Here is a 112,546-nt window from a genome sequence, read left to right as displayed (position 1 = left end):
ACATGAATGGCTTGTAAGAAAGAAGCAGCTAAACATGAATGTCCACCTGGCACATCCTTTACCATCTGATCAAAATTGACATACTGATCCTAGTAATAGGTAATTGCTTCTGATTATAAGCATGCGATTTGCTACCAACAGTTCAATTTTCTTGATTTTATGGGTTAATTGCACTAAACATCCTCGACCTGTTAAACAAATTCTAAATTAGTTATTAAAGTATTAATATTACATCAATTAGGCTTTCGTGTAAGCTTAATCATCAATGATCTGAGAAAGGGTACATTTAAAATACAAAGACCAAATTGTAAAAATGTATATGCTTATCGAATAATCAACTTATTAGATTTTATGTTTTAAAAAGTAGAAATGATTAATAAAATTTTAAGAAAAGATTATTTCTTTTTTTTTAATGTGTCAGATTCAAATTGTTTATCCATTATGTACATAAACAGCAATTGTCATCGTTATCCTTGAGTGTTGAGATGCATTTGGCTCTTCTCTTAGTCACAATTTTACTATGGAAGAATTTCGTGTTATGATCACCGAGCGTCATCCAATCACATCTAGACTTCTACTTTCATAGAAGTTCTTCTTGATCAAGGATATGCTCTAATTGAGCACATAACTTCGCATCTAACTTATGAAGCTTGACATAATCATTAACTTCCATAGATTTTTGTACCCTTAGGATCCGCGCAATAAGCTTCTTTTTTTGTTCAAAAATATTACCGAAATCCTCTGTATTCCAAGTTCTCACAACTTCAACAAAGTTTGAGTAGCATTAAAAATATTATCATGTCTTTCCTAATGCTCCTTAACAAGATCAGTGAAAGAACTATGGGATAACCAGCCGAAAAGAACTTGGAAGGACGCGAATTCTTTCATTTATGCACCACCAAATTAATAAGGAGGGGACGATGATCAAACTTTAACTTTGGCAAGTGAGTAATAAGTGTATCCAGAAAAGCCACTTCTCATTTGTCATTGCAAATAGCTTAATCTAGTCTTTCAAAGGTGGCACCCCTATTCCATGTGAACTTAAAACCAACAAATGTCAAATCTCTCAAAGCACAAACAAAGATAAAATCTAGAAACCTTTTATACCCCTTCTACTTGATCCATCTTTCTTTCCCTTTGCAAACAAAAAACAATTAAAATCACCCACTAAAACTCATGGAATAAAGACATCACTATCAATATCCTTCAAGCAATCCCACAAAACATGCCTTTTCACAGCTCGAGGACTGCCATATATTGCAGTGAAAAGGAAAGAGTTGGCCCTATCCGCACTGACATGAAAATGAATAAATTGCGAGTGGTTAAATAAAATCTCCATATTCACCGTATCCTTCCAACACACCCTTATGCCTTCAGTTAAATCATTCGCTTCAACTCTATGGAAATTGGGGAAACCAATCTGACTAATCAACTTGTTCACAGTTTTTTCACTAATACAAGTTTCAACCAAATTCAGAATAGCAGGGTCATGACCTCTAACATATTCTTTAACAATGCAGTGGAATCTAGTATTATCCTTTCGTGCGGGTCAGAACTTACCCAACAAAGAATTTCGCTACCTTAGGACGGTTATAGTTACGGCCGCCATTCACCGGGGCTTCAATCGCCGGCTCCCCTGTCATCAGGTCACCAACTTCCTTGACCTTCCAGCACTGGGTAAGTGTCAGCCCCCATATATGGTTTTACGACTTTGCGGAGACTTGTGTTTTTGGTAAATAGTCGCCTGGGCCTGGTCACTGCGACCTCCTTTGTAAGGAGGCACCCCTTCTCTTAAAGTTACGAGGCTATTTTGCCAACTTCCTTAGAGAGAGTTGTCTCGCGCCCTAGGTTCTACCTACCCACCTGTGTAGGTTTCGGGTACAGGTACCCTTTTGTTGAAGGTCATTCGAGCTTTTTTTGGGAGTATAACATAGGTTACTTTAGCGTCGTAGCTCTTGGTACTCGAACATTGGCTCGGGGCATTTCTCTACCCCTTCTTAACCTGAAAAAATAGGGGCCTATTGCGTCCTTGAACCGATAACCATCTTTTAGCTAACCTAGCCCCCTCCTCCCTCGGGACCAATAAGGGATAGTATAGAAATATTCACCTGTTGTCCATCAACTATGCCTTTTGGCCCGATCTTAGGCCTTGACTTACCCTCCGTGGACGAACTTTACGGAGGAACCCTTGGGTTTTCGGGGCATTAGATTCTCACCAATGTTTTCGTTACTCAAGTCTACTTTCTTGCTTCTGTTTTGTCTACTCTCGCCCACGCGGGTGCTTCCCCCTATACCCTTAACAATTCTAGGTGAAAATTCCAAGAATAAACATATTCATAAAGGATGCAAATATAGAAGGGAAAAGAAAATTGCATATCAAATTAACAGTTATCCATCCCTTATTTCTCATCACCATCACTTTTGTTTCCGTACTCCTCCTCTATCATGAGGTTACTACCATCGCTAGCTATAGATTCGAGCCTATGAGTACTGCTCTTAACCACCTCATTGAGCAGAACCAACATGCCACCTTTTGCATGCGTCTCGTCGCCTAAAATAGCCCTCGAACCAAAACAACTCCCATGCAGCGATGTATCCGAGGGAATTGTAGATGAGCCCTTGCGATGAAGCAACAGACGTCCACCATCCTTCATAATCTTACTACTAATCCCTGCATTCGGATCAACATTCTCCACCATACATACTGTAGAATTCCCCTTATCAAGCGAGACATCCATAGATGGTTCATTGAGTAAAGTGAGAGGGTTTTAGTCCATTAATGACAATTTATGGGCCACAACACCCTTCAAATTTTGGGCATGTCTTTTGTTGTAAATTTTCTTATGAAGTGCAAGTATATACAGTCGCTCACAAGTAATATAGTAGTAAATACTAGAGTTATCGCCTCCCCAAGAATTGATTTTAAAATAATAATTGAAAAATTAACAAATGACAATTTGGGAAGTAAATAAAATTTGATTGGATTCAAGTAAATATATGAAGCAACTTAAAAACAATAACACAAATTAATAGCAATGTAATCAAGAGCCAAAACAATTATTTCCCCCTAATATACAACTATTGCTAGCGATGTTGTAGCAATGTTGTGACAATACGATAGTTTATTAATCTGAAATCAACAAGTTATATGCTTCTCTCGAAGTCACTACGTTCGATCTTTTAATCAATTTAACATATGTAAATGCCAAGTTAATATCAAGATTACAGCTGCAAGCACCATTCCTACAAGATTATGCATGGTAATAATATATGTTTATACGTTACAAATTTAACATTAAGGAAATTAAACATGTACCATTCAAGTTTTATGTCCATTAATCACAACATTTTTAGATTTAGCAACTAACTCAATTACCCACTAATGTTCAAGAAATAGCAAGCATTAACAACTAAAATCACTTGAATAAATAAACATCATATTTCATCAAATATCTTTAGCAAAGTACCAATAATCTCATATTAGGATTCCATAATCATTCTAGATAATACCGTTTAGCCCATAATCATCAAACTAAAAACAATCAAACAAAATTCAATTATGATTCCAAACAGTAGAAAAACAAAATAAAAGGTAAAGAGAAAGGAGAAGAGATGTTGAGCCGAAGTTTGGGGGTTCTCCACAAGTCGTTCGTCTCTCGTTCTTCCTCCTCTTATCTTTTTCTTTTCTCGCTTTCTTCCTCTAAAATTTTTTATTCTTTTCTTGTACCCGATGACTCCCATTTCTTTTTCTCAAAGTCTGATATTTATATCCCCTAAAAGATTGTGGACTAGGTCAACTCCCTTTCATATTTTATTTTTGTCATCTTGAGAGTGTTTGGGCCTTTACAATTTCGCATAGCATATTCTTTTTAATTTTTGGTCATTATCAGCACTTGCTTAAGAGATGGTTTAAGGCCAAAAGCTGATGTGGTGTTCTTTAAATGTGATCTTCCTAATATGTTCCCGTCAAGCTTGATATTATGGGATTGCTATATCATTTGGGCTTTAGATGTCGAAATTCAGGATATTCTTTTCTCCACATTTCCAATGTTCTATTAACCATTTTCAGGAATAAAATTTCACATTTTCAGTGTCTAATTTGGCAAAAATATATTATTAAAATAAAAACTTTAAAAGTTAACTACTTAACATAAACATAACTAAAAAAATTACAAAAATACTCTAAATCACTTTTAACTTGATTGAAATATAAGCTTAAGAATAATAAAATAACTCTATATCCTAGAGTTATCATCTTCTAGGTTTGGCCCCAAAGGCTTCATTCCCCTTCCATTTGCATTTTTTTTGAACGAGAAAGACTCAGTCAATGCCTTTAAGCTATTTATTGCTCTTGTATCATTAGACCCCTAGCCAACAAGGAAATTGCCATCTCTAGGTGGATTCACTTCATTATTCTTATGCAAATCTGTAATCAGCTCAAATCACAATCTTTTGTATTATAACTAGAAATATCAACTTCAAAATCTTTAGCCTCGTGAAAGTTCCTCCTAGATGATCGTTCAACTAACACCTAGTCCCCACATGCCTCCTCCTCCACTTTCTTCCTCATTGTCGTCGGTGATGGTTTGCTATTAGCAACCTTCTCTTCCTCCCCATATCTCTGTACCTTAGGACATCCATCCTTGAAATGCCTGTAATGGCCGCATGAGAAACAAACATTCAGCATATCTTCATACAATCCCTTGAATATGGCCCTCATCCAAATTTTAGAAATAAGGGGACATCGTAATTCAACCAACACAGCCATTCTGACAAATTTACCTTGAGACTTAACATTAGTATTATAATAAATCTTGATAACTCTAATACATTTGTCCACCACTTTCATTATACTCCTTTTATACATAGCACTCAATAATCTCGGAAGACGGATCTAAACGACAACTCAGTAGGGAAACTCCTATTTCGTAAAAAAGTCATCCATGGTTGGATTGTTAAATATTAGCCAAAAATAACCCAAGGTACTTCAAAAAACACCTTTTCATGATCTTCTTTTGACTTTAATCTAACCAAATAATATCATTCTCTAAATCCTTTAGTTGTACCGTTTAAGATGTTTTCCATAGGGCATAAAGCTTTCTTGACAATGCATTGAAGCCAATTTTCCTTACTAATAGCTTGATAATTATTGCATTAGCCATGCTAATCATGAACTCTATTCGAGACACGAATAGATGGAATGCCATCAACTTCTCCAAAGATCACATCCCTCTCATCTAAAGCTATATTGTCTTCTTTATTAGCCTTCTCATTCTCCCCCTGTCGAGCACCACCCATCAACATATCCTTGAAAGAGACATTAGTATTTTTCCCTTCATTTATCAGAACATTCTCCAAATCAGAAAGCTCCTCTTCCTCCTAGAGACGTACCTTTTTGGTGGCTTGGCCACTAGCACGAATAGGGGTAATCCCCTGAAGCGATTGGCGATCGGTGAAAGCATAGAGAGAAAAAAATAAATTAAAGTAATTGGTTTTTTAATTATTTTATTGTTCTTTATTAGATTCGATGTCTTAATTATTAATCAAATTTAAAATATAGGGTTATTTCTTCCTTTTAATGTGTCAGAATCTACTTGTTTATGCGGTAGATACATACAAATTTATAATTATGCTCTAGGTGAGATTTAAATTGTTTTAATGCCTAAGTTAATGGCTAGATTGACGAAACAAATCTAATTGAGGCAATATTGATTCTTTAAAGACTCAAATAGAACATTTTAAAGTCTAGAATCAATTAACTTTAATTTTTGAAATTAATAAAAGTGAGAGGTTACCCAAATGCAATTAACTTTAATTTTGTCAAAGATTATAAATAAAAGTTAGAGGATTGTCTCTTAACTGAACATTGTGATTCATTTATACTCCAAACAAAATTATTTAATAGAGAATTTAATGCTAATTTAATATTTTGTGGAAAAACCATTTATGATTCAATATAAAATGATTAATTATAATTTTATTAATTTTAATTAAACATTAATTTATTTGAGATGGTTAGATTCATCTTTTGTAAATTAATATGAAGCAATAAATCAAATATTTTAAGGATATATATATAAGTTTGTTGTAGTTTGACAAGATATTTCAGAGGCTGGAAAACAAGTTGGAATATGGTATGGTTGATACCAAATTCATGTGAGTTATGATGTTACATACATTTATTTCATCATCAGTAGTCTCAAAAGAGTTGATTTGATCCCTTGTGAGGTGTGAACCCAGAAAAATAGGACACAATATTCACCTGAAAACCCAATCATAATTAATTGGTTTTCTTTTTTAAAGATTCCATAGAAATCAATTTATTAAATTTAAAAAGTTTTGAATTTGTTTTTATTAATTAAATTTATAATAATAACAACATATTATTATGAAAAAAATTAAAATTGAATTTATTCATTGTTAGTAATTGAAGTGGGTGTTGAACCCCTCACTTTATTCCAAAGCTATTGCCTATTTGTATTGTTGAATGAAAAATGGGGGAATAGTGTTGTATTGAAAAGGTTGTTTAAGCTAATAGAGATTGTCTGCCTTGCAATCAAAGTGGAATATTTTCTCCTTTTTTCAATTTCCTATCACCAAATCACAAACAATGGTTTCAAAAGCAAGGAATCCAATGTAAAGGAAACACATTATTATTTCATAGAGCACTAGAAAAATATAGTAAAAAGTCGATTGAGTTTTAATTCGATTGGTATGAGCATAGGACGTGGGTTCGAGTGTGATGAAGCGCGTTATCCTCCTATTTATGGGTTGAGAAGGAGCTATAAGTAGTTCTAGGCATTGAGTAAGAGCTTAAGTTGAGACCCAATTACACAAGTTGATACCATATTTGAAAACATGATCCAATTTGTTTAAGTCACTTTCTTGGATCAATAGGATCAAGTATTCTTCAAAATAAAGAGCTTTGGGCTTTTATAGGCAAAAAATATATTGGTGACTTCGGCTTATTCGCATGCTAAACAAATTCATCTTTTGTTCTTTTATTTAATATTGCATTTGTTTTACGAAAATGATTTACTTATGTTTTTGTATTTATCTCATAGAAAATAGCTTAATTAATAGAAAGCGATTTACGTAATAAGTCTTTTTCTATAAATTAACTTATTTTTTAAAAGAACATAAGTCATTTTCTAAAAATAATTTCAACCTGAGTAATTTTTATATAAAATTAACTTAAATGAAACTTAATATTATTATATTAATAATAATTTTATTTTTATTTTAAAATTTTAAAATGAAATATTATAATGTTCGATATTATTAAATGTACATATTTAATATTGTAATTTTAAATTTTAAATAATTAAATTTTATAAATATTTAATAATTGATGTTTTATAGTAAAAAATGATTATTTTAATTATATCAATACAGTATTTATTTAAAGCGTTTTAGCTTCATTTATCCTTTCCAACTCTAATCGCCATTATGACTCTCATATATGTAATACTAGTTTACATACTCGAGCCAATTGTATGTATTAATTAAAATGCACTTCATTATTTTTTATGAATCTATTTAATTTTTATAATGTTTCACTAATAATTTGATTACTGAAATTAAAATCATGTTGATGTGTCAAGATGTAATAGGTGACAAATGTCTTTGAACGGGTTTAGAAATATTGTTACTAAAATTATTCCAAAATTTTATTTTATTATATATATCGATATGTGTATGTGTATATGTATGTATGCTATCATATATATAATCAATGAATTCAATAAAAATAAATGTTATATTCATATTTTCTTCCTAAATCAATTTAAACTAAATTATTATATGATGTGTTTAATAGTGAGATGTATAATATGACAATTAAATTAAACTATTATTATATAATGTGATTAAATTAAATTAATAATGAGTCCTTTAATTATAGACTTAAAAGGAAATATTTTGAAATTCAAAGAACCATCTTAGAGTTCAATGTTCCCGTACTTTCTTTTATATAATATATATATATATATATATATATATATGAAATATAATTTAAGTTAAGTCTTAATTTGAAGTTGATTATTATTAAGTTTATATATGATATTTATTATTATAAAATATTGTCTTATTATAAAATAAATTTTGATTGCCAAAAGAAATGTTACTATAACATTTTGTAACAAATATATTTATTTTGTGTTTATTTCGCTAAGAACAACATTTAGAAAATGATTTTGGGAAAATTTACCAAGCAACAGGAAATATTTTACGCAAAATCATTCAAACACCAAAAAATATCAGCTTGTCCAAAAAATTAATCCATTTTTTGAAAGTTGTTTTCAGTGAAACAAATGCAACCTATAACATTCCAGAACCCAAACATCGATAATTTGACATCAATGATGCTCCAGCTTAATAATAAGTTAAAAAGATTTAAAATTTGGGTTATGTATTGTATAAATCATGTTTTTTTAATAATTATTGTACTTAAGTCTTATCATATATGAGTCAAGTTTATTAGATTTATTTTAATTTAGGTACGTATATATTTCAATTTTTAATCTGATTGTGCATTTTAATAATAAATATGGTTTTTTATTCATTTAATGATTAATTCTTATTATAGTTATTTGAATGTATTATTTGTAGTTAGATCCATTCATGAGTTGAGGGTCTGCTCGAAAGTAGATGAAAATACAAGACTTGAAAAATGAGCTAGGGCAAAAACACCTAAACTTATTTAAAATACGAGCCAAGCTTGGGCTTTCACATTCAAGATATGAGCCCAACCCATCTTATTTTATAATTTTGTAATATATTTTATTTTATTTGTATATATTATGTAATTTATACCTCATTATAAGTTCCGATCATATCTATTTTTTTTACACAATGATTAGAACTACCCATAGTCCCTCCTAACCCACAAATAGGAGGATACAGTGTTTCAACGCACTCAAACTCATGTCTTCCTATATTAACAATAATGTTTATGTCCATTGTATATACACAATTTAGCTTTTTAGGCCCATAATTGCAATCCTCTAACCTAATTTGGTGTGGTCCAATTTTGATGATAAATCAACCTAATAAATTATTGATATAAGTTTTGCCAGAATCTGATAAAGATTCATTAATATTGATCTCTCATATTTTTGTGCATGTCCCACTAAATGCTAGACTTTATTTTTATATGCTTGTATGTTGTAATGTGGCTTGAATAAACACCATTAAACTGCAAATTTGAGGCTGATGATGATTGGATGATTCGTGGTTGGACTAGATTGATTGACTAGATTTAAAACTATTATTAATTTAAAAGAAGAAAAGGGTTTTTATCTAAATATTATTCGTAAAGAATATTAGAACAGGAGGAAACCAGATTCCATGGCTATTTACCACTCAAGAAGATAATGACAAAAAACCCCTCCGATGTTTATAAGATTTTTAAATCTTTCTACTTTTAATAATATAAATAGCTTAATGTTCTTTAAATAAGGTCTCGTGTGGAGTAAACAATATTGGAACAGTCTTACCTTTTGTTTAAGAATCCGATTTCAAATTTAATTAAAATTCAATGTGATTATCGTATAATAGAAGATTTCGGATAAGAAATAATAATACTTTTACTTAAATTTATAACTATAATAATATATATTGTTGAGACCTACTTATGGCTGGTGGCTAGAGTGGGTTGGGTCAATGCTTTTTGTGAATTGCAAGATCATAGACAAGTTAGACGACACCAAAATTTGTACTCCGTGGCACTCTACTTGTTTAAGTTAGTGAAAATCTTAATAGGAATTAGGGAAACGAAATTGCGTTAAGTAACTAAATGGCTATACCTCACTTAACTTTGTGGCTTCGGTATTTATAGGTCTTTGTGAGGCTGCCCAGATTTGTGTCCAGATCTAATAGCCAATTTCTACTAGCTAATATGTTTTTTCCACAATTTTAGGGGCGTTAAACCTTATTTATTTTTGCCGAGTAGTTGAGCCAATGCAACCATAAAATCAACAAAGTCCTTCGACAAACTTTTGAAGACAATCTCTATTCGTGTATTCAAGTCTAGTCCAACTCCCATTATCCGTGACTTCGGCAAAATAGCTCATAAGAATAATATGGTATTTGACCAGAGTGTTGGGTTTTTGCTGGACATTCATCAAATTAGTTATCGCTAACTATCAAGCCAAGACAATTTGGCCTCCGAATAGTTGCTTTTGAAGGGTACTAGTCACGCTTGTTAGTATATTACAACGAGCTATCTCAACAGAATCTCTCCAACCAACTTCTAGCCTCAGCTTGGTTAGCCGGAGGGCATCTAGTATCAAAAACCAACTTATGTTTCTCATAGCTTAGGACAATGTTGGGATTTCATTTCTAATCCTTATAGTTAATTTCTTTCAATTTGTTTTCATTAAGGATATTGATATGGGGTTGCGTGCGGACCAAGATCGAGTTTTCAAGTCACGGGAAACTCCTACGAAGGCTCTAAACGAATCAGATCTGAAAACAAAACAACAATTAAGATTAAATTAATCAAAACTGAAATCAAATCCCAAAAAATAACTAAGAACAACCAAGAAACAAAGAACTTAAGAATAAATGGTTTTCGGAATGCAAGAACACAAAAATCGATCTCCAAGATTGATTCTCCAACCAGCCGAATCTGTTAAAGAACACCAAAACCGAAAAACAAATCAAAACGATCAGATTGCTGATGGAATTTAAAAGTTGTTACGGCAAGAAGGAAAGAAAGAAACTGATGGAATAAAACGATTCGGGAAGTGAACAAAGATTGCGATTCTGCCCAATTGAACTCCCAAGATGGTTTCCCCCAAATTACAGCAATCGAATGCACCCAAGAAGACTAAAGATGAATTGGCAAGAACCCTAGAAATTAGGGATTTTTAGGTCGACTATGTGCTACCAATAAGAGGAGAATTGGCCGATCCTTTAAGATTGAAAGAGGCTGAAAACAAAACAAGAAGAGCAATTAAATCAATAACAATAATCGGCACAAACAGAAACTAAAAGAAAATTGATCAGCAATAAAACAAATTAAAAGTCCTAAGAAGCCTTGAAATCCCGAAAGATTTCACAACTCCTTTCAATCGGCTCTAATCTTCCCTCCAAAGAATATCAATGGCAAGAAGAAGGCTGAAGATGGCTCCCACAATCAAAAGATTGTTAAAACAACTTCTAAAGAAAACTCAAGAGAGAATTCTTGGAGAAAAACTCAAAGAGAATTCTGCACTCAACAAATCTAAAATTTTGATATATTTCTAAGTAGTGAATACAAGGGTGGCCGGCCATCCTTTAAATAGGCCTTAAACTAATCCTAATCTCATTAGGAAAGCTTAAAAATTAAACCTAATTAATAAAAATAATAGGGAAATTCGGCTAGGCACTTATATGAGCTGTTTTGGGCCGAATTTTAACATGTAATTTTCCTAGAGCCTAAAAATTTAAATTAACAATTAAAATGTTTACAAATTGGGCCCTTTGACAATTTGGCCTGATTTTCAACTAAGTATGTGTGGATTTCTTGATTGGGCTTGGAATCTTCTTATTGGGCCTTACCTTCAAGAATTTGGGCTTGTGATCCATCTCCTACCGAAATTGGGTCGTTGATGCTCGTAACGGAGATCCAATGCGTTTTGGCTGCAAGATTCGATTTCTTGGACCAAGATTTCCAAGATTTGAAATCTTGATTTTCTTGATTCTTGAAATCGCTCCAAACAGCAAAATTGGGCCAAGATTCGGTTTCTTGATTTTCTTGAAAACAAGAAAGTGAATATTGATTTTCTCGTTCCTTCGTGTACGCATCTAAGGCCTTGCTAACAAACTCCTGAATGGTCCCATTTAGTTTGGAACGCATTTGTCGGGCCTTTGATCTCGTTATTTGGCCTTGTGGTAATTTGAGCCCATCACGTTCGTGAACTTGGGTTGGGCCTTTGTGACTCATATCAGATATTAAGAAAAGGAATTGGTGTCATTTCAAACTAAAACATAAGAGTCAATCCATTAATTATCTTTGGATTAAACAAATATTTGGAAAAAAATGCTTTGCAACATACATAATGCATTAACAATGTTGCATGTGTCTTATATTAAACATTGGTATTAAGTAAATATTTGAAAAAAAAACGTTTTGCAACTTACGTAATGCACTAATAATGATGCATGCGTCTTATATTAAACCTTGGAAATTTGTAAGTATGTTACAATGATAATTCCCACACCCATTGAATTAAGTTATTGGTGGGGTAATCTTAATCAACTATTAGAAACATAACTTTCATCCAATTAATATGTGAACCTAAACACATTAGACCCCACACATATTAATAATCGCTTCATTTTTTGCCATTGTTCTAACTTAAGTAGAGCTTCATGGAAAGTTACTTAACTAGAATAGTCTTAAGTGTATAATCACTGACTCAACATCCATTATGAATATGTACTCTATTTTGAGTCATCGTAGGATGATCTTAGTGAGTATCATACACGACTAGTTGTCCTTTAATAGGAAATCTCCCTAGCGAACCCACATAATAATACTTATTGTGGGGTACGATCAGGGTAAAACTGATTTGAAGTATTATTATATTATCACATAGAGACTTTCAATGGAAGTTGTAGGTTTAGTTTAAGGTCTTTCTCCAACTTAACCTTTTAAAACAATGCAAAGTTTTGAATTTTGGTTTCAAGCATGAATGATCAAATTTATGTAGTCAAGTTAGTATAGGTTGCATTCTTCCTAAATCATATGACATGCTTATTCATATGTATATACATGGACTTGCTATTCGATTTATCCTCATTCACACATTCATAATATTCGAAAAATATTAAAGTAGGAAAATAAGCCAACTCTGACTGGCGAAAATTTTTCCCATGGTTTCATCCTAAAAAAAAGTAAAATTAAAATTATCCCAAAGCATACTTTGGGTTTTCATGAATTAGGTTAAAATCTTCAAATTGAACATGAGCCCATGCTGGAAATTTTCGGTTTAGAAAATGGTTTTCAGTCATAGCGAAAAATTAAAATTTTGAAAACCAAGTAAGTTTGTCATATTTATAGTAATAAACTTTTTCCAAAAAGTACTTATGCTTTGTGCGAGAGGGAATTATATCGTTTTCTACTTTCAACTAAACAATCTTCTCCACTATCCTCGAATCTCAAATTGTGTCAAGTGTGTGCTTGAGCAACACAAACCAAACATAGAACAAGAAACAATTTAATTACTTTAAGTAGGAAAGTAACTCTCACAATGGAAACCGATAAAAATTCCAATTCCAGAAAATAGAATTTATTATTAGAAAATAAATTACTACTACTTTTTGGCAAAATAACAATATATGAAACTTATGTGTAAAAACTTATGTAAACAGCTCTACCAATGCCATCTATTTATTGGGAGAGATAGGACAATCCTAATTGAATAAGTATAACACAAATAATATTTATTTAATAAAAACTCTCTCCAGTCTAACTGGAAATGGGTGGGCGGCACAACCTAGTAAAAATTATTAAGGTTGTTTCCCCTTCATATTCATGAGGGATAGTATTGGGTCTCTCATCCACAAAGAAAGATTTTGAAAACTGAGTTGTTTCGATAAATCATTCAAGTTTTATAACTCATATTCGTTTATATCTATTATCGAAAATGTTATTTAATTAATTTATTTGCCAAAACGTAATTTACAGCGGAGGTCATAGAAACCATTGTATTAGAAAATCTCGTTCGTATTTTTAGAAAACCTTTGTTTTAGTAAAACCGTGTTTTAGATAACTGTCGCAAATAAAGTGTTAAAACGAAAATCCAAATCCCAAAATTAAACCAAATAGACTGGAGAGTCCAATTATTACAAAACTCCCAGAAGTAATCCTTAAATTAAAATAAAAGCCATAATCTTAAACAATTTACGAACTCGTGGTCACCGTAAGGCTCCGTCACATCGATCTGTCTAAGTCTGTGGATTACAACAAAACATACAAACAGATGTGAGATTTTGTAAACTCAGTGTGTAACCCAACAGAAATAGACATGCAATACATACAAAAATCACATATTTAGTCAGATAAAGATTCAAACTCACTTTCATTTCAAATACAAATAACAGAGTCAGATAAGCAGTACAAATATGTAGAATCATACCCCAATCCTCTACACACCATCTCCGACCATCCCAACGCACCATGTGGGGTTAAAAACACCCACCCATCCCTACACACCATATAATGTCGATGCGACACATTGTAGATAATTTGCAGTCAAACTGCCAGAATATAGGCGAAGTGTCGCTGTACAGATCACTTCTTCCACATATGCAAAACCCACCCCAATCACAGATACAGTAATATCATGCATAACATACTCATATACAGATAGCATATGTATACTTTAAACAGAACAAATATACATATTGGAATCCTACAGAAAGCAACCTATCAGAATATCAGGTCACATAACTCAGGGTTTGGTTTACCCTTACCGACGCTACGGTAAGCCCACAATCGATCAAAATGAACCGTGCGACCCTAAAGAAAATGTCAGAATTATGGGCTGACATGTCCCTGTGGCCCACACGCCCAGAATGGCCTTGCCCGTGTGGCCCACACGACCTGACCCAAAACCCACATGACCAACTTGGCCTAGCCCGTGTGGCCCATACGGCCACATTCACACCATCACACTCTCATGGCTTGCGCACGGTCACACTTTTGTCAAACAGAAGGCCGTGTCTCGCACACGGCCACCCACATGGCCAGACACACACCCGTGTGGTGTCAACAGAATGGTTTTTTGACTTTCACCGAAGTTCAATTTTCTACATTTTGGGAACACACCTGGTACGATTTCAATGAGAAAACACTCCCGAGCCACACAGAACCTAAAATCGATACAACAATCTCCCAAAATCAGCCTAAATTCACAGTTAAATCAAACTAACGAAACTGACGAAGGCGAAATTTGAGTGTTCAACGCTTACCCAATTTCCTGAGCGACTCCAACTATGATTCTATGAGAGGAGAGTCTCGTTCTTCACGATTCACTACTGCCAAAACACAAGTTTAATACCATCGAAAAAGATAACCCGTTCTAAACGACTTTAAAAGAAACTTCTTCCTAACTCAAGCAAAAACACACTACTACCACCTAGCAAGCCGTACGAACACAGTGAACCGAAATATGCAATTTGGAAGAACAAAAGAGAGGGCACTGATTGAAGAGGAAAATAACAAGAGAAAAGAATAGGGGAGGAAAGCAAAACAACGTCAGAAATTTGGGAGAGAGAGAAACTGAATTTTTGAAAAGAAAAATAAATAAAAATTTATCCTAACCTCCCATTATCCGCAAAATCCCACTAGCCCACTAACTCTTAACTCCTTCAGAATTTCACTTTCACCAAACCACTAACAATCAACCGGAACAAAAATTATCACCCTCGCTCACGCAAGAATTCGAATACAGGGCTTCCAACACAACAACCCCTTACTACTCGAATCAGCAGGCTCATTCTGAAATGAGTTCACTAAAGATAAAATATAACCCAACCCACCAAAGATAAAGCTAGGATTAAAAAAATAATAAAGTTTTTCCAAAAGTGGGAATTGAACCCAAGACCTCACACGAGCACCCAAGACACTTAACCACTAAAGCAGATACACAGTTGTGTTAAAATTTACAGAAACAGGAATAAAATAAGCAGGGCTTTACACCAACGCTTTATAATTTAATCAACCTAATATTTTTTTCTATTGTCAAAATAAATATTAATTAATTAGTCAAATTAACTAAATTAATTTTTCAATTAAATAATTTTCTCCACCCAATTCTAATTGCATTAAAGTCATGACAACTTTATCGTATAAAAATCTATGAGAAAATATATTTAATTTCTATATTCAATAGATTCATGATGACTAATTAATTTAATTTCATTTTCAAACATCAATTATTTAATTATAATTAATTAAATAATAATCCAAAACCATAATTTCTATACTCAATGAGAAAACAAATTCATTCTTTGAACGCTACTCATTTTTCTAACTTCATCATTTCTATTCATTTAGTTCTACATGCAATTCATTTTTTATTTCAACGAGTTAGCGAAAGGACCAATTTTACATATATAATTAGGTCTCAAATGATTTATAATAAGTTCCAATTTTTCGCCTATTAATTATAAACTCATTTAGTCATGAAGTCATTCCACTATAGTATCGTGATTGAGCTCTCTTTAATTATAAACCATTACGAAAGCTACTTAATTAGTGTTTGTCCAATGACTTTTTCATAAGTGTGTGTTACCCTCATAGGACATCCTTAATCTCTTTAGGATAAATCCGTTCTTCCAATATGATTCTGTTTCATCTTATAGTAATCTTTATTCATGAAAGGTCAATTACTATCCAATAGTAATCAAGTCATTTATCACAAAGACAAACGATCCGTGGCCACATTTACTTTTCATCTATCATGTAATGTCGATGAGAGAATATCATTTACCCATTGTTGGGTTATGAATTCCACTATTGTGAATGATGCTACATACTACAGAAGTGGTATACCCAACGCACCAACTTTCAGTTCCTTATTTATTTTAATCTAGGCTTTTACTTATATCAAAGTATACGAGTCATACATACATAGCCCAGCATCCACTCAGGATTTAGGTATGTCACACTATGAACATACCAAGTGAATAAATCCATAAATGGATCTAGGATCTATTTGACTTGAGTCTTGTTCGATGTACTGTCAGTCCAGTCAGTCACATTTATATCTCTATCTTCTAGGAATCTTTCACTCTGATGCTCAAGATAAAACATCTCCTTAATTAGACTTGATAGACGACATATTAGTTTTTCAATCGACTTTCTCATTTTCGATTAGACTAATGACATGTTTAAATTATCTACTAATGTAAGGTGTCTTTCCATATTATGACCTGATAACATAATATCGTTTAATATTAGTTAGACATTAGACAACTAGTGAGTCATTATTTGCTTTCATTTGCTTTGCATACAAAAACCGTTGAGAACATAATAAAAAGTGTTATTAATGTAATTAATGGATATTATTAAATCAGTTTGTTCCAAAAATACAAGTTTACATAGACGAAAGATACAACATTTAGGGCACCATATCCAACAACCCAAACCCTAAGTCGTCGTTCCTGTTGTCATCTACCATCGTCGCAATTGTTTCTCGATCACCACCTTACCACCTTCGGCATTGGTGCCCCAACTGGTGCTTGTAACGCCCCAAACCCGGCCTCAACGTTATGGCCGAATCTGGCGATGTCACATTGTAACACCCCTTACCCATATTCAACGCCGGAATAGGGTACGAGGCATTACCAAAACACATACATTTATAAACGTATTAAACTGAGTTATAAAATTTCATACAAATTAAAACTTTCAAATTATTATCTTCGAATCGCTAATTAGGGCTTACAAGGCCCAATATATATACTCATTCGATCCAAGCCTTATAGCTATCACCATTTGTTCATTTCATAACCATATATGAACTTATAATCCTTCACTTTCTCGTCATATGAATTTATCAATTATTACTTACTTCTCGCAAGTACCTGAATTGATTCGTATCATTTCATATTCTCGTATCATCATATTTTTCCTATTAAACCATTGTAATATATTAAATATTCAATATCTTGTAAAGATTCACTAATCTATCCCATATACTTTCACACAGATTAATTCACAATTCACAAGTCTTATCATTTCAAAGCTTATAAGACACATGTACATATCTATACTAACTCGTATGAGTCTCATATTCATTCATATGCTCAATAAATCCGTTAAATCATTTCAACATTGAAGAATCCACATTATGTCGAAACAATACTAATAACAATCATAAATCTTTTCATATTAATTTCATATATCACTTGCTGAACTTCAAATATCATTTCATAAATATGTAATTCACTAACACATCTTGCCATATACAATATCCAATTGGTGAAATCACTTAATTGAATTCAACTTCAACAATTACAATAAATCTATCACTTGAGTGTGAGTCCATGTAACACTTACCAACTTTGTCAAATTAGTAAACGTCTTATGGAATTGAGTACTTTATTTTCTCGATGCCATAGTCCAACTATGGTCTTACATGTAATCACATAACATATACCGATGCCATAGCCCAACAATGGTCTTACACGGAATTACATATCACTTATTGCCATGGTCCATCCATGGTATTTTCCGTCAATTCCTCTTTATCATTGAACAAAAGTACTCAACCCTGCGTTTTACTCAATTTGAACTTTCTTTCCAATTTATCTATCTTTCTCAACAATCATAATTCAACCATGAATATATATATAGAATAATACATTATGTCATGCATAATACTAACAAATAATTGTTTGGTTTCATCCATATGAATTTACAATTCAATTCATAATAACTAATTGAAATGAAACATTATGTCATTTCTAATTCAACGTTTATCAAATATAATCGGCATATGACCAATTTATATACAAATCATTCATATATTTTATTTTCCTCCTCCTGCTCTTCATTCCACATCCTTAATGTACATAACACTCTTATAAATAACATTTTCTATAATTTTACTATTCACTTATATGTATATTCAAAGCTGTCTATCCGAGTCATAGTCACTAAATTATTTTTATCCGGAGCTACAGAGCTCCAACTTAAGATCCGTTAATTTTCCTTGAAACTAGATTCATATATATTCTTACCATAACATTTTCAGAATTTTTGGCTTAGCAAATAAGTACAGTTTATAATTTAAAATTTTCAATGTTTTAGTACTCGACAGTTCTGACCTCTCTTCACTAAAAATTAATTATCTCACTGTACAGAACTCAGATGGCACTTATGTTTGAAAATAGACTCATTCAGGGTTCTAAAAATATAAATTTTAGCCTGTTTTTATTTTTTTACAATTTTTAACAATTTTCCAAAGTCAGAACAAGGGATTCCAAACTCGTTCTGACCCTGTCTCACTAAACTTAAAATATCTCAAAATATATAAGCCTTTTGCTTTCTTTATTTATTTTATGTAAAAATAGACTCATTAATCTTTCATTTCATATCTTATTAACTCTCTAATTCGATTTTCACCATTTTTGGTGATTTTTCAAAGTCACACAACTGTTTCTGTCCAAAACTATTTTGTTGTTAATTCTACTATTTCATAATTTCACTTTTCACTTTCGATCACTATTCAATTCAATTCCACACATATATTAATCATTCAATTACACTTAATTGTTACATGATCTCATCTATTTTCACTTAGTCAATTTCCCTTTGAACACTCGGAATATACTCAGATACGTAGAGAATTAGTACATAAGTGCCACACTGATATGTAGCCGAAGCTACCACTGATACGTAGCCGTAGCTACCACTGATACGTAGTCGTAGCTACCACTGAATGTAGCCGAAGCTACCACTGTTATGTAGCAGTAGCTACCACAGAAATGTAGCCGAAGATACCACTGATCCATAACACTGGAAATGTCCACGGGCCTGCTCACACAAGCTATCATGTGTCCGCAACACATGCTGGATCAGCCAGCACCTGGGACTCTCTGTAACACTGTAACACTAGTCTCTAGTGACATGTCACTTGTATCCACTTCAATTCCTAAGTTCAACCGGGAATTTACACTTAACACTTTATTTTAAAAACTTTATCACTTGAATAATTCATGAACAATTTTTCTTCCACATTCAATATTAATTCACATATCAAATATAATTCACAATTTATAAAAATATATTCCTATTATTTACACATAACTTACTTTGGTGCAACAATATAAAAATTTAGCAATTTACTCTTTAATCTTTTCTTTTCTCCAATCAAGGTCGATTCCACTTCTTTCTTGATCTATAATAACATATTTGACTTATTTAATACTCACATTTATCAAAACAGTCCTTGACACAAAATTTGGAAAAATTATAATTTTGCCCCTAAATTTTGCATATTTACACTTTGCCTCAAAACTCGTAAATTAAACTTCATCCCTTATTCTTATGTATTATGACATGCTAAAAATTTTTCCCTTCTATGGCAACATCGAATTCCCACTCTAACACTTATGAACATTAGGTATTTTTACCGATTATGTCGTTTTACTCGTTTTCACTTAAAATCGCTTAGCAAAAGTTGTTTAACATAATTTCAAGCTTCATATTCTACCATAAAACATCAATATAAACACATTTCACCTATGGGTATTTTTCCAAATATAAACCTTAGGTTAAATTATTGCTAGAATAAGCTAAATCAAGTTACCGGGACTCTAAAAACATAAAGAACATTAAAAACGGGGCTTGGAATTACTTACTATGGAGCTTGGAAGCTTGAAAACCCTAACTATGGCTCCCCCCCTTGCGAAATTCGGCCAAGGCTTGAAGATGGACAAAATTTTGGCTATTTTGGCCTTTTTAATTCTTTTAATTACTAAATGACCAAAATGCCCCCAACTTAAAAATATCTTATTCCACTTATCTCATGTCTATTTTTGTCCAACAAGTTAACCAATGGTCTAATTTCCATTTAAGGACCTCTAATTTAAAATTTCATAACAATTAGATGCTTTTACATGTAGAACTCAATTTTTGTACTTTTTACAATTTAGTCCTTTTTATTAAATTGAGTGCCCAAACGTCGAAATTTTCGAACGAAATTTTCATAAAATCATTCCATGAAATCGTAGACCATAAAAATATAATAAAAATAATTTTTTTCCTCGTCAAATTTGTGGTCCCAAAACCACTGTTCCGACTAGGCCCAAAATCGGGCTGTTATAGTGCTACTCCTTCCGCGGTGCTGAGCCTACACACAAAAAGATACTTGGTTGGCCAATCGATGTCCCACTAGCTGTGAAGTCATTGTGCGCTTAAGGACGCTATACCTCTTGTGTGATTATACACCGTGCACGCTGGCCTAAGGCATGATACCCCTTAACCATCTTGGTACTGCTTGTTGGAGATGGGATACCCTAACTTCTCGACCTACCTTGCATTTTAGGTCTACGATGGCCTCAGCTCGCCTTGGCTGATGCATGTATTGTTAAGGCAAGATGCCCTAGCACTTCTATGTATGGGTTTTTGCACTGGGGCATGATACTTTGACACTATCGTGCATCTAACTAGGGCACGATACCTCGACCTCCCGCTCGATTTTTTTGTTTATTCCTCTCAGTCATTTTAGGTAATTTGTCCACTATGCTTTCTCGGGTTATGTAAATAATCTTTTTATTACAATAAACCTAGTTTGTTTCCATCTCACATAAAGTTTTTAATTTGACAAAAATAAAATTAAAATCAAATAACCCTACGTGGATTTGATAAATTAACCTAAAATACAACCAATCTAAAACTAGGAACCACAATTTTAAAAAAATTATTTCATAACAATTTATAAAATAAAATATCTATAAATCATACATATATATAATATAAAACATGCGTATATGTAAATAATGTCACCTCTTACCAAATTTAATCAAACAAAGAGAAAGTTTTAGAAATTTGATAAATCAATTTACACTATAAACATGTCACGACCTAGTTCTGGTATCAATTGTTGAAAAAATCGATTTGGAAATAGTGTTTTTAAGTATAAAAAAAAGTTTAAAAATTTTCTTTAAAAAATAATTGGTTGTGATATCTATAGTAATAAATCATTTACCCGAATTATACGTGTATTTTTGGATTAGGCAAAGTCTATCGTTCTTGGCTTTCAACTACTTGATCTTTTTCACTAATCTCAACCTTAGTTTAGTAGAGCGTGGCTCTATTCGTAAATCAGTAAAAACTTTAGTGAAACTTTAAAAGGTAGAAATCAACTCTGTTGAAGATAGAATTTATTTGGAAAATAACTTGACTATATTTTAACAGAATATTAATGTAGAGAATTGTCTTGTTTGACCTAGCTCTTAGTCTCCACTTATAGAAAAAATAACAAAAGTCTCAGTAGAATAAGATATAATCAAATAATAATATTTTAATAGAAAACTCGACTCCCACAATGAGTGTATATGATGGGTGGCGACAACACCCTTTTGGGACAAGGGTTTATCGCCTATTTGTTAGAAAGTTCCCATTATGATATCCCAGAATCATTAATGGGAAGACATTCATCCGTCTCAGCCTTAGATTTCAATCGTGGGAGGCAGAACACCGAAGTTTCAGGTTTTGGTGGTAGAACGAAATATATAACCGCTGCATGATACCCGGTTAGTGGATGGAACATGAACCTTAGTGGGTCGATGTTCAACGCAGGAATACTTATTGGGGAACTACAGCAACTTCTAGTGGTTGGAAATCGACATGTGATTTTATACGTTCTAACACATACACGAGAAGGGATGATGTACACCCTATAATGTCCACCGGCGAGGGGACCTCCAACATGACAGATGTTGGTAAGTCCAAGAATGAAGATGGCAATGAATTCGATGTGGATCCACCTTGGGAGCTCGATGCCAATGGTTCTGAAGTTGCATTATTTTCTTAACCAGAGCCTGATTTAATTAAACCAGAAGATGGTGAATGAGGTAAAGATGAAGAAAAAGAAGATCCATGATTCACAGCGTACTCGCCTCCAGCCCACATGCATAATGTCGATCTATCGGCAGAGGATCAGTTAGAGTTTGCAAAACTACTACACAGGAGGCCTGGCCACGTAAGTTCTTCGTTGGATTTGGGTGATTTAGAAGTTGGTAGGGAGTTTTCCAGTAAAGATGGTTTTCTCGCTGCATTAAAGTGATACAACATCAATAACGGGGTTAACTTCTACGTTATTAAATCCAAATCTGAGAGGTCAGAGGCCAAGTGTGCAATGCGGGACGTTAGATGCACATCGAAACCATGGCTTCTGTTAAGAAGAATACGAGATTATCAATGACAAAAAATTTCACTGATTCGCATACGTGTGTTGCATCTGGTAAAGTATCATAGAGTTTTTAAGATTTTATTAATTAGGGTTTTACATGCTCGTGTGGTTACATGTGTTTTACAGGATCATCTGAAGTTGGATTCAAATATGATCGCAGACATAATACTACCGATGATGAAAGTGGATCTGAGGACTATTGTGTCGATATTAATTGCAAATATTTGTCACCAATTCAATTACACACCTTCGTATTGCAAGGCATAAATAGCAAAGCAGAAAACTTTGGAGAAGATGCACAGTTAGTGGGACATGACATACAAGGAGGTATGACAGTGGTGTCAAGTGCTAGAGAGGTACGTCCTAGGTTGCATAACAGATCTTAGAACGGAGCCCGTGTACCACAATGATCGCTTGCTTCGTGGATGCCAAGTCTTCCATCGTCTATTTTAGAATTTTAAGAAATGCTCTCAAACATTCTAGTGTTGCAAGCTATTGGTAAAAATAGATGGTATCTTTATGTATAGTAGATAAACTCATTGACTGTTGTTGGCTATGACATAAGATAATAATTAGAGGATCATTCCAATTACATTTGTAGTAACACTGGGGGAGAAAGTAAATGACTGGGATTTCTTTTTTTCTAAGTTAAGGAGACATAGCTACCCAGAACTTGATATATGCGTCATCTCAGATCGGGGAATTGGAATACTATCTGTAATTGAACGACATGGAAGCCTATGGGACTATACACACCATCGGTACTGTCTAAGGTACGTTGCGTCCAAGCACTACCAGTAATATCCCTCTACCGCTGAACGATCACAAGTGACCAATATAGGTATATAATCACTACCGATATTATTTGGTTTGTAATATTCTGTTTGCTTTTTTATATTCTTTGGTTTGTAATTGTCACTATCAATTTCTACTAACAGGGTATAAGATCATGAATGACCATTTTCATGAAATGTTAGACATCTTACAGTCAACTAACTTAGCAAGAGCATCGTACCTTTCTAACATATCATTCGATCAATAGACACAATCTTGTGACGGGGGTCTATGATATGAAAAATTACCTCAAACCTGGAGGAATACATCAATTCCATTTTAAAAGGAACGCGTCATTTATCGATAATTTTAGTTGTCAAAGAGACATACCTCCATTTGGCGAAACTGTTTCTAAAGTGAGCGATGAATTATACTGGGCAAATGTAGGGAGGCCATGGATGGTGCCTATCGAAACTAGAATAAATTAAGAAGGGTGAGGCACAAGCCAACTACATTTATGCAGTTTGTCACTTGCGCGATAACCTATGGTTTCGGGTAACAGAGTTTGATGGATCGGACTAAGGTATTGTCGAGGGACAGTATCGTGTACACTTGAGAAATAAGAATTACGACTGTGAAAGATTTGGCGCACTCCATTTTCCATGCGCTCATGCAATTGCAACTTGTATCAATATTCGTTTGGATCCCATGAGCTTTGTCGACGAAGTGTACAAATTAGAAAACCTGTACAACGTGTAGAGACATTTATTCCCACTAGTCCTAAATGAACGTAAGTGGCCGCCTGTATCGCTTGTTCCGTTTAAGTTGTTACCCTACAAAAGATTGTGTAGAAAACCAAAAGGTCAACCTACGTCGACTCGAATACGCGACAACATGGATATTCGGGACAAGTCAAACCAATTGAGGTTATGTGGGTGGTTTAAGAACCCGGGCCATAAAATATCGTCATGTCCACATCGAAATGACTAAGCAAACTATAAAAAATATGTTAATTCCATTATAATATGGAAATCAAATTAAATCTTATTGCTATGGTATGTGAAATCAAACTAGAAAACATATACATCAAATTGGGTTCTCAATTATTTATAGCAAAAACATGGCATATTTCTTGCCAAACCAAATCTTATTGCTATGGTATGTGAAAAGAATCAAAGTAAATTTTTATTTTTACTAAAGATGAATGATATAAAAATTAGATTGTGTACAAAAAGATTCAAAATAACTTCATTTTTATTAAATGATACAAAATAAAATTAATCATTGCATATGTTGGTGGTAATTTGTGCCACATTAGGGTGGCCGACAGTTACGCTCTAGATTCCTTCTTGGTTTAACTTCTGGGTGGGGTTGTGGTCTCGGTTGCTTCTCTTCTTTTCCTTTGATCAATTGCAATCCTTGCATTCTCGATTGCCATTATGCATCATTTGGCCTATAAATAGGCGGTTGGGAAGGTGACCGACCTTGATAGAACAAAGATCCCCAAGGTGTTTGTGTCACCAACAGTAATGAGCGTAACTATAACGAGTCTCATAAACTGATGGGATAACGAGTGGGCTTTCCGTTGGTGCCTCATGCATAGATGGCCTATACGTTGTCGTAGGCGTCAACGTCATTGAAAAATGAGATGGCCTCAGCGTATACCACATCGGGGATGAATGATCAATAGTCCAACCTAACATATGAGTAAAAGTAGAAAAATATGGTGCACCATATTCTTCTTCTTGTGTGAAAAAAATAAGATTTAGGGTACGCACCAGAATAATACAGTACATACTGAACAACAGGTGGTGTGGGCATCTGTGATGAGGCCGTTAATGCCGGTTATTGTATGGGCACTAATGATAGGCCTACCTTGCCACCCATTAGATTTAAAGGGCCCCGTCGTGGCCTACTCGTATGGGGTGCTGACACCTCACCTATTCCCTGTACAAATAAGACTTGCCATGGATCCTAAACTGTAGCATGTATTTTGGATCGTATGCTAACTCCGGAATGATAATAGCTTCATGAATAGGTAAAAAATCATACAGGTTATTCCACATATTGATATATTACGAGTAGAATATCGGTCAATTCTCATATGGTCTCCGTAAGTCGATACGGTTCAGATCATCAAGCTCTTGAGGTGCCACGGGAATCGACTGTCGAAATTCGAACTGTCGCAACACTCCATCGATCTTGTGCAACTTGACAGTAACATACATTACCAATGGGACCTTAACGTGCCAGGCATTGGGATGCACAAAGAATTCATCGAAGATTACTACTCAAATTGTCAAATCCTCATATGGTGTCCATTCAAACTATATTAACGTGATAAAAACATTAGTTATATATATACTACTAAGTACGAAATTGATTACATTATTTGTATATAGTTTAAAATTAAATAAATACATACCTCTGCTTCCGATTGTTGGTCTAATAAAAGTTGTATATCTTGAAACTTGGTAGGTAATCCCATGTGACTTGGCACATGGTTCCACCTATTTAAATAACTTCTTAGCATAATAATTTAAATTTAAATTTAAATCAATTTTGATCATGGGGATATCTATTGAATTTTACCTTATTACGAGTAGGAATGTATACGTGTAGTTCGCTCGAAGACGTAAAAATGAAAATCTAAACCAGGACCATGATTGTAGTAGTAAAATGCAATCGCCAATTTTGATTTTCTCTGGTTGCGTCACCGGACACATCTCTCAATACAATGTCGCCAACACGGCGGGACCCCAACTGAGTTCCCTCACTCCTCTAAAATCGATGAGTTTTAGTCGCCACCTTAGATGGATGAGATTTTGTGACTTATCTGACATTAGGGTACCCCCGATGATCTGAAGGATGTACACCCGAGCGTATTGTTCTCTTTGGGCTTCAATCGAATCCTCAACCAGCTCCGTAAAATTTTTTCGTATTCAAGCCATTTCAATTTGACCTCCGTAAATCGTCTTTGGAATCGAACACAAAAGATCTAAATATACGGCTCCCCAATCAGTAGATTGAACAGATCTGGTGACTACCGACCCGTCCACAGGTAACCCTAATTGTAAATGTACGTCCTCTAGAGTGATAGTACACTCGCCGCATGGAAGATGGAATGTGTGTGCCTCAGGTCTCCACCTCTCCACCAACCTGCTTATGAGTTTTGGGAACTTACACCTCCAGCCTACAAGGGCCACATGCAAAAAACCGGCTTCCCTCAAGTATGTTTCGATCAATGGTGATAGAGGACTGGGTAGATTACAAATATGACATTGTAAAATTCGATCTTTCACCTATTTACATAAAATTATAAAAAATATAAAAATGAAATAAAAAATAAACAATATTAAAATTTATTCTTACCATTTGCAATTGGTTGACAGAGATATGCTTGTTATCAAGATGGATTAGAGACCCAACCATTGTTAAATTATATTGAACACGATCACTTTTTTTTTTAAATTCTTGAAAATATTAATAAAAAATAAAAAATAAAATTTAGATAAAAAAATTTAGTAAAAAATTTTAAGAGAGAATTGTGAGAAATGTGAGTGAGAGAAAGTGTGGGGGGTTTATACCCTTTTTTTTTTCCTTAGGGGGCCAACGGTTATTTGAAATAGCTGTTAGAAGTGACTGTTGTTGGGGGGTGGACACGCAAACTTGGACGCATTTTCCTTTAGAGCGCTGACTTGGACACATTTTATTGGTCAGAGGGGAAAAAGCACTGAGCTGAACTCCCTTTTCCGTCAAGTTTTACAAAATTGGCCCATTTCTGTTATTATTTTTTAAAAAATGGCCTTTTCTGGAATTTTAATTAGGAAATCAATTGTCAAACGATTTTTTTTAATAATGTTAGTGATTTAGATGCTGGTATAACAATAACGGTAAGAAGATCCAATTATGTAAAATTAAAGTAAAGAGATTAAAAGACTATCAATTGGCATCTTTGCTATTACAATCAGGGTCGAACCTAGGAATTCTTTCAGCAAGTCGAGATTTAATTATAATTTTCTATAGATAAAAATATAAGTTTATTTTGTATTAATTTACAATTTCATCATTTATGAAGGCACTAAACAAAAAAAATTCACTTTTAGGGGGTTAAAGTGCTATTTTATTTTATATATTAATTTATAATTTCCTTACTTATAAGAGAATTGAATGAAAATTTTTCATTTTAGAGGTAAAGTGAAATTTCAGTGTATTAATTTAATTTATAAAAGGATTGAATTGAAAAATTTTATTTTTAGGGTCCAAAACTCCGACATGCTCCTCAAATTCCTTCTTATTATAATGAACGCAATTGATTTAAATATTGAAAGATTATAGATTTAGATAGTTATAAAACAAAAAGGGTTCAAAATAATTTAGATTTAGATAGTTATTTTATGAATGTGGTTGATAAAATTTATACTACTACTTACAATGCTGTTGGCTGGGAGCAATAATGAATTGGGAGATGCAAGTGGGGGGGGGGGGTCCACTTTAAACATTGCCAAAATTAAAAAGCTGGGTCCTGATTTTGATTGGATTATCCTAACCGTTCAATGATTTGTGCAGAATAGAATGATACGGGGTCCAGAAGATCTATTGTCTAGGGACGCAGCAATTGAATTAGAACCTTTGGCCTTTAAGCCTCTTTGGGAGTGCAGAGTGACCTTTCCTACCTATTTTGACCGCGACACATGATAACCACCATTGCTCCTTACGTTTCCCATGTGTAATGGTAAGATATATCAAATTTTCATGAAAAAATAATTCATATTTAAATATTAAAAACAACAATTACGAATCTCGATTAAGTTTTATACTCTATACCATAATATTAACTTCAAAATTCATCTTTCAATAATTTTACCCTTTCATTTTTATCTGATTATAAAAATTAATAAGTCAAATTTATATAATTTAAACCCGAAATAGATCTGAAATAACTTAAACAAATACACCTATACCTAAAATGATAAAAAAATAGAAGTGATCTAAACTAGAAGTGATTTTACATCAAAATTATGAACTTCAAATTGAATGACCAAAATGACTAAAACCCAAAATTGAAATAATATGAATCTTAACATTAAATGACTCAAACTTGACATTGACCCAAATCAAAATTATCCAAAATTTTAAAACTTATGTTGATCCAATTAAAATGGATCCAATTCAAAATCAACTGAATCGTTGAATTGATGGTTGTAATTTTAAAACTATAATAGCTTATGACTATAGATTCATTGTACTGAAATTAATTCATGTATGTAAAATATTTTTCATTGTTTGAAAATTTTTCTTAAAATCATTTTCGAAAGTTGTTTTCAGTGAAACAAATATAGTATAAATTAAATTTGTTGGGTAAAATGAACCTATGGTCACTAAACTATTACTAAGTTCATGTTTCGGTCACTCAATTTTAAAAAGTTACAAAATGGTCATTTAATTGTTTGAAAGGTTTCATTTAAATCATTGAATTGTTAAAATTACTGTAGTATAGCCTTTTCTGTTTGCATTGCCTGCACCAATCAAAAGCTCTTCTTTCCCATCTCTTCTATGGTTCAATTTTTTTAATCATAAAACAACTTTAAACGTCACAAATCTACGAACCAAAATCCAAATAGTTTTCTTCTTTGATCTTTAACATTGATCGCCAGATTGATTTGGATCTAAAGTGTGTTCTTCTACTTGCTGATGGATAGTATTGGTCATCGAATTGTTACCTATAGCTCACTAGCCGGCCTTTAAAGAAAAAAGCTTGATAGTCTAATGACTCAAATTAAAACTTTCAAATAGTTCAATGACCATTTTGTAACTTTTTGAAGTTGAGTGACCAGACGTAAACTTACTAATAGTTTAATAACCTTGTAAGTCGTTTACCCTAAAATATTATAGAAACATTTCCCTTTTACATGTAACAGCCCAATTTTGACCCTAATCGGAACAGTGGTTTCGGGACCACAAATCTGAATTAGAAAAAAATATTTTAATATTATTTTGTGTGTTTATGATGTGTGAATTTAATTGTGTGAAATTTTCGTGTTTTAATTTTGTCGTTTGAGAGATTGATTAAAGAAAATGGCTTAATCGCGTAAAATGAAAATTTAGGGGTTAAATCTAAAGGTACGAAATTGTTGTTGTCTTTATTAAATGGAGGATTTATGATGTAATAAGGCCAAAATATAGTTAGTGGGTGGCAAAGTACAAGTATAGCCTTATATATATATATGTATATATATATTTATATAAAGGTTAATAAAGTAAGCTAATTATTAATGTTAGTGTATGTTTAATATATTAAAATTAAAGCATTATTTCTCCATCTTTTGGCCGAAACTTAGAACAAAGAAGATTGTTTAAAAGCTTTAATATATTTGGCACTTGCAAGCTTGATTGAGGTATGAATTTTGTTTGTTTTTTTGATAATTTTTTACGTTTTTGAGATCGTTGCTTTGAATACTTAAAAACTCATGTCTTAATTTTGTGAATTGTTGATGATTTTGAAATGTGCCATTGTTGAATGTTTGAGTTTCATGATGTTAGTTGATGAAATATGAAATATAATTGTTAGATTAATATGTTTTGTCTTTGAATTTTTGGTGAATTTGAGTAATTAGGGCTAAATTGAGAAAATAAATTTTTGAAGGACTATAATGTGAAATAAATGAAATGCATGAGCTTGTATAGACACTAGGAATATTCGGCCCTAAGGAGTGTAGTCAAAATTTGTGTATTTTGTGTTTTGAGCAAAAAGGATTAAATTGTAAAAAGTGTGAAATTTTAGGGACAAAATTATAATTTGCCCATTCATGTGTTTTTAGGGTAAATTGAATAGAATGGTGTTTAAATAAGCTTAATTTGAATATTTTTAGATCAAGAATTAAAGAAATCGAATTTGGATCGGGGAAAGACAAAAGTGGTCGAGTAGCCGATTTAGCAGTCGACGACATCCGAGGTAAGTCGATAAGCATTTAAATGTTGTTAAATTCAAGAATATATAAATGATAAGTGATAAATTAAATTATTTATTTGTTATATGTTTTGGCCGAAAATGATTATTAAGATAGGAATTTTCTTTCGAGTTCGATTCGATCGATAATCAACACCTAAAAGCCCCGTACGAACCCTAGGAATAGATAGGATACTTATGTCATGACATAGGACTCCGATATGTGTTTTCGTGTAAGACCACGTCTGGGATGTCGGCATTGACTTGTGTTTTCGTGTAAAACCCTGTTTGGGACAGTGGCATCGGTATGTGATTACATGTAAGACCACGTCTGGGACGTTGGCATTGTACTAGCTTTTTAATTAACCGTGTATCCTTTTTAATTCCGAACGGTTCAACGAGCAATGTTAAGTGAAGACCGAATGTGAAATCGAAACAATAATAGTGTTTAGGTATGTATTTATATCATGCTATGAAATTAAGGTAAGTTGTATATTGAATTGATGATACAAAGTTATTTGATATATGAACAATATGTGAGCATGTTTGTGCTTATAAGTGACTGGTAGTTTGGCTTATTATTGTAGTTTTTAAATCATATTTTGATAAGTATACAATAATTGGAGTTTTTGTGCATTAAGCTATTAAAGTTAAATGTTTATTTATATTTGATTTGGTTGGTTTAATATTAATGTTAAAATGAATAATGTTTGCTTATGACTTACTAAGCTTAAATAGCTTACTGTGTGTATGTTGTTCTTCGTTTTATAGATTTTGGAAGTTGGTTACGAGCTCGGGGATCGTCAGAGAAGATTATCACACTATCGACTCCTCTTGGTATTTTGTAAAATTTGAATTCGATCTTATGGCATGTATAGCGTAGCTGAAATGCTTGAATTTATATTATGTAATATTAAGCCATACGAAAATGGCTTAATTTTCTTGTTTGTGTTTGGTTTTGGGCTGAATTATGGTTTAAGCATACTTTAATCATGGGTTAGTATTTTATGGTTAGTATTTATATGGTAATGTATATATATATATGTGCATGGTGATTTCATTCAAGTGTTTCGGTAATTATGTGGTTGAAGTAATTAAGTTGTTATATTCATTAAGATAAGTAATGTTAAGTGTCTAGGTTATGTATTATATATGAAATATATATGATTTGGTTGGATTTAGTAGTTAAGTGAATATAGGGATGATTTATAAATTGAAGTATGCTTGTAAATGTTGGTGATTAATTACGTTTGGCTTATTGATAGAGTAAATGAATGTATATCTTGTCAAATTTTGATGTACAAATGCAATTCAATTATATATGTATATGCTGTCAAATTTTGATGTATAAATGCAGTCCAAATTTTGTATATATGCTGTCCAAATTTTGGTGTGAAAATGCTATCTAGTTTGGTATATAAATGCTGTTCAAATTGATGTATAATAATTGTCCAAATAGGGTAGACCACCTATGTTGTAATATGTAGTATAGTTAGTAACTTGAAATGAAATATGTGTACAAATAAATGTTTGGATATATGCTTGGATTTTGATATATAATCATATATGTTTGGAAATGTTTTAAGAATTTGAATGATATTAAATTTTGATTAGGTAAATGATAATGGTATGGTTGAAATTTTGAGACATTGTTAGTATATGTAATTTGATTTATGATGCATGTTTGATTTTAATTGGTTATGTGTTTATATATATATATATATATATATATATATGGAATGAAATTTCGTGGTTGAGTTAGTATAATTTATAAAAAAAATTTGAGTTGGGTTTTGATCAGAATGCCTCGTAAATCTAATCAGCGATAGACTTGAGTTGAGGGTATTACATTACAATAAAAATTATTTTATAATAACCAATATCTTATTTAATAAAACATATATCTTAGAAAATATTAAATCCAAAAACTATAAAATATAATTAAATATTTTAAAATTTATAAAAGAATGAATATATAAATTCTAGAGAAACCACAAATATAAAGAATTAGTTAAAATTTTAGAAAAATTAGTTAAATTTTTGAAAATTTCATAAAGTAAAAATAAAATACACTTGAATGTTTATTAATCTCTCTAATGAGTTGGTTTTTGGTTGACTAATGACACTAATTTAGTCAATTATTTAAATATCATGATAAACTACACCCAAAGTCACTAAGTAATTGGTAAATTTATATTTTGGTCACTCAATTTCAACGAGTTACAAAATGTTCGAAGATTTTCATTCAGTCATTAGACTGTTAAAATTGTTGTTGTATGACCTTCTTTGTTCACATCTCTTGCACCGATTGAAAGCTCTTATTCTCTTTCTTTTCTACAGTTAGATTTTTTTCATTAAAAATATTTGGTGTCACAAATCTGCGAATCAAAATCTAAAAAATTTTCTTATCTGATCTTTGATATCGACTACCAAATTGACTTGGATCTAAGTATATTCTTCTACTCGTCGATGAGGACTGATCCATCATATCGATTGTTCAATTTTCGCTTGGAAATTACTAATCAAACTTTTAAAAAAAAGTGAAACTTAATAGTCGAATGAATTAAACAAAATTTTTGAATAATTTAATGATAATTTTGTACCTTTTTAAAATTAAATAACCAAAACGTAAACTTTTTAATAGTTCAGAAACCATAAATTACCCTAAATAATAATATAAAAAATATAAAAAATGGAAGTAAAATAAAAATATTGAAAGGTTAATGGAGTGAACTACGATGTGCGAGCAGGACGGTGGTAGCGTGGCGGAAGGTGATAGGAGAGTGACCCATCGAACCTTATTTTTGTAAAGGGATAAGGATTGAAGAGTAAAATGAGGAATAAAAGAAAAAGGCATGGGGCCCGTGGGCCGTGGCACATCAATCCTCACTTCCTATTCCCAAAACCTCAAACAAACAACAGCGCACCGCCATCATAAAGGCCACAGAGGATACATATGTCATTACATCATTTTGTCGAACACATTTCGGTCATTCACTCCACTCCACTCCTCTGCATACTCTTAACTCCTACCATACCCCTCCACAGTCCACACTCTCCACTCGCTGTCTCTGCAACTTTCACCCAAAAACTTCAAACTCTCCATATTTTTCCTTCTAAATGAAATTCGTGGCTAAAATAAGAATTTTATAAAAGGAAAGGTGAAATGGGTTCTCGGGTTCAGTCTCACAAGCTAAGCAATGGCCTGTTGGTGTCGGGAAGGCCGGAGCAGCTAAAAGAAAGGCAACCGACAATGCCGTCTCGAGCGGTTCCGTACACCGGCGGTGACATTAAGAAATCCGGCGAGCTTGGTAAAATGTTTGATATCCCAGTGGTTGATCGTTCCTCGTCCAGCGGTCCTCCTTCACATCTCAACTCAAACCCCAACTCCAAGCAGCATTCACAAGTTCTGCAACCTTCACGTGCTTCTTCTTCTTCTCAGCCGAACAGTGGATCCGTGCGATCTGGGTCTAACTCAGGCCCGATTAGGAAATCCTCCGGGTCCATGCCGCTTCAGCCTACTGGGCTCATCACTTCGGGTCCCCTCAGCTCCGGTCCCAGGAGGTCGGGGCAGCTTGGCCAGGTTGAGAAAATGAGTGCTGTTTCGGGGAAAGCGGGGTACGGGTCGGCGGTGACGAGTCTCGGGGAAGGGGTGAGGTTTGGTTTTAGGGTGTCCAAGGCTGTGGTTTGGGTGGTGATGATAGTTGTGGCGATGGGGTTGTTGGTGGGGGCGTTTCTGATGGTAGCCGTGAAAAAGGCGGTGGTTCTTGGGGTGGTGGGTGCGGTGGTCGTACCCATGGGTTTGGGATTACTCTGGAATTGTATATGGCGAAGAAAAGGCTTGTTGGGGTACATGAGAAGGTACCCAGATGCTGAGCTTAGAGGTGCTGTTGATGGCCAATATGTGAAAGTTACTGGGGTAAAATTTTTCCTACAATTTTATTTTAGTTTACTTTTCTACGTCTATTTGTCGAAACCGGAGACTGCTCTAGAAATATTCCACGTTAATGGATGCGCGTTGATTTTATTGTATTAGTTTCCATTTTTGTAAATGTCTAATATGGTATCTCTTATTTGTCCTTATTATCCCTGATGAGTTAACGGTTTGACGTCTGGATTTAGCTGGCTATTTGTTTGCGTTATTTTTGCTTGCAATTGGTGATTATAGATTGCTTTTGAGGGATCTTTTATGAGGGTGGGATTTTAGATTAGAATACTAGATGTGGGTGTTTAACACTGTCTTATTGTTCTGCAAATGAAAGCTCTTGTTCCTCTAACTGGAAAGGAATCTCTATAAGGTGTTGAATACATGTTCTTCGCTGGAAACAGTTTGAATCTTTGTAGGATAAATGATTGTTGTGTTTCTTGTTTTATTATATCTGTGATTGTAGGATATCATGGTAATGCATCATGAGTGAACCTGTTAGGAGTTCCCTGATTTTGGAAATCTTGTATGGCCTTTATTTGATGAATATGCATAAGACTATTACTCCATTTTAATAGGGTTAATGTTGACCCAAGTATAGCTCGTTGATGTAGCGTTAGTAACAATGTTGCTTGGACCCGGGTGTGAGTGTCGGATATGTTTATGTACTTGACACGGGTACATCCTTGTGTTGGTCTTGGGTGTTTCAAGAAAAGCAAGGAGTCTGAGCAACATAGATTGATAATTACGATCCCTAGACATTTATTTTATACGACATATAAGCTATGAGTGGTTTAAGTCAGCTGAAGATAGATAGGGTGGCTATGGTCTTGGTTTTCTTGATCTTTAATTAGGAGATACATTTTGTGCACATGACCATGCGCCCATGAGGAGACATGCTGGTCTTTTTATTTGATTTTAAGGATGAACGTGAAGTGGATGCCATACAAGTTTGCTAGCAGACCCTTAAGTTTTTTATTCATATTATACATTGATAATGCTAAATGATTAACAAAATCACAACTTTTGGTGTAGGTTGTCACCTGTGGCAGCATTCCGTTGGAGTCATCCTATCAGAGGGTGCCCAGATGTGTATATGTTTCCACAGAATTGTACGAGTATAGAGGATGGGGTGGGAAATCTGCAAATCCTAAGCATCGTTACTTCTCCTGGGGATGTAGGCATTCTGAGGTATATGTTTTGGCTTCAAAAAATCTTCTGACTCTATCTATCATGTTTGCCAAAAGTCTTAGACTACCTTTTTGTTATAAACAGAAATATGTTGCTGATTTTTACATATCAGATTTTCAATCTGGATTAAGGGCACTAGTCAAAGCAGGCTATGGAGCTAAGGTTGCCCCATTTGTCAAACCAGCTACTGCAGTTGATATAACAAAAGAAAATAGGGACTTATCTCCAAGCTTTTTAAGCTGGTTAGCGGAGAGGAATCTCTCTAGTGATGATCGTATAATGCGCTTAAAGGAGGGGTATGCCATTTCTTGCTCTAATTGAAGTCTCATTTTGTGCACCACAGTTGTATAAATGTGGGATTTATGAACTTAAGCTTTACATAATTTGGAAATTAATGATTTCATTTATTGATGCCTTTTAGAACATCTGGGTGTAATTAGTTGAGTGCTGATGAGAGACCCTTTTTTTTTCCGACAGTTACATAAAAGAAGGGAGCACTGTAAGTGTGATGGGGGTTGTCCGGCGCCATGATAACTTACTCATGATTGCCCCACCGTCAGAACCTATCTCAATAGGCTGTCAAGGGAGCCGATGCCTCCTCCCAACATATGTTGAAGGCCTTATTCTAACATGCGATGAGAATCAGAATGCTGAAGTTGTCCCCGTGTAGATACTGCCGCGATTGATTTTAGTTTCTGTTTGCAACCGGATGTCAGTAAGTAAATACTGTTAAGGATGGAAGTATCACAGTGCCATATTACTGTCTCCCATTGCCTGCAAATCAAGTCCATGCATGCATGCATGCATGCATTGGGGTAGAATGCAAGGCACATAACACTTAAGAGCAAGTCTGGAATCGCATACTAACAGGGGATAATCTACTTCGAATCAGCGTGCCTTGATGGGGAAAAAGGTTTTTGTTCTGGTTGAAACTATAGAATATGTTGTGTTGTGAAGATCCACGAGTATATGTGTGGATGTATATAAGTTGAAGAGGAAGGGGTTCAAAATGGTTGGTTTCGTCAGACAAGGTAAATTTTCTGAGCTTTTATGCATTTGCTGGTTTTATGTTGTGGCTAATAAAGTAGATGGCTACGCATGTCAAATGTTATGATAGAAATACAAAAGTTGTGCTGCTTTGCTGTGTATCGCTTTATTTTCTAATCTTGTTTAAACTGCTTCCTTCTCCCTTTAATTTTTGTAAAGGTTAATCTCTATAAAAGGAAGGTCTTTAAGACACGTGGCACACATTGCTTTTTTTTTAATTTTATAAAATAGTTAATTTTCAATTTTGGCTTATTTAAGATTTGATCCTTGTATTTACTGTCTAATGATTTTATTACTTAGTTCAAATAGTTAATATTTTTAACTTTTCAGTTAAAATATTGTGATTGTATAAAATTGAAAGCGGATTTTTAAATCCATAAACTAGAAAGATTAGATTCTTGAAAATAAAAGTTGGAAGACTAGATTCCAAATGCATGAAGTATAGATATTTAGAGTTATGGTTGTTTGAGCCAGATCGGATTGACCTGGGAGTTGAATGGATCGGTTGTTTTTTTTATTTTTAACTTTTATGTTTTTTAATGATTCAACGAACTTCTAGTCTAATCATTGATCTGGTTCTAAAATTTTACTTGGAATATATTTAATCTCAAATTTTATTTTATAATTTGACATAAATAATCAAATATAGTGAGAATTATGGACACATCGTATTAATATTTTATTGTTTAAATTAAGTTTATTCATTAGGTCTAATCGGCAATTTAGAGGTTTATTCATTGGTCTAATTAGTTGGGTGTTTAAATTTCGGTTAAAATCGAATTAATTGATTTAATTAAGTTAGTTGGTTGGTTAATCGATTTGATTTGATCGGAGGTCGGTTGATGGTTTTTTAAAAGTTTGGTTATCGGTTAGAAATCGGATAATTAATCGAACTTAATAATTAATAATACAAATTACATGTAGTTTTAATTTGGTTAATTCGGATAATTTAGTCAAATGAGCATTATTAATTTATTTATTTTTTGATATGTTTTATACTTGTTTTAATGAAAAAATTAAAACATATAAATTTTGATAAATTCGGTTAACCGATCAAATTAACTGAAATATTTGATTTGATTATTAATTTTTTTAAAAATTTTGGTTCTGTTAACGGTTAAAGGATTAAAATATTTTAGTAATACTAGTTTAGTTCGGTTTACCGTTTGAGCACTCCTACTAGTTGGCAATTTAGAGGTTAGATGATTATTTGGATTTGATAGTTTGGGTGCGATTTGTTGAGAAAAATTAAATTATTTATACAATAATTAAACTTATTTGATGTTCTAAAGATGAAAATATCAACTCAATTTAAACATTTCATTGCTAAATATTGATTTAAAATTTTAATAATTGATGACCTGTTCCTCCTTCCACATGTTCCTGCACCTCTTACTCACCAAATTGTATAAAAAACATAGAGATGACATTGTAGTATCAAATTAAAGTTGTTCAAGGATGATGTTAGCTATCCATATCAAATAAAAATATTTACTTTAACATTTAAAGTCTGAGTTTGGCTCGACTGAATTTGTTGACTAATATAAAAGTATTATAGTAGGCATAAAATAAATTGAGTTAATTTTCATAAATATGGACAGGTTTGAGCAAAATTTGTTACCCATATTTCAAACCGAATTTAAACAAATATGGAATTTATTAATATGTTTGTGAACACCTCTGCAAACAACAAAACAATTCTATCTCTATAACTTCATCATGCTGAGTTTTTATATAAAAAAGAAAAAGAAATTATAAAGGGAAAATCATAGAAATTCAAGATTCACATTCACATAAAAATCCCTCCTAAATTGATATTCATCCACTGAAAAACCAGTCCATGCATATCTTACTCATTTCCACGTGAAAATAAACAGCAACATATCTGCAATTATCCAATAAGTATATTAATATTACAAAAAAAAAAAACCCATTACGAGTGAATATTAAACTTGAAAAATGAACTTCGACAAGCATACTTAAAACTCGAGCTTCAATATTCAAAGCCTGAATCTTACTCGTTTTCAAGTTTATGATAAAATATTTTTCTTTTCTTTTATATATTATATATATTATATCATATTAAATTAAATATACTATAATATAAACACATATATTAAAAGACAAGATACTATTTTTATGAAATTTAATAAAAAAATATAATGATAGTAAAATATATAACTAATAAATATTAAATAACAAGCCTAAATCAGCTTGGGTTAGCTATTTTATATATATGGATAAATTTGAATAAAAGTTAAAGTTCATATTTTAGATTAGAGTTAGACTTAACAACTGTGTATGTTATTGATACCATGTATTAATCCGACCCAAACTCGACTCATGAACATTTCTAATCAAGAATTTAAGACGTGAATCATTTTTATTAAGACTATTGTTATGTATCTAAAATATAATAAAATCATAAACAGGTAAACACATATGTCATTTTAGCAGTTACTTTTAAAGTTTCATAACAATCCTATTAGTAAAATTACTTTCTCCGCATCCGAACCTTTCCAGAAATGTTGTGTTGTTTTTGATAAAATTATTGGGATATAGCTTTAAATTAAAAATAATTATTTAAAAAATAAAAATAAATTACACTCAATCCTTCAAATATCGGTCAAGGTATCACGGAGACCTTTATACTAATAGTTGAATTGTATTTTACCTCGTTAACAAAAGTATGGACAAATTAATCTTTGTACGTTGGATCAAAAAGCAAACAGGTCATTCTGTTAAAAATTAGTCATTGTATGTCAATATGAGGCAAGCATGACACTCCATGTGTAACTCTACGGTTATTCTATCAGTTATGCCAGTTTTTAATAGTAGAAATGAAAGAAATTTTTAATAAAAATAATCAGTTTGCTCTTTGATTTAACGTATAAAAATTAATTTACCAGTTTTTGAAATAAAGGGACAAAATAGAATATAACTTCTAGTTTTAACATACTCCATTATACTTTTACCTTCAAATATCATTCATATATTAGATACGATATTGTTTGAAAGAAATTGTAGAAGTGATAGTACCTTTAACTTAGAGTAATTCATGGTTTTAACTTCCGGAGCCACGGTTTGATAATTGGATGAGGGGGCTGCTTGCTTCTCCTTCAATCGGTTAAATATTACTGTAAACCCTTCTCCCGATGTGGGATCTGTTTCATCCCATTCCCCAAATTTTGGAACTGATGGTGTTCTATGATGCTGTTCTCATCCAATCCAAAAAAACCATCACATTAATCTTCATAATTTACTACTTATGCTATTAATCTGTTTTTACTCGGCCAAGAACATGGTAATTATGTGTCAGGCATACTTACTTTATTACCATCAAGTTGATGGTTCCCAGTTCTTTGTGATTGTCCTGAGACAGATGCAGAGAAGGCACTTCCACCAGGCCGACCATTCTTTTGACCCGAGTTTCGACGTCGATGATTCGAAGGCAGAATCGAACGGTCCGATCCGGTGTTGTTTTCGGATTCCAGTGCTGTGTTCCGTTGCCTTCTTGCGCTCTTTTGATGATCATAAGAAGAACCATCTTTATTAGCAGCATTCTGATGGTGTTTATCGGCCGTGACCGGCACGGACCGGCCATCGTAGTTGCTTTCCGGGCCTCCCCTCGTATACATGAGGGCCTCAGGATTCTCCTCAGGGTCATTAGGGTTCATCCTTATGCCAGCTTTCTCTTTGCGAGCATTCTCAAAGTAGGTTGTATATGGTAGATCACCATTGTCCCAGTCACCAAATTTTGGAACATGAGAACGCTGTAACAAACCATACAAGTCACCATTACTACAGCATCATAAATGACAATGGAGATGATGTTGATATGAACTTACCAGCTTTGCTTCAGACATATCTTATTGTTGCTTTAGAGGAGACGTAGTTTTTTTTTGTTTTTTTTTGTTTTGGGGGGTGGAGATGGGATAAATATGATCTCAAATGATCATAATAACAAACCCAATAAATTAAAATAAACAACTTCAACTGTATATTCTGAAAGATTGTAACTTTACAACTTTTAGACAGAGATGAGAAGAACATGAAATCAATAAAATGTCTTGAAAGTTGTATTTATAATGTAACCCCACCTACAAGAGCCACTGCTTTAATGGATGTTGAATGAGTTGGTTGGTTTTTTTAACAAGAAGATCAAATCATACACAACTAAACTGCATTAATTAGAGACAGCTTCACAATATCAAAGAAAAATCATGATAGAGGGAAAAAGAAAAGCTTACAGCCATTGATGATGACATGAGAGTGTAATATAGAAGATTGTTGTTTCAGATTATCGAGGGAAAACCAATGAAGGAGTCGAGTATAAAAAAAGAAGAAGAAAAAATTGACATTTTAACGGAAAGTTAGTGAGTTTTGACCTGCGGAAAATCCGAGGAGTAAAAGCCTTGCCTGATTCAGACAATGATTCGATAGTATCAACGTAGTTAAGCCAAATAATCAGTAATTCTTCTAAGTTTTGGATTGTTTAAGAAAAAGGATATTTTGTTAACAAGGCTTACTCGATTCCATCTTTGAACACTCTTATGTTTTATATCCAATTTCTTTTAGAAAAGATAAACTATCAAAATAGTTATTTTTGTTTATTTCAGGTTACATTTTAGTTACTTATGTTTGAAATGTTATGTTTTAGTCACTTACGTTAACGTGTTGTAATATTTTAGCCACTGAGCTGTTCATTGCCGTTAACGGTATAAAAGTAAGCTGACATGACACTTTAAATCATCATTTCAAACAAAAATTTCAAGTTAAATTATACAATTGATCCCTATATTTTTTTTGTTTTGAGCAATTTGATTTTTTCCTTTTATGTTACTCTCCCTTTTTTTTTTTCATTCTCTTCTGCTTCTCTCTCTGTTTTCCTTCTTTCTCCATCTCTTTTAATGTAGTTTTTTTATGTTTTTCATTTGTTAAAACTAAAGGGAAGAAGAAAAGGAAAATAAATAAATAAAAAGAAAAAAATTAATTGTTCAAAAAAATAAATATATAGGGACTAGTTTTAACAAATGGAATACGTAAAAAAAATTACGTTAAAAGAGATGGAGAAGGGAGAAAAATAGAGAGAGAAGCAGAAAAGAAAGAAAAAAAAGGAAAGTTAAAAGAACATAAAAAAAATTAAATTGTTCAAAACAAAAAATAAATATGGGGACCAATTGTATAATTTAACCTAAAATTTCTGTTTGAAATGATGATTTAACGTGCCACGTCAGCTTACCGTTATACAATTAACAGCTCAGTGACTAAAATGTTACAACACGTTAACGTAAGTAACTAAAACGTAACATTTTAAACATAAGTGGCTAAAATGTAACGTGAAGTAAACAAAAGTGATTATTTTGACAGTTTACCCTTTCGAAAATTCATTCTCAATATTTTGGGATTTTTCACTTCAATCCCTAACCTTTTTTTTATTTCAATCTCACTCTCATAGTTTCAAACTTCACAGATTCCGTCAGTCAACTGACGCAGTGCCAAATAAGCAGATAAGTTGGGAATGTTTTTCTTAAAGGAATTAAAAAAATAGTAAACAAAACCTTTAAAAGTGACATCTTGAGTTGTAAACCCCCAATGAAATTTTGTCTATCATACTTAACCTTATATTTTCAACAAATGACGAACTAGTGGAAGCTTGTTTTGACATTCAGAAACCACAAACAGGGGTGGGTAAGGGAAATTGAGGTGGGTTCAGGAAAGGAGCAGATATCATGGATTGAGAAAGAGAAGGCACAAGCAACTCTGCCATTTCAGTAGCCGCTCTGTTTTTGAAATGGTGTTATATTTGAGTCATTTGTTGCTCATGGGATTTCGTATGTTGCTAACCCAAAAACAGAAATAAAATTACCACTAAATTGAATTAAAATCAATACATTCTAGCCATCAGCATCAAAATTACCACACAGACTTATAGTTTATTTTTTCCAAGATCAGTAACTTGTTATCATTGTTTAATCAGTAGGGTTAAGCATCTTACCGGCTAGTGAATAGACTGTTATTCTTTCTCTAGAAACGGAAGAAAGCTTCAAGAAAAATGAAATTGAAGGTAGTCACCGAGAAAAAAAAAGTAAAAATACAAAATGAGAGGAGACCGGTCAAAAACTACTATGATATGCTTTAAAATATGTAGGTAAAAGAGGAAATCGAGAGAGAGAAATTTTTTTTCATAATTTTCATATTCTACTTACACTGGTTTAAAAGGACAAAAGAAGAAAACAATGAAACAAACAAACAAAATAACGGTTCCAAAGTTGGTTATTACATAAGCTGACTTAGACTAAACGCTCCGTTCCATTAAGTTCCAAAACACTCCGTCTAAACTAAAACTCTAATGCGCCCCATTTCACTTATAGCCAAAATGCACAGTTTCTACTGTTTAACTTTTAAGCTCATAACAATTACTCCCCCTTTGAAACAAACCTTGTCCCCAAGGATCGAAATTTGGAAACTTGGCTTTGATCTGCTCGAGAGATTCCCATGTGGCATCCTCAGAAAATATATTGGCCCATTTTACCAGAACCTCAGTAACTGCTAAACGCCCTTTTCGTACCATGCGGCGGTCCAAGATCCGAGCTGGTTCTTTGATCCATGCTTCACTAACATCTACAACAGACAACACATTCTGCATAGGAACTTCTCCTATATGCTTTTTAAGTTGGGAGACATGAAAGGTGGGATGCACTTTAGAATTAGAAGGAAGCTGTAGCCTGTAAGCAACTTTTCCCACCCGAGCTATTACTGGAAAAGGTCCAAAATACTTGGGAGATAGCTTCTAGTTCCATCTTTTTTAAACCGAGTGTTGCCTATATAGTTGTAGTATTAGGTAGACCAAACCACCTTCCTCAAATTGTCTTTCAGTTCTATGTTTATCACCCTGTTGTTTCATTCACTCATAGGCTTTCTTTAAATGGAATTGCACCATCTTCCTAGCAGCCCTCCTTTGTTGCAAGGTCCTATCAACCATAATTATAGGAGAAGCTCCTGCCAAATAGGGTACATGATGTGGGGGAAGATGACCATAGAGTGCTTCATATTGGGTGGTACGAATGGCTGAATGATGAGTGGAGTTGTACATCCATTTTGCTAAAGGAAGCCAAAAGAGCCAATCACCAGGCTTCTCTCCAGTCATGCATCTCAAATATCCCTCCAAGCATCTGTTTAGTACTTTTGTTTGCCCATCAGTTTCAAGGTGATATGCAATAGAGAGATGCAACTTAGTTCCCACCCTCTTAAAAAGGTCCTGCCAGAAATTGCTGACAAATATTCTATCTCTGTTTGAGATTATAGAGTCAGGAAGGCCATGCAACTTGAAGATATGATTCAAGTATTTCTGAGCCATAATCATGGCTATATAGGGATGGGATAAGGCTAAGAAGTGTACAAATTTAGTAAGATGATCAATCACAACCAAAATCACAAATTTCCCTTTGAAGTTTGAAAGTTCCTTGATGAAATCCATGCTAATAGAAGACCATGCCCTGTCTGGTATTGGTAGTGGCTGTAGCAATCCTGGTTTGGCTAGAGTCTCATCATATTTTCATTTTTGGCATGTGGGACATTCTTTAATCCATGCCTTAACATCTTTAGACATCCCCTTCTACTACAGTAAAGAAGTCATTTGATTTCTGGAAGCAGCAACACCAGAATGACCTCTAATAGCACTAGCATGAAAATGCTGGAAGATGGCCCCCCTAATTTCCTTATCATTTTCTATCACTATCTTCCCTTTTCTTCTTAGGAACTTCCCATCCCATGCATACTTGGGGTTTAGTGATGACTAATTTTTGACTTTTGCACACAATTTATGCAATTTAAGATCAGAAAGATAGAGGGCTTATACCTTGCTTAGCAACACAGAAACCATAGTGACTCTTGTCAATTACCACAGTTGACCAGTAGTGATAGACTTTACTCTCGAGAGTGCATCAGCTGCAACATTGTTTGAACCTTTTCTGTAAACAATTCCATAATCGTATCCCAATATTTTTGCCACCCATCTTTGTTGAAAAGGGGTGATGGCTTGTTGGTCAGACAAAAACCTCAAGCTTTAATGATCTGTTCTGATTTTGAAGTGTCTCCCTACCAAGTAGGCACGTTATTTCTTGACTGGCAATAGCACAACCAACATTTCCTTCTAATAAATTGATAGAGTCTGGTGTCTTACCCTCAATCCTTTGCTGAAAAAGGCTATGGGTTTGCCCTATTGCTAAAGCAAAGCTCTTACCCCTAAACCTGAAGCATCTGTATCCACCAAGAATTCCATTTGAAAATTGGGCAAAGTAAGTACAAAGGCTGAACAAAGGGCCTCCTTAAGTTGTTGGAAAGCTGAAGTGGTTTGCTCATCCCACTTCCATGTATTCTTTTTTTAGAAGATTTGTGAATTGCCTAGATAGGAGACCATGGTTCTTAATAAATCGCCTATAATAGCCAGTAAGACCTAAGAAACTCCTTAAGTCCTTGATACAAGTAGGTGTTGGCTAGTTTGCTATACATTTTACCTTGTCTTTGTCCATAGCCACAGTTCCATTAGCTATTACATACCCCAAATACTCTACTTGCTCGATGCCAAAAGAACACTTACTTTTCTTGACATAGAGTTGATGCTGCCGTAGTATCTTAAAAATTGCTTTAAGATGCTCCAAAAGATCACTCAAATTTACAAAGAACACCAAAATATCATAAAAAACCAAAACTTTTTTTCACAAGAGCTGCTTGAAAATGACATTCATGAGTGCTTGGAAAGTTGAGGGAGCATTAGTGAGGCCAAAGGGCATCACTAGAAACTCATAATTCCCTTCATGAGTTTTGAAGGTAGTTTTGTGGATATTAGCTTCATGCATTCTTACTTGGTGATATCCTCATCGAAGATCCAGTTTTGAGAAAATTCGAGCATGGTTTAACTCATCTAATAGTTCTTCAATAATGGGCATAGGGAACCTGTCTTTAATAGTCAACTAATTTAGCTGCCTATAATCCATGCAAAGCCTTTAGCTGTTATCTTTTTTCTTCACCATCACTATTTGAGAAGTAAAAGAACTTGTGCTATCCCTAACCACCCCTGTGTGCAACTTCTCCTAGATGATCTTTTTCATCTCTGACTTTTAGACAGTAGGATATCTGAAGGGTTTAATTTTAACCACTACACTTTCATCTTGCAAAGGAATTCTATGATTTTGGAGTTTTGGTGGTGGTAAGCTAGTAGGAATGCCAAAAATATTAGCAAATTCTTTGAGGAGCTTTTGTAAATCTCTATGTACAGATGGAGAGGATGTGGGTATTGCAAGTTGAGCTGTAAAAACCATGAGTATGGTGCAAAGGCATAGAAGCTGATTAGCCATAGAAAGTCCCTTATTAGATTGACTTGTTGACATGATTTGTATACTACCAGGTAGAATTCCTTTTAGAATGCACAAACCTTTACCTTGACTAAACTGTATTGTCAAAGAGTTAAAGTTCCAAGTGGTGGATCCCAAAAAAAGTAACCATTGTATCCCTTGAACCATATCGTAGCCCTTTAGTTCCAACAACATGAAGTCTGTGACAAACTTGAACCCTTGAGTTCTCCATTGAACATTCGTGCAAGTTCTCTTGGTCATTAAGTTCCTTCCATCTGCCACTATCACTTTGAACTGCTTCTGCTGACAGATAGGTAATGACAGCTTACTCACAAACTTGAAATCCATAAAATTATGAATACTGGCCGAATCCACCAAGACAATGGCCTTAGCAGTTCTTAATAGAGCTTCAAACCTCATAGTGTATGGGAATTGGGATCCTTTTATGGCATGCAAGGATACCACCAGGTTTTGAGGTTGTTCATCAAGGTGAGGATCATCTAGATGTTCAGTGCATTCTTGGAATTCCTCACCATCTCCATTAGATTGTGTGTCAATCAAAACTTGATATAGCTGCCCTTTTACACACTTGTGGTGATACGAACTCGCTCAAGGTCTCAATCGAACCCATTCGTGACCAAATCGAGTTACCAGCCGGACCGATCACTCGAGCTCTAGCCAAGCAATTCCAAGGAGTAATTTCGGCTTTTGTTGCACGAGCTTGGGAGGAGGCTTCAATTGGACTCGTCAATCAAGTTTGGGATGGTTCAACAAGTGCTCAATGCAATTTAATCCAAGCCGAATTCAGCCTAGCTAATTAATTAGCTACTGAATAAGACTTAAACATTATTAGTTATTTTGGTCTTATTAACTATGCTTAATTTCCTACAGCTTTATTACATGTCTGAGTGTTTTGTTGTTTAAGTCTATTAATTGTGTCATTGTTTGTTTAGCATTAATATTGTCCTAGTATTTTACTTTGATTTATGTCTATTAAGTATGTTCTAATTAGGATAGCATCAATGCATGTTTTGAGTCATACTTATTAAATATGTTATAATTCGGACAGACTTAATGCATGTTAGCAAGTCAGATTTCTTAATTGTGTCTTAGATTAGTACATATTTAATTTGGTGTTTAGTTTGTCTTATTGATACTTTTAATCAAGTGTTTATTTTGTCTTAACAGGTTATTTAATATGCGGCTGGACATTCATGTATTTTCCAGGTTCATTGAAACATATTTAAAAGGGACATTGCTCCCGATTGTGCATGCACTTTAGAGCTGATGAATCCATTCTTCAAGGTGACTATTCGGCAAGGGAATGAACTTCAAAGATCTATGCATCAAATTCATGAACCAACAATCTCATTATGGCGTCATTAATGGAAATGCATGTCCCATGCATTATACATTTGGTCAAAGGGGATGGAGAGGAATTAAAGCTGGCCAATTCATGGAACATGGAGTTTCTTCATGGCTAAGCATGCAAGCACGTCCAAGGGGAAAGAATTCAGCAATTAATACGGCACAATGAAAGGTAACATGCATGAACATCATGGAGGATGAATCTGCAAGATGCATATAACTAGTTCATGAACCTACATGCCATTAAAGCACCTATTTATGAGAATGCATGTTCCATACAAGTGTATGAACGACCCAAGGAGATGAATGAGACTTTTGGTGGTCATACAAGGCACTTGAAGCTTTCTTCTATGCTAAGAATTCATGCACAGCAAAGGGAGGAAGAATGTGACTCTTCAAGTTAAAGTTCATGCATGAATATCATTCAATAAGGTGCATGAACATCCAAATACATGTCAATACAAGGGATGAACGTCCATGAAACAACAAAGGGGAGTGAACAACCATTTATATGCATTTAAGGGAGCTTATGAATCATTCAGTTCATTGTATGGTTTGTGTACATGAACTACATTAATGGCTAACTGTTGGCTATTCATCTTTTTTTATAGTTTCCTATAAATAGCTATTTGTAAACATTTGGAAGGTACTTAACTTTTGATCTTTTATGAAATATAGCATATTTGTGAGTTGTTCAACTCTCATTGTTCTTGGTGATTCGATCTGACTTATCTAGCTTGCTAGTGGCGTCATCCTATCTCCATTCTGAACTTATCACTCTTCGAATGTGGCGTTCACCATACATACCGATTGGTTTCTATCTTTCTAGATAGAAGGTCACGGTCCTATCTAGCTTTCCATTGTTCCCCTTGATAGCATATAAGATTCGGGTCTTTATTTGTTAATAGAGGTTCTTTCTTGCTAGTAAGTTTGTTTTCCCATCATTCCATCAACCTATATTTTATTTTCATTCTTTGTTTTAAACTATCTTCTTTAAATTATAGCCTTTTGTTAAACCAAAATGAAACTACCTAATTTATCGATTGGGCATTCAACGACTCAATTACACATCGTAAGTGAGTTTGTATCATGTGGCCAACATGATACTTGGCACCACACCAAAAGTACAACCCCTTTTGTTTCCTCTCATTCATCAAGGCAAGACTAATCCCTTTGGAGGACCCCTTTGTGGCACTAGGTCCATTGGCAGAAATAGTATTACTAAGCATTGAAATGGGTCTGCTATGAGTGATTGTTGTGGGGGTTGGTATTAGTTCGTATTTGTCACATACATCATACTTTACGATTTAGTCCTTTTGATTCCAAAAATCATTGTTTTCTTAACAATTCAACTAGCAAGCAAATTAATATAATATAAACTTAACAAGAATTAAAATAGTAACTTTCATATGAACTTACCTGGAAAAAACAACAACTAATAAGATGTCAAATACTAATTTGCAACTTTCCCTTTTCGCGGTTATCCTCTAACTGGTTTAAATCTCGATCTATATGATAATTCAATGCAATTTATCAATATAAAATACTTAATTTCATCCTATAATTTGCATATGAAAGTTTAAATTTTATTTTCAAAAATTCCTAAAGTTTTTCATTTTGTTCAATTTAGTCCCTAAAATCGAAATTGTTATAACTTTCAAATTTGAGATTTGATTCAAACTGATCTTAGTTTCATCCTTCTACAACCCTATATTATCTATGATTACAGAAATTTTATACCAATTTTGAAATATTTATACTTTAGTCCTTATGTTTAAAACTAACAATTCTTACTTTACAACTTAATCCTTTTTTATATCTAAGCATCAAATTTAACCAAATAACACAAATTTCATCAAACATTCATCAATGAAAACATTTAGAAACTTTAACAGTTTTGAAAAATAATACACGAGTTAATTAAATCAAGCACTCTTGATTTTAAAAACATAAAACCATAAAAAAGAGACTTAATTGGACTAACCAATTTTATTGCCAAAGTTGAAACCCTTAAAGTCGTTCCTCTTCTTCTTCCTTTAGGTTTCTGTCTATGAAAGAAAGAAAAGAAAATTGCATTGTCTTTTTTTATGTTATTATTATTTTTATTCATATTATAATATTTTAATTATAAAATTTACATTTTTAACTAAAATCTTACCAAATCTTGCACTAATATATAAAATTGCTTATTTTCCATTTTGGACCATGGTTTAATTACCACTTTAGTCCTATAGCAATTAAAATCTATATTGAGTGACTTTTACCACTTTTACAATTTAGTCATTATACCTTAATTAACTATACAATTGATAAAATTAAAGGATTAAACTTTAATTAAACTTTATAGTAACCTCTTAAATATTAAATACTATTATTTACAAACTTGAATATAAAAAATGAGGTTTTGAAACCATTATTCTCGATACCACTGAAAATCAAGCTGTTATAACTCTCCCCTTTAAGAAATTTTGTCCTCGAAACTTTTTTGTTAATTTAGTCATTCCAAAAAAATATTAATCAAATTGGTCACTCCACCATTAAATGGTAATTGAGTGCTAACCATGCATTTCACCCTACAATAATATGAGAAAATGTACCGTTAGTCTTTCTGTTACCACTTAATAATGGAGTGACCAATTTAATTAATTTCATTTTTGAAGTGACCAAATTAATAAAAAAAAATTGATTGACCAAAATAAGAACGACGACTCTTTAATTAGTTTAATTTGAAGTCAAAACTTTCGTTTAATATAATAATTAAATATATAAATTTTATCTAATAATAAATGTCTATATTTTTTAAAACAGATAATAAATGTATATATATTGGTAAATTACAATAACAAGGCAAAGTCCGAACAACAAACACGACTAGTGCAACTCAAACCTAGGCCACACTTGGGAAGGTGAGCACTCTTAACCATTAGGCTATCACATGAGATTCTAATAAATGTATACTTTAAATTATCAGATATATGAATTTCTAATTTAGATTTTATTTAAGTTTTAGTTTTCATCTGGACTTATATATATTTATATTAGTTTAATAAGAATGTATATTGGTTATCAACCATTTATATTTTATAATAATTAATTTTGACTATTAATATTATTATGTATATTATTTGTATTTGTAATTATAATTATGTTTATGGGTAAAAATATCATGAAGGCCCCTGTATTAAGTGTCAGATTGCATTTTGCTTTCTCTATTAAAAAAAATGAGCAAATTAGTCTTTGTACATTAGATCAAAGAGCAAATTGGTCATTTTTGTTAAAATTTCACTCATTTCTACTATTAAAAACTAACATGGCTGACAGATGAACCAAACTGTAGCGTGCCATGTGTACCTCATGCTAACATATAGGGACTAGTTTTTAATAGTAGAAATGGATAAAATTTTTAATAGAAGACTAATTTACTCTTTGATCTAACGTATAGAAACTAATTTATCCATTTTTAATAGAGGAGTCAAAATGAAATTCAACTCCTAAAAAAACGTCTCCATAGTACTTTTATGACCACAATGTAAAAAGTTATCCAATGGCGTACCTAATAAATAATTGTTATAGTTTTGTTCAATAAAATTTATTTGCGTCACAGTGTCATGTAATCCAAAATTTTATAAATAATTAAAAGAATCCCGACTTTTTATAAAAATATCCAAAAATTTTGATTATTTATGAAAATGATCCACTTTGAAAATTATGTACGTAAATGATCCATTTTGAAAAGTAAACATTGGTGATGTCATTGCTATTGGCGTCACCACCTCCAATTTATTTTTAAAAAAATAGTTTTTTTGGATGCCGCCATTGTCATTGGCGACATCGGACTGAAATATAATTATATAAAACGTTCAGGGACCTAATGAAGCAATTACCTTTTTAGATTGAGTGAAAAAAGCGGTGGCGCCATTCGTCCTAGCGACACCAATTTCTAATTGCATGTTAGGTTTGTCCCCTTTTAAAATTAAAATTAAATTTTGCATTAAAAATATAAAAATAACAAAAATAAACCCTTTTCAAATTTTATTATTATTTGATCAATAAACTTAAAAAGCTATATAAAATTTAAACTACTCAAATATATCGCTAAAAGATTTCCTCAAGTTTTAAATAATAACTTTTTACTTGAGAAAAATTCTTGAGGGATATATTTGGTTAATTTAAATAAGAATTTTCTATAGATTTTTAAATTTATTTATTTTATACAATTTCACCATTAGATCTCTGAACGTTTTATATAATTATACTTCAGGAGCGACATTCAATTTTTTTTTAAATTGCAGGTGGTAACACCAATGACAATGGCGTCATCGACGTTTATTGTTCAAAATAGATCATTTACGTACATAATTTTCAAAGTAAGTCATTTTCATAAATAATCAAAAGTTTTAGATATTTTTATAAAAAAGGCAAGAACCCCAATGAAAGGAGATGATCCGAAGATGTGAAATTCAAATCGGATCCATAAACTAATTTCTGTATTGGATTTAATTTTGGTTTATAAAAACAATAACGAGTTTTTGAAGGTTAATGGAATCCGGCTTTTCCAATTTCATATCGAAAAATGCAAGGTATGATAACTTTTTTCTTTTCTGGACTTGATTCTCTCATCGAACTATTGATTACAAGTTATATCTTAAATTACCAATTCCATTCATATGCACAGATTTTGTGATCCCTGAACTGTGACCAAGCATGCAGTCCTTCATTGTTTCTGTTATAGGGGGTGCTTTTCTTTTGTTTTCCTGTAATATAAGTTTATATGACCCTTTGGAAAAACCAAATTAATGAGAGAGAAAGCTGCAATTCTAATTGCATCTTTATCAGCTATTTGTTGTACTTCCAGTTGATCTCCTTTTTACTACCTGTTGGTGGTTTTCGACATGTGTTTTTCCTGAAAGTTAAGGTTAGCTCTGTTGGTGGTTTGATGATGGGGATTAGCTTATTACGTACAAGGCAAGAAACTTATTCCCTTTTGGGCTTCCCTATCTAGGATTACGGACAAATTGCTTTTTTTCAAGCTGTTGCTAGCATACATCTTGTAATTGATTTGCCATTATGCACAATGATTAAGCAAATTACTTGCTATTTGTTTTGACAAGGTCGCTTGCTTCATAAACTGTTATATTAGATGGGTCAAGTTCGCCCCAAGCCGAGAAAAAGAGTTATTTTGCATTGGCTAGTGCTATCAACTGATACAATCCTCAAGAAAAGGGTTGTTTTGTATTGGCTAGTATAATCCAATTGATGCAATCCCTGACTTAATGTTTCATATTGGCCTCTTGCTTCATGAACTTAAACCTAGAAAAGGGTTACTTTGACCTTGTAGGGCAAGAAAATTATGTTGTAAGGCACTTGGGTTGGTTTCAATTCCGAGCAACCCATACCATGCATTCCCTACTTGATGTTGGTATCGCCCAAACATCATCTGCAATATTTGTGATAAAAGCAGAATCTTGAAATTGATTGTTAATACTTTGGACAGGAACCCTTTGTGAACATTCCAGAGGAAACAATCCGGGAAGCATTGAATGTCGTTCTTGGTATTATAATACTTTGTTATTTGCAACCTTAATGGTTTCCTTATGTGTCATCTGCTTATATTTGGCCTCGTCTTCTTCCATGACAGATGTAAATAACCACCCACTACTAATCCATTGCAGACGAGGAAAGGTAATTTAATCCTTAGAACATTTCCAACTTTGCAATATTCGGCGTACGTTTTCAACACCAACTTATTTGTTTAGCAACATGATGCCATGCAGCACCGTACCGGTTGTCTTGTGGGATGCTTAAGAAAAATGCAGAGATGGTACCTCTCTTCCATTTTTGACGAATACCAGCGGTTCGCCGGTGCCAAAGCAAGAGTGTCTGACCAAAGGTTCATTGAGAGGTTCGATGTTTCATCTTCAAAGAGATAGCATAGCCAAACCAACCGGTTTAAACAACTTGATATATGTGTATGCTTTTCTTTCGATACTTTTTGAAGCATGCCATGGATGGATTAACTTTCTTTAATAAAATAATTTTCAACAGATTCAAAAACAAAAATTGAAGAAAAACCCAGAGAGGAAGAAAAAGAAAAAAAAAAGGGATTAAAAACTTAAAAAAGAAAGTGTGGACGAGCAACAATCAGACCGTCAATGGAGAAAAAATGACGACTGAAACGATATCTCGGCCATTGATTTTGATATACCTCAACGTTCTTCGTTATGAAGAGACAGATCTCGTATACTGCCTCCTCACACTTTTTAACCGAACAGAGGTTTCCTTCGAAAATAAAAACAAAAATATAAAAAGCAAAGCAATTCAACAGAGCAAGGAACAGTAAGGAACACCCAATACGCAGAAGGAGGAACAATTTAGGAAAGCAGAGCAGCTTTGGCTTTCAATTGATGGGATTTTATAGAGCAGGAACCCTAGACTTCAGTCATGGTGGGCATAAGGGTTATCTGATTGAGTGGCCAATGGATTCGACAAATTGGGATTTCTTGTAATTGGGCTTTCAATTACGACAAATTGGAATTTCTTGTAATTGGGCTTTCAATTACGACAAATTGGGATTTCATTTTAAATTATCAAATTAAATTAATTAATTAATCATGAATTATTAAATTCAAGTAATCAATTATGTTCCAAATTCATAATAGAATATTTAATTAAAGAACTTCATAATTTATTGAATTAATATATTTAATTCATCTATTTTCATTTAATAAAATATAATTAATAGACTTTTTCATGTAAAATTTAAATATTTTATTAAAATAATAGTTTAATTAAGATCATTTTATTTAATAAATTATAATTAATAGACTTACTTATATGAAATAGCTTTAATTTTACTTAAAATTTTAGACTATATATTGTTATAGAAAACTAATTTAATAATGTACTTTATAACTATAAATGTTGTTGTTATAAGTAAATATGGTAAGTAAATATACACAAATAGATGGAATGTATGTTTATGTACACTTGCTTGAATAAGTGTAATCAGTATGTTTATATGATAGAATCTTATGTTTAATTGTTAAATTAGAAATAATATGATGTTTGTTTTATGTCTTTGCTATTGAACCATGCATATTATAATAGTATGAAAATTGAATTGAAAGATCAAATTGAGTAGAATACAGGAATGAGTATTTTCGTTCTGTGATATGTGATGAATTGAAGGAAAAGACCATGGTTGGACCATGGCAACATGTGATATGTGATTTTCATATAAGACCATATCTGAGATATGGCACCGGCGTGCGATCTCGTATAAGACCATGTCTGGGACATGGCATCGACATCGATATGTGAGCTAGTGTAAGACCATGTCTGGGACATGGCATCGACATCGGTGTGTGAGCCAGTGTAAGACCATGTCTGGGACATGGCATTGGCATCATTGAGATTATGAGAGGCCCCATGTAAGACCATGTCTGGGACATGGCGTTGGCACCGAGATGAGAGGTCTCATGTAAGACCATATTTGGGACATGGCGTTGGCACCGAGATGAGAGGTCCCATATAAGACCATGTCTGGGACATGGCGTTGGCACCGAGATGAAAGGTCCCCCGTAAGACCATGTCTGGGACATGGCATGGGCACCGATATGAGAACTCCCATGTAAGACCATATCTGGGATATGTCATTGGCTGTACAGAAAACATCCCATGTAAGACTATGTCTGGGACATAGCTTTGGCATGTTATTATCAGAAAATAGACCTAAGTATCCTTAGTATTCCAAGTGATTCAACGGGATAGTTAAGAAATTATGTTACGTGAATGTTCAGGTAAAAGTACAATAAATAGATTCAAGTAAGTATAAAGATTAAGAATATTTCAGTTATCAGTTGAGAAAATAATTTCAGCAAGGAATGAGTAAGTTATAATCATGAGTTGTTTATGCAAGCAAGTAAGTAAACAAGTAAGAGAGTAAATAAAGAAGAAGTTAAATTTGATGAGACAAAATATTCAGGTATGATACCTAAAAGAATGTATGTATTAACTGGAAGTTTTTTTTACTGAGTGGAATAAAGTGAGGTTCGTGATAACAGAATTAGTCAGAGAAATGATAATTAAGTGGTAAAGATGTCTGTGTGTGAAGGTTACAGTCGAAATGAACATGATGATCTTTTTTGGATATTATATATATTCTTTTATCCTCAGAGATATGTATGTGTAATTGTTCAGTTCTGATAGAGTTCTTATGTTGTGAGAATGTTAGCTAATTATAATGTTAGACGAAAGCCCTGTTGGTCTGATCGGTTTATGACTGGTTATTGTTCTGTTTTACATGCATACTTAGAAAGTGTATTGTTTTGCTAAAAGAAATATTGTGCTGATGACTAAATTACAAAACATGTAAACGTGATATGTGAAGTACATGATATGGATTATTAGTAAATTACGGATGAATAATGAATTTTGAAATATAATTTATATATTAAAGATAGAGAAGATATAAATATACGAATTACTGGTACAAGGATTAAATTGTAAAGGATGTAAAAGCATTATGCGAAAAGTGTAAAAGTGATATGCATGCATGATATAATTTGCCCAAGTAGATGAGATTAGAACTACTAGGATGTTAGTGGTATATCATTAAAGGACCCTAGCACACTCTCAGATTAATAGCACGCTAGTGCTCTCCGATTATTAGCACATTTATGTTCTCTATATAACACTTTAGTGCTTTCTGTTTAATAATGCATAATAATGCACTTCCGTATCAGTTTCGTATATCCTAAGTGTTCTATCTAATCTACTGGGCCTCTACTAAAAAGAGAAGATAAATAATTTTCCCTACAAGGTAAAGGTTTACCTCTGATTCATGTTTGAAATATTGAATTAAAAATAAATTGTGAAATGAAAGGATAGAGAATGAATACAAATACTAAGCTCGGTAAATATGTGTAGAAGGGAGCTATAGAATTATAGAGATGATTTTAAGAAAACTAAATGAAGGAAGGACTTCTGGTTAAGTGGAAAGAGAGGAAATAAGAGCTTGATTAAGTAAAAAGAAGAATATTATTGAAAAAGAAGTACAAAATGATATAAAAACTAGAAATGTTAGTGATAAGAATGGATAGAAAAGGATAATTGAAAGAATATAGAAATGATGAAGTTCATGGTCAAAACAAAACAAGGAAATTTCGAGGACAAAATTTATTTTAAGGGGGGAGAAATGGAATACCCCGAAAATTACTACAGTAAGAAAGTAGGTATCTTGATAATAAAATAAGGAAATAAAGTGACAAAAAGGGAAATTTTAAGTTATGGCAACATTGGGAATTATATTATGACATATTAATTCAAAAAAGGATTAAATCGCAAAAGTGAAAAAAGTTTTGTTGCCTAAGAGTAAAAACTCAAAATTTGAGGGATTAAAGTGTAAATACAAAAAATTTGAAGGACCAATAGTGTAAATATTTTAAGGGTGGAATAATCTAGAAACTAAGGAAAATGGATGAATTAGGACCAAATTGAAAATGTGAAGAATTTTGAGGACTAAATCATAATTTTACCAAATTAAGTGATGACTCAAGGATGAAATTTTAAAGATTATAAAGGAAAAATGGTCAATTAGAAGAGAGAGAAATCTAGAAGATAATGATGATGTTGGAGATAATTTATATTAAATAAATAAATAAATATTAGTTTATTAATATTTTAATTTAATTTTTAAATGATATTTTATTATTTTATTAGTATTTTATTTAGTATATATAAGAAAAGGAAGATGAAGAATCATCCATTCCACCATATTTCCATGCAACTAACGTGAGAAGAGAGGAGAAGAAAGAAAGTTTTGCTTTCTTTACAATTTGGTCCTTCCACCAAAAATTTACCATTTTCACCTAGAAATCAAAAGAATTTCCATAGCTTCCTAGAGAGAAGAATAACAAGGAGACAATGGGGAGCTAGAATATCAAGTTAGATTCAAGAAATAGAAGCTGGAGGAGAGAGAAAATCAAGTTAAAAATTGAAATCAATAGCACAAGGTAAGAACATCAAGATTTCAATATATTTTTAAGTTTGATATTATTGAAAAACATGGAAATTATGTTATAGTAGAGTTTTCTTATATAAGGTCTTATGTTCTTGATATATTAGTGAAGAGAAATAAGTGAAAGTGATGGGAAATATTATAGAGAAAGGGAATAAGGAGTTATACACTTAGTAATCAACATTTTGCACTAAAACAGTTTTGGACAGCAGCAGTAGGTTAACTTTGAAAAATCACCATAAATTGTGGAAATATAATTAGAGTATGAATAAAATATAGAAATAAATATTATTGAGTCTAGTTTCTCATAGAAGAAATGGTGTAAGTAATGGAATTGTAAATCATGAGATATAATAAATTTTGTGAGACAAGGTTAGAGTGAGTTCGGGTTCCCTATTCTAACTTGGAAAAATCATTAAAATTGTAAAAAATAATTATGGGTTATAATTTATATTTTAAAATCCTTAGTTAGTATTTTTCAATAGAAACAAACAAGAACATCATCCAAATTCTGTACAAAGAGATAATTAATTTTTAGTGAAGAGGGGTCGGAACTGTCAAACAGTGAAATAGGGAAAACTTTAAAGAATAAACTGTACTTATTGGTTAAACCAAAATTCTGAAAATTTTATGGTGAGAATATATGTAAGTCTAGTTTCATATAAAATTTTCGTATCTCAATTATAAGTTCTGTAGCTTAAGATATAATTAATTTAGTGACTATAACTCAAGTGAACAGCTTGTTATGAGTAAACAAGTTAATAGTGGTATTATGTATATATCAAGGATGTGGAATGGAGTGGAGGAGGAGGAAAATATATGTGAATATTCAGCTAATATGAGTTTATTTTAAAATAGCTAATTTACATGTTTTAGGTTCAGGGACTAAATTGAATAAAAGTAAACTTTTAAGGGTAATTTTGTAAAAATGTCAAAAAGTGACCAAATTGCATGAAATGAATAGTTTTATTATTTAAATTAATAAATTGAATGAAATATTAATTTATATCAAGATTGGGTGGAAATTGAGGAAATAGAAAATTACCAAAATGTCCCTAAATTTTGGTATTTCGCAATTTAGCTTTAGTAAGTTCGTGTAACTTGAATTATATTCTTAGATGATTGAAATATATATATTGGATTGAGAAATTGATTTGAATTGTGAACATGAGAAATTGTGAATTGAATGAAATGGAAATGAAGCTTTCAATTACATGAGTAAATATCGGGTCTCGTAGGACCTATTCGTTATGAGTATAATATTTCGAGGATATGTTGTAAAGAATTATAAAAGCACGTTAAAAATTTGAAAGTTTTAATTCGGATGAAATTTTATAACTCGGTTTAATACGTATGCAAATGTATGTCTTCTAGTAATGCCTCGTACCCTATTCCGGCGTCGAATACGGGTAAGGGGTGTTACAATGTGACATCGCCAGATTCGGTCATAACATTTAGACCATGTTTGGGGTGTTATATAACTTCATAATTTATTGATTTAATATATTTAATTCATCTATTTTTATTTAATAAAATATAATTAATAGACTTTTTCATGTAAAATTTAAATATTTTATTAAAATAATAGTTTTAATTAAGATCATTTTTATTTAATAAATTATAATTAATAGACTTACTTATATGAAATAGCTATAATTTTACTTAAAATTTTAGACTATATATTGTTATAAAAACTAATTTAACAATGTACTTTATAACTATAAATGTTATTGTTATAAGTGAAAATCGTTATAGAAAGTTCAAATAAAACATAAAATCGATTCGACTAAAAACTTGGATATCATTATTTTGAAATTCCTCATTGAGTTACTCAAATCCCTTCATAAAATTCCTCATAAATTTTAAATTTCTTCATTATTTTCACTAAATCAAGTGAATTTGTTTTAGAATTTTGAAAACATTAATACAAATAAAATTTCTTTTCCAAATCCTCTTCAAAGTTTAATTTTTTTATTAAAAAACCTCTTACTTGCTTAAGTTTTGATGAAAATACACCAACCCTCCTAATTTAAATAAAAATTCATTAGTTAGTCATTATTTTATATTTTATATTATTTTAATTCAATAATTTTAAATTAAAAATATTTTTTCAATTAGTATATAAATTTATTCTAATAAAACTACCATGAATGATTTTATATTTTTGTCTTCTCTTTTATTTTTATACTTGTTAAATATTTTAAACTTAATTTAAATTCAAATTTAATTCAAATTATGGATATTAAATTTGATTATAATACATTTTTATTTCCTTCCCAAACTATATTTTTATATAAAATTTTAAAAATATATTATACGATTTAGACCCAAAACTAAACTATATAACATCTACATTTTAGACTAAATTATGTTTAGCTTTTATGGTAATTTTTATAAATTTATTACATAAATAATTTCAGCAGTGTACCATATTCATAATATAGTGGTATATTACGTGCTTGTTCGGTTGGCCTATAATGCAGATGTTGGGCTTCTAGATTCTATCTCGCCCCAGGTAGAGAAACTTCATAAATTTGCCCCAATCATGATGCCCTTTTATTTTAAACAAAAACAGAATCATGCCTTCTTTTAGGAGTAGGTTTGTAAATGAATTTTAAATTATGATTTATTTATCGAGAGATTATATTTTTTTAAAAGTAGTACGAGTTGAAATCATAAAAATGTGTATGTCTCCTTGATTGTTAATATCTCTAGTACGATGGAAAAGTATTTCAAAAATTGAATTGATTATTATTATTCTTGAATCTGTACAATCACTAGTATTTATACAAGTGTTGTATGAGTAACTATTGTTAACAATTTAGTAACTGTATAACAACTAGTGTATAACAGACTAACGGAGGACTAACAGAGTGCCTTCCTTAGGCTCCTAACATTCTCCCAACTTCTCCACATGTAAAATCTAAAGAAAATTGCGAAAACGCACAAAGGATGAAACAGATAGAGGTTTGGTGAGGATGTCAGCGACTTGATCACAAGCCGGGACCTCACCAACAAGTGAACCATTAGCAACTTTTTCACGGACAAAGAAGAGGTCGAGCTCAACATGTTTGAATTTAAAGTGGAGAACAGGATTCGCTGCGACAGCGACAGCACTAGAAATGTCACACCAGATAGCGGGTAGATCAGAAGAACACAAGTGTAATTCTTGTAGCAACGAGAGTAACCAAGTAACATCACTGGTAGCGACGGTCAGACTCCGATACTCAGCCTTAGCCATAGATCGAGACACTACTTCTTGCTTTTTAGATGACCATGAGACTGGTGTATGTCCAAAGTACACATAATACCCTGTCGTTGACCGACGATCGTCAAAATCTAATCCTCAGTTGGCATCGGCATAACCCACTAAGGACAATCTGTCAGACGAATGAAAAACTAGCCTATAATCAAGAGTGCCATGTAAATAACGTAAAATTCATTTTAACGCAACCAGATGCACAGTAGTTGGAGCATGCATGAATTAACAAACCCGATTTACGGCGTAGGCAATATCAGGTCGAGTTAAGACTATATATTGTAAAGCACCGGCAAGACTCTTATATTCAGTAAGATCACTTAGACGATCTCCTTCATCCTTTGATAAAACAGAAGAACTGATCATCAGTGTGTGAACAATTTTTGCATTAGCCAAGCCACTTCTGTCAAGAAGTTCTCAAATGTACTTGCGTTGACATAGATGTAGACATCCAGTGGAGGACCATGTAACTTCAACACCGAGAAAGTAGTGGAGGTCGGCCATGTCTTTAAGCGAAAATTCACTATGTCATTGTTGAACAAAAGCATCAATGCTATATGGCAGACTTCCGGTAACAATAATATCATCCACATAAACCAAAACATACAAAGTGGAGGCAAGCGTAACATGAACAAATAGAGAGGCATTAGATTTGGACAAGACAAACCTAACAGAGAGAAGGAAACATTTCAATTTATCGAACCGGCATGTGGAGCTTGACGTAGTCCATATAAAGCTTTGGTCAGACGACACACCAAGTGCTCACCATGTAGACCATATTGAACATATCCTGGAGGTTGCTGCATAAACACCTCGTCAGTGAGAGCTCCATTTAAAAAGGCATTATTAACATCAACTTGACAAAGTTGCCAGCCCTTAAAGACAATAACAGATAATATGGTTCGAATAGTAACAGGTTTAACCACAAGACTAAATGTCTCCTTGAAATCACATCCGAGAACCTAAGAATAACCTTTTGCCACCAATCGAGCCTTACGATGATTAATAGTCCTGTCAGGATTTTTCTTAAACTTAAATAACCACTTACATCCAATAACCTTCCGAACAGGTGGCAAGGGAACAAGATTCCAGGTAGAGTTGTGGATGAGAGCATCATACTCAGCTTGAGCACCCAGATGCCATTCCTTACTAGCAAATGCATCACTAATCGTGCGGGGGTTCACAGTTAAAAGTTTCAATAGAGAGAGCCTTAGGTTTAAAAATCTCGGCCTTAGACTTCGTAACGATGGAATATGTATTACCCACATACTGAGGAACAGTCAGAGGATCGAAAGAAGGGAGTGGAGCTCATGGGTAAGGAATCAAAAATATCCTGAGACTGTACCAAGACAGACGAAGTGAAAGACGGACCAGAAGCTAGAGGTGATGCCACAATAGGTCGTGTGAGCGAAGACTCAGTGGATCTACTAGCCACAATAGGAACATAGGTGGAAACACACTGTCTGGATAAAGAGGATTCTGTAATAGTCTTAGAAAATAAGAAACGACTTTCATCAAATAAAACATGTCTGGGTAAAATTACTTTACCATTCGGGGTAAGGCATTGATAACCTTTATGTTGGAAACTATACCCAAAGAACGTGCAAGGCTGAGAGTGAAAGTCTAATTTATGGGAAATGAATGGCAGTAGATACGGAAAATAACAGCACCCGAACACACGTAAATGATCATATGTGGGATCCTGGCTATGAAGAACTTTAAAAAGAGATCGCCCTTTCAGAACGGATGTGGGAAGACGATTAATGAGATGAACGACACAACAAAATGTATAGCCCCGAAAGCCCATAGTAAGATTCACCTGAGCTAACAAAGTAAGGCTTATATCAATAATATGTCGATGTTTACGCTTAGTCACCCCATTCTGTTCGGATGTATGCGGACAGGATAGTCGATGAATAATTCTATGTTCGGCCAATACAGGCTTGAATGCACGAAACTCACCACCCCAATCATAAGGAAACTGTTTAATATCTCTACCAAACTGTGTTTACACCATCTGTTGAAACTGAATAAATCAATCCACAACCTGAGACTTACGCTGAATAAGATAGAGCCAAGTATAACAAGTACACATGTCAATAAACGAAACATAGTACCAATGATTGCCATAAGCAACAAACGCAGGTCCCTATAAATCGGAGACAACCAAAGCAAATGGTTCATTATATTCAGTGGTAGAGTGAGGGAAAGACAATTTATGGAACTTCCTTTTTTGGCAAGCAATACAAATAGTAGGAAGATAATAATTATTTGATACAATTTGACACTTATCTAAACTAGACTTAACCACATGAGAAGAGGGGTGACTAAGTCTTCGATGCTACAAAGTAAAAATATCACAATTGTCAGTAGAGGACTAAAAGCCAGTTTCTGAAGTAGAAGAAACTACAGCAGAGTGAACAGAAGTACTTGAAGAGAATTGGTAAAGCCCATCACCAATGTGGCCCCATAGCAAAATTTCCTATATCTTGATGTCCTTAATAACATAGTAAGACAGATGAAATTCAAAAACATGTTATTTTTAGTAGTAAATTGAAACACAGACAAGAGATTCTTCCGTATAGTCAGTACACACAAAACATTAGATAGATGAAGTAACTTAGTCTTTATGGGTAAAACAGAATTACCAACACACGAAATTTTAGTGGGAGTCCCATCACTAATAAGGAAAAGAGAGATACCTGAGTATGGTGTGGACTCATTTAGGGCAGAGACTTCTCGGCAAACATGATGCGTATAGCCCCTAAATCAGGATACCAAGATGACGTTCCTACAGGCATAGGAATATATGAGTAATCATCATCAAAATTAGACCCAAAATGAGTTGCATTAGCATTAGACATGGTAGAATTCGAGAAATTAGATGCATGACAGTCGAGAGTTGCATTAGCATTAGACATGGTAGAATTCGAGAAATTAGATGCATGACAGTCGAGAACTCTAGGCAACCTAACACAAGGTGGTGCCGATGCAGGATGAGCATGAGTACGAGGTTTTATCATCCAGGAAAATGCGACCCAGAATTCAATCCAAAATCACGACCACTAATGGTCCACTAGGAGGAAACATTCCCCTAAAATTGTGGCCTGCAGTAGACGGCCTAGTAGCATTCATAAGTGGCCCAGCAGCATTCAGCCCAAATGAAGGACCATGCACAATCGGTCCAACACTAGGCCTGCCTGAAAGCTTAAATTCTTGGCCTGCCCCATCACCATATATAACAAAAGGTGAGGGGCAACCCTAGGTTGTGAGATATGTATGGGAGCCGCAACTGTTGTCGAGCCGCCCCACCAGCCTTTAGGGAGAAACGTTTGTGGCGCCGACGAGGAGAAACCATCAGTCTGGATAGAGAACGGCATCGGGCAACTAGCAGGTGACGCTTTGGACGATCCACCATGGACACCAAAACTAGCAACCACTGAACCTGGATCAGTAAAGGTTGACGACGATGAAGGCCTCACCACCAACACCTGACCATTGTAGTCGCGATTAAAGCGATAGTAGCACCGTTGAGCCAAATAGCCAAATCGGCCACATATCTGACATTGAACGCGAGAACGAAAGCCCCTCCCACGACCAGTGAGGGGATGACTGCCACGCACAACATCTTCCACCATCGGCGATGGAACTGCCTCTACCAAATGCACATGAATCAGAACCTCTTGCACTGCTTGAGCCTGATGACCCTCGTACTCCAAAAGAACATCAAGAGTTTCATAAAGGTTTGATTCAGGTAAGTGGCGCAAGAAGAAAGTGCTTTCCCAATCCATGTCGGTGATCTCAGATTGAACAAGTTCAAGACGTTTACTTGTCACCATTTCTTTGAACCTTTCCTCCATGCACTTTTTGTAGTGCTCCTTTGTTAGTTTCTCCACAGTTTCCATCAGTTCATGGGATATTCCATGGTTCATCAACTTTCAAAGAAAAAAAAATAAAAATACAATAAAATTTTAGAGAAGCATTATTGACAACAACTAATGAACTGATATTCCAAGTTTCATTTAGTACATCAAAGAAACCCCAATTCTCACAAGCATCTTTGATCATGTCCATGGTGGCTCCTCTCTCCTTACCATTGATTTTGGATAAGTCAATAACAGGGAAAGCTACCTCTATTTTTGTTTTCGTTTTCAACAACTCCACTATTAGGTTATAGTGAGCAGTAATATGTTTGTGATTGTTTGGTCTCAAGGTGTGTGAAATGGGATTATGGGAAGGTGCAATTTATAGGTACAAAATGAGGGGCAAAACAGGAGAATAAATAAAGCTAAGAAATGGAACATTGATACATCATATTGGGTGTAATTACTGCATTTATTATTGGATTAATTCCACAAGTGTTTAATTATTTGGATAATATTTAGTTACTTTCATCTTCACCATGCGAATTATTATTATTATTATTACTTAAGCTTGTTCAGTCGAATTGTAAAGATCAAGTTTATAAATTTTAAATCTCAATTTGATTATTATAAATGAAAAAATAGAATTAAATAAAAATAATTTCATCACGATTTAATGTCACCATAAAATATTAAAGGTCTCAAAATAAAATATTATATTATTTATAAATTATTTAATATATATCATTTTATATAAACAAACAATTACATTACAATAAAAAAATAAAAACTCAAATATTAAACCCTAAATTACACTAATTTTATAATTATATTAGCGACAAATATATCATTTTAAAAGTTGTTTATTAACTATTAATACAAAAATATCATTATATTAGTGACAAATATATGATGAAAAAACGAAACAAGTAGGAAAATAACAGAAAATACACGTAATATTGGGAATAACATCAATCACAGATAAGAAATTTTTTATCAATATAATAATATGAAGTTAATGTTTAAATAAAATAAAATTATTTATGATGAGTTCTTCTCTAAAAAATGACTTACGCTTTTCAAAAGATTAAGTCATTTTATAAGGAAAAAGGCTTATTTTATATTGAACTGAACAAACTGTTCTCTATAAAATAAACACACAAAATTCCAAAAATTATTTTCCATAAAACAAACCAACCCCTGATGAAAAAGGAAACTAGGAAGAACATCAAAAAAAAAAAAACACGTAATAATGGGAAAACCATCAATCACATGAATCAAGTGAAAAAAAAAAAAAGCAAGGTCGCAGAAATAAAATTTAGCATGCCGCAAAAAAAACAAATTATTGTATCGCATGCTGCAAAAGAAAAGAAAATTTAGCAGGGAGGCAGGCAAGGAAAATAAAGAGATGCCTGCAGAAATAATAAAAGAAGACAGTTTTATTCTGTGCGCGAGAAAACATAAGAAAAAGCTTAGGCTTTCACTACCTTTGCTTTAATCATGCCAAAGACAAGCTTTTTTTCTCAACTGTTAGGATCAATCCTGCCTTACTCCTATTTTAATAATGTCTTTTAAATGTCTTCTTTTTTTATCATCAAAGTGTTTGTTGTGTCTCTCACAATAATTAATTTTGTATATTTTTAAATTTTATGAGTCTTTACTATTGTCTAAATGTAGAGCTTTGGTGTCCTATAAAAATTGATACTGTATCAGATGATGATAAATATCATTTATATATGTAAAGGATTTGCGTAAATTATCCATTCAAATTGCAACATTTAATAATATATATGGTATAATTATGAATTTCATCCATTTATTTTAATTTGTTAAAATTTACTCATTGTATTTTATGAAAATTTGAGAAATTAGTCCAATTGAATAATACTTTTTAAGTCTTATCATTGACCAAGAAATCAATCGTTTAGTAATTTGTATGTGATGAATTAGTAAAAATTAACGGTGTGTAATTCCCCAAAATTTTAATTTTGAGTATTGTAAATGTGTGACACAAAATATTTGTCAGCTTTAGTGGTTATGTGTTCTGAGTGTTTTTGGCAGGTCCCAAGTTTAAGCTAGGACTTGGTCAAATTTTGGTATTTTTATGATTAAGCCTTATCTTTGGTCAGTAGGGTTTTAAGTAAAAGTTGGTAAATAATTAATAGAATGGGCTTGTTAGTTTGGTGGATAAGTGTAGTGTTTGTGTGAAGGAGGTCTTGTGTTCAAATCTTGGCGTGGGCATTATTTTTGCTCATGCGTCCAGGAGAGTTTGAGATGGACTAAAAATTTGAGTAGTGGATTTAGTGGAGAGTTTGATGGAGAGAAATAAGGGATTGGGGTGGTTATCAAATATTCTGTTCATATATTTTTTTTTTACTTTCCCCAAAATCCCTCCACCCTCTTACCAATTTTCTCTTCATTGCTGCCGAATTTCTGCTCTCTTTCACGCTTCATCTTCTTGATTTTTTTTTTCCCACTCTGCCTCGTGTCGCTCCACGTTTGTCTGCGATCGTTCGGTAAGTTTTAGATAAGTGATTTCTCTCTATTTGTTAACTTTCTTCTGAAGTGTTTTTTTTATGCCAATTAGGAGAGGATTCAAGGCCTCGTAACCACCAATTGGAGTCGTAGTTTGTGTGGGAATTACTGTTTATCAGTTGAAGGTAAGGTTTAGTCACTTATGGGTTAAAACCTCGATACGAGTTCGATTTAGGATCACATTATGTGAGATTAAATTAGTGTTATTTGTTCAATTATAGGTTTTTGAGTGCTCGGGGACTGTTTTAGCATAAAAAAACCAGGTGTGTACCCGAAACGCAGAAAATGGGATTCGACGAAAAGCTAAAATTGCTTGCTGTTTGGACAGCAGCAGTAGGCTAATTTTGAAAAATCACCATAAATTGTGGAAATCTAATTAGAGGATGAAAAAAAATATGGGATTAAATCTTATTGAGTCTAGTTTCTCATAGAAGAAATTGTGTAAGTAATGGAATTTTAAATCGTGAGATATAATAATTTTTGTGAGACAAGGTCAGAATGAATTCGGGTTCCCTTGTTCTGACTTTGGAAAATCATCAAAAATTGGAGAAAAATAATTTAGGGTTAAAATTTATTTTTTTAAATTATTAATGAGTCTATTTTCAATAGAAACAAATGGTAACATCATCCAAATTTTGTACTAAGAGATAATTAATTTTTAGCAAATAAAGGTCAAAGCTGTCATACAACAGAACAATGGTAAGATTGAAGATTTTACTACACTTATTGGCTGCACCAAAAATTCTAAAAATTTTATGGTAGAAGGGTATCTGAGTCTAGTTTCAAAAACGTCAAGAAAATCTTAATTTGGAATTCTGTAGCTCAAGATATAAATAATTTAGTAATAGTGTTTCAAGTAGACAACTTTGAAGGAACATATAAGTAAATAGTGAAAACATATATAAATATTTAGCTTGCACGGGTTACATTAAAAAAGGGACCACGCGACCAAGGCAAATTTGGGCCTAGTGGGCCACACGAGCGTGTGGGCCCATATGGGCAGGCCACATAGGCGTGTGAGCCTATTTTTCTGAAAAGTTCTGTAAGGTTGCACGGGTCGCCCAAGTCGACTGTGGACCTATAATAGGGTCGGTAAGCTTTACCTTAGACCCTTATATGTGTGATCTGTCTGTCTGATTTCTATACCGAGCATGAGTTAGGATATCTGAATGCATGTACTATTAATTGCATAATGGCATGACATATTTTGCATGTTGCATTGCATCGGGGTGGGTTGATGATATTTGGAGGAAGTGTTTGAAAGGTTATTAACCCTGTTATCTGGCAGCTCAGCTGCAACCTTCTGATTATGTACCACATTTTGGTACAACATGGTGTGTAGGGATGAGTGGGTTGATTTAATCCCCACATGGTCTGTAGGTTTGGACGAAGATGGTGTGTAGAGGCTAGTGGGTAGGATTCTGATTTACTGTATCTGTATTCAGTATCTGATATTCGCCAAGGCCGTAATGTGTTTTTGAAACTGTATCTGAACGGGCTAAGGCCCAAATTGATTCTGTGATGAGCCCAGGCCCCAGACTGCATCTAATTGAATGTTGTTGAATATTTATATGCAAGTTTTCTGTGGGATTACACATTGAGTTTGCGAAAACTCATCTTTTTTCTATTTAATCTGCACAGGTAATCCCCAAAGTTGACGGGTCGGTGCAGCAGAGGACTCGACGATGGCCACACGTAAATTTTAGACTGTTTTCCATTAATGTCTAGAATTTATTACTTATTTGAGGTTTTTGATGTAACTTTTGGACTATGGACTTGTTGGCTTTAAATTTGAGACTTTATACTGTTTTTATGGATTTTTTTTAAACTGCAACTCAAGAAACCACGGTTTTTCTAAAAACTAAGGTTTTCGTAAACAGAAATGATTTTCTCTAAATTAATTGGTTACAAAAGCTTCCGCTAAGAGACAAGTTTTAAAGCAAATCAACTAGTACTTATTTTTTTCGAATTAAATAAAAGCTAACTAACTGTAACAGTTTTAACTCGACAATCTTGTCTTCAAATCCCATTTTATGTGACATTGCCAGATTCGGCCATAACGTCTAGGCCAGGTTTGGGGTGTTACATTTAGTGGTATCAGAGCCAGGTTACAAAACTTAGCTGTGCATTATAGGTTTTATAAAAATTAGGCTTTCGAAAAATTAATTGATTTCCAAATTATTTGAAATGTTTTTACTGAGTAAGTGGTACACCGAGTCTCCAGCGCCGATCCTGTAAGTATGCTAAACTGTGATTTGTTTTAAACTGAAACTATTACGGATAGTATATTCTCAAACTACTATAGGTAGTAAACTGTATTGAAAATACTTTAGTTAGTGTATACTGAAAATTATAGAGAAACTGGAAACTGTAGTGAGACTGGTGTTTACGAAAATAAACTCTAAATAACTGATACTTTTTTAAATAAAACATTTGTTAATAAATACTAGAACTGTAACTGATTCATAAAATTTATAATACCAGATAAGTCCGATTAGATATGAGCATACGAGGTATCCGCGGACTGGGTGCTAGAGGCCAAGGTAAAGGCCGTAAAGGGGCTCGAGCTGAGTCCTCGTCATCGAGCAACCTGCCAAATTTGGATACGAGTGAGATGCCAGTGTCGTCCGCTACTGTGATTGGGTCTTAAGATCGTATGGCTGCGGACGATGCATTGTTCCAGGCTATGCTAAGGATTTTAGAGAGGGTCGTTGGGTCTAATATTGGATTTGGGGGCCGAGGGTCGGTTACGGAACAACTCCAGTCTAATAGAGCTGAGCTCCTCAGGGGTGTCACTAGGGTCGCCCCTAATGTAGCCGAATACTGGATTGAGGCCACGTAGAGGATCATGGATGATCTAGATTGAACCCCTAAGCAGAAATTAAAGGGTGCGGTCTCGCTGCTATAGGACGAGGCTTATCAGTGGTGGCTGACCGTTAAGGAGGGCACTCAGCCTGAATGTCTGACCTAAGAGTTCTTTAAGACTACCTTCCAAGGGAAATATGTCAGAGCTAGTTATGTGGATGCACGTAGAAGAGAGTTTCTGAATCTTACACAGTGGGATCGATCAGTGGCTGAGTGTGAGGCCGAGTTTCTGAGATTGAGCCGCTATACGCGAGGTATGGTGGCATCTGAGTATGAGCGATAGGTCCGTTTTCAGAATGGCCTCAGATATAATTTGAGAGTTCTGATAGCCCCGTAGAGGGAGTGAGATCTTTCTGCCCTGGTCGAGAAGGTTAAAATTGCCGAGGAGGATATGGAGGTAGTCATGATTGGAAAATGTTAGAACTACTTATCTAATGTGATCTCTGCACTGGTGGCGGAGAAGTTGGTTCGCAAGGGATGTGAGATATTCTTGGTCTATGTAAGTGTTTCGGATTCTGGGGACTCTATAGTTAAGGATATTAGAATGGTAAATGATGTTTCGGACGTTTTTGCTGAGGAGCTACCAGGTTTACCTCTAAATCGTGAAGTGGATTTTGGAATAGAGCTCCTTTCTGGAACAGCTCCGGTCTCTATCGCATCCTACCGAATGGCACCGAAGGAGCTTACGGAGCTTAAGGCTCAGATTTAGGAGTTATTGGATCATTGGTTCATCTGCCCTAGTATGTCTCCGTGGGGAGCACCGGTACTATTTATAAAGAAGAAGTATGGATCCATGCAGATGTGTATCGACTACCAATAACTGAATAAAATGACCATTGTGAACAAGTACCCCCTACCGAGGATAGATGATCTATTTGACCAGTTTCGAGGAGCTTCAGTTCTTTCCAAGATTGACCTCTGATCTGGATATCATCAATTAAGGGTTAGTGAGGCTGATGTTCATAAGACGGCGTTTAGGACTCGTTATGGCCATGACGAGTTCCTAATGATGCCATTCAAACTGACTAATGCACAAGCAGCTTTCATTGATTTAATGAATCTATTGTTCCAGCCTTATCTAGATTTGTTTGTGATGGTATTCATCGAAAATATACTAGTTTACTCGAGGACTGAGGATGAGCATGATAAGCACCTTTGAGTCATTCTTCAGACTTTGAGGGCAAAACAACTCTTTGCTAAGTTTAGTAAGTGCGAGTTTTGGTTGCGTAAGGAGACATTTCTTGGTCATGTAGTTTCGGCTGAGGGGATTCAAGTTGATCCTCAAAAGATTGAGGCTGTGTTGAAGCGGAAGCAGGCTAGGAACGTGTCTGAGATCTGCAGTTTCTTGGACTGGTGGGATATTATCGACAATTTGTAAATGGTTTTTCATTGATTACAGCACTCTTGACTAAGTTGCTACGTAAGGGTATGCCGTTTAACTGGACTGATGCGCAGCAAGAGAGCTTTGAGAAGCTCAAGACTATACTGACTGAGGCCCCTATTCTGATACAGCCGGAGCCTGGAAAGGAGTTTACTATTTATAGTGATGCATCACATGTTGGTTTGGTATGTGTGTTGATGTAGGATGGTAAGGTGGTAGCCTATGCGTCTCGTCAGCTTAAGACCCATGAGGCGAACTATCCAACGCATGACTTGGAGTTGGCTGCTATGGTATTCGCTGTAACACCCTTTACCCTTGTCCAACGCCGGGACAGGATACGAGGCATTTTCAGTTTTAACACAAAGAACCATTCAAAATTGGGCCATAAAATTTCATTCAATTTAAAACTATTTATACATATGCATACCGTCCCTTATAAGGGCCTACGAGGCCCTAAACATATGTTGGAAGTGGTTCAAAACTAAACCAAAAACTTTGGAACACTAAGAAAATTTTCATGTTTTGGAGGGTCACACGCCCGTGTGGCTTGGGACACGCCCGTGTTACTCTCTACTTATGACATCATCAACAAACGAGGGTCCCACAACTCATCATGTATCATGCAAACACAACTCACATCACAAAACTTTGACATTTAATTAATATATATAGGCTTTCAACCAATTAGCCAATATAAGCCAAGTTACGTGGCTACACATAAATCAAACCTTTAACAATTACAAGCCAAAACATTTGGCCAAAACATGATAACTCATACACAAAATGATTGAGTCCCTATACATACCATAAACTTAAAATGCTTGAATACGTTGATACCGATCAATAGCTTGATAGTGTGATAGAATCTCCGACAAGCTCTAACCCGAGCTAGTATCTGTGACACTATAGGAAAAAGAAAGAGAGGGGGTAAGCTATATAGCTTAGTAAATTGGTATGTAAATAATAGGCAATCTATTAACATGCTTTTACCAATCCTCACAATATGTTCTCAAGATAATACAATCATAATTACATATAGTTCCACTATTTAGTCATTTCACATCAAGCTGTCTACTCGAGTCATAGTCACTAAACTATTTATATGTTAACAGATTTTGTGAATTATTGTGAGTAGACATCAAGCTGTCTACTCATTTCCCTGGGAACATCATCTTAATGAGTCTATGTTAACAGATTGCCTATTATTGTGAGTAGACATCAAGCTGTCTACTCGAGTCATAGTCATTAAATCGATATTGAAACATCATCAACCGAATTCACAAAGAAATTATACAATTCATGCTATATGAAAACATTAAATACATAATAATGTGATGTTGCATTATTTACACACGAACTTACCTCGTATTCAGAATTGACGAATTGGATCGATTACTCGATAATTTTATCTTTCCCCTATCTAATTCTGGATTCCTTTTTTCTTGATCTATATGTATTCAAAATTAACTCATTTAATCATATAATCATTCAATTAAGTCCAAAAACACATATTTAAGCCAATTTGCACTTTGGCCCTAAACTTTCACACTTCTTACAATTTAGTCCCTATTTCACAAATACACAAAATTCATAAAATTCAACAAGACCCATGCTTGGCCGAATTACCATAGTGCCCCTAGCAGCCCAAAACTTTCATTTATTTCACATTTTAACAACTCAATTTGCATATTTTACAATTAAATCCCTATTTGACATTTTTGTCAAAAATCACTTTATAAAATATGAAAATCTAACATCAAATATTCATATTTCACCATTAAACATCAAAGAACACATAAGCTCATCAATGGAAACTATCAAAATCTTTAACAATTTTGAAATCGAAGACACGGGCTAGCTAGTACTAGTTGCAACGATCACAAAAACATAGAAATAATTAAAAACGGGGCAAAAATACATACCAATGCAAGGTATTTAGGGTTACCGAAACCTCAAGCTTCAATAGATACTATTTTCTTTTCATATTCGGTTGAAGATGCAAGTAAAAGATGATGATTTGTTTTTTATTTATTTAATTTATCATTTATTTACCCATTTACTAATTTAACCTTTAAATACATTAAAATTTACAGAAATGCCAAGCCATGTACATCCACTTTCTTCATTAGTGGTCTAATTACCATATAAGGACTCAAACTTTAAAGCCCTATAGCTATTTAATACCTTTAGCTATTAGAACTCAACTTTTACGCTTTACGGGATTTAGTACTTTTTACCAAATTAAGCATTCAAACAGTAAAATTTTTTTACGAAAATTTCACACTTATGTAATCACATGCTATAAATACCAAAAATAATATTAAAATAATTTTTTGACCTCAGATTTGTGATTCCAAAACCACTGTTCCGATTTAACTAAAACCGGGCTGTTACAGTCACGTTGAAAATCTAGAGGCATTATTTGTATGGTGAGAAGTGTATCATCTACACTGATCATAAGAACCTCAAGTATCTCCTCACTCAAAAGGAACTCAATATTAGGCAGCGCAGATGGATTGAGCTACTTAAAGACTATGACTGCACCATTGAGTACCACCCTAGTAAGGCCAATGTGGTGGCTGATGCACTGAGCCGTAGGGCTATGACTGATTTGAGGGTGATATTTGCTCGCCTAAGTTTATTTGATGATGGTAGTTTATTAGTCGAGCTTCAGGTTAAGTCATCATGGATTGAGCAGATTAAGGGTAAGCAGTTGGAGGATGAGTTGTTGGGTCTTCAATTCTGGCAGATTGAGGGTGGTAGTACTACGAATTTTGGACTGAACAGTGATGGGGTACTCTATTTCTATAGGAGAATTTATGTTCCGAATGATACTAATTTGAGACAGGCCATATTGAGAGAGGCGCATAGTAGCCCTTATGCTATCATCCTGGTGAAAATAAGATGTACCGAGACCTCCATGAGTTATATTGGTGGCCAGGGTTGAAACGTGATGTTACTGATTTTGTTGGTAGATGTCCGACTTGCCAGTAGGTTAAGGCTGAGTATCAGTTACCTTAGGCTTTGCTGCAGCCGGTTAAGATTCCTTTTTGGAAAGGGGAGCGCATAACTATGGATTTCGTTAATGGGTTGCCTCTAACACCTACTAAGAAGGATTCAATATGGGTCATCGTGGATTGATTGACCAAGTCTTCCCACTTCATACCGGTGCGTACTGATTATTCTCTACAGAAGCTGGCGAAGCTTTATATTTCTGAGATAGTGAGACTGCATGGAGTACCAGTTTCGATCACCTCTGATAGGGATTCTCGTTTCGCGTCTCGATTTTGGAAGAATTTACATGAGGCTCTAGGTTCAAGGTTGGACTTCAGTACTGTATTATATCCTCAGACTGATCGTCTGTCTGAAAGGGTGATTCAGATACTGGAGGACATGTTGAGGCGCTACCGCTCTGATCCTACTCATATTGTCCCTATTGAAGAGATCGAGGTTAGGCTAGATTTGACCTCTGAGGAAGAGCTGGTTTAGATTCTAGATCGCGGTATTAAGGTCTGAGAAGGAAATCCATTATACTGGTAAAGGTTCTATGGCATAATCATAGCACTGAGGATGTGATATGTCAGCAGTGTCCACATCTGTTCTGATCAGGTAAATTTCGAGGACGAAATTTTCTTTAGGGGGTTGAATTGTAACACCCTAAAACTTTAATTTTGGGTATTGTGAATGTGTGACACAAAATATCTATCTGCTTTAGTGGTTATGTGTTTTGGTTGTGTTTGGGAGGTCCCAAGTTCAAGCCAGGACTTGGGCAAATTTTGGTATTTTTATGAATAAGCCTTATCTTTGGGCAGTAGGCTTTTAAGTAAAAGTTGACAAATAATTAACAGAATGGGTCTGCTGATCTGGTGGATAAGTGTAGTATTGGTGTGAAGGAGGTCCTGTGTTCAAATCTTGGCGTGGGCATTATTTTTACTCGTGCGTCCAAGAGAGTTTGAGATGGACTAAAAATTGGAGTAGTGGATTTAGTGGGGAGTTTGAAGGAGAGAAATAAGGCATTGGGGTGGTTATCAATTATTCTGTTCATTTTTTCCCTTTTTTTATTTTCCTCAAAATCCCTCCACCCTCTTCCCATTTTTCTCCTCATTGTTGCCGAATTTTTGTTCATCTTAATTTTTCTGTTCCCACTCTGTCTCGTGTCGCTCCATGTTTGTCTGGGATTGTTCGGTAAGTTTTAGATAAGTGATTTGTCTTTGTTTGTTAACTTTCTTCTAAAGTGTTTTGTTTATGCCAATTAGGGGAGGATTCAAGGGCTCATAATCACCAATCGGAGTCTTAGTTTGTGTGGGAATTACTGTTCATCGGTTGAAGGTAAGATTTTGTCCTTTAAGGGTTAAAACCTCGATACGAGTTCGATTTGGGATGACGTTATGTGAGATTAAATTAGTGTTATTTATTCAATTATAGGCTTTGGAGAGCTCGAGGACTGTTTTAGCATCAAACAAAACCAAGTGTGTACCCGAAACGTAGAAAATGAGATTCGGCAAAAACCCGAAATTACTTGCTGTTTAGATAACAGCAGTAGGCTAAATTTGAAAAATCAGCATAAATTGTGGAAATCGAATTAGAGGATGAACAAAATATGAAATTAAAGCATATTGAATCTAGTTTCTCATTGAAGAAATGGTGTAAATAATGGAATTATAAATCGTGAGATATAATAATTTTTGTGAGACAAGGTCAGAATGAATATGGGTTCTCCTATTCTGATTTTGGAAAATCATCAAAAATTGGAGAAAAATAATTAGGGTTAAAATTTACATGTTTAAATTATTACTGAGTCTATTTTCAATAGAAACAAATGGTAACATCATCCAAATTTTATACTAAGAGATAATTAATTTTTAGCAAAGAAAGTTTGAAGCTATCAAACCGGCCACATATCTAACTTTGAACGCGAGAACGAAAGCCCCTCCCACGACCAGTGGGGGGACGACCGCTACGCACAGCATCTACCACCTCAGCTATAGAACTGCCTCTACCAAATGTACATGAATCGGCACCTCTTGCACCGCTCGAGCCTGATGACCCTCGCACTCCAAAAGAATATCAACAAAAAAGACGCAAATGCTCTGACGAAAAAGACGCAAGTGTGAGCACCGCGTCAAACTCCAACGGTAAGCCCGTAAGCACAATTTCCACCTTCTCCATTTCTGAAATTCGAGATCCAAAAGCATCAAGTAATGTATAGGTGTTCTGGATCCTCGCGATGTACTCCTTGATCAATAGTGCACCCTTCTTAGTCGAGTGTAACTCATGACAGATGCCAGAGATCTTGACTCCAGTAATGGGGTCAAAAAGATGAGTAGCAGTTGTCCAGACGTCATAAGCCGACTTAGCATCTGTGAAAGATAAAAGAGAAGAACTAATAGTAGAGAGAAACAAGGAAGCAAGTAACTTATCCTGTTGAAAATACGATGAAGCATCGGGATTCGAAACCAGAGATCCATCCCGCGATTGCAAGAATCTTGGCAGAGTAGGTAGTGTACAAGGATTGGTTGGCAACGAAAATGATCGATTAATCAATGAGAAAGGCGATCGAAGTTAGAGAGGAAATGAAAAGAAGGATGAAGATAGAGGGTTGCTTTTCCTCTCATTAGGCTCCGGGCTTTATATAGGTTAATTATCCCTGTTACACGGTGTCACGTATTGAGTTACTATTTATGAGTTCATCTCAAATAGGATATGGTGGTTAGTACCTCATCCATGTGTCAAGCAAGTTATAGAGAATTTCCATAAAGAATCTTAAGTGAGGAATTGTATATGATAACGAACTGTTCTCATCTATCAGCGAGGTGTAACAGGAGGGAAATAATGTGGTTTGTTGGACTTGGTACCTGCAAGAATTTGTTAAATCAACCTGTTGATTAAAATACTTAACCAAGACCTTTCATCCAAATTTTTTTAATATTTATTTTCGGATACTTTGATGCATTTAGTAAAACTTAGTTAAATGGGGCAATTGCAGTAGTTAGTTATTGCTACTTACAGTCTGTAAAATGATTTTAGGGAAATTTATTAGTATCATATATATAAACCACTATCAGGGTTCATAGTGGAACTCTTAGTAGCTTAGTCAAACTACAAAGCTCCCATAATTTAACAGGATGGATCCATTAGGGCATTTATCAGAATTAGTTTATCAACAAAAACAAACTATATATTAAAGCCATTAATCTAAATGGGTGATTCAAACAGTTGCGACAGGACCGAAGCTAATGGTGGATTCCATGATCTTCATGGCTTCGAACCTCGGCTCATTGTCTTCGAACTTCAGGGCGGGGTAAACCTTCATGTAGTCCTCGAACATGAATTTCGGGTGCGCAATGGGTTTCTCAACTTCTTTGTCCACCAAAGGAGGTGTTGGATATATAACATCATCACTTCCAGGGTTGTAAAAGGAAGCAATGGACATTTGGGTCCCATCTGTTTGAGCCAACACACGGTGCATCACACTCTTGTACTTGCCATTGGTGATCACCTCTAGTTGGTCACCAAGGTTAATGATAATGGAGTGTTTTAATGGAGCGACATCAATCCATTGGTCATCCTTGAGGAGTTGAAGCCCACTGACCTTGTCATCTTAGAAGAGTAATATGATTCCACCAAAGATCGCAGTGAGCCCTTAGCCCTTGATTAGGTCTGGTTTAGGGCATGGAGGGTAGTTGTTGACTTTGGTACCAAAATTTGGCCATTTGGAACCATAAAACACTTTTTTCAGGTAACCTTGTTCCAACCTAAGATTCTCACACAGTATGTCCAAAAGTTTCTCAGCCAGCTTCTTTAACTCCACTGCAAATTGCTTCATCACCTTCTTGGTGTCAAAGTAATTTTAGAACTTGAAAAACATAAAAAGTGAAGAAAAAAAAGTAGAGTCAGTAACTTTGACTGACCTGTAATCATCTTCAAGATCATGAATTTCATAAAGGTTTGATTCAGGCAAGTGACACAAGAAGAAAGTGATTTCTCAATCCATGTCAGTGATCTCAGATTGAGCAACTTCAAGACCTTTACTTGTCACCGTTTCTTTGAACCTTTCCTCCAATCACTTTTTGTAGTGATCCTTTGTTAGTTTCTCCACAGTGTCCATCAGTTCATGAGATATTCCATGGTTCATCAGCTTTTTAAAGAAAAAAATACAGTAAAATTTCAGAGAAGCATTATTGGCAACAACTAATGAACTGATATTCCAATTTTCATTTAGTACCTCAAAGAAACCCCAACTCTCACAAGCATCTTTGATCATGTCCATGGTGGCTCCTCTCTCCTCACCATTGATTTTGGACAAGTCAATAACAGGGAAAACTACCTCCATTTCTGTTTTCTCTTTCACTAACTCCACTATCAGGTTATAGTGAGCAGTAATATGTTTGTGTTTGGTCTCAAGGTGTGCGAAATGAGATTATGGGCAGGTGCAATTTATAGGCACAAAATGAGGGGCAAAACAGGAGAATAAATAAAGCTAAGAATTGGAACATTGATACATCATATTGGGTGTAATTACTGCATTTATTATTGGATTAATTCTGCAAGTGTTTAATTATTTGGATAATATTTAGTTACTTTCATCTTCACCATGTGAATTATTATTATTACTTAAGCTTGTTCAGTCGAATTGTAAAGATCAGGTTTATAATTTTTAAATCTCAATTTGAATATTATAAATGAAAAATAGAATTAAATAAAAATAATTCCATCAAGATTTAATGTCACTATAAAATATTAAAGGTCCCAAAATAAAATATTATATTATTTATAAATTATTTAATATATATCATTTTATATAAACAAAGAGTTACATTACAATAAAAAATAAAACTCCAATATTAAACCCTAAATTACATTAATTTTATAATTATCTTAGTGACAAATATATCATTTTAAAAGTTGTTTATTAACTATTAATACAGAAATTTCATTATATTAGTTACAAATATATGATGAAAAAACGAAACAAGTAGGAAAATAACAGAAAATACACGCAATAATGGGAATAACATCAATCACAGATAAGAAATTTTTTATAAATATAATAGTATGAAGTTAATTTTTAAATAAAAATAAAATTATTTATAGAGGAGGTCTTTTCCAAAAAAATGACTTACGCTTTTGAAATGATTAAGTCATTCTATGCGGAAAAAGACTTATTTTACATTGAACTGAACAAACTGTTCTCTATAAAATAAACATAGAAAATTCCAAAAATTATTTTCCATAAAACAAACCAACCGTTGATGAAAAAACGAAACAAGCAAGAACATCAGAAAAAAAAAACACGTAATAATGGGAATAACATCAATCACATGAATCAAGTTAAAAAAAACAAAAAACAAAAAGCATGGTCACATTGCATCGCATGCCGCAAAAGAAAAGAAAATTTAGCAGGGAGGCAGGCAAGGAAAATAAAGAGATGCCTGCAGAAATAATAAAAGAAGACAGTGTTATTGCTGTGCGCGAGAAAACAAAAGAAAAAGCTTAGATTTTTACTACCTTTGCTTTAATCATGCCGGAGACAAGCTTTTTTTTCTCAACTGTTAGGATCAATAATCCTGTCTTACTCCTATTTTAATCATGCCTTTTAAATGTCTTCTTTTTTATCATCAAAGTGTTTGTTGTGTCTCACAATAATTAATTTCGTATATTTTTTAAAATTTATGAGTCTTTATTATTGTCTAAATGTAGAGCTTTGGTGTCTTATAAAAAATTGATATTGCATCAGATGATGATAAATATCATCTATATATGTAAAGGATTTATGTAAATTATCCATTCAAATTGCAACATTTAATAATATATATGGTATAATTATGAATTTCATCCCTTTATTTTAATTTATTAAAATTTACTCATTGTATTTTATGAAAATTTGAGAAATTAGTTCAACTGAATAATACTTTTTAAGTCTTATCATTGACCTAGAAATCAACCATTTAGTAATTTATATGTGATGAATTAGTAAAAATTAACGGTGGTTATCAATAATTAGATTAATTTCTCAATTTTTGTAAAGCACGAGGATTGAATTTTGACAAATTAAAGTATACACAAGGGCAACACTGAGGGAGGTAGGACCTTGTCCCACTCTAAAATGGGTTTAATCCCTTTGAAAATAACTTTAAAATTACAAATTAATAAAATGTTTGGTAAACTAGAAGGATAGAAATAAATAAACGCGCATGATTATCGTGTAGGTGTTGGATCAAGTTCCAGATTCCTTGAAGGATAATGTTGCAATATAGTTTTGATGTGACAGTCTTTATCTCCATTATTGACAGAGCTCAAAATAGGGTGTTTTTGTTTCGACTTGGTAGGATTGTTTAGTATTCACATAATACAGAGGGTCATTTCCCAATTGTTTCCCCATAAATTGCAGTAGTATTTTCCCAGTGCATGAAGCGTTGCAAAGAGATGGAGTGAATTACCCAAAATTTTGAGACATTCCTGACGCTACCTGGTCCAGTCACATGCCATGTTTTCTACTGGACATATTATTGGATTATCTTTTCCCCTTTTCATGCATCCATCGTTTTCCAACAAAAGTTTGTTTGGAGTTTAGTGGTATGCGTTAAGATGATGAGAACTTTGTGGTTTGTTTCAATATGATTGCAACAACATGGCCAAAATATTGAAGGATCTAATGGGGATTCTTCCCACAAAATTATATATATACACACACTAAATACATTCGCCGTATCAAATTTATGTAACAAAAACAAATGATTCTTGAATTTAAATGATAAAATATAGATGCTAAAAACTATAATTTCTCTTAAGTCCAAATTTTAATGTGTCAGAGAAATTTTTTTTATTTTTAGAGTTTGTGTCTTGTTAACTGGTAATAAAAACTCAATTAGGGATGAAATTGGATAGTGTAATGCAATTCCTGGATCCACTTGAATAGATTATGGAACACCAATTATGTGGGGGAAAAATATTATGTGAAGCTTTGGTTGAAATGATACAGTTAAGATTTTGAAAATAAGGATGCTTTAGACTCAAATCTTATTATGTGCATTTTTCTAGGTTTTGTATAGAATATAAAAATGACATTTTTCTAGGTTTTCTAGGTTTAGACTCAAACCTTTAAAATTGATATTTTAACGCACTTGAATTTATCAATATGGTATTTTTATCATTCACATAAAATTTTAAATCAACCCAATATATCTTTATATACCATCCATAAAGATATTGTCATTATGAATATATTTTAACAGTAAAAAGTTTTTAATAAAAATTAGTTATTATAATTTAAATTATTCAAATTTGATATACATGTTCTATGTGAATAAAGTGCGAAAAACTAAAATAATCTTACGTCTAACCGTATTAATTGTTTTTTGTTAAAAGAAAAGAATTAGAGAGAAATTGAGTTTGCAAGAACTTAAAATAATTTGTTATTTCATGGCCTATAATTCACGAGAAAGGATTGTATGAAATATGATATTATCTCTTTCCAATAGTTTAATATCACATCAATAATTTCACCTCAATTTCGGGATTTTCATTTGGATTTGATTTTTTCAAAATGAAAATATTGATGTAACATTAAACCATTGAAAAAGAGATACAGATAACTGTTTCATACAAGTTTTTTTTCCAGGAACATTATTATTATTAGTTCATACGGAAGTACCTTATTTATATAGAAAATTTTAACCCATTTAGGACGTGATCTAAGTAAGGATATCGTCTAATATTGTCTAATGCATGATACATAATCTTATGCCTAATCTGTTTATTGCTCTAACCATTTGAAATATCCTTTTTGGGTACAAAAGTTTGTCCATCCACATCTACTATTCACTACATGACACTGAATGCATACAAATAAAACTCAAGTGGTAAATAATAAGATTAAAAAATAGCATTAAATTTCAATTTAAAATTTCAATAAGCTCAGCGAGACATAATATCCTTATCAGATAACAAATAGTACAAGACACTATCGACCATGTAAGAGAGACCTTCTCTTTATAGATACCGAAGCTAAGGGGTTCCGATGATTTTTGTACCCTTCTCTATTATCTATAATTTTTATAAATATAATTTTACTTATTATTTAATATAATATTTTTTTTGTTATTTTAATATGGGTCAAGTAGTAGTGGTGTTGAGATTTTGTCACGTGTTCTATGTATTTATTTATTAATTTTTTAAATACAACTGAAGGATTGTGAAGTTGAAACTTTCTATAATTACTGTACTAAATAGTTATCATTTTAATATTTTATTTAAAAACTTTGGATTTTATAATTATATAATAAATTTTTTGAATAAAAGTAGTTTTAACAATCTTTAAATATAATTCTAATAAAACTTGATTTATTTATTAATTTCGTAAGTGTCAAATAAAACACAATTGTGAATATATATAATTAATTTTAGGTTATTTTCAATATCATTTCAGCTCCTATCAAAAGGAATAGAAGACAGAGTTTGATTGAAGTACATTACCTTAATTTGATGGCATGCCCTATTAGCCAAATAGTAGGATTTTCGTTGTTCAACTTCACGGAGTTTCTAATAAATGTCTCTTCAGGTTTCTATAATAAGAAAGGGCAAAGCAATAATGCATTAAACTGCAGATCAATAATGGAAAGGATCCGATTTCAAATTGAACACAAACCAGCATATATGACGATGACGATGACGAGATCAACACGTAAACTTCCTTATGCTAAAAATAATATGTTATAATGTTGCACTGAGTTGTCTTTGAACCAACCCCACTCACTCGAAATCAAACAGGTTTTAGGGTTTTCTTTTTCTCTCTCTGTTGGAAACTCGTGCACTGCATGTTGCAAGTAAATATCCATTTGAAAAAAAAAACAAAAAAAACAGATAATGATACCTTTTCTTTTCCCCGAGTAAGTTGGTGCATATCAATGGTGAAATGCGTTGTTGCCCACTTTCCCTGTTGGGGGATGGGATGTGCCATTTTGTCGTCCCTTGTTTTTGTGGCATATGCGATTAGTTTACGTTTACCAGAAGAATTTTCTTGCCAACTCCCTCAGGCTTATATATGACTCTGATTATTCCCTGCGCTTTGTTTGTTTCTCTTTAGTCATTTTCGGACGTAAATCAAAGCCTTTGATGCACTAATCTAGATGTTGAACTACCCAAAAATTTAGCTTTTTTTTTTCTTTCTTATTTATCATTTGTGAAGAAGTAAGCAACCCCCTGTTGTTTTTTTATGAGATTGGATATCTCAGCATTGGAGAATCTCAAGTTCTGAGTCCATTGTGATCAATGCCGACTCAATTAGTGATCAATATAAGGAGGAACAGAGATCGTGGATGTGTATTATAAGGAGATAAAAGGGACAGTCCTTGCTGACCTTTGCAATTTTAATACATTGGTTCTTTTCCAATCAGTTATATCAGTACTAATTATATTTTGGGCTAAATTATAAACTAAAAAAAGTTAAAAATTACAATATGCTGTAAGTTATTGTACTTTTATTTTAAAAAATTTAATCTCTCTACTTTCCGAATTTAAAAATTCAAGTCTAGTTGCTACCGTTAAAATTCCTCTATTAAGTTCGTTGGTTTCACGTTTTGAAATTAAAAAAAAAAATACTCGTTTAGTATCCATGTGACAAAAAATGACATTTGTAATGGACCTAAATTTAACAAAAATTTTAATGATGTTAACGATTCTTAAATTCATGTAACCTTTGTAATTAGAATCAAATATTTAGGCTAACTAATGATATTTGTAAAAGTTAAGTTATCGAATTATGTCAATATTTGAATTATAGAGATTGAATTTCAAATTTGAGCATAGTATAGGGACCAAAATTAAAATTTCACCATTGTTATAAAATCTTTAACAAAATAGAGGGAAAAATTGAAAATTAACCATTATGTTATGATATATATATATAAAGACTTGGACATGTGTCATGTAAGGAATGCCTTAAATTATAAAAGTTGAGGTACCAAATTATATAAAAAGTTAAAGTATAGAGATTAAATTTTAAGATGGTATAGGGACCAGAACTAAAATTTGACCATTGTTATATAATTTCACTGTATTAGAAAGGATTTTTTAAGAACAATTTATGTCCATTTTAAATGAAATATTGAAGGATAATAACTATTTGAACTAAGCATAAATCCTATAATATGAGCCCTAAGTAGAAAACTAACCTTCCGACCAGGTGGCAAGGGACCAAGATTCCAGGTAGAGTTGTGAATGAGAGCATCATACTCAGCTTGAGCGCCCAGATGCTATTCCTTACTAGCAAATGCCTCATCAATTGTGCGGGGGTTCATAGTTAGAAGTTTCAACAGAGAGAACCTTAGGTTTAAAAATCCTGGCCTTAGATCTCGTAACCATGGAATGTGTATTAGCCACATGCTGAGGAACAATCAGAGGATTGGAAGAAAGGAGTGGAGCTCGTGGGCAAGGAATCGGAGATATCCTGAGAGTGTACCAAGACAGACGGAGTGAAAGATGGACCAGAAGCCGGAGGTGATGCCACAATAGGTTGTGTGAGCGAAGACTCAGTAGATCTACTAGCCACAATAGGAACATAGGTGGAAACACATTGTCCAAATGAAGAGGATTCTGTAATAGTCTTAGAAAATAGGAAACGACTTTCATCAAACACAACGCGTCGGGATAAAATTACCTTACCATTCGGGGTAATGCATTGATAACTTTTATGTTGGGAACTATACCCTAAGAACGTGCAAGGCTAGGAGCAAAAGTCTAATTTATGGGAAAGGAATAGCCGTATATACGGAAAACAACAGCACCCGAACACACATAAATGATCATATGTGGGATCCTAGCCATGAAGAACTTTAAAAGGAGATTGTCCTTTCAGAACGGATGTGGGAAGACGATTAATAGGATGAACGGCACAACAAAATGCATAGCCCCAAAAGCCCATAGTAAGATTTGCCTAAGCTAACAAAGTAAGGCCTATATCAACAATGTGTTGATGTTTACGTTCAACTACCCCATTCTATTCAGATGTATGTGGACAGTATAGCCGATGAATAATTCTATGTTCGGACAATATGGGCTTGAACGCACGAAACTCACCGCCCCAATCACTCTAAAATAGTTTCACATCTCTCCCCAACTGTATTTTGACCATTCGTTGAAATTGAATAAAGCAATCTACAGCCTGAGACTTACGCTGAATAAGATAGAGCCAAGTATAGCGAGTACACATGTCAATAAACGAAACATAGTACCAATGATTGCCACAAGGAACAGACGCAGGTCCCTATAACCAAAGTAAATGGTTCATTATAGTCAGTGGTAGAGTGAGAGAAAGGCAATTAATAGAACTTCCCTTTTTGGCAAGCAATACAAGCAATAGGAAGACAAGAATTATTTGATACAATCTGACACTTATCTAAAATAGACTTAACCACATGAGAAGAGGGGTGACCAAGTCATTAATGCCATACAGTAAATATATCACAGTTGTCAGTAGAGGACTGAAGGCCAGTTTCTGAAGCAGAAGGAACTACAACAGAGTGAACAGAAGCACTTGGAGAGAATTGCTAGAGCCCATTATGAATGTGTCCCCGTAGCAAAATTTCCAGTGTCTTGATGTTCTTAATAACATAGTAAGACGGATGAAATTCAAAAAACACGTTATTTTTATTTGCAAATTAAGACACAAACATGAAATCCTTCATTATAGTCGACACACACAAAATATTAGACATATGAAGTAACTTAGTCTTTGTGGGTAAAACATAATTACCAACACTTAAAATTTTGGTGGGAGTCCCATCACCCATGAGGAAAAGAGAGATACTTGAGTATGGTGTGGACTCATTCAGAGCAGAGGCTTTTCGGCAAATATGATGCGTAGCCCCTAAATCTGGATAGCAAGATGACGTTCCTACAGGCATAGGAATATATGAGTCATCATCATCAAAATTAGACCCAAAATAAGTTGCATTAGCATTAGACTCGATAGAATTCGAGAAATCAGATGCATGAAAGTCGGGAACTAGAGGCAACCCAACACAAAGTGGTGCCAAATTAGGATGAACACAAGCATGAGGTTTTGTTATCCAAGGAACGCGTGACCTAGAATTCGATCCAAAATCACCACCACTACTGGGCCGAAGCCCCTGTCCATGATAAAACAAACCCTCAAACTGAACACAATTCGAAATTGGCCCACTAGAATTTGCATTATTAGGTGGTCCATTGGAAGGAAAAATTCCCCCAAAATTGTGGCCTACAGCTGACGACCTAGTAGCATTCATAAGCGACCCAGCAGCATTTATAAGTGGCCCAGTAGCATTCGGCCCAAGTGAAGGATCATGCACAATCGGTCTAACGCTAGGCCTACCCGAAGGCCCAAATTCATGGCCTGCCCCATCACCATATGTAACAAAAGGGTGAGGGGCAACCCTTGGTTGTGAGATATATGGAGGAGCCGCTACCTTCGTCGAGTCACCCCACTCGCCTCTAAAGAGAAATGTTTGTGGCCTCAACAATGAGAAACTAGTAGCCTGGCTGGAGATCGACATCGGGAAACCAATAGGTGGCGCACTGGATGATCCACCATGGGCACCAAAACTAGCAACCCCCGAACCTGGATAAAAAAAGGTGGACGATGATGAAGGCCTCACCACCGACGTTGGACCATTGTAGTCGCAATTAAAGTGATAGTAACACCATTAAGCCAAATGGCCAAACCAGCCACATATCTGACATTGAACGCAAGAACGAAAGCCCCTCTTACGACCAATAGAGGGACGACCACCACGCACAGCATCTACCACCACAGGCGACGGAACCACCTCTACCAAATGTGCATGAATCGGTACCTCTTGTATCGCTTGAGCATACAACCCCCGTACTCTAAAAGAACATCAATGGAACGTTGTAAGGGCAAAGGCTCTGACGAAAAAGATGCAAGGGTGAGCACCGCGTCAAAATCCAACGGTAAGCCCGCAAGCACAATCTCCACCTTCTCCGTTTCAAAAATTCGAGATCTAGAAGCATCAAGTAATGCACAGGTGTTCTGGATCTTCGCGATGTACCCCTTGATTGATAGTGCACCCTTCTTAGTTGAGTGAAACTCATGACAGATGCGAGAGATCTTGGCTTCAATAACGGCGGTAAAGAGATGAGTAGCAGTTGTCCAGACGTCATAAGCTGACTTAGCATCTGTGAAAGATAAAAGAGAAGAACTAATAGTAGAGAGAAATTAAGAAACAAGTAACTTATCCTGTTGAAAATACGATGAAGCGTCGAGATTCGAAACTAGAGATCCGTCTGGCGATTGCAAGAATCTTAGTAGAGCAGGTAGTGTCCCTTCTTCAAAACTAGTCAAATTATATCCTTTAGTAATCAAACGGATATGTTACTGCCATTGAATGAAATTATTTTCATCCAGCTTAACAGTGTCGTGATGAGGGAATGACTAAACCAGCTGAGCACTGGTGAACGATGAGCAACTGTGAGTAGCACTGGTGGAATCAGTAGAGGCAATGCTGGCCATAGAAGCACAATACACAGGTCTTTAAAAGCTAGGCAACTGATACCATGTTAATATCTCTAGTAAGATTGAAAAGTATTTCAGACATTGAATTGAGAAATTGAATTGATTATTTTTATTCTTGAATCTGTACAATCACTAGTATTTATATAGGTGTTGTATGAGTAACTACTGCTAACAATTTAGTAACTGCATAACAACTTGTGTATAACAAACTAACAGACTAAAAGAGGGCTAACAGAGTACCTTCCTTAGACTCATAACATTGATTATTGTAATAATAACATCTACCATAAATTGGTATAATTTTAGACTAATGGAAACGTGTAGGTAGGTTATTGTGGCATGTTAATATAATGCTAAAAAAAATATTATTTCGATGAAGGAAATATAATATATCTACTTGAATTTACAGCCCTTTACATTGATATAAACCAAACTGTCTTCTTATGTCACTTTTGCTAGGTGAATCATCGGTGTTAGGAAGAAAAGCGTGATAATTAGATAGTTGTACAATGATTGGTTGGCAACAAAAAATGATCGATTCACCTTAATCAATGAAAAGGGTGACCGAAGTTGGAGAGGAGATGAAAAAAATGATGAAGATAGTGGGCTGCGTTTTCCTCTCATTAGGCTCTGGGCTTTATGTAGGTTAATTTTCCTTGCTACACGGTGTCACGTACTGAGTTGCTATTAATGAGATCTTTTCAAATAGGATATGGTGGTTAGTACCTCATCCATATGGTAAGCAAGTTGCAGAAGATTTCCCTGAAGAATCTTTAAGTGAGGAATTGTATATGACATGAACTGTTCTCGTCTGTCAGCGAGGTGTAACAGAAGGGAAATAATGTGGTTTGTCGGACTCGGTCCCTACAAGAATTGGATGAATTAACCTGTTTATTAAAATACTTAACCAAGACCTTTCATCTAATTTTTTTAATATTTATTTTTGGATACTTTGATCCATTTAGTTAAAGTAAGTTAAATGGGGCAATTGCAGTAGTTAGTTATTGCTACTTACGGTCTGTAAAATGATTTCAGGGAAATTTATTAGTATCATATATATAAACCACTATCAGGGTTCATTGTGGAACTCTTAGTAGCTTAGTCAAACTACAAAGCTTCCATAATATAACATGATGGATCCATCAGAACATTTATCATACTTATTTTATAAAAAAAAATAAAATATATATTAAACCCATTGATCTAAATGGGTGATTCAAACAGTTGCAATAGGACCCAAGCTAACAATGGATTCCATGGTCTTCATGGCTTCGATCCTTGGCTCATTGTTTTCGAACTTCAGGGAAGGGTAAACCTTCATGTAGTCCTCGAACATGAATTTCGGGTACACAATAGGTTTCTCAGCTTCTTTGTCTACCAAAGCAGGTGCTGGATATAAAACAACATCACTTTCACGGTTGTAACAGGAAGCAATAGACATTCGGGTCCTATCTGTTTGAGCCAGCACACGGTGCATCACACTCTTGTACTTGATATTGCTGATCACCTCAAGTTGGTCACCAAGGTTGATGACAATGGAGTGTTTCAATGAAGGGACATCAATTCATTGGTCATCCTTGAGGAGTTGAAGCCCACTGACCTTGTCGTCTTGGAAGAGTAATATGATTCCACCAGCATCAGTGTGAGCCCTTAGCCCCTTGATTAGGTTTGGTTTAAGGCATAGAGGATAGTTGCTAACTTTGGTACCAAAAGTTGGCCCTTTGGAACCATAAAACACTTTCTTCAGGTAACCCTGTTCCAACCCAAGATTCTCACACAATATTTTTAAAAGTTTCTCTGGCAGCTTCTCCAACTCCACTGCAAATTGTTTCATCACCTTCCTGGTATCAAAGTAATTTCAGTACTTGAAAAACATAAAAAGTGAAGAAAAAAAAGTAGAGTCAGTAACTTTGACTGACCTGTAATCATCTTCAAGATCAAGAATTTCATAAAGGTTTGATTCAGGCAAGTGGCGCAAGAAGAAAGTGCTTTCCCAATCCATGCCAGTTATCTCAGATTGAACAACTTTAAGACCTTTACTTGTCACCATTTCTTTGAACCTTTCCTTCATGCACTTTTTGTAGTGCTCATTTGTTAGTTTCTCCACAGTGTCCATCAGTTCATGAGATATTCCATGGTTCATCAGCTTTTCAAAGAAAAAAATAATAATACAGTAAAATTTCAGAGAAGCATTATTGACAACAACTAATGAACTGATATTCAAAGTTTCATTTAGTACCTCAAAGAAACCCCAATTCTCACAAGCATCTTTGATCATGTCCATGGTGGCTCCTCTCTCCTCACCATTGATTGTGGACAAGTCAATAATAGGGAATGCTACCTCCATTTTTGTTTTCTCTTTCAACAACTCCACTATTAGGTTATAGTGAGCAGTAATATGTTTGTGTTTGGTCTCAAGGTGTGTGAAATGGGATTATGGGAAGGTGCAATTTATAGGTACAAAATGAGGGGCAAAACAAGAGAATAAATAAAGCTAAGAATTGGAACATTGATACATCATATTGGGTGTAATTACTACATTTATTATTGGATTAATTCCACAAGTATTTAATTATTTGGATAATATTTAGTTACTTTCATCTTCACCATGTGAATTATCATTATCATCATCATCATCATTATTATTATTATTATTATTATTATTATTATTATTATTATTATTACTTAAGCTTGTTCAGTTGAATTGTAAAGATTAGGTTTATAATTTTTAAATCTCGAATTGAATATTATATATAAAAAAATAGAATTAAATAAAAATAATTTCATCACGATTTAATGTCACTATAAAATATTAAAGGTCTCAAAATAAAATATTATATTATTTATAAGTTATTTAATATATATCATTTTATATAAACAAACAATTGAATTACAATAAAAAATAAAAACTCAAATATTAAACCCTAAATTACAATAATTTATAATTATATCAGTGACAAATATATATATATATCATTTTAAAAGTTGGTTATTAACTATTGATACGAAATATCATTATATTAGTGACAAATATATGATGAAAAAAGCGAAACAAGTTGGAAAATAACAGAAAATACACGAAATAATGGGAATAACATCAATCATAGATAAGAAATTTTTTATAAATATAATTGTATGAAGTTAATTTTGAAATAAAATAAAATTATTTATTGAGGAGTTCTTTTCCAAAAAATGACTTACGCTTTTGAAAAGATTAAGTCATTCTATGAGGAAAAAATGTCTTCCTTTTATCATCAAAGTGTTTGTTGTGTCTCTCACAATAATTAATTTCAGATATTTTTAAAATTTATGAGTCTTTATTATTGTCTAAATGTAGAGCTTTGGTGTCCTATAAAAATTGATACTGCATCAGATGATGATAAATATCATCTATATATGTAAAGGATTTGTGTAAATTATCCATTCAAATTGTAACATTTAATAATATATATGGTATAATTAAGAATTTCATCCCTTTTATTTAAATTGTTAAAATTTACTCATTGTATTTTATGAAAATTTGAGAAATTAGTTCAACTGAATAATACTTTTAAGTCTTATCATTGACCTAGAAATCAACCATTTAGTAATTTATATGTGATGAATTAGTAAAAATTAACGGTGATTATCAATAATTAGATTAATTTCTCAATTTCTGTAAAGCACGAGGATTGAATTTTGACAAATTAAAGTATACGTAAGGGCAACAATGAGGGAGGTAGGGCCTTGTCCCACTCTAAAATGGGTTTAATCCCTTTGAAAATAACTTTAAAATTATAAATTAATAAAATGTTTGGTAAACTAGAAGGATAGAAATAAATAAATGTGCATGATTATGGTGTAGGTGTTGGATCAAGTTCTAGATTCCCTGAAGGATAATGTTGCAATATAGTTTTGATGTGACAGTCTTTATCTCCATTATTGACAGAGCTCAAAATAGGGTGTTTTTGTTTCGACTTGGTAGGATTGTTTAGTATTCACATAATACAGAGGGTCATTTCCCAATTGTTTCGCCATAAATTGCAGTAGTATTTTCCCAGTGCATGAACCGTTGCAAAGAGATGGAGTGAATTACCCAAATTTCTGAGACATTCCTGACGCTACCTGGTGCAGTCATGTGCCATGTTTTCTACTGGACATATTATTGGATTATCTTTTCCCCTTTTTATGCATCCATCGTTTCCCAACAAAAGTTTTTTTGGAGTTTAGTGGTGTGCTTTAAGATGATGAGAACTTTGCGGTTTTTTTCAACATGATTGCAACAACATGGCCAAAATATTGAAGGATCTAATGGGGATTCTTCCCACAAAATTATATATATACACACACTAAATACATTCATTGTATCAAATTTATGTAACAAAAACAAATGATTCTTGAATTTAAATGATAAAATATAGATGCTAAAAACTATAATGTCTCTTAAGTCCAAATTTTAATGTGTCAGAGAAATTTTTTTATCTTTTAGAGTTGGTGTTTTGTTAAATGGTAATAGCAACTCAATTGGATAGTGTAATGCAATTCCTGGATCCACTTGAATTGATTATGGAACACCAATTATGTGGGTGAAAAAAATATGATGTGAAGCTTTGGTTGAAATGATAAAGTTAAGATTTTGAAAATTAGGATGTTTTAGACTCAAATTTTATTATGTGCATTTTTCTAGGTTTTGTATAGAATATAAAATGACATTTTCTAGGTTTTCTAGGTTTAGACTCAAATCTTTAAGATTGATATTTTAACGCACTTGAATTTATCAATATGGTATTTTTATCATTCACATAAAATTTTAAATCAACCCAATATATCTTTATATACCATCCATAAAGATACTGTCATTATGAATATATTTTTAACAGTAAAAATTTTAATAAAAATTAGTTATTATAATTTAATTTATTCAAATTTGATATACATGTTCTATGTGAATAAAGTGCAAAAACTAAAATAATCTTACGTCTAACCGTATTTTTTTTGTTAAAAGAAAAGAATTAGAGAGAAATTGAGTTTGCAAGAACTTAAAATAATTTGTTATTTCATGGCCTATATAATCACAAGAAAGGATTGTTTGAAATATGATATTATCTCTTTCCAATAGTTTAATATCACATCAATAGTTTCACCCAATTTCGGATTTTCATTTAGATTTGATTTTTTCAAAATGAAAATATTAATGTAACATTAAACTATTGAAAAAGAGATACGATAACTATTTCATACAAATTTTTTTCCATATATTCGCAGGAGCATTATTATTATTATTAGTTCATACGGAAGTACCTTATTTATATAGAAAATTTTCACCCATTTAGGACGTGATCTAAGTATGGATATCGTCTAATATTGTCTAATGCATGATACATAATCTTATGCTTAATCTGTTTATTGCTCTAACCATTTGAAATTCCCTTTTTGGGTACAAAAGTTTGTCCATCCACATCTACTATTCACTACATGACACTGATGAATGCATACAAATAAAACCCAAGTGGTAACTAATTAGATTATAAAATAGTATTAAATTTCAATTTAAAATTTACAACAAGTTCAGCGAGACATAATATCCTTATCAGATAACAAATAGTACGAGACACTATCGACCATGTAAGAGAAACCTTCTCTTTATATATATCGAAGCTAAGGGGTTTCGATGAATCAACGTGAACTCCTTTAAAGAGTAAAATGATTTTTTGTACCCTTCTCTATTATCTAGAATTTTTATAAAATATAATTTTACTTATTATTTAATATAATATTTTTTGTTACTTTAATATGGGTCAAGTAGTAGTGGTGTTGAGATTTTGTCACGTGTTCTATGTATTTATTTATTAATTTTTAAATACAACTAAGGATTTTGAAGTTGAAACTTTCTATACTTAATGTACTAAATAATTATCATTTTAATATTTTATTTAAAAACTTTGGATTTTATAATTATATAATAAAAAGAGATGTATATTTTTTATTTTTACTAATAAAATTATTATTTTGAATAAAAGTAGTTTTAACAATCTTTAAGTATAATTCTAATAAAACTTCATTTATTTATTAATTTCATAAGTGTCAAATATTACAGGATGGATCCATCAGAGCATTTATCAGACTTAGTTTATCAACAAAAACAAACTATATATTAAACCCATTGATCTAAATGGGTGGTTCAAACAGTTGCAATAGGACCCAAGCTAACGGCGGATTCCATGGTCTTCATGGCTTCGAACCTCGGCTCCTTGTCTTCGAACTTCAAGGAGGGGTAAACCTTCATGTAGTCCTCGAACATGAATTTTGGGTACGCAATGGGTTTCTTAGCTTCTTTGTCCACCAAAGCAGGTGCTGGATATATAACAGCATCACTTCCAGGATTGTAAAAGGAAGCAATGGACATTCGGGTCCCATCTGTTTGAGCCAGCACACGGTGCATCACACTCTTGTACTTGCCATTGCTGATCACCTCAAGTTGGTCACCAAGGTTGATGACAATGAAGTGTTTTAATGGAGGGACATCAATCCATTGGTCATCCTTGAGGAGTTGAAGCCCACTGACCTTGTCATCTTGGAAGAGTAATATGATTCCACCAGCATCAGTGTGAGCCCTTAGCCCCTTGATTAGGTCTGGTTTAGGGCATGGAGGGTAGTTGCTAACTTTGGTACCAAAAGTTGGCCCTTTGGAACCATAAAACACTTTCTTCAGGTAACCCTGTTCCAACCCAAGATTCTCACACAGTATGTCCAAAAGTTTCTCAGCCAGCTTCTTTAACTCCACTGCAAATTGCTTCATCACCTTCCTGGTATCAAAGTAATTTTAGCACTTGAAAAACATAAAAAGTGAAGAAAAAAAGTAGAGTCAGTAACTTTTACTGACCTGTAATCATCTTCAAGATCAGGAATTTCATAAAGGTTTGATTTAGGCAAGTGGCACAAGGAGAAAGTGCTTTCCCAGTCCATGTCGGTGATCTCAGATTGAACAACTTCAAGACCTTTACTTGTCACCATTTCTTTGAACCTTTCCTCCATGCACTTTTTGTAGTGCTCCTTTGTTAGTCTCTCCACAGTGTCCATCAGTTCATGAGATATTCCATGGTTCATCAGCTTTTCAAAGAAAATAAAATAAAAATACAGTAAAATTTCAGAGAAGCATTATTGACAACAACTAACGAACTGATATTCAAAGTTTCATTTAGTACCTCAAAGAAACCCCAATTCTCACAAGCATCTTTGATCATGTCCATGGTGGCTCCTCTCTCCTCACCATTGATTTTGGACAAGTCAATAACAGGGAAAGCTACCTCCATTTTTGTTTTCTCTTTCACTAACTCCATTATTAGGTTATAGTGAGCAGTAATATGTTTGTGTTTGGTCTCAAGGTGTGTGAAATGGGATTATGGGAAGGTGCAATTTATAGGCACAAAATGAGGGGCAAAACAGGAGAATAAATAAAGCTAAGAAATGGAACATTGATACATCATACTGGGTGTAATTACTGCATATATTATTGGATTAATTCCGCAAGTGTTTAATTATTTGGATAATTTTAGTTACTTTCATCTTCACCATGTGAATTACTATTATTATTATTATTATTATTTAAGCTTGTTCAGTCAATTGTAAAGATCAAGTTTATAATTTTTAAGTCTCAATTTGAATATTATAAATGAAAAATAGAATTAAATAAAAATAATTTCATCATGATTTAATGTCACTATAAAATATTAAAGGCCTCAAAATAAAATATTATCTTATTTATAAATTATTTAATATATATCATTTTTATATAAACAAACAATTAAATTACAATAAAAAATAAAACCCAAATATTAAACCCTAAATTACACTAATTTTATAATTATATTAGTGACAAATATATCATTTTAAAAGTAGTTTATTAACTATTAATACAGAAATATCATTATATTAGTGACAAATATATGATGAAAAAACGAAATGTAATACCTAAAAGAAAAAAATTACTATAGTAAGAAAGTAAGATAATATTCCGATATAGTAAAATAAGGAAATAAAGTGATAAAAAGGGTAATTTTGAGTTATGTCAAGATTGAGAAGTATATTATGACATTTTAATTCAAGAAAGAATTAAATCGCAAAAGTGAGAAAAGTTTGTGGCCCAAGAGTAAATACTCAAAATTTAAGCGGTTAAAGTGTAAATATGAAAAAGTTGAAGGACCAATAGTGCAAATATTTTAAGGGTAGAATAATCTAGAAACCAAGGAAAATGGATGAATTAGGACCAAATTGAAAAGGTGAAGAATTTTGAGGGACTAAATCGCAATTTTACCAAATTAAGTGATGACTCAAGGATGGAATTTTAGAAGAACATAAAGGGAAAAATGGTCAATTAGAAGAGAGAGAAATCTAGAAGGCAGTGATGATGTTGGTGATATTTTAGATTAATTAATTAAATAAATATTAGTTTATTAATATTTTAATTTAATTTTTAAATGATATTTTATTATTTTATTATTAATTTATTTAGTATATATATATGTGGAAAGAAAGATGAAAAGCAACCAACTCATCATCTTCCATGCATCCAACATGAGGAGAAGAGAGAAAGAATGAAAGTTTTGCTTTCTTTACAATTTGGTCCTTCCTCCAAAAACTTACCATTTTCACCTAGAAATCAAAAAAAATTTCCATATCCATCAAGAGAGAAAGATAACAAGGAGACTATGGGGAGCTAGAATATCAAGTTGGATTCAAGAAATTGAAGCTGGAGGAGAGAGAAAATCAAGTTAAAGATTGAAATCAATAGGACAAGGTAAGAACATTGAGATTTCAATATATTTTTAAGTTTGATATTATTGAAATAGCATGGAAAAGATGTTATAGTAGAGTTTTCTTATATAAAGTCTTATTTTCTTGATATACTAGTGAAGAGAAATAAGTGAAAGTTATGGGAAATATTATATAGAAAGGGAATAAGGAAGTTATAAACTTAGTAATTAACATTTTGCACTAAAACAGTTTTGGACAGCAGCAGTAGGTTAACTTTGAAAAATCACCATAAATTGTGGAAATGAAATTATAGGATGAAAAAATATGGAATTAAATATTCCTGAGTCTAGTTTCTCATAGAAGAAACAGTGTAAGTAATGGAATTATAAATCATGAGATATAATAGATTTTGTGAGACAAGGTCAGAATGATTTCAGGTTTCCTATTCTGACTTTCGAAAATCATAAAAATTGTAAAAAATAATTATGGGTTATAATTTATATGTTTAAAATCCTTAAATAGTATATTTTCAATAAAATAAATAGGGATATCATCAGAATTTTGTACAAGGAGATAATTAAGTTTTAGTGAAGAAGGGTTGGAACTGTCAGACAGTAGAACAGAGGTGAATTTAAAGAATAAACTGTACTTATTGGACAAACCAAAATTCTGAAAATTTTATGGTAATAATATATGTGAGTCTAGTTTAATATAAAATTAACGGATCTCAATTTGGAGTTCTGTAGCTCAAGATATATATAATTTAGTGACTATGACTCAAGTGGACAGCTTTGAATGAGTATATAAATAAATGGTGAAATTATAGATAATGTTACATATAAGCATGTTATATACATTAAGGATGTGGAATGGAGAGGAGGAGGAGGAAAATATATGATTATTCAACTAGCATGGGTTTTCATTAAAATGATCAATTTACATGTTTTAGGTTCAAGGACTAAATTGAACAAATGTGAAACTTTAAGGGTAAGTTTGTAAAAATGTCAAAAAGTGACCAAATTGCATGAAATGAATTGTTTTATTATTTAAATTAGTAAATTGAATGAAATATTAATCTAGATCAAGATTGGGTGAAAATTCGAGAAAAATAGAAATTTTCCAAAATGTCCCTGAATTTTGCTATTTCTGCAATTTAGCCTGGTAAGTTCGTATGAACTATATTTTGTATAATTTTAATAGAAGTGAATGTTATTTGGTAATGAATATTATATATATGTGTGTTTTATTATTGGAATTGAATTATTATTGGTAACAAGTATAATTATTAGATGTTTTGAAATGATTATCGGAAGCTCGATTGGGTTGGAAGCTTGTTGGAGATATATCACAATATCCATCGGTTCTATTGGTAATTTTGGATGATTTGATTCTGGTTATAATAACTTGTATAAGTTAAATTGGTTAATGTTAGCTCATAAATGTTTTGATTTTGATTGGTTATAAATATGAATGCTTGATAAAATGAAATGTCTGAAAATTAATTTGTAAACTCAGGTAATACTCTATAACCCTATTCTGGAGAAGGATACGGGTTAGGGGTGTTACACGAAACAAGTAGGAAAATAACAGAAAATACACGTAATAATTGGAATAACATCAATCACAGATAAGAAATTTTTTTTATCAATATAATAATATGAAGTTAATTTTTAAATAAAAATAAAATTATTTATAGAGTTCTTTCCCAAAAAATGACTTACGCTTTTCAAAAGATTAAGTCATTCTATAAGGAAAAAGACCTTTTTTACATTGAACTGAACAAACTGTTCTCTATAAAATAAACATGCAAAATTCCAAAAATTATTTTCCATAAAACAAACCAACCCTTGATGAAAAAAATGAAACAAGCAAGAACATCAGAAAAAAACACGTAATAATGGGAATAACATCAATCACATGAATCAAGTTAAAAACAAAAAACAAAAAAACAAAAAGCAATGTCACATTGCATCGCTTGCTGCAAAAGAAAAGAAAATTTAGTAGGGAGGCTGATACGAGTCACAAAGGCCCAACTCAAGCTCAAGAACGTGATGGGCTCAAATTACCAGAAGGCCCAATAACGAGGTCAAAGGCCAAGCAAATGCGTACGAAACTAAATGCAACCATTCAAGACTTCATTAGCAAGGCCTTAGATGCGTATACAAAGGAAAAAGAAAATCAAGATTCACTTTCTTGTTTTCAAGAAAATCAAGAAACCGAATCTTGGTCCAATTTTGCTGTTTTGAGCGATTTCAAGAATCAAGAAAATCAAGATTTCAAATCCTGGAAATCTTGGTCCAAGAAATCGAATCTTGCAGCTAAGGCGCATTGGATCTCAGTTACGAGCATCAACGAACCAATTTCAGGAGCAAACGGATTACAAGCCCAAATGCTTGAAGAAATAGCCCAATAAGATGTTCCAAGCACAATCAAGAAATTTAAATTAGACTTAGTTGAAAATCAGGCCAAATTGTCAAAGTGGCCCAATTTGTAAAATTTTATTTTTTTAAATACTTAGTTTAATTTCTAGACTTTATGATTAAATTCCTATGTAAAAATTCAGCCCAAGAAGCCCATTAAAAGCCTTGGCTGAATTTTCCCTTGAAGTTAATAATTAGGTTTTTTTTAGTTTTCCTAATAGGGTTAGGAAAATAGTTAGAAGGCCTATAATAAGGCTTGGCCGACCACCTTATACATAATTACATTGAATTACACATTGAAATCAGATTTTTGTTGAGTGAAAATTCTCTTTGAGTTTCTCCAAGAATTTTCTCTTGAGTTTTCTTTGGAAGTAGTTTTAACAATCTTTTTGATTGTGGGAGCCATCTTCAGCCTTCTTCTTGCCATTGTCCTACATTGGAGGGGAGATTAGAGTCGTTTGAAGGGAGTTGTGAAATCTTTCTCGATTTCAAGGCTTCTTAGGACTTTTCTTTATTTTTCTTGCTGTTTATTACTCTTTAAATTTTCTACTTGTGCCGTTTCATTGATTAACTTGTTTAATCTCTTTTGTTGCGTTTCCAGCCCTTGTTCAATCTTCAAGCATCTGTTCGGCACCATTCTTGGGCATCAAGAAATGTTCTTGATTCATAAATCCCCTCTTTCTTGCCGCACAAATCCTAGTTCTCCTTCAATTTAGTTTTCGTGATCTGTTGAGTTTTATTTTTCTATTTTGTGTTTACTTGCCAGATTCGGTTGATTGGAGTCTTTCTTGGAGTTCAATTTCGTGTTCTTGGCTTCCAAGAATTCCTATTAATAAGTGTTTCAGTTCTTGGCTTATTCTTTATTGTTGTGGGTGTGTTCGTTTCAGATCTGTTGATTCTAAGTTTAGTTTTCTGTTTCGTTTCAGATCTGAGCGTCTATTGTTCTCATAGGAGTTTTCCGTATCTTGACAACTCAATCTTCGTCCGCGCGCAACCCTTTATTAGAGGCAGGCAAGAAAAATGAAGAGATGCCTGCATCAATAATAAAAGAAGACAGTGTTATTGACGTGCGCGAGAAAACACAAGAAAAAGCTTAGATTTTTACTACCTTTGCTTTAATCATGCCGGAGACAAGCTTTTTTTTCTCAACTGTTAGGATCAATAATCCTGTCTTACTCCTATTTTAATCATGCCTTTTAAATGTCTTCTTTTTTATCATCAAAGTGTTTGTTGTGTCTCACAATAATTAATTTCAGATATTTTTAAAATTTATGAGTCTTTATTATTGTCTAAATGTAGAGCTTTGGTGTCTTATAAAAAATTGATATTGCATCGATGATGATAAATATCATCTATATATGTAAAGGATTTATGTAAATTATCCATTCAAATTGCAACATTTAATAATATATATGGTATAATTATGAATTTCATCCCTTTATTTTAATTTATTAAAATTTACTCATTGTATTTTATGAAAATTTGAGAAATTAGTTCAACTGAATAATACTTTTAAGTCTTATCATTGACCTAGAAATCAACCGCTTAGTAATTTATATGTGATGAATTAGTAAAATTAACGGTGGTTATCAATAATTAGATTAATTTCTCAATTTTTGTAAAGCACGAGGATTGAATTTTGACAAATTAAAGTATACACAAGGGCAACACTGAGGAGGTAGGACCTTGTCCCACTCTAAAATGGGTTTAATCCTTTGAAAATAACTTTAAAATTACAAATTAATAAAATGTTTGGTAAACTAGAAGGATAGAAATAAATAAACGCGCATGATTATCGTGTAGGTGTTGGATCAAGTTCCGATTCCTTGAAGGATAATGTTGCAATATAGTTTTGATGTGACAGTCTTTATCTCCATTATTGACAGAGCTCAAAATAGGGTGTTTTGTTTCGACTTGGTAGGATTGTTTAGTATTCACATAATACAGAGGGTCATTTCCCAATTGTTTCCCATAAATTGCAGTAGTATTTTCCCAGTGCATGAAGCGTTGCAAAGAGATGGAGTGAATTACCCAAAATTTTGAGACATTCTGACGCTACTGGTCCAAATACATGCCATGTTTTCTCTGGACATATTATTGGATTATCTTTTCCCTTTTCATGCATCCATCGTTTTCCAACAAAAGTTTGTTTGGAGTTTAGTGGTATGCGTTAAGATGATGAGAACTTTGTGGTTTGTTTCAATATGATTGCAACAACATGGCCAAAATATTGAAGGATCTAATGGGGATTCTTCCCACAAAATTATATATATACACACACTAAATACATTCGCCGTATCAAATTTATGTAACAAAAACAAATGATTCTTGAATTTAAATGATAAAATATAGATGCTAAAAACTATAATTTCTCTTAAGTCCAAATTTTAATGTGTCGAGAAATTTTTTTATTTTTAGAGTTTGTGTCTTGTTAACTGGTAATAAAAACTCAATTAGGGATGAAATTGGATAGTGTAATGCAATTCTGGATCCACTTGAATAGATTATGGAACACCAATTATGTGGGGAAAAATATTATGTGAAGCTTTGGTTGAAATGATACAGCTTAAGATTTTGAAAATAAGGATGCTTTAGACTCAAATCTTATTATGTGCATTTTCTAGGTTTTGTATAGAATATAAAATGACATTTTCTAGGTTTTCTAGGTTTAGACTCAAACCTTTAAAATTGATATTTTAACGCACTTGAATTTATCAATATGGTATTTTTATCATTCACATAAAATTTTAAATCAACCCAATATATCTTTATATACCATCCATAAAGATATTGTCATTATGAATATATTTTTAACAGTAAAAAGTTTTAATAAAAATTAGTTATTATAATTTAAATTATTCAAATTTGATATACATGTTCTATGTGAATAAAGTGCTAAAAACTAAAATAATCTTACGTCTAACCGTATTAATTGTTTTTTGTTAAAAGAAAAGAATTAGAGAGAAATTGAGTTTGCAAGAACTTAAAATAATTTGTTATTTCATGGCCTATATATTCACGAGAAAGGATTGTATGAAATATGATATTATCTCTTTCCAATAGTTTAATATCACATCAATAATTTCACCCAATTTCGGATTTTCATTTGGATTTGATTTTTTCAAAATGAAAATATTGATGTAACATTAAACCATTGAAAAGAGATACGATAATCGTTTCATACAAGTTTTTTTCCAGAACATTATTATTATTAGTTCATACGGAAGTACCTTATTTATATAGAAAATTTTAACCCATTTAGGACGTGATCTAAGTAAGGATATCGTCTAATATTGTCTAATGCATGATACATAATCTTATGCCTAATCTGTTTATTGCTCTAACCATTTGAAATATCCTTTTGGGTACAAAAGTTTGTCCATCCACATCTACTATTCACTACATGACACCGAATGCATACAAATAAAACTCAAGTGGTAAATAATAAGATTAAAAATAGCATTAAATTTCAATTTAAAATTTCAATAAGCTCAATGAGACATAATATCCTTATCGATAACAAATAGTACAAGACACTATCGACCATGTAAGAGAGACCTTCTCTTTATAGATACCGAAGCTAAGGGGTTCCATGATTTTGTACCCTTCTCTATTATCTATAATTTTATAAATATAATTTTACTTATTATTTAATATAATATTTTTTTGTTATTTTAATATGGGTCAAGTAGTAGTGGTGTTGAGATTTTGTCACGTGTTCTATGTATTTATTTATTAATTTTTAAATACAATCAAGGATTGTGAAGTTGAAACTTTCTATAATTACTGTACTAAATAGTTATCATTTTAATATTTTATTTAAAAACTTTGGATTTTATAATTATATAATAAATTTTTGAATAAAAGTAGTTTTAACAATCTTTAAATATAATTCTAATAAAACTTGATTTATTTATTAATTTCGTAAGTGTCAAATAAAACACAATTGTGAATATATATAATTAATTTTAGGTTATTTTCAATATCATTTCAGCTCCTATCAAAAGGAATAGAAGACAGAGTTTGATTGAAGTACATTACCTCAATTTGATGGCATGCCCTATTAGCCAAATAGTAGGATTTTCGTTGTTCAACTTCACGGAGTTTCTAATAAATGTCTCTTCAGGTTTCTATAATAAGAAAGGGCAAAGCAATAATGCATTAAACTGCAGATCAATAATGGAAAGGATCCGATTTCAAATTGAACACAAACCAAAGATATATGACGATGACGATGATGAGATCAACACGTAAACTTCCTTATGCTAAAAATAATATGTTATAATGTTGCATCGAGTTGTCTTTGAACCAACCCCACTCACTCGAAATCAAACAGTTTTAGGGTTTTTTTTCTCTCTGTTGGAAACTCGTAACCGCATGTTGCAAGTAAATATCCATTTGAAAAAAAAAACAAAAAAAAACAGATAATGATACCTTTTCTTTTCCCCGAGTAAGTTGGTGCATATCAATGGTGAAATGCGTTGTTGCCCACTTTCCCTGTTGGGGGATGGGATGTGCCATTTTGTCGTCCCTCGTTTTTGTGGCATATGCGATTAGTTTACGTTTACCAGAAGAATTTTCTTGCCAACTCCCTCAGGCTTATATATGACTCTGATTATTCCCTGCGCTTTGTTTGTTTCTCTTTAGTCATTTTCGGACGTAAATCAAAGCCTTTGATGCACTAATCTAGATGTTGAACTACCCAAAAATTTAGCTTTTTTTTTTCTTTCTTATTTATCATTTGTGAAGAAGTAAGCAACCCCCTGTTGTTTTTTTATGAGATTGGATATCTCAGCATTGGAGAATCTCAAGTTCTGAGTCCATTGTGATCAATGCCGACTCAATTAGTGATCAATATAAGGAGGAACAGAGATCGTGGATGTGTATTATAAGGAGATAAAAGGGACAGTCCTTGCTGACCTTTGCAATTTTAATACATTGGTTCTTTTCCAATCAGTTATATCAGTACTAATTATATTTTGGGCTAAATTATAAACTAAAAAAAGTTAAAAATTACAATATGCTGTAAGTTATTGTACTTTTATTTTAAAAATTTAATCTCTCTACTTTCCGAATTTAAAAATTCAAGTCTAGTTGCTACCTTTAAAATTCCTCTATTAAGTTCGTTGGTTTCACGTTTTGAAATTAAAAAAAATACTCGCTTAGTATCCATGTGACAAAAATGACATTTGTAATGGACCTAAATTTAACAAAAATTTTAATGATGTTAACGATTCTTAAATTCATGTAACCTTTGTAATTAGAATCAAATATTTAGGCTAACTAATGATATTTGTAAAAGTTAAGTTATCGAATTATGTCAATATTTGAATTATAGAGATTGAATTTCAAATTTGAGCATAGTATAGGGACCAAAATTAAAATTTCACCATTGTTATAAAATCTTTAACAAAATAGAGGGAAAAATTGAAAATTAACCATTATGTTATGATATATATATATAAAGACTTGGACATGTGTCATGTAAGGAATGCCTTAAATTATAAAAGTTGAGGTACCAAATTATATAAAAGTTAAAGTATAGAGATTAAATTTTAAGATGGTATAGGGACCGAACTAAAATTTGACCATTGTTATATAATTTCACTGTATTAGAAAGGATTTTTAAGAACAATTTATGTCCATTTTAAATGAAATATTGAAGGATAATAACTATTTGAACTAAGCATAAATCCTATAATATGAACCCTAAGTAGAAAACTAACCTTCCGACCAGGTGGCAAGGGACCAAGATTCCAGGTAGAGTTGTGAATAAGAGCATCATACTCAGCTTGAGCGCCCAGATGCTATTCCTTACTAGCAAATGCCTCATCAATTGTGCAGGGGTTCATAGTTAGAAGTTTCAACAGAGAGAACCTTAGGTTTAAAAATCCTGGCCTTAGATCTCGTAACCATGGAATGTGTATTAGCCACATGCTGAGGAACAATCAGAGGATTGGAAGAAAGGAGTGGAGCTCGTGGGCAAGGAATCGGAGATATCCTGAGAGTGTACCAAGACAGACGGAGTGAAAGATGGACCAGAAGCCGGAGGTGATGCCACAATAGGTTGTGTGAGCGAAGACTCAGTAGATCTACTAGCCACAATAGGAACATAGGTGGAAACACATTGTCCAAATGAAGAGGATTCTGTAATAGTCTTAGAAAATAGGAAACGACTTTCATCAAACACAACGCGTCGGGATAAAATTACCTTACCATTCGGGTAATGCATTGATAACCTTTATGTTGGGAACTATACCCTAAGAACGCAAGGCTAGGAGCAAAAGTCTAATTTATGGAAAGGAATAGCCGTATATACGGAAAACAACAGCACCCGAACACACATAAATGTTCATATGTGGGATCCTAGCCATGAAGAACTTTAAAAGGAGATTGTCCTTTCAGAACGGATGTGGGAAGACGATTAATAGGATGAACGGCACAACAAAATGCATAGCCCCAAAAGCCCATAGTAAGATTTGCCTAAGCTAACAAAGTAAGGCCTATATCAACAATGTGTTGATGTTTACGTTCAACTACCCCATTCTATTCAGATGTATGTGGACAATATAGCCGATGAATAATTCTATGTTCGGACAATATGGGCTTGAACGCACGAAACTCACCGCCCCAATCACTCTAAAATAGTTTCACATCTCTCCCCAACTGTATTTTGACCATTCGTTGAAATTGAATAAAGCAATCTACATGACTGAGACTTACGTTTGAATAAGATAGAGCCAAGTATAGCGAGTACACATGTCAATAAACGAAACATAGTACCAATGATTGCCACAAGGAACAGACGCAGGTCTCTATAACCAAAGTAAATGGTTTATTATAGTCAGTGGTAGAGTGAGAGAAAGGCAATTAATAGAACTTCCCTTTTTGGCAAGCAATACAAGCAATAGGAAGACAAGAATTATTTGATACAATCTGACACTTATCTAAAATAGACTTAACCACATGAGAAGAGGGTGACCAAGTCATTAATGCCATACAAGAAATATATCACGCTTGTCGAGAGAGGATCAAGGCCGCTTCAAGGAAGGAACTACAACAGAGTGAATAGAAGCACTTGGAGAGAATTGCTAGAGCCCATTATGAATGTGTCCCCGTAGCAAAATTTCCAGTGTCTTGATGTTCTTAATAACATAGTAAGACGGATGAAATTAAAAAAAACACGTTATTTTTAGTAGCAAATTAAGACACAAACATGAAATCCTTCATTATAGTCGACACACACAAAATATTAGACAGATGAAGTAACTTAGTCTTTGTGGGTAAAACATAATTACCAACACTTAAAATTTTGGTGGGAGTCCCATCACCCATGAGGAAAAGAGAGATACTTGAGTATGGTGTGGACTCATTCAGAGCAGAGGCTTCTCGGCAAACATGATGCGTAGCCCCTAAATCTGGATAGCAAGATGACGTTCCTACAGGCATAGGAATATATGAGTCATCATCATCAAAATTAGACCCAAAATAAGTTGCATTAGCATTAGACCCGGTAGAATTCGAGAAATCAGATGCATGAAAGTCGGGAACTAGAGGCAACCCAACACAAAGTGGTGCCAAAGTAGGATGAACACAAGCATGAGGTTTTCTCATCCAAGGAACGCGCGACCCAGAATTCGATCCAAAATCACCACCAGTACTAGGCCGAAGCCCCTGTCCATGATAAAACAAACCCTCAAACCGAAGCAATCCACTACCCTACACGGAGGTGAAAACCTCACGAAGGCATAGCTTCTCACTCCCACTTAAAAGGGTAAAATTGTTCAACTCATGAAATGTATAATGCAAACAATATTTAAGTAATAAGATAATGAATGCGAAAGGATGTCATGAGTTTTTTTAAAAAAAATATTTTTCTCGACCAAAAAATAAAAATGAATCAACTTTGTGGCTCGACTCTCCTTTTTTTTTAAAAAAAAGTCCCCAGTGGAGTCGCCAAGTTGTCGAAACCATTTTTTGAAAACAAAAAATTTTAGGTTGTTGACTTTAAAAAATGAAAATTAGGGGTCGCCACCAATCTTTTATTAAGGTGTGATTGGGTCACCTAAAAACAACTTTGGTCTACGAATTTTAGAAAAATGGGTCCGGGAGTCGGTTACGTATGAGGAAGGATTAGCACCCTCATAACGCCCAAAAATTGGTACCTAGTTAATTAATTAATGTCTTAATGTCGAAAATTTGAAAAAATATAATCCTTAGCAAAAACTTAAAAACATTACGTATTAAGACCCTCATCATTTCAGAGAAAGAAAATGTCACACCCAATGCGTTGGGGCACGACATTCTAATTTCTTCAAAAATGAATTAGGCTAGAATACTCGTGTAATAAAAATTTAAAAGAATATCCATTTATTCAAGATTTAAGAAATTGCGACCCAATACGTTAGGGCACAATTCCTCTAAAATCCCAAACTCGGAATATTTCCTTTATTATTTTTTAGAAAAAATCTTCATTTCGAGAAATCAATGCGTCACATCCAATACGTTAGGACACAACGTGTTAAATTCCCAATAATGAGTTCTTATTTTTTTGATTAAAGAGAAATGCTCGATTGTTAGATTTAACGAAGAAAATCAGAACCCAATACATTAGGGCTCAATTTCCTTGAAAATCCTAAATACAAGCATTATCTCAATTTTGAAAAGTTTGAAATCAAGTAAAAAAATGCTGTGATGCTACATTAAATAGACAATGCAATAATAAATATTACAATGGCATAGAAATAATATAAACAAATAAATAAATAAATAAATAAAGATAAATCAATAACACGCAAAGCGTCAAATAAATGAGCGAAATAAAAAACATGCTTTTAAAATATAAATGAAAACATAAATTGATAAACAAAAGAAGGAAATAAACAAAAATATAAAGAGAAAAAGGGTACAACATATATTTATTGAAGTTATGAGGAAGAAAAACAAGCACAAGATTTACATGTGAAATTTTGAATTATAAAATTTATATAAATATAATGCATTTATGAAAATAAAGAAAAATATAAAAAAAATATATAGATTAAAATATGTGTTAAAAATATATATGTATTTGAGCATTTTTGAAAAATGTGAAAACACCGAGGGGCAATCGTGCAAATTACCCATTTAGGGTGAAGACGCGCGGACGCAACCTGCGGGTCGGGTCGACGCGCGGACCCACCCCAAACCGAACGGTGTCGTTTTGCCCTTAGGTTTTAAAACAGTTTTCTTCCTTTAAAAAAAATATTAGCAGTAGAAAGGAAAAAAAATAAAAAAATAAAAAAAATGCTCTCTGCTAGGGTTTCTTCTTAACCCATTTTGCGCCGCCGTTCGCCTATGCCAACACTCCGATCGCGATGGAGATGGCAACCATCCGACGATTTCGCCGAAAAAAAGGTAAAATCCCTTTCCTCCTTTCTTTTCTTCGTATTTTTAAGCGGGATAAGTAAATAAAAATAAAAAAAACGAAACTACGAATGAAGAATACCAAATAAAAAAATAACCATCTGTATTAAAATTTTTTTATCTCCCTCTATTTGAACTCTCTGTGTTGCAAAAATAATAGCTTTCTTTTTTTTTTTTTCCCTCCTCCCTTTATAATGAAGTGACTATTTATAGTTGAGTCTCCCCAAATCCAACGGTACAGATCAATTACATCAACGGCTAAGATTAAAGGGTATCTACAAATTAAATCTCTAAGATTACAAAATCATATCTTCTAAGATTGCATATCATATCCAAGATTGCACTTATCATATCTAAGATTGCATATCATATCTAAGATTCCATATATCATATCTAAGATTTCATATCATATCTAAGATTGCATATCCTCAAAAATTATGTTTCCATATGTGAGCCCGAGCTAAAATTGGGTATTACAGATACCTTTTTTTTTCCCCGAGTAAGTTGGTGCATATCAATGGTGAAATGCGTTGTTGCCCACTTTCCCTGTTAGGGGATGGGATGGGCCATTTTGTCGTCCCTCGTTTTTGTGGCCAGCTCCCTCAGGGTTATATATGACTCTGATTATTCCCTGCGCTTTGTTTGTTTCTCTTTGGTCATTTTCGGACGTAAATCAAAGCCTTTGATGCACTAATCTAGATGTTGAACTACCCAAAAATTTAGCTTTTTTCTTTCTTTCTTATTTATCATTTGTGAAGAAGTAAGCAACCCCCTGTTGTTTTTTTATGAGATTGGATATCTCAAAGATTGGAGAATCTCAAGTTCGAGTCCATTGTGATCAATGCCGACTGATTAGTGATCAATATAAGGAGGAATGAGATCGTGGATGTGTATTATAAGGAGATAAAAGGACAAATCCTTGCGACCTTTGCAATTTTAATACATTGGTTCTTTTCCAATCAGTTATATCAATTACTAATTATATTTTGGGCTAAATTATAAACTAAAAAAGTTAAAAATTACAATATGCTGTAAGTTATTGTACTTTTATTTTAAAAATTTAATCTCTCTACTTTCCGAATTTAAAATTCAAGTCTAGTTGCTACCGTTAAAATTCCTCTATTAAGTTCGTTGGTTTCATGTTTTGAAATTAAAAAAAAATACTGCTTAGTATCCATGTGACAAAAATGACATTTGTAATGGACCTAAATTTAACAAAAATTTTAATGATGTTAACGATTCTTAAATTCATGTAACCTTTGTAATTAGAATCAAATATTTAGGCTAACTAATAATATTGTAAAAGTTAAGTTATCGAACTATGTCAATATTTGAATTATAGAGATTAAATTTCAAATTTGAGCATAGTATAGGGACCAAAATTAAAATTTCACCATTGTTATAAAATCTTTAACAAAATAGAGGAAAAATTGAAAATTAACCATTATGTTATGATATTGATATATATATATAAAGACTTGGACATGTGTCATGTAAGGAATGCCTTAAATTATAAAAGTTGAGGTACCAAATTATATAAAAGCTAAAGTATAGAGATTAAATTTTAAGATGGTATAGGGACCGAACTAAAATTAGACCATTGTTATATAATTTCACTGTATTAGAAAGGATTTTTAAGAACAATTTATGTCCATTTTAACTGAAATATTGAAGGATAATAACTATATGAACTAAGCATAAATCCTATAATATGAATCTTAAGTAGGAAAACTATTTGATACACTAAAGTGACATGTCTTTTTTTTTATGCAATGCGTACTTCTACTCATAACTTTTTCAATTCTTAAATAGAAAAAAATGCGCTTAAGTGCATTTTAATTATATATGGTATAATGTGAGATTTCATGAATAGCTTAAAGTTTGGTGCTTGAAAAATAACTTGATTCCGCTAACTCTCTTACTATGTTGAATGAATTGGTTTTTACTAATTAATGGTGTATTCTCACATGTGTATGTGTCAATTGAAGTGCTTGGCATTATAGGACAAAATTTGGATAGTTTTGTGCATATATGTAATGTGACAAATTAGTAATGTTATGTTTTATTACATTATTTTATGAAAGTACCCCTAAGTCCTGTTGCTCAGCGTATGGTTTGTTTAATTCGTGTGCAGGTATAGGTAATCCTCAAGAATTCGATAAGTAGATCCAGCATCCAAGAAACAATTCCTTGGCACATAGTCTGACGTCTCGACGTCAACCTAGAGTTTTGAAACCTTTAGGTCCTATTTCACTTAGGGTTTGTAAAAGAGTTTTCGTAAGCTCGTATAAGACCTGAAAACGATTATGTATTTTTCTATATGTATGTGTTACTTATATATGAATGTTTAATGGGTTTTAATTAAATGTAAATTGATTGTAGTTGCTACAGAAATGAATGTGGCACCTTGTAGCTCAAACCCGACGATCGGGTCGGGTTATGAGGTGTTACACTTACCTAAATCCTAAGTAAAAGATGGACTGTGTGTGTGTGTGGCTCATATACTTTTATGTATTGATAGCTTGAATTCAATTGATAATAGAGCCGAAAGTTAGTACATTGGGTATGGGACTTCTGCATGACATAACTTTATTTACAATAGTGAAATTTATAGCTCAATAAAGGGTAAATGATATCCTCTCATCGGTAGCACATGATAGTTGAGAAGTGACATGGTTACAGGTCATTTGTCCTAAAGATGAATGATTTAATTACTATTTGTCAGTAATTAATTATTCATAAAATAATATGTAATGGTTACTATGAAATAAAATAGGATCATAGTGGGAGAATGAATTTATCCCAAAGAGATTAAGGATGTTTTATGAAGGCAACATACATACGACAAGGTCATTGGACAAGCACTTGATAAAGTAGCTTTCTTAATGGTATATGATAAGGAAAACTCAATCATGGTACTTTAGTGAAATGACTCCGTGACAAAATAATGAGGTAATTAGTAGACGAAGAATCTAAAATTAATTACAAATTATTTGAGCCATAACTATATATATCCATTTGGTCCCTCCTCTAGCTTGGTATAACCTTAATAGTTTTCATTAATCGACGATATGGAAAAAGTGAAAAAGTGAAACAATTGAATTAGTTTAATTAATTGAATGAATCAATAATATTTTAGGCATAGGGAAAATATTTATTAGGCTGAAAAAATTGTATGAGTTAATTTAAAGGCCAAATAACATGTCTAAATGACCCGGTAAATGACAAGGCCCAAAGGGGCCCAATTTAATAGGGATGGGTGACAAACCCTAGTTCCAAAGAAGGCTTGTCATTGCCCCCACCTTATACACTCCTAGTAGGAGTCGATTTTTCATATTAAAATATTATTATTTAATCACACTTTGGTCAATTTAAATTCTTGTTATTTTCTCTATAAATTGAGGCTAAGGACTAGGTAAAAAAACATACTTAATAGACGTCGATATTTTGTAAAAATATGAGGAAGTTATTTTCCCAAATAAAATATATCTTTTGACAGAGTTCGTTCTTCGATTTTTGGTTCTTAAAGTTTCACTAAAGTGTTCATCGTTTTACGAATAGGGTTTACACTTTAACTAACTAAGGTCGAGAATAGCGAAAAAAATCGAATGGTAAAAAGTCGGAACAACTTAATCCACCTAATCCAAAAACACAGATACTATTCAAGTAAAAATAATTATTAGTATCTAAAGTGTGCGTGCAGAATGAAGTGCTAATATCTAAAGTTTGAATTGGGCATTTTGCTATTAATGCCTTGGTAAAACTACCATTTAAACCCCTCACATGTTTCTAAGCATAAGTTATTCACTTAACACATTTGACTTCCTCGTAAAATAGTTCATACCTCAATTTCTAAATTCTTAATTTCAACTAGTTTTATGACTTTTAATAATGGAAATTCAATTATACTGAGTCATAAAATTAACTTGATTTCCATTCTCGATTTAACTTCCTAGAATGACTCAAATTCTCAATTTCAAGCATTTTGCGAAATTTCTCATTACGAAAATTTTGGATCATTAGAATAA

The 112,546-nt window shown here is 33.1% G+C and overlaps 5 protein-coding genes, 1 non-coding gene and 1 pseudogene across 7 annotated transcripts; 2 read left to right on the top strand and 5 right to left on the bottom strand.

Moving 5' to 3' along the window:
- Positions 1–33,610: 33,610 nt before the first annotated feature.
- On the top strand, positions 33,611–37,044 carry LOC105773662 (uncharacterized membrane protein At1g16860). Its single transcript, XM_012595735.2, has 4 exons — positions 33,611–34,558; positions 35,600–35,755; positions 35,840–36,051; positions 36,233–37,044. Exons 1-4 carry the CDS (start codon positions 33,806–33,808, stop codon positions 36,423–36,425), a joined length of 1,314 nt encoding a protein of 437 aa, XP_012451189.1. The 5' UTR covers positions 33,611–33,805; the 3' UTR covers positions 36,426–37,044.
- A 1,396-nt stretch (positions 37,045–38,440) lies between these two features.
- On the bottom strand, positions 38,441–40,738 carry LOC105774743 (RPM1-interacting protein 4). Its single transcript, XM_012597307.2, has 4 exons — positions 40,651–40,738; positions 40,132–40,575; positions 39,842–40,015; positions 38,441–38,687 (listed from the first exon to the last, which is right to left on the bottom strand). Exons 1-4 carry the CDS (start codon positions 40,666–40,668, stop codon positions 38,652–38,654), a joined length of 672 nt encoding a protein of 223 aa, XP_012452761.1. The 5' UTR covers positions 40,669–40,738; the 3' UTR covers positions 38,441–38,651.
- Positions 40,739–51,836: 11,098 nt separating this feature from the next.
- LOC105773343 (probable tyrosine-protein phosphatase DSP4) lies at positions 51,837–53,456 on the top strand. The gene is made up of 5 exons (XM_052632073.1): positions 51,837–51,893; positions 52,041–52,106; positions 53,021–53,078; positions 53,165–53,208; positions 53,301–53,456. The coding sequence occupies exons 1-5, from the start codon at positions 51,837–51,839 to the stop codon at positions 53,454–53,456; spliced, it is 381 nt and encodes a 126-aa protein (XP_052488033.1).
- Positions 53,457–53,650: 194 nt separating this feature from the next.
- LOC128042206 (small nucleolar RNA snoR111) lies at positions 53,651–53,787 on the bottom strand. The gene has a single exon (XR_008197411.1). It is a non-coding gene; the product is annotated as a small nucleolar RNA snoR111 (small nucleolar RNA).
- Positions 53,788–77,655: 23,868 nt separating this feature from the next.
- Positions 77,656–78,852, bottom strand: LOC105773342 (1-aminocyclopropane-1-carboxylate oxidase-like; annotated as a pseudogene).
- Positions 77,836–90,395, bottom strand: LOC105773341 (1-aminocyclopropane-1-carboxylate oxidase-like). Of its 2 annotated transcripts, XR_008197091.1 has the most exons (4): positions 90,200–90,395; positions 89,880–90,106; positions 89,468–89,801; positions 77,836–77,946 (listed from the first exon to the last, which is right to left on the bottom strand). XR_008197091.1 is itself a non-coding variant. In XM_052632924.1 (3 exons), the coding sequence occupies exons 1-3, from the start codon at positions 90,305–90,307 to the stop codon at positions 89,525–89,527; spliced, it is 612 nt and encodes a 203-aa protein (XP_052488884.1). In that variant the 5' UTR covers positions 90,308–90,395; the 3' UTR covers positions 88,980–89,524. The 2 variants fall into 2 exon arrangements, 1 of the variants encoding a protein (XP_052488884.1); XM_052632924.1 differs by lacking the exon at positions 77,836–77,946 and having other exon boundaries at positions 88,980–89,801.
- A 3,586-nt stretch (positions 90,396–93,981) lies between these two features.
- On the bottom strand, positions 93,982–95,346 carry LOC105773340 (1-aminocyclopropane-1-carboxylate oxidase). The gene is made up of 3 exons (XM_012595123.2): positions 95,145–95,346; positions 94,823–95,049; positions 93,982–94,745 (listed from the first exon to the last, which is right to left on the bottom strand). Exons 1-3 carry the CDS (start codon positions 95,277–95,279, stop codon positions 94,121–94,123), a joined length of 987 nt encoding a protein of 328 aa, XP_012450577.1. The 5' UTR covers positions 95,280–95,346; the 3' UTR covers positions 93,982–94,120.
- Positions 95,347–112,546: the final 17,200 nt, after the last annotated feature.

The sequence above is a fragment of the Gossypium raimondii genome, chromosome 6 (assembly GCF_025698545.1).
Source record: "Gossypium raimondii isolate GPD5lz chromosome 6, ASM2569854v1, whole genome shotgun sequence".
In the NCBI taxonomy this organism is placed as follows: Eukaryota; Viridiplantae; Streptophyta; class Magnoliopsida; order Malvales; family Malvaceae; genus Gossypium; species Gossypium raimondii.
This window is presented reverse-complemented; position numbering and strand designations above follow the sequence as displayed.

Bases quoted from the DNA above. Each gene is read 5' to 3' on its own strand.
- LOC105773662 (XM_012595735.2), top strand. From the start codon at position 33,806: ATGGGTTCTCGGGTTCAGTCTCACAAGCTAAGCAATGGCCTGTTGGTG. The intron at 34,559-35,599 runs GTAAAATTTTTC...CTTTTGGTGTAG, and splicing joins AATATGTGAAAGTTACTGGG to GTTGTCACCTGTGGCAGCAT. The intron at 35,756-35,839 runs GTATATGTTTTG...TGTTATAAACAG, and splicing joins GGGGATGTAGGCATTCTGAG to AAATATGTTGCTGATTTTTA.
- LOC105774743 (XM_012597307.2), bottom strand. The intron at 40,016-40,131 runs GTAAGTATGCCT...GGATGAGAACAG, and splicing joins ATCAACTTGATGGTAATAAA to CATCATAGAACACCATCAGT. The intron at 38,688-39,841 runs GTACTATCACTT...GGATAATTGCAG, and splicing joins TGAATTACTCTAAGTTAAAG to ATATGTTGCTGTTTATTTTC.
- LOC105773343 (XM_052632073.1), top strand. From the start codon at position 51,837: ATGGCGTCATCGACGTTTATTGTTCAAAATAGATCATTTACGTACATA. The intron at 53,079-53,164 runs GTATTATAATAC...CTTCCATGACAG, and splicing joins AGCATTGAATGTCGTTCTTG to ATGTAAATAACCACCCACTA. The intron at 53,209-53,300 runs GTAATTTAATCC...GATGCCATGCAG, and splicing joins TCCATTGCAGACGAGGAAAG to CACCGTACCGGTTGTCTTGT.
- LOC105773341 (XM_052632924.1), bottom strand. From the start codon at position 90,307: ATGGAGGTAGCATTCCCTATTATTGACTTGTCCACAATCAATGGTGAG. The intron at 90,107-90,199 runs GTACTAAATGAA...TTCTTTGAAAAG, and splicing joins AGAATTGGGGTTTCTTTGAG to CTGATGAACCATGGAATATC. The intron at 89,802-89,879 runs GTCAGTCAAAGT...CTTTGATACCAG, and splicing joins GATCTTGAAGATGATTACAG to GAAGGTGATGAAACAATTTG.
- LOC105773340 (XM_012595123.2), bottom strand. From the start codon at position 95,279: ATGGAGTTAGTGAAAGAGAAAACAAAAATGGAGGTAGCTTTCCCTGTT. The intron at 95,050-95,144 runs GTACTAAATGAA...TTCTTTGAAAAG, and splicing joins AGAATTGGGGTTTCTTTGAG to CTGATGAACCATGGAATATC. The intron at 94,746-94,822 runs GTCAGTAAAAGT...CTTTGATACCAG, and splicing joins GATCTTGAAGATGATTACAG to GAAGGTGATGAAGCAATTTG.